The following is a 144,179-nucleotide window of genomic DNA, read 5'->3' as shown; positions in this document are numbered from 1 at the left end:
AAGCCTTGATGAAAGCTTGTTAATATGACTAGTAAAAAGCAAAGGGTTGGTTAACCAGTGGTTTATCCAATAACGGCCCTGTCTTGGGAAGAGAATGAGGAGTGTTCAGTGTGTCCACAGTGTCCAGATTCACACACATATAAGCACATGCATTCAAATTCACACTGGTACGGGCACCCTCCCTCTTTCTGACACACACACACCCAACACCCTGAGAGTGGCCATTGTACTGGCACTGCCATCCTTGGACATCTCTCCCCCTCCCCTCACACAGACAACATACACGCACACACACAGAACGACAGGTCCAGTCAGACAGTGTTACAACCACAACACACACAGCTGTGTGGGACAGTGTCAGTCAACCCTCATTGCCTTGACACATATCAGGAGTTATGGAAACAACCTCTCATCTGAAACTATAGTGAGTGGTAACTAGTGAATGGGAGTGTGTATGTGTGTGGATACTTTCTTTACAGAAGAGGTAGAAGTGTAGGGGTCAAAGTTGGTTACTTTTGCATCGCTACTTCTTTTCTACTAATATTGTTGCAGGGGATGTATTTTTTTGGGAAATGTTTGTATGTATTTATGCAGGATTTTGATATATATATTTGTAAACTGACAATGCCTTTCTTAATTGCTCCTGAAGGGATAAATAAAGTTAAATTGAACTGAATCTCCCCTTAGTGTGAGTCTGGAGAACCTGGACCCGGAGGAGATGGAGAAGGTTCTGGGAGCGGCGCTGGGCATCCGGCGAGTGGGGAGGGACCCTCGGAGAAACCCCACCACCCGGGAGGGCTCCCTGTCTTCCCTCACGGAGGAGGAGGCAGGGTCCGACCTGCAGCACTACTCCGTATTGGAGGTGAGCCTGTGAATCAGCCAGCCCGGGTCGTGGGATTGGACTAGCAGGTTGTCATTCAGTCTGAATGAAGATGCATGTATTGCGAAAACCATAGAGACTTTTAATGCTATGAAAGTTGTGGGATGAGCAAAATGTAATGTTAATGTATATTCAAAATAAAGATGTATACATTTACATGCACATACAGTATATTACCTGGGATGTAGTGTAGCTAAGGTTAGTCAGTGCTGAACACTGGTCGAGATGATGATGAGTAGTAAGTAACGTAAATGCAGTCAACGCTAATTTAGCGTGATAGATGCGTAAACACTATTTACTTAATAAAAAGGTGCGTAAATGCTGTTTACATGCATTCACCCTCCACTAAAACCCAAAGAATAACTTATTGTTGGGTCACAGGAGCAGTTCAATGCTAATCGCAAATTTTGTGTAATATGTGCTGTAAACAGGAACAGTCCAACCAGCTGCAGAGCTGCAGTGCGTCGGCCCCAACCCTCAGTGTGGTGCGTCGCAGCAACCCTCCCAGCATGGCCCCCCGACCACGCTCCAACTGCTATGGTAAGCCTACGCTATACGCCTGGGTCGTGTTCATTATGCACCAAACAAAGAAAATGACTGAAACAGGGAGGGACTACCTGGAACAGTCCAATAAGAAACACTGATTTTTGTTTCCTGTTGCAAAACTTTTGAAACATTTTCTGTAGTGTGCCTTAATGAACACAACCCGTGGTCAGACAAGTTCACCAGGTTGAAGGGTTGAAGGGGTCACATGAGCTGCCTGCGGTCCTATTCTGTATCCCTTCACCTTAAAGCAGGGGTGTCAAACGTCCGGCCCGTGGGCCTGATCAGGCCCGCAAACGGGTTTAATCCGGCCCGCGAGATGATTTTGTAAAGTATAAAAATGAGCTGCAATTTTTCAATAAAAGAAACTGCTGTTCCAATTGTGTCCACTGGATGGCGCAATAGCAATTGTGTTAAGCAAGCAAACTGTTTATACCGGGGCAGAGCAAATAGGTCAAGCAAGTGCAGCCAGTCCGGATGAGCTACTTTGTTTTGCCCGCGATATTTATTACGGCTTCTACTTTTAACATTATGTGCTTTGGCACCCTCATTGCCCCAATATGTCTCTGTCAAAAAAGAGAAAAGTGGACGCAAAGTGTTCCAAGAAAAATTGTCATCCTTCTATTTATTCACGGAATTGAATGGGAAAGCTGTATGTTTGGTGTGTTCACAGCATGTTGCAGTGCTGAAAGAATATAACCTTCGTCGCTACTATGTGAGTCTTCATGCCGACAAATATGACAACTTTCAAGGACAGCGGAGAAGAGAGAAGGTGAATGAACTGTTGGCGGGTCTGAAGAAACAGAAAGAAACAGGGAAAGCTAGCTACCTCATTGCTAATGAAATCGCAGTGGCTTCAAAACCATTTAGTGAGGGTGAATTTGTAAAAACATGCATGATGAAGGCAGCGGAGATTGTGTGCCCTGAAAAGCACAAGGCTTTTGCAAATATCAGCCTGACAAGAAACACAGTTGCAGACAGGATTTCCGATCTTTCAGTGGATTTGGACAGCCAGTTGAAGCAAAAAGTAAAGTAATTTATTGCCTTTTCGGTTGCAATTGATGAAAGCACGGACATTACAGATGTTGCACAACTGGCCATTTTCATCCGCAGAGTTGATGACACATTGACCGTCACCGAGGAGTTCGTGGAGTTGGTGCCGATGACAGATACAACGACAGCAGCTGATATTTTCACTGCACTCGTCAGCGCGCTGGACAGGGTCGGAGTGGACTGGTCCCGCGCTGTCAGCCTGGCTACAGATGGTGCGCCCTCAATGATCGGGAAAAAAGCAGGCGTTGTGACAAAGTTCAGAGAGAAAGTGCAATCTGCAAATGGAGGACGTGATTTTTGGACTTTTCACTGTATTTTGCACCAGGAGGCTTTGTGTTGCAAGTCATTAAAGATGGATAACGTCATGAAGGTGGTCATCCAAACTGTTAATTTCATCCGATCCAGAAGCCTGAATCAACGTCAGTTTGACAGCCTTCTCAGAGAGAAAGACCACATCTATGGCCTGCCATACCACACTGAGGTAAGATGGTTAAGCCGAGGTGCTGTGCTGAGGCGTTTCTTTGATTTATGAGAAGAAATTGAACAGTTCATGGAAGAAAAGGGCAAACCAGTGTTAGAATTTCATTCCGCAGAATGGATGCAGGACCTTGCATTTATGGTGGATGTTACAGAGCACCTGAATAACTTGAACAAACAGCTGCAAGGGTGCAACAAAGTTGCCACGCAGTATTATGACAGCATACGTTCTTTCAAGTTGAAACTGTCATTGTGGGAGACGCAACTTGCCGGTGGTGATGCAGCTCACTTCCCCTGTCTGAAAAATGTGTGCGCGACCCAACATGTGGCAGACATGAAGCAGTTCAAAGGTAAAATAACGGGACTGTTAAGGGAGTTTGAGCAACACTTTCAGATTTTTGGTGAACTGGAGAAAGACTTCAACGTTTTTTGTTCGCCATTAACCGTGAATCCCTCTGATCTGCCCGTCAGCATCCAACTTGAAATAATATACTTGCAGTGTGACTCGGATTTGAAGGGCAAATTTGCCGCAGCTGGCTTGGACACATTTTATCAGAATCTCTTGCCAGGTTACCCCAACTTGACAGCCCTCGCTGCAAAACTGTTGTGCATGTTTGGAACCACATATCTTTGTGAGCAAGTTCTCTGTAATGAGCATAAATAAAACAAAGCTGCGCTCAAGGCTCACGCACAAGCACTTGAATCACATCCTGAAGTTGGCTGCCACTCAGGATGTGACGCCTGATATTGATGCGCTGGTGAAAGCTAAAAGATGCCAGGTATCAGGAGTCAAATAAACTATGCAACCCCACTTAAAGTGCTGCATGAGACACCCTGATATAGTTCTGTGATCTGTGATATACTTCTGTGAATCACTGAGGCATTGTGTGTTTGTGTGTTGTTTGTCCTCAGAATTTCAAATAACTTGAGGTGTTTTATGATTAATAGTGATGTTGTGCTTTTGGACACACTGTCCTCAGGCTCCAGCTTTATGTTTATATGTTTTTATGTTGTTTGTTTTATTTGTATATTTAACCTATTCTTGACTCTGTGGTTCATGCACTTGTTTGGGGAACAGGATTTCATTATTTGTATCTACATTTCTGCCTGAGAAATGACACCCTGATATAGTTCTGTGATCTGTGAAACAGTTCTGTGAATCACTGAGGCATTGTGTGTTTGTGTGTTCTTTTTCTTTAGAATTTTCAAATAAACTTGAGGTGTTTTATGATTAATAGTGATGTTGTGCTTGTACTATTTTGGACACACTGTCCTCAGGCTCCAGCTTTATGTTTTATGTTGATAGTATTAAAACAAAGAAAACAATCTGAAGTTGTTGTTTTTAAGTTATATATACCATGATTTTACCGGTCCGGCCCACTTGGGAATAGATTTTCCTCCATGTGGCCCCTGAGCTAAAATGAGTTTGACACCCCTGCCTTAAAGTGTACTCTCGTTTCTCCCATATTTCTTACACCCGTCCATTCCTTTTAAATTCAGCCCTTGAAGAGGAGTGCAGACTTAGTGGAGAAGGGTAGAGAATTGGACCGCAGCCAAGGAATGTTACCTGATATTCTAAAGTAGCTGGTTTCCTTGTAGCCATCTCTAGATGTTAGTAAGTCTATAAACTCTTGACTCTTCCCAAACACTGCTGTGACTGCAGAGCATCTTTCTTGCCTTTTTATGCGGTCTGTACAGTATTTAGAAACACACACTCGCTCTCTCACACACACAATTTCTGTCACACACACACTTTGTCAGTCTTTGTTTTACTCTGAATCGGGCTCAAGTTGGACAGTACGTCATTGTTTGTCAGTGTCAGTCAATAGCTGTGTGTGCATGCGATAGACTGACTGAAAGTATGTTTGTGTGTAAATGCCCTGTCTCATTGGGCCTTGTTTTTGTTTACAATGGTTGGATAATTTTGTACATTTTGATGTGGGTGTATTTAATTATCATAATTGGGTATTGTAATTTGTACTGCTTGTTTTTCTTTGTTTGTCAATGATTGTCAGTTTGTGCATGTATGTTTGTGTCAGGGTTGTTACTCAGTATCTGAGTGTCTGATTTTCACTGTTTATGTGTACTGTATGTTTCTCAGTTGGTGTGCGTCTTTGTTTTTCTGTGCATGCTTCAGTCTTTATTTCTCATTGTTTGTCTCTGTCTTTGTCTCTCAGTATGTGTGTGTCTCAATGAACCCTAAATAACTTCAGGATTCTTAAGGGTTTGTGTTTGTCCATGTATGCATGTGTGTCAGTATTTCTGAGGTTTTTGTGTGTGTGTGTGCCTCCATCTCTGTGTGTGTGCCTCCATCTGTGTGTGTGCAGCAATGCGGAAGAGCTTTTCCTGTGTTTGTTTTGTCTGGGCTCTGGTCCTGTCGTTAGCCCCAGTACCAGTTTCACAGCAGAGCCTCCATTTCTACTGCTAACTACCATCTCTCCTCTCTCGCTTATATTTTTATTTCTGCCTTGTTCTAGGCATAGCTGTTATTGAGGAGTTCAGCCAGAGTCGTAAGCTGTGGAGAGTGTTTGTTAAGGAAGGTGTCAGTTTGTTGAGTGTCTTCTGATCTGTGTGTTCCAGAGACTTTACCCTACGGTCAACTTGGAGGGTCCACGCAGAGGTGAGTTGCCTTTCTCCCCATTTTCCCTTTCATGCAAAGGAGGTCGCCATTTTGGATCTGTTTCCTTTAGCAAACAGCCGTGACCATGCTAGACCTGTTTGTCTCTCACACCACAGTCTCCATTCTGGCTCTGTTTCCTGTTCTCATGGAAGCCATGGTGCATAATATAGTTGCATGTCACATGTTCTTAAATGACCGTTCACAGTCAATGCTGAAAGCGGTCTGCAGTGATAATATGCAATCTGGCACTCCTCTCTTTCTCCACCTCTCCACTTTTCTTCCTACCTCTCTCTTCTCTTTATCAATCCCTTTCCTGTCCTGCTCATTCCTCTAATCATCTATCTAAATCTTTCATGTCTTCTGTCCCTCTTTTCTCTGTAACTCTTCCCTTTCTTGTCATCCTCTCATCCTCTCTCACAAACTTGAATGTCTTCTCTCTCTCTTTTCTTTGTCAAACTTTTCTGTCCTTTTCCCTCTTCTCTTTAATGTTCTCCTTCTCTCCTCTCCCTCAGTGTGGATAGTGACCTGGGTCTGCTGCTCTGGGGGAGAGAGGGAAGCTGGACAGAGGTCGCAAGAGATGATGCCCGGGAGGAGGTGACAGCTAGCCCTTTAGTGCGCACCTTCAGTTTCCTACGCAAGATGGCCGGCAACCGCAAGGTAGGAGAGGCCTACTTACTGCAGTAGAGTCAATCATATGTTATTGACAGCGATGGGCATGAATGAAGGGGAGACTAATAGAGGAGAAACGGTGTAGAAGATCGGGATTTCATCCCTCGAAGAGATGGGATCGCATATGTGCCATATGCGGTGGCCTAAACTGACCGACCAACCCACAGCACATGATATCTAAGAATTGTTATATAGTGCAGTATTACCCAATAGGGTAATATCATTGACAACGACACTGTGTGGTAGTGCTGATCATATTGAATGGCGGGCCCGTAAACCTGCCCGACCAAAGTAATAGAGGAGACAGTGAGTCAGAAATAATTTACCTTTTGAACAAGGAGAGTAATAAACATGTCAAAGGTCTGCATATATTTTAGTTTTTTGCCTTTAGTCATTTGTTAGTGATAACGGAATCATTTTGTCTCCTAAGTAGTCATAAGTTGGGATAACTGCATAATTGTGTGTATTATAGTCAACCTAAAGGCTTAGAGGCCTAGAAGGTTGTGTACAGTGAGTTCAGAAAGTATTCAGACCTCTTGACTTTTTTATGTCACAGCCTTATTCTAAAATGGATTAAATAGTTTTTTCCCCTCATCAATCTACACACAACACCCCATAATGACAAAGCGAAAACAGGTTTGTAGATTTTTTTTGTGCAAATGTATAAAAAATAAAAAAACAGAAATACCTTAGTTACATATTCAGACCCTTTGTTATGAGACTCGATATTGAGCTCAGGTGCATCCTGTTTCCAATGATCATCCTTGAAATGTTTCTACAACTTGATTGGAGTCCACCTGTGGTAAATTCAATTGATTGGACATTATTTGGAAAGGCACACACCTGTCTATATAAGATCCCACAGTTGACAGTGCATGTCAGAGCAAAAACCAAGCCATGAGGTCGAAGGAATTGTCTGTAGAGCTCCGAGACAGGATTGTGACGAGGCACAGATCTGGGGAAGGGTACCACAAAATATCCAACCTGTCCAACATGTCCAACCTGACAGAGCTTTAGAGGATCTGCAGAGAAGAATGGGAGAAACTCCCCAGATACAGGTGTGCCAAGCTTGTAGCGTCATACCCAAGAAGGTCCCGTGTAGCTCAGTTGGTAGAGCATGGTGTTTGCAACGCCAAGGTTGTGGGTTCGATTCCCACGGGGGGCCAGTATGAAAAATGTATGCACTCACTAACTGTAAGTCGCTCTGGATAAGAGCGTCTGCTAAATGACTAAAATGTAAAATGTAAGACTCGAGGCTGTCATCGCTGCCAAAGGTGCTTCAACAAAGTACTGAGTAAAGGATCTGAATACCAATGTAAATGTGATATTTCCGTTTTTTATTTTTAATACATATGTTACAATTTCTAAAATCCTGTTTTCACTTTGGTATTATGGGGTATTGTGTGTAGATTGATGAGGGAAAAAAACAATTTAATCAATTTTAGAATAAGGCTGTAACGTTACAAAGTCAAGGGGTCTGAATACTTTCTGAATGCACTGTACTTATCACACAACAAAGTGGATACTCCCTGGACAGAGTGGATGCTTCTTGATTATTGGCTTCTGTTGGTTACAGGGGACTTTGTCCATGGTCTTTATAACTATATAGTATACTGTGAAAGGGACTGGTCATTCACTTGCAATGACTGACCGCTTACATTGAATAATAACAAGAACAGCAAAATATTACAATGGAAAAAATGTTTATTTTTTTAGTGCATTGGCACTCAAATAATTTCAAAGGTCTTGTTTATTACTTATTCAATACGTATTTTAATTATTTTGTGTTTTATAGCCCTGAAATTTCCTGAAATATTACTTGTACTTGACTATGTACTATTGGGAGAGTGTTTGTAACAGTTATGTCCAGCAGAGTAAATAACTTTATTGCCTTTTGAGCTCAGTAGAGCTTTGCAGCTTTCGCTCCCTTCCTCACTGTCAAACCTCCTGCTACTACAACACAACGGGCATTGTCAGAATCTGGTAGAGGACAGCTAGGTTTTGGTAGCCTGGTCCCAGAACTGTTTCTGCTGTCTTGCCAACTCCTACAGTTATTGTCATGCCAGGCACAAACCGATCTGGGACCAGGCCATGGATTTGGTGCCCTCATCACACGATCAGTCATAGCCGTTCAGGTCATGATATCATAATTCTGAGTCACAGGTACATGATGCAGCCCAAATATGCTGAGTCAACCATCAGAGCATGTACAATCCATAAACCGAAAGGACAATGATTTTTGCAGTTCGTTCCAGTCATTGGCAGCAGAGAACTGGAAGGAATGGCGGCCAAAGGAGGACAATGATCCAGCATAAACTGACTGGAGGCCATGAGAACATACCATTGGCAACGCACCATAACACATGTCCCATGGGAGTCTGGGTAAAACATTTAACTATGCCTCAACCCGGAGAATGTTGGATACACACCATATACTTTTAAAACAAAGTAGCCTACAAATACTATCCATGTCAGGGGGTCTAGATAAATAGGAGTACTATATTGATATGGAGCCTAGCCAATGGTGAGCCAATGGACATTGGCTTGTGAGTTGTGATGTATCTTTTAAAGGCTGGTTTCTGTCTGACATGCCTGGTTATCATAACAGTCTGCTTACCCAGTCTGCATGTCTACAGGCTACAGCAGATGAGCCCTGTCTTCCAGGCTGATTCTGTGTAACGTTGTGATTATGTGTTAAAGACAGGGTGTATGTGTGTTTGTTTGTCGAACAAATTGCCTGTGTAAGTTTAAAAGACTGGTTCTTTCTTACAGATTCAGATGTCTAACATTTAGGTCAGGAATCAGGGGCCTGATCAGCTGAGCACTGAGACATGACATCACCACAAGCTTGTGATAGAAAACTGACAAGCCTGGAGGGACTTTCTTAAATGGGGTGGGACTGAGATCAGTGTGTATGTGTGTTTGTTTGTTGACTTAGTATTATGAAGGAATATGAACAGAAGTTCACAATGTGCAAGTGTGAATGTATTTACATTTAACGTGTTTGCATAGTAATTGAATGTGTGTACAGTCGTGGTCAAAAGTTTTGAGAATGACACAAGTATTGATCTTCACAAAGTTTGCTGCTTCAGTGTTTTTAGATATCTTTGTCAAATGTTACTATGGTATACTGAAGTATAATTACAAGCATTCCATAAAGTGTCAAAGGCTTTTATTGACAATTACATTAAGTTTATGCAAAGAGTCAATATTTGCAGTGTTGGCCCTTCTTTTTCAAGACCTCTGCAATCCACCCTGGCATGCTGTCAATTAACTTCTGGGCCACATCCTGACTGATGGCAGCCCATTCTTGCATAATCAATGCTTGGAGTTAGTCAGAATTTGTGGGTTTTTATTTGTCCACCCGCCTCTTGAGGATTGACCACAAGTTCTCAATGGGATTAAGGTCTGGGGAATTTCCTGGCCATGGACCCAAAATGTCGATGTTTTGTTCCCCGAGCCACTTAGTTATCACTTTTGCCTTATGGCAAGGTGCTCATGCTGGTGGAAAAGGCATTGTTTGTCACCTAACTGTTCTTGGATGGTTGGGAGAAGTTGCTCTCGGAGGATGTGTTGGTACCATTCTTTATTCATAGCTGTGTTCTTAGGCAAAATTGTGAGTGACCCCACTCCCTTGGCTGAGAAGCAACCCCACTCTTACTAGCAGCAATATCCATGCCTGTGAAGCCCTTTTTGTGCAAAGCAATGATGACTGCACATGTTTCCTTGCTGGTAACCATGGTTAACAGAGGAAGAACAATGATTTCAAGCACCACCCTCCTTTTAAAGCTTCCAGTCTGTTATTCTAACTCAATCAGCATGACAGAGTGATCTCCAGCCTTGTCCTCGTCAACACTCTCACCTGTGTTAACGAGATAATCACTGACATGATGTCAGCTGGTCCTTTTGTGGCAGGGCTGAAATGCAGTGGAAATGTTTTTTTGGGATTAACTTCATTTTCATGGCAAAGAGGGACTTTGCAATTAATTGCAATTCATCTGATCACTCTTCATAACATTCTGGAGTATATGCAAATTGCCATCATAAAAATTGAGGCAGCAGACTTTGTGAAAATTAATATTTGTGTCATTCTCAAAACTTTTGACCACGACTGTACAGTATGTTTCAACTGCTTCAACTCTTTTCATGACGTCCTGATTTCTATTAATATGGGCTTTGAAGAGAACCTTTCATGTTTTACTCCATCTGTCTGCTCCCTTAGTGGGGGAAGCTACAAACCAGACTCAAATTGAAATGAAACCTGCCTCACCCACTTTAGTACAGCAGTAGCCCCTAATGAAAAGCATTGGTAGCACGGCACCGGGGGTTACAGACCTGCTAGCTTTTATAGAGTGTGTGTGTGCGTGTGTGTTTTTTCTTAAGAGCGATGCAACATCTGGAACATGCTAATCAAAGCCGCTGATTACTTCAATTGAGTGTTGGCTAATTAAGCCTAATTTGGAGTCAAATTGTGACACCTGCGTGACTGGTTTGGGAGAACCTCTTTTGTGTGTGTGTGTGTGTGTGCACGCGTGCTGTACAGGTATATTGTTGTTAAGGCACAAAGCAGGGGCCATCATTTCATGGTTGTCTCATAAGCTAAATATACACGCGCACATTAACACTAACATACAGTATGTAATGCAACTAAGGTCATTACCAACTGCTCGTGTGATATCCTAATGCTGTTTAGTAGCTGCCAATGTTTGTTTGAGTTTGACATCTTTAGAAGATGTTCCTTTGTAATGTAATAGGTGCTCACTGTTTATTTGCTTTGTGTTGAACTGTTAAGAGGTCGACTGTATGGAGCAGAAATCCCATGAAGACTCATGCAGCACAGATCTGTACAACATTTGTTAGGGCTTGAGTGTTTTTTGCGTGTGTCTGTGCATGTGCAAGTGCGTGTGTGCATACCAGTGGCAGTCGGTGCCGTTTAGGGAGGACAATCTTCTTCTTTTTTTATGAGCATGGCCTAAATTATATTACAGCATATTGGATGACTGTCATTCATATTCCATTCACCCAGCTCAATGTAACATCGATAGGTTTAGGCTACTACATGATACTCAAATTTTCCCTATACCCATCATGAGGTTGCTACAACCTAGCCTATGAATGAAAGTTTACAACGTAGGTGCACAGGTCGAGAGAATTTGTAGTAATCAAGGTGACAGTGACCCATTCAATACCGCCTTGAACACTCTTGCCTGTATCTAGCTGATCTAGGGTGTAATCATTAGTCCAACAGTTGCAAACAAGTTTCTATTGGACAAATTCAGGTATGTTTATCCTTGTTTTCGTTCCGTTTGCTTCCGTTTAAGAAATGTTTTTCAACAGAATCGGCGGAATGAATACACCCCTGGTCACACGCAAACACAGTTCACTTTCATAGCAGCCACATACAAACATGATCACTTTGCTCGTTGTAATTCCTTCTCGCATCTACTCGCTCTCCTCCTCTCACCTTTTCCTTTCGCTTGTGGACTTCAGTGTATAACACACAAGCTGTCAGATCCACAGATGGCGCAATCTCAATCGCACTCCACACTGCCCTTTCCCACCTGGACAAAAGGAACACCTATGTGACTACAGCTCAGCGTTCAACACCATAGTGCCCACAAAGCTCATCACTAAGCTAAGGACCCTGAGGCTAAACACCTCCCTCTGCAACTGGATCCTGGACTTCCTGAAGGGCCGCCCCCAGGTGGTAGGGGTAGGCAACAACACATCTGCCACCCCCTAAAAAAAAAGATATACAGTACGAGTCAAAAGTTTGGACGCATACTCATTCAAGGGTTTTTCTTTATTTTTACTATTTTTTACAATGTAGAATAATAGTGAAGACATCAAAACTATGAAATAACACATATGGAACCATATAGTAACCAAAAAAGTGTTAAACAAATCAAAATATATTTTACATTTGAGATTCTTCAAATAGCCACCCTTTACCTTGATGACAGCTTTGCACACTCTTGGCATTCTCTTAACCAACTTCACCTGGAATGCTTTTCCAACAGTCTTGAAGGAGTTCCCACATATGCTGAGCACTTGTTGGCTGCTTTTCCTTCACTCTGCAGTCCGACTCATCCCAAACCATCTCAATTGGGTTGAGGTCGGGGGATTGTGGAGGACAGGTCATCTGATGCAGTACTCCATCACTCTCCTTGGTAAAATAGCCCTTACACAGCCTGGAGGTGTGTTGGGTCATTGTCCTGTTGAAAAACAAATGATAGCCCCACTTAGCCCAAACCAGATGGGATGGCGTATCACTGCAGAATGCTGTTGTAGCTATGCTGGTTGTGTGCCTTGAATTCTAAATAAATCACAGACATTGTAACACCCCCCACACCATAACACCTCCTCCTCCATGCTTTACGGTGGGAAATACACATGCAGAGATCATGCATTCACCCACACCGCATCTCACAAAGAACCAAAAACCAAGGGACAAATTTCCACCAGTCTAATGTCCATTGCTCATGTTTCTTGGCCCCAGCAGGTCTCTTCTTCTTATTGGTGTCCTTTAGTAGTGGTTTCTTTGCAGCAATTCAACCATGAAGGCCTGATTCACGCAGTCCCCTCTGAACAGTTGATGTTGAGATGTATACTTACGCATTTATTTGGGCTGCAATTGCTGAGGCTGGTAACTCTAATGAACTTATCCTCTGCAGCAGAGGTAACTCTGGGTCTTCCATTCCTGTGGCAGTCCTCATGAGTGCCAGTTTCATCATAGCGCTTGATGGTTTTTGCAACTGCACTTGAAGAAACTTTAAAAGTTCTTGAAATTTTCCGGATTGACTGAACTCCATGTCTTAAAGTAATGATGGACTGTCGTTTCTCTTTGCTTTTTTGAGCTGTTCTTGCCATAATATGGACTTGGTCTTTTACCAAATAGGGCTATCTTCTGTATACCCCCCCCTACCTTGTCACAATGCAACTGATTGGCTCAAACGCATTAAGAAGGAAAGAAATTCCACAAATTAACTTTTAAGAAGGCGCACCTGTTAATTGAAATGTATTCCAGGTGACTACCTCATGAAGCTGGTTGAGAGAATGCCAAGTGTGCAAAGCTGTCATCAACATGGTTACAACATGATTCCAATTGTGTTATTTCATAATTTTGATGTCTTCACTATTATTCTACAATGTAGAACATAGTAAAAATACAGAAAAACCCTTGAATGAGTAGGTGTGTCCAAACTTTTGACTGGTACTGTATGTATGTATATATATATATATATATGTGTGTGTGTATATACACTACCGTTCAAAAGTTTGGGCTCACTTGGAAATGTCCTTGTTTTTGAAAGAAAATCAATTTTTTGTCCATTTAAAATAACATCAAATTGATCAGAAATACAGTGTAGACATTGTTAATGTTGTAAATGGCTATTGTAGCTGGAAACGGCAGATTTTTTTCAAAGACGTACAGAGGCCCTTTATCAGCAACCATCAGTCCTGTGTTCCAATGGCACGTTGTGTTTGCTAATCCAAGTTTATCATTTTAAAAGGCTAATTGATCATTAGAAAACCCTTTTGCAGTTATGTTAGCACAGCTGAAAACTGTTGTGCTGATTAAAGAAGCAATAAAACTGGCCTTCTTGAGACTAGTTCAGTATCTGGAGCATCAGCAATTGTGGGTTCGATTACAGGCTCAAAATGGCAAGAAACAAAGAACTTTCTTCTGAAGCTTGTCAGTCTATTCTTGTTCGGAGAAATGAAGGCGATTCCATGCGAGAAATTGCCAAGAAACTGAAGATCTCGTACAACGCTGTGTACTACTCCCTTCACAGAACAGTGAAGAAAGAGAATAGAAAGAGGAGTGGGAGCAAGAGGACAAATACATTAGAGTGTCTAGTTTGAGAAACAGACGCCTCACAGGTCCTCAACTGGTAGCTTCATTAAATAGTACCCGCAAAACACCAGTCTCAACGTCAACAGTGAAGAATCGACTCTGAGATGCTGACTTTCTACGCAGAGTTGCAAAGAAAAAGTCATATCTCAGACTGGCCAATAAAAATAAAAGATTAAGATTGGCAAAAGAACACCGACACTGGACAGAGGAAGATTGGAAAAAAGTGTTATGGACAGACAAATCGAAGTTTGAGGTGTTCGGATCACAAAGAACATTTGGCGGTTGGCAACCAACTGCATTACCACCACCAACTGGACTGGAGTGTGGACCTCCGTTCGTCTTTTGATCACCCACGTGGGTATATGCTCCTAAAAACCAATGAGGAGATGGGAGAGGCGGGACTTGTTGAGCATCACAAATAGAACCAAATAGAACCAAGCAGACGCTCGTTGACGCGTGCGAGCATTGTTGGTGCAATGATTGAATAACATGTATGTGTAAATGGATTTTGCAACACTCGTGCACACAACGCGGGCGGTCTGGTCAGCATGTCAGGCGCTACAGAGGGTAGTGCGTACGGCCCAGTACATCACTAACCTGTACCCCCGCACATTGAATCAGTACCGGTACCCCCTGTATATAGCCTAGTTATTATATATATTTTTTTTTCTGTAGTTTATTTAGTAAATATTTTCTTAACTCTATTTCTTGAACTGCATTGTTGGTTAAGGGCTTGTAAGTAAGCATTTCACGGTAAAGTCTACACCTGTTGTATTCGGCGCATGTGACAAATAACATTTGATTTGACCAGGCAGAATAATTTTTTTCACGCCAAACCTTCATATTGTAACCCCTAACTGCTACACACAGCCTACATCATTGTCAACATATTATCTAAAGTCATAGTCAACATAGATAATAGAACACATTTAGTAAACCCGCTACAAAGTACAGTCAAACAGTTTAGCAGTTACTCTTGCGGGCCCCGGTTGCAATAAATTAATAAAACCAAAAGCTTACCTTGACTTGGATGATTTCCAGTGTTGGATAGCCATAGCCAGCTAGGTAACATAGCATCCCTCTCTGTTTGAGTAGGGTAAACTAGCTAGCTATCTAGCTAAGTAAGTTAAAGTGAAAGAACTACTATGAAATATAGCTAGCTCTCTCTCTCTCTCTCTTGCTTCTCCTTCATTTTTGAACAAATGTATTTATTAAAACTGTTCAACTATTGTCTTTCTCTTTGTCTCTCTTTGAGTCAACTACTCACCACATATGATGCACTGCAGTGCTAGCTAGCTGTAGCTTATGCTTTTAGTACTAGATTCAGTCTGTTATCCTTTGATTGGGTTTACAAAATGTCAATTCATGCTGCAAGAGTACTGATACATGTAGGTTGGAAGTTGTCATAATTACTGTGTAAGTCTATGGAAGGGGGTGGGAACCATGAGCTTCCTAGGTTTCATATTGAAGTCAATGTACCCAGAGGAGGACGGAAACTAGCTGTCCTCCGGCTACACCATGGTGCTACCCCACAGAGTGCTATTGAGGCTACTGTAGACCTTAATTGCAAAACAGTGTATTTTAATCAATTATTTGGTAACGTGAATATATTTATACTGAACAAAGATATAAACGCAACATGCAACAATTTCAAAGATTTTACTGAGTTACAGTTCATATAAGGAAATCAGTCAATTTAAATAAATAAATTAGGCCCTAATATATGGATTTCACATGACTAGGAAAACATATGCATCTGTTCGTCACAGATACCTTTAAAAAAAAAAGTAGGGGTGTGGATGGGAAAACCAGTCAGTATCTGGTGTGACCACCATTTGCTTCATGCAGCGCGACACATCTCCTTCGCATAAAGTTGATTGTGGAATGTTGTCCCACTCTTCTTCAATGGCTGTGTGAAGTTGCTGGATATTGGCGGGAACTGGAACACACTGTCGTACACGTTGATCCAGAGCTTCCCAGACATGCTCAATGGGTGACATTTTTGGTGAGTATGCAGGCCTGGGACATTTTCAGCTTCCAGGAATTGTGTACAGATCCTTGCGACATGGGGCCGTGTATTATCATGCTGAAACATGAGGTGATGGCGGCGAATGAATGGCATGACAATGGGCCTCAGGCTCTCTTTACGGTATCTCTGCCATTGATAAAATGCAATTGTGTTTGTTGTCCGTAGCTTATGCCTGCCCATACCATAACCCCACCGCCATTATGGGGCACTCTGTTCACAACGTTGACATCAGCAAACCGCTTGCCCACACAACGCCATACACATGGACTGAGGTTGTGAGGCCGGTTAGACGTACTGCCAAATTCTCTATAACAATGTTGGAGGCGGTTTATGGTAGAGAAATTAAAATTCAATTCTCTGGTGGATATTCCTGCAGTCAGCATGCCAATTGCACACTCCCTCATGTTGGATTCTGGCTTGAAATATACTTATTCATGTTACCAGACTAGAACTTATTGATTACTGTACATGTGTAGGGAATGTATATGTTGGGGTCAATGGACGGTGGATAAGAACTAGGTGTATGGAAAGTTACTGACTGAGATGAGGGAGTTCAGAAAGTTTACATTCTGTCAAACATGTTTTTGTTATATACCATGGCTGCTAAGGAGGGAGGCAAAAGGCAACAGTCTGGTTTCAGTCACTGATAAGGTAGGACAGCCGTGGATTAGGGAGGAGTGAGGAATTCGGCCTGAGGTCAGGTCAGATGAAGTGAGAAGGAACAGTCCTATTACACACACATATACTTCCATGCCCACGAAGGTTCTAGCATGAGGCAGGGCCATGACTACACCAGTGAGAGGAACCAATTCAGTTCCTGACTAGCAACAGAGATGTATTGGCTGTCTAGATGTGCAAGGAGTTGACTCCGCCTAGAAGGAGGGTATAAATATATGTGCTTGTGTAATCATGTCTTTGTCTTTGCAGCTGTTTGACCCAGTGGGTGAATAAACTTGGTTTGAACTTTTACTAGTTGTCCGTGAGTTTTTACTCTGTTTGTTCAGAACCTAACACTCAACTTGAGAAATTTGTGGTATTGTGTTGTGGACAAAACTGCACATTTTAGAGTGGCCTTTTATTGTCCCCAGCGCAAGGTGCACCTGTGTAATGATCATGCTGTTTAATCAGCTTCTTGATATGCCACAGCTGGCAGGTGGATGGATTATCTTGGCAAAGGAGAAATGCTCACTAACAGGGATGTAAACAAATTTGTGCACCACATTTGAGAGAAATAAGCTTTTTGTGCGTATGGAACACTTTTATTTCAGCTCATGAAACATGGGACCAACACTTTATATGTTGCGTTTATATTTTTGTTCAGTGTTGTTTTATAGCTTTTTTAATGTTTCACTATTTTTTTTTAATGCAATTCACTGAGGAGGATAGTCCTCCCCTTCCTCCTCTGAGGAGCCTCCACTGGTGCATGCGTGTGTTTACGCATCCATTTGTCCATAAGTCTGTGTTTGAGAGCGAGAATGAGATGGGGAAAGGATTGTGTATGAATTCACTATAGGTGTGTGTGTGTGTGTGCGTGTGCGTGTGTGTGTGTGTGTGGGTCACAATGTGGGTGTCTCATAGAATGAGTCAGTGCACCATCTACTCGTGTTTTGTAGGTACAGTCGTCCACCCCTCTGCCCCCTCCTCTCTCCTGTAGCCTCCCTCTCCTATCCTATGTTCTGTCATATTTCTGGATTGCAACAGAGAACAGTTGAAGTCTAATTAAAACAAGCTACTCACAATATGAGTGCTCTCTCTCCTGTTGCTACATAATCACTCAATGAAACACATTCTCACACTCACACACACACATAGTCTCCCTGTGCTGGGCTGAATGACAGGGTTTGTGGGTGAAGGCTCTCAGCACCTGGTCATTATCTCACCGGAGCAGGAGCATATCTGTGCATGGAGACACCTACGCGCTGCTGACTCAAAATGCGCGCACACACACACACACACATAAAATACACATGTACTTGCATTGGTTCTCACACACAGCCACTGACACTGACGCACACACACATTTCTCCACAAAGCAGTGAGGCTCTGAATTGGAGCGGTAACCCACGGCAACGCTCTGGTCTCCCAACCAAAATTCACCAGAGCTGTGGAGGGAGAGGACTGATAGAGGCAGCACAGTCAAACATGTCACTTTGTCTCTGTCAGTGTCTGTCACCGCCCATTAACAGGCCCTTCAAAATCAAGAGGACCCTTTCACTCCCACGCAGACTCCCTAAGATAAAGCCTTTTAAAAGGCAACAGTACATAGCCTGTGGGTGAGTGGTAAACCTCCCGTCTCTTGACACATGTACGGGTATGACCTCGGAGACTGGAGTTCAATCCCTGCGTCCACCAAAGGGCTGACGTATACAGTAGGACTTGTGAAACCAACAGGGGGCCCCTAGTAGAGACTGCTGCAGCCAATTGAAATGTCCTCTAAAGTCTAGAGGACTCTTCACTCCCTAAGATAAAAATGTATGCAACACACAGCCGCCTATAGTAGCAGGGATACCCTGTTTTTCATCTACTTTGACCTACAGGCAATGTGAGTTTCTTGGAGGGGGAGCAGGAGCTTGGGGGAACTCCTTTAAAAATATAATCTGACCATAACAACCAAAGTATGACGTCTTCCTCTCATCATGAAAAATAAGTTTGTACCAGTTGGTCTTCTCAATCACCAAACCAGTTGTGCCAAATTCTGCACACTGAGATGGGAATCTGATGCAGAGGGCAGGAGAAAGGTAGGAAGAGACAGAGAGAGGGAGTCAAATACACCTTTCAAACCAAGATGTTTCTGCTAACTTTTTGACGACTTTTCTTTATATCTGAAAGGTATTGTCGGCAACAAAGCCTGTACTTTTATTTCTGCCAACCGACTTAGTCATGATTGTGGTAAAGTTCTGCTTACGGCTTAGTATGAATGTAGCCGTAATGCTGAGGCGGCATTGGCACGCTCTTTGCTCTTGATGGTTGATACACTCTTAGAAAAAAGGGTTTCAAAGGGGTTATTTGACTGTACCCATAGGAGAACCCTTTTTGGTTTCAAGGAGAACCCTTTTTGGTTTCAGGGAGAACCCTTTTTGGTTTCAGGGAGAACCCTTTTTGGTTTCAAGGAGAACCCTTTTTGGTTTCAGGGAGAACCCTTTTTGGTTTCAAGGAGAACCCTTTTTGGTTTCAGGTAGAACCCTTTTTAGATTCCATGTAGAACCCTCTATGGAAAGTGTTCAAGATAGAACCCAAAAGTGTTCTACCTGGAACCAAAAGGGCTCTCTTATGGGGATAGCCGAAGAACCCTTTTAGGTTCTAGATAGCGCCTTTTTACTAAGAGTGTAGGCAGCGCCCTTTACTAGGCTGTTACCATCCTCCTCCTGACAGTTGTAAACTTTGAGAGGCATGTCACTTTGCACATCTCTCTGCATAGCCCTCCACTAAGCATGCACTTATTAACAACAACTGGATGGATCCATAAAGAATTACTATGGGAATGAATGTCACCTGAATGACGAAAATATTGGAATAAAGTAGGCTAATGCAATTGAGGCATGTATCATATTGTTGCTTACTGAAACTCCCAAAGTAATCTAATAGTTTATAATATATTTTAAGCAATAGCCTACCCACGTTTGGTCAACTAGATGATATTTTCAGCACTGTTTTGATTGGATGCAATGCATTTACAACTCATATAACATGTCCATATGAATTGACAAGGCATTGATTATAGCATAGCCTGTCTTCAGTTGTCTTTGCCTCATTGGAAGTAGTCCCTCTGTATGAATTGGTCATACATTTTTCCACTTTTCCAAAGCTTTTCAGCTACTGTATTACATGTGAAGTTGCTGTCATCTTATTTCAACACATTTGTGAGTATTTGATTGTAAATTACTGGCTATTTATGGAATATTATTAGCATATGTTTGTCCATTTATCTGGCATGTGGTGCCTTAATAAAGTATTCATACCCTTTAACTTGTTCCACATTTTGTTGTAACAAGGTGGTATTAAAATTGATTTAATTGTCATTTTTGGTCAGTGAACTACAAAAAAAAATAAGACTAATATCTTGATCCTAAAAAAACTCCTTAGTCCTTGCTGATGACAAGCATACCAATAACATGATGCAGCCACTACCATGCTTGAAAATATGAAGAGTGGTACTCAGTGACGTGTTGTGTTGGATTTGCCCCAAACATAACGCTTTTTATTCAGAACATAAAGTACATTTCCTTGCCACATTTTTAGCAGTTTTACTTTAGTGCCTTATTGCAAACAGGATGCATATTTTGGAATATTTTTCTTCTGTACTGGCTTCCTTCTTTTCACTCTTGTCAATTAGGTTAGTATTGTGGAGTAACTACAATGTTGTTGATCTATTCTCAGTTTTCTCCTATCACAGCCATTAAACTCTGAAACTGTTTTAAAATCACCATTGGCCTCCTGGTGAAATCCCTGAGTGTTTTCCTTCCTCTCCGGCAACTGAGTTGGGAAGGACGCTTGTATCTTTGTAGTGACTGGTTGTATTGATACACCATCCAAAGTGTGAATAATAACTTCTCCATGCTCAAAGGGATATTGAATGTCTGATTTTTAATTTTTACCCATCTACCAATAGGCATTGGAAAACCTCCCTTAGTCTTTGTGGTTGAATCTGTGTTTGAAATTCACTGCTAGACTGATGGACCTTACAATTATCTGTATGTATAGGGTACAGAGTTGAGGCAGTCGTTCAAAAAGCATGTTAAACAATATGATTGTACATAGTGAGTCCATGCAATTTTAATGTGACTTGTTAAGCACATTTTTACTGCTGAACTTATTTAGGCTTGCCATAACAAAGGGGTTGAATACTTATTGACTCAAGACATTTCAACTTTTCATTTTAAATTAATTTGTAAACATTTAGAAAAACATAATTCCACTTTGACATTATGGGGTATTGTGTGTAGGCCAGTGACATTGTTTTATTTCTTTTTTTTTTTACGTTAATCCATTTTAAATTCAGGCTCTAACACAACAAAGTTTGGAAAATGTCGACGAGTGTAAATACTTTTTGAAGTGTGTGTGTGTGTGTGTGTGTGTGTGTGTGTGTGTGTGTGTGTGTGTGTGTGCATTCGGAAAGTATTCAGACCCCTTGACTTTTTCCACATTTTGTTACCTTACAGCCTTATTCTAAAATTGATTAAATTAAATGTTTTCCTCATCAATCTTTTTATTTTATTTTATTTCACCTTTATTTAACCAGGTAAGCCAGTTGAGAACAAGTTCTCATTTACAACTGCGACCTGGCCAAGATAAAGCATAGCAGTGCGATAAAAACAACAACACAGAGTTACATATGGGGTAAAAAAACATAAAGTCAGAAAATACAACAGAAAATATATATACAGTGTGTGCAAATGTAGCAAGTTATGGAGGTAAGGCAATAAATAGGCTATAGTGCAAAATAATTACAATTAGTATTAACACTGGAATGCTAGATGTGCAAGAGATTATGTGCAAATAGAGATACTGGGGTGCAAAAGAGCAAAATAAATAACAATATAGGGATGAGGTAGTTGGGTGGGCTAATTTCAGATGGGCTGTGTACAGGTGCAGTGATCGGTAAGGAGCTCTGACAACTGATGCTTAAAGTTAGTGAGGGAGATAAGTGTCTCCAGCTTCAGAGATTTTTGCAGTACTACACACAATACCCCATAATGACTACACACAATACCCCATAATGACAAAGCAAAAAAAGGTTTTTAGAAATACCTTATTTACGTAAGTATTCAGACGCTGTGCTATGAGCCTCAAAATTGAGCTCAGGTGCATCCTGTTTCCATTGATCATCTTTGAGATGTTTCTACAAATTGATTGGAGTCCACCTGTGGTAAATTCAATTGATTGGACATGATTTGGAAAGGCATTCCAGTTTATATAAGGTCCCACTGTTGACAGTGCATGTCAGAGCAAAAACCAAGCCATGATGTCGAAGGAATTGTCCGTAGTGCTCCGAGACAGGATTGTGTCGAGGCACAGATCTGGGGACGGGTACCAAAAAATGTCTGCAGCATTGAAGGTCCCCAAGAACACAGTGGCCTCCATCATTCTTAAATGGAAGAAGTTTGGAACCATCAAGACTCTTCCTAGAGCTGGCCGACCGGCCAAACCGAGAAATCGAGGGAGAAGGGCCTTGGTCAGGGAGGTGACCAAGAAACCGATGGTCACTTTGACAAAGCTCCAGAGTTCCTCTGTGGAGATGGGAGATCCTTCCAGAAGGACAACCATCTCTGCAGCACCCCACCAATCAGGCCTTTATGCTAGAGTGGCCAGACGGAAGCCACTCCTCAGTAAAAGGCACATGACAGCCCGCTTGGAGTTTGCCAAAAGGCACCTAAAGGACTCTGAGACCATGAGAAACAAGATTCTCTGGTCTGATGAAACCAAGATTTAACTCTTTGGCCTGAATGCCAAGCGTCAGGTCTGGAGGAAACCTGGCACCATCCCTACGGTGAAGCATGGTGGTGACAGCATCATGCTGTGGGGATGTTTTTCAGTGGCAGGGACTGGGAGACTAGTCAGGGTCGAGGGAAAGATGAACGGAGCAAAGTACAGAGAGATCCTTGATGAAAACCTGCTCCAGAGCGCTGAGGACCTCAGACTGGGGCGAAGGTTCACCTTCCAACAGGACAATGACCCTAAGCACACAGCCAAGACAACGCAGGAGTGGCTTTGGGACAAGTCTCTGAATGTCCTTGAGTGGCCCAGCCAGAGCCCGGACTTGAACCCGATCAAACATCTCTGGAGAGACCTTAAAATAGCTGTGCAGCGACACTCCCCATCCAACTTGACAGAGCTTGAGAGAAACTCCCCAAATACAGGTATGCCAAGCTTGTAGCATCATATCCAAGAAGACTCGAGGCTATAATCGCTGCCAAATGTGCTTCAACAAAGTGCTAAGTAAAGGGTCTGCATACTTAGGTAAATGTGATAGTTCATTTGTTTAATTTTTTATACATTTGCTAACATTTATAAAAACCTGTTTTTGCTTTGTCACTACGGGATGGGTATTATGTGTAGATTAATGAGGGGGAAAAACGATTTAATCAATTTTAGAATAATGCTGTAACTTAACAAAATGTGTAAAAAGTCAAGGGGTCTGAATACGTTCTGAATGCAGCCACCAATTGTGCAAGTTCTCCCACTTAAAAAAGATGAGAGAGGCCTGTAATTTTCATCATAGGTACACATCAACTATGACAGACAAAATGAGAAAAAGAAATCCAGAAAATCACATTGTAGGATTTTTTATGAATTTATTTGCAAATTATGGTGGAAAATAAGTATTTGGTCAATAACAAAAGTTTCTCAATAATGACACAGGTCAAACGTTTTCTGTAAGTCTTCACAAGGTTTTCACACACTGTTGCTGGTATTTTGGCCCATTCCTCCATGCAGATCTCCTCTAGAGCAGTGATGTTTTGGGGCTGTCGCTGGGCAACACAGACTTTCAACTCCCTCCAAAGATTTTCTATGGGGTTGAGATCTGGAGACTGGCTAGGCCACTCCAGGACCTTGAAATGCTTCTTACGAAGCCACTCCTTCGTTGCCCGTGCGGTGTGTTTGGGATCATTGTCATGCTGAAAGACCCAGCCACGTTTGATCTTCAATGCCCTTGCTGATGGAAGGAGGTTTTCACTCAAAATCTCACGATACATGGCCCCATTCATTCTTTCCTTTACACGGATCAGTCGTCCTGGTCCCTTTGCAGAAAAACAGCCCCAAAGCATGATGTTTCCAACCCCATGCTTCACAGTAGGTATGGTGTTCGTTGGATGCAATTCAGCATTCTTTGTCCTCCAAACACGGCGAGTTGAGTTTTTACCAAAAAGTTATATTTTGGTTTCATCTAACCATATGACATTCTCCCAATCCTCTTCTGGATCATCCAAATGCACTCTAGCAACTTCAGACAGGCCTGGACATGTACTGGCTTAAGCAGGGGGACACGTCTGGCACTGCAGGATTTGAGTCCCTGGCGGCGTAGTGTGTTACTGATGGTAGGCTTTGTTACTTTGGTCCCAGCTCTCTGCAGGTCATTCACTAGGTCCCCCCGTGTGGTTCTGGGATTTTTGCTCACCGTTCTTGTGATCATTTTGACCCCACGGGGTGAGATCTTGCGTGGAGCCCCAGATCGAGGGAGATTATCAGTGGTCTTGTATGTCTTCCATTTCCTAATAATTGCTCCCACAGTTGATTTCTTCAAACCAAGCTGCTTACTTATTGCAGATTCAGTCTTCCCAGCCTGGTGCAGGTCTACAATTTTGTTTCTGGTGTCCTTTGACAGCTCTTTGGTCTTGGCCATAGTGGAGTTTGGAGTGTGACTGTTTGAGGTTGTGGACAGGTGTCTTTTATACTGATAACAAGTTCAAACAGGTGCCATTAATACAGGTAACGAGTGGAGGACAGAGGAGCCTCTTAAAGAAGAAGTTACAGGTCTGTGAGAGCCAGAAATCTTGCTTGTTTGTAGGTGACCAAATACTTATTTTCCACCATAATTTGCAAGTAAATTCATTAAAAATCCTACAATGTGATTTTCAGGATTTTTTTCCCTTACCTATGATGAAAATTACAGGCCTCTCTCATCTTTTTAAGTGGAAGAACTTGCACAATTGGTGGCTGACTAAATACTTTTTTCCCCCACTGTATGTGCAGGTCCTGGGCGTGGTTACACGTGGTCTGCGGTTGTGAGGCCAGTTGGATGCACTGCCAAATTCTCTATAAAGACACTGGAGGCAGCTTATGGTAGAGCAATGAACATTCAATTATCTGGCAAAAGCTCTGGTGGCTATTCCTGCAGTCAGCATGCCAATTGCACTCTCCCTCAACTTGAGACATCTGTGGCATTGTGTTGTGTGACAAAACTGCACATTTTAGAGTGGCCTTTTATTGTCCCCAGCACAGCTCATGAAACATGGGACCAACACTTTAAATGTTGCGTTTATATTTTTGTTCAGTGTATATATAGTGACCTTTCCCTCTCTCTCCATAATACCAGAATAGTACCAGAAAGAGCTAAACACTTTTCTTGATTTACTTCCATCTATCCCATCTCTGTGCTAGCAGTGAATGGTACCACATAATTGAAAGAGGGGCTGATTCTGAAACCATGAAACCTCCTCCAGTAGGCGTAATTTTTGATCATCTGAAGTGCAAAAAAACGACTGAATTTCCTGTATGAGAAAGCAGCCTCTTACGCAGCATCAGTGACAGAAGCGTTGGACTAGGGATACAGAGAAGTTGAATTATAATTATAGAACTACTTTAGCGTTAACCTCTCAGGGAAGAACAAAACAGGCAGATATTTGAAGTTCCTGCTTGACAGCCACAAGCGCTTTGCCTTTAAAAGGATTCATAATCTTACTGGAGAGGAAGGGTCTCGATTCTCACCATGTCCAGAGTCGCGGATCTGTCGAAAATTCGACAAGAGAGAATGAGAGATATACATTTACGGGTGAGTGGATGTATTTGGAGGCTTACTAATACTGATAACGTGTGTTACTGGCAAACTTCTGACAAGAAAAGTGAAATGCGCAAAAAGCAAATGTTTCGAGCGCATCTGTACATACGACTAATAAAACTTGAAACTTGTGGATGTAATTTCAGGATTGGAGACATTATCTTACATTGGTTATAACGATAACGTTTAGATTGCGATCGTCATTGCAGAAGCACGTAGGCAATTTTCAGGAAGTTTGCGCAATATGGAGATACTTTACAAAAGCAAGTGGCGCGCTTGGCAATGATGCTGCGCATATGGTGACAACTGGTCTGGGTACGCTGGAAGCCTATACATGTTCATCACCTTTTTCTGTTTGGTCATGATTCCCCAAAAATAGTCGAGACTAGGTGTCTGAGTTAGAGAAAGTTTGTTGGGGGTGGGGTGGGGGGTTAGGGATATTTGTGCATCGGTACCCAGAAGTGTTGCCACATACTGGAGAGCAAACATAGTCATTGGAACTACAGTTGTTTCCACATTTGCAGTTTTCCATGTAGGCTATATATAGGCCTATGAGACACCCCTAAAATAAGTTATACCATTAGTGTAACATTTCTGATTAGAAGAAGCATGTACCAGTACAGTATTTTAGTTTTATTTCAGAATTATATATATGAACGTTATACACCATACATAGGCTACAACTACAAAACAACAGTGCATCATGCTACTACCATGCAAGCCTGCGATATTCAAATGACATGTTGCGTGTACCATTTTGCCTCCCAATTAGACTGATTGTGTGTAGGTGTGCACATACTTGGTGTGTGCTGGTTTCAGGGAGTGAGGACTGCATGTGCCCTTAGTTTTGTTAATGTAGTGATCTTGTATGTAAGGGAGGCGTACATGTAGTGTTTGTGTGTATTTGACTATAGCATCGGTTGCCATAGAAATGGCACTCTGTTGGTGTGATATTATCTGCTTTCTCTGGCACAGTGGATGGCGGATGGCTAAGAAAAGCATTGGCTTGCCAGCGCCATATGAACATCACTTTCCTACGGTGGGGTGTGTGTGTGTGCGAATGTATGCCTATTGCATATTTATTGAACATGAACATAGTATTGGGGTCAGTGCCAACTAATCTATTTGTCACTCACACACTACTACAAACTGGACAGTTAGAGGTTTTGTATGTTCAACACAAATTCAGGAGACCCCTATGCTTCGAGTCATTTTGCTGGTGTTCTTGGTTCAAGTTACACGTTCACTCCACTACACTAATCAGACCTGAGTTTAAATAGTATTTGTTTTCTCTTAAATACTGGGAGTGTTTCACAGAGCCTGCCTGGAGTGCATATGGGCTGTGTTTGCACTAAATGGGAGTATTCTTTTGATTCCTTTGCACCAGGCAAGGTCAAGCGATCAAGTATTTGAAAGAAACCAAATACCACCTAGGTCTGTCCCTAATAAAGGCTGAGAAACACTGCCCTAGTATATCAAAGTAAGAAACGCTTATTACAACGCCCGCTGTTGATGTTTTAAAGCTTGGGTGCCCTTATTTGCTATGGTTGTCCCCAGCACTCCTACACACCCTTGTAATTCGAACCCTGATTAAAGCTGCAATATGTAACTTTTGGGACGACCCAACCAAATTCACATAGAAATGTGATTTATAGATCTGTCATTCTCATTGAAAGCAAGTCTAAGAACCTATAGATCTGTTCTATGTTTCGTTTTTGCATCTTTTACTTTCGGTTTTGTACACCAGCTGAAAATTCAATATTTTTGGTTATGGAAAATATATTTGACAGCGGTTTAGATAGTACAATGATTCTCTACACAATGACTGCTTGTTTTGTCACATAAATTGAAATTAGACAAACTATTAGGAAATGGCGGAGTGATGTCTGCATACTACACCTTTTTTAAATAGTAACATTCCAAGTACAATTAGTGACCAGAGTAAAAACCATCATCGTCACTGTGATTCCTTATGTTATTCTTTTGATCGGTATGTATGGTTGTGTTCAACTTAACCAAATGAAATAGGAATACTTCCTACAGTACAGGAGTGAGGTGGGAGGGATATATTGCAATCTATAGCACACAGGGGAAACTGTGTAGGAGAATGTGTGTAGGCGTGAATGTGTTTGAACGAGAGGACCGAGGGCGAAGGACAAAGCTTGAGAGTTAGAACGAGAGGACCGAGGGCGAAGGACAAAGCTTGAGAGTTAGAAATAAAGAGTGAGAGAGAGGGATGGAGAAAGATATAGTGTGAGATACAGAGAGATGGAGGATACGACTTCCGTAGAGAGCAATGACTCTGGTGCATTAGAGAGTTGAGTGTGTGAGGTTGGAGGCACACACACACACACACACGCACTCACACACGCCAATATTAGACTGACTCCTCGTTATCTTCTTGTCCCTCTGTATGGTATGTCGATCAGGGAGACTAAACTTGAATCCACCTCAGGCTCTGCTTTGCCCAGCATCCCTCCAGAGGACAGAAACCAGGCTACAGGGCCACCTCAATCCACACAGCGGTTACAGATCCTTAATCTGGAGCGTACGCACACACACAAATTTGATGTTGATACACATAACAACACACAGGAAGCATGGAAATTTTAGGAAACACACACACTGTATAATAGAGGTGTGAAACATACTTTTGTTGTGTGTGTTTGCCGTTGCTTTATCAGTGACTCAGTGAAGTAGACAGGTGGAAGACTATAAAATGAATCCCCCTATAGACTCTGTCCATATTCTCATGTCTTTCTCAGTGTTATCGTCCTGACACCTTTTAATGACAGCACAAACTAACTTCTATATCTGTCTCTCTATCTCACCCCATCTATTATTTCACTCCCTGATGTATTGCTCACTTTATTGTCTAAGCCAATTCTACAGGACTAGGCTGTATATTGAGAGAGAGGTGTGCTTTGCCTCTGACTCATCAGAAATGACTAATTTTAAACTTCATTGGTATAGTTATTCTCTATTTCCTATAAAACTGTTAGTGCTTTGCATAGCTGCATTAAAATAACATTTAACTTCAAACAGGTGCACAAACATTGACCAACAATTATGGACAGTACAGATGTAGAGGTTTGGAAAACCTGGTCCAGCATATCAAAGTCAACCCTGAATTTCATGGGTCACCACTGAGGTGATGATGCCAAAATGTAATGGTAGTATTGGCAAATGTTAACTTTTGGACATCACTATGCCGACTGCTGCTATTTTGAACTAATTTCTCTTGCAATATACATTTATCTCAGTGAGACAAACCTATATAAATAAAGTTTAAATAAAAAGAATGAACTGTATACAGTACCAGTCAAAAGTTTGGACACACCTACTCATGCCAGGGTTTTTCTTTATTTTTACTATTTTCTACATTGTAGAATAATAGTGAAGACATCAAAACTATGAAATAACACATATGGAATCATATAGTAACCAAAAAGTGTTAAATAAATCAAAATATATGTTATATTTGAGATTTTTCAAATAGCCACCCTTTGCCTTGATGACAGCTTTGCGCACTCTTGGCATTCTCTCAACCAGCTTCACCTGAAATGCTTTTCCAACAGTCTTGAAGGAGTTCCCACAAATGCTGAGCACTTGTTGGCTGCTTTATCTTCACTCTGCGGCCCAACTCATCCCAAACCAACTCAATTGGGGTTGAGGTCGGGGCATTGTGGAGGCCAGGTCATCTAATGCAGCACTCCATCACTATCCTTCTTGGTAAAATAGCCCTTACACAGCCTGGAGGTGTGTTGGGTCATGGTCCTGTTGAAAAACAAATGATAGTCCCACTAAGCCCAAACCAGATGGGATGGCGTATCACTGCAGAATGCTGTGGTAGCCATGCTGGTTAAGTGTGCCTTGAATTCTAAATAAATCACAGACATTGTCACCAGCAAAGCACCCCCACACCATAACACCACCTCCTCCATGCTTTACGGTGGGAAATACACATGCAGAGATCATCCGTTCACCCACACCGCGTCTCACAAAGCCACGGCGGTTGGAACCAAAAATCTCTAATTTGGACTCCAGACCAAAGGACACATTTCTACCAGTCTAATGTCCATTGCTCATGTTTCTTGGCCCAAGCAAGTCTCTTCTTCTTATTGGTCTCCTTTAGTAGTGGTTTCTTTGAAGCAATTCAACCATGAAGGCCTGATTCACACAGTCTCCTCTGAACAGTTGATGTTGAGATGTGTCTGTTACTAGAACTCTGTGAAGCATTTATTTGGGCTGCAATTTCTGAGGCTGGTAACTACTGAACTTATCCTCTGCAGCAGAGGTAACTCTGGGTCTTCCATTCCTGTGGCGGTCCTCATGAGATGAAGTTTCATCATAACGCTTGATGGTTTTTGCGACTGCACTTGAAGAAACTTTTAAAGTTCTTAAAATGTTCCGTATTGACTGACCTTCATGTCTTAAAGTAATGATGGACTGTTGTTTCTCTTTGCTTATTTGAGCTGTTCTTGCCATAATATGGACTTGGTCTTTTACCAAATAGGGCTATCTTCTGTATACCTTGTCACAACACAACTGATTGGGTCAAACGCATTAAGAAGGAAAGAAATTCCACAAATGAACTTTTAAGGCACACCTGTTAATTGAAATGCATTCCAGGTGAGTGTGCAAAGCTGTCATCAAAGCAAAGGGTGGCTATTTGAAGAATCTCAAATATAAAATATATTTTGATTTGTTTAACACTTTTTTTGGTTACCACATAATTCCATATGTGTTATTTCATAGTTTTGATGTCTTCACTATTATTCTACAATGTAGAAAATTGTAAAAAAAAAATTAGAAAAACCCTTGAATGAGTAGGTGTGTCCAAACTTTTGACTGGTACTGCAAGTAGTCTCTGGATAGATTCAGAGCAGTGTTTCTCAACTCCTGTCCCCATAACCCACATGTTTGTTCCAGCCAAGCACTAACACACAGTTCAACCTGATGTGACGAATAATCTACTCATTAAGTCTTGCTTTGTCAACCAGACAATTTATCAGGTGTGTTAGTGCTGTGTGGACTATGAGATGGTAGAAAACACCATGAAGGTCATTGTCTAGACATTTACCACTCTGAAATATTTATTATGACATGGCAAACTACAGTCAATCTGGCTAGCTTGGGTTCCTCTTTTATTGCAAAGTTCATGTGATCATCACAAGGCGTTCTCCAATTTGCTTCTCAATATCAGCCTTCTGTAGAAAAACAGCGGAAACAGAGAAAAGCAACAGAAGGCAATGATCGAGAGAGTGGGGGGTAGTGAGTGAGAAGGTGGAGAAAGACAGTGAAAACACAGACATCTATTGTGTTGCATTCTAGGCCTATGTTGTGTGAAGTGCTGGAAGTCTTGTCTCCTCTCTCTCTCTCTCATATATTAACATCCTCTCTCTCATATATTAACATCCTCTCTCTCATATATTAACATCCTCTGCTGGTCATCGCTGTCAGCAAATTCTGACCGGTTTTGTAAATGCTTTTACTTTTACAGTGACATTTGTTTTTGAGACCTACCCACACATACTGATCTCACACACAGAGAATCAAGAGTCTAACTCTCACCTTTATCCTCAATTATTTCATACTGAATACAGAAAAACTTTTGACCTCAAATGAGAACTGCACAAGTGCGGTTTTGTGGTGACCTCCCTCTTTTGCCGCTGTTGCCTTAGCAACAGCTCGCCTTGCCCACTTTAGCCCCAAAAGAGGAAGCCTTCCCTGTCTACTTCCTGTACAGGATGTCAACATGGCAACAGACATAAGGCTCTCCCTCCCCTGACATACAGACAAAAATACATTATTTGGCACAACTCTAAAAGGATGGGAAGACATTGTTAACCCTTTACAGCTGCTTGAACAAGCAATCCCAACACTGAGGAAATTGTACAGGTTCAATGCGGCGGTGACTACTTTTAGTTTCTAAGAAGTCAGCAATTTATGTTGCAGAAAGTTCTGCTTTATCAGACTGGTCCCAGAAGACACTGAACATTGCTCATGCTTCTCTCACAGGAACACACTGGGGTTTTTAGTTAGAGGTAGTATCAGCTATTAAGTTAGTTGTCAGGGCAACTATGGCCTGCCTGGTCAAGGTAGCTATGGTTACAAGATGATTGTGGACATTGCATTAGGAAATCCTCATTAACGATGGAACATTAAGATGATAACAATGGGGTGTGTGACGGATCCGGGGGGGAACTCCCTCTTTAGCGTTTGTGATTCTCCCTTTTGGTAATCTACTTTTGACACCTCAGAGGGCTACTGGTAACGCATAGATTTTGCTTCTGTTTGCTGTTGTCACGAACTGTATGCTTTCTACCAACATGTTGCTTTAAGGTATTGATGCAATCTAAAAGGCCTCTTTTTAAAAGTGGAAGATTAGGAGGATTAAGGGAAGTTCTGACACACAATTTAAACTTTGACCTGTCCACCTTATGTCAACGGTGCCATTGTATGTCATCAGTGCATTCTGCTTCTCCTTTTTTTCATTTCCTCCCAGAATAAGGAGAAGGAGCGCATGAGGGAGAGGGAGAAGGAGGCGCGGGACAGGGAGGCGCGCTACAGCAACGGGCATCTCTTCACCTCCCTCACCGTGTCAGGGACCACCCTCTGTTCAGCATGCAACAAGAGCATCACTGCCAAGGAGGCCCTCAGCTGCCCCAGTGAGTACTACTAATACTACTACAAATTAATACAACTACTAACACACACACACACACACACACACACACACACACACACACACACACACACACACACACACACAGCACCCCTATAGTGGCCCTTAACTGTCCCAGTAAGCCTTGCCTACCCACCACATCCTTCAGATACAGACCTGAGCTACACAGCATGTGTACCTCAGCAAACCAAAAGAGCACCTCTAAAACATACCACACCCTGTACCTCTCTAAAACCCTAAAACGCTTTACAAAAATGCAGCATAATCTATCAGAACATACATTGTCACATCACTCTATAGTGGCAGAATATTGAGGGACTACCAAAGGGAACAACCTACACTATACCATTCCTTTACAACCAAATCAACCTGTTAACGGGCCAAACAAGCTACAACACAGTAATAAACGGCAATGTGACTATCAATTCCATTTAAAATAGTTATATTATGAACATTGATCTACATGCAGTCAGATAATGGGTGAGAGTTGGAGATGGAGAGCTTCACACCCACTCATAAACACCTCTCCACTGCCATCATCACAGCCAAACTGGCCTAGAAGGAGCTGCAGCCCAATGTGTTTTCATTACATTTGATTTAACTGACAAAGATTGTGCTGGAATATATTTTCGTTTGTGTCTTATTCTAAGTATTTATTTTGAAATATTTACATTATAGGAATACATTTTGACAAACATTTCACACACAAATATAGACACAGTCCTGCACGTGTCCCCCCCCACCCACACACACACACACACACACACTCCCTTTCCTGTTATGCCTTTATACTTCACTTTTTCTGCTGGGTAGCATTTCTTCATTTCTCAACCAAACCTTATAACAAACAGTCCCTGTGTTGTCAGGACTCCATGCCCCTGTACACAGATAATAGCCCTGGTGTTGTGTCAGAACTGTGCACCCTGTGCTGGCCTGCACCAGGCTCTGCTCTGATCTGTGTCGGTGGCAGGTGGTAACCACTAATGTAGCCAGACGCTAACTCGGTACCTTGCAGGTTCTTCCTATTTTGAGGGGGAGTTATAGGTCAAAGGTTACTGTTTTTGTTTTAGTCTCATGGCGTTGTTCAAATTCCTAATACTAAATTATGAAATATGGAAATGCATTCACGGTAACACTTAGGGGTTGGTAAGGAGGTGGTGAATACCATGGATGCTAGTACACTTACACTTACCAGATTTAGTTTGGCTTGATTTCACTGCACCAAATCAAACCGGTTAATAAGTCAAAGCAGTCTGGATTGCCTTCTTCAGTGTGTAACCCTACTAATTTAAGTAGGCTTTAAGTCCAGATTTGGGTCAGAGAAGTGTTAAGGGCGGGCGGTGGAGGACCAATGAAACTGGGTTAGAGGGTTCCTAAACCCCCCTAGGTCTCTCCTCCCCTCCGCCAGTTGTGTCTATACCCTAACGTCCTGTTCACAAACCCTGCACAGGAAATGAAACAATGGCCACAAACAAGGCAGGGGGGATAAGTGCAAGATGGGGGAGAGGGAAAGAGAAGTGGGAAGAGAGAAGGAGATCCTCACCATATATTAAAAGTGCTCCATATTCGATAAAGGTTGACAATATAAAACAGAGGAACAAATTGAGAGAGACAGAAATATACATATAGAGTAGGGGGGACATTTAGAGTGAGGGCAGAGTGAGTGAGAGGAGAGAAAGAAAATGTTAGAAAGAGTGAGTCACGTGTGTTTTCTTTTTCTCACAGCCTGCAGTGTAACCATCCACAACCGCTGTCGAGACACGTTGCCCAACTGTACCAAAATGAAACAGAGGGTAAGAAATAAGAGGATATATAGTATTTGATACACTGCCGATTTTGCAGGTTTTCCTACTTACAACGCATGTAGAGGTCTGTAATTTTTATCATAGGTACACTTCAACTGTGAGAGACGGAATCTAAAAAAAAAATCCAGAAAATCACATTGTATGATTTTTAAGTAATTAATTTGCATTGTATTGCATGACATAAGTATTTGATCACCTACCAACCAGTAAGAATTCCGGCTCTCACAGACCTGTTAGTTTTTCTTTAAGAAGCCCTCCTGTTCTCCACTCATTACCTGTATTAACTGCACCTGTTTGAACTCGTTACCTGTATAAAAGACACCTGTCCACACACTCAATCAAACAGACTCCAACATCTCCACAATGGCCAAGACCAGAGAGCTGTGTAAGGACATCAGGGATAAAATTGTAGACCTGCACAAGGCTGGGATGGGCTACAGGACAATAGGCAAGCAGCTTGGTGAGAAGGCAACAACTGTTGGCACAATTATTAGAAAATGGAAGAAGTTCAAGATGACTGTCAATCACCCTCGGTTTGGGGCTCCATGCAAGATCTCACCTCGTGGGGCATCAATGATCATGAGGAAGGTGAGGGATCAGCCCAGAACTACACGGTAGGACCTGGTCAATGACCTGAAGAGAGCTGGGACCACAGTCTCAAAGAAAACCATTAGTAACACACTACGCCGTCATGGATTAAAATCCTGCAGCGCACGCAAGGTCCCCCTGCTCAAGCCAGTGCATGTCCAGGCCCGTCTGAAGTTTGCCAATGACCATCTGGATGATCCAGAGGAGGAATGGGAGAAGGTCATGTGGTCTGATGAGACAAAAATAGAGCTTTTTGGTCTAAACTCCACTTGCCGTGTTTGGAGGAAGAAGAAGGATGAGTACAACCCCAAGAACACCATCCCAACCGTGAAGCATAGAGGTGGAAACATCATTCTTTGGGGATGCTTTTCTGCAAAGGGGACAGGACGACTGCACCGTATTGAGGGGAGGATGGATGGGGCCATGTATCGCGAGATCTTGGCCAACAACCTCTTTCCCTCAGTAAGAGCATTGAAGATGGGTCGTGGCTGGTCTTCCAGCATGACAACGACCCGAAACACACAGCCAGGGCAACTAAGGAGTGGCTCCGTAAGAAGCATCTCAAGGTCCTGGAGTGGCCTAGCCAGTCTCCAGACCTGAACCCAATAGAAAGTATTTGGAGGGAGCTGAAAGTCTGTATTGCCCAGCGACAGCCCCAAAACCTGAAGGATCTGGAGAAGGTCTGTATGGAGGAGTGGGCCAAAATCCCTGCTGCAGTGTGTGCAAACCTGGTCAAGACCTACAGGAAACGTGTGATCTCCGTAATTGCAAACAAAGGTTTCTGTACCAAATATTAAGTTCTGCTTTTCTGATATATCAAATACTTATGTCATGCAATAAAATGCAAATGAATTACTTAAAAATCATACAATGTGATTTTCTTGATTTTTTTTTAGATTCCGTCTCTCACAGTTGAAGTGTACCTATGATAAAAATTACAGACCTCTACATGCTTTGTAAGTAGGAAACACTGCCGATTTGGCAGGTTATCAAATACTTGTTCTCCCCACTGTATGTATGTATGTGTGTGTGTATATATATATATATATATACTATATATATATACACACTATATACAGTGCATTCGGTAAGTATTCAGACCCTTTCACTTTTTCCACATTTTGTTACGTTACAGCCTTATTCTAAAATGGATAAAATAGTTTTTTTCCCTCATCAATCTACACACAATACCCCATAAGACAAAGCAAAACAAGGTTTTTTGAAATTTTAGCAAATGTATTCAAAATACAAAACTGAAATATCACATTGACGAAAGTATTCAGACCCTTTACTCAGTACTTTGGTGAAGCACCTTTGGCAGCGATTACAGCCTTGAGTGTTCTTGGGTATAACGCTACAAGCTTGACACACCTGTATTTGGGGAGTTTCTTCCATTCTTCTCTGCAGATCCTCTCAAGCTCTGTCAGACTGGATGGGGAGCATTGCTGCACAACTATTTTAAGGTCTCTCCAGAGATGTTCGATCGGGTTCAAGTCCGGGCTCTGGCTGGGCAACTCAAGGACATTCAGAGACTTGTCCCGAAGCCACTCCTGCGTTGTCTTGGCTGTGTGCTTAGGGTCATTGTCCTGTTGGAAGGTGAACCTTCGCCCCAGTCTGAGGTCCTGAGCGCTCTGGAGCAGGTTTTCATCAAGGATCTCTCTGTACTTTTCTCCGTTCATCCATCCCTCAACCCTGACTAGTCTCCCAGTCCCTGCCACTGAAAAACATCCCCACAGCATGATGCTGCCACCACCATGCTTCACCATAGGGATGGTGTTGGCCAGGTGATGAGCGGTGCATGGTTTCCTCCAGACGTGACGCTTGGCATTCAGGCCAAAGAGTTCAATCTTGGTTTCATCAGAACAGAGAATCTTGTTTCTCATGGTCTGAGAGTCCTTTTTAGGTGCCTTTTGGCAAACTCCAAGCAGACTGTCATGTGCCTTTTACTGAGGAGTGGCTTCCATCTGGCCACTCTACCGTAAAGGTCTGATTTGGTGGAGTGTAGCAGAGATGGTTGTCCTTCTGGAAGGTTCTCCGATCTCCACAGAGGAGCTCTGTCAGAGTGACCATCGGGTTCTTGGTCACCTCCCTGACCAAGGCCCTTCTGCCCCGATTGCTCAGTTTGGCCAGGCGGCCAGCTCTAGGAAGAGTCGTGGTGGTTTCAAACTTCTTCCATTTAAGAGTGATTGAGGCCACTGTGTTCTTGGGGACCTTCAATGCTGCATAAATGTTTTGGTACCCTTCCCCAGGTCTGTGCCTCGACACAATTCTGTCTCTGAGCTCTACGGACAATTCCTTCGACCTCATGGCTTGGTCTCATAGCAAAGGGTCTGAATACTTATGTAAATAATGTATTTCTGTTTTTGTTTTTTTATACATTTGCAAAAATGTCTACAAACCTGTTTTCGCTTTGTCAGTATGGGGTATTGTGTGTAGATTGAGGGATAAAATAATAATAATAATCCATAATAGATAAGGCTACAACTTAACAAAATGTGGAAAAAGGGAAGATGTCTGAACACTTTCCGAATGCACTGTACATATGTGTGTTCACTGTACACAGGTCTTCCTACTTACAAAGCATGTAGAGGTCTGTAAGACCTGCACAAGGCTAGGATGGGCTACAGGACAATAGGCAAGCAGCTTGGTGAGAAGGCAACAACTGTTGGCGCAATTATTAGAAAATGGAAGAAGTTCAAGATGACGGTCAATCGCCTTCGGTCTGGGGCTCCATGCAAGATCTCACCTCGTCACCTCATCAATGATCATGAGGAAGGTGAGGGATCAGCCCAGAACTACACAGCAGGACCTGGTCAATGACCTGAAGAGAGCTGGGACCACAGTCTCAAAGAAAACCATTAGTAACACACAGTAGCGCACGCAAGGTCCCCCTGCTCAAGCCAGCGCATGTCCAGGCCCGTCTGAAGTTTGCCAATGACCATCTGGATGATCCAGAGGAGGAATGGGAGAAGGTCATGTGGTCTGATGAGACAAAAATAGAGCTTTTTGGTCCAAACTCCACTCGCCGTGTTTGGAGGAAGAAGAAGGATGAGTACAACCCCAAGAACACCATCCAAACCGTGAAGCATGGAGGTGGAAACATCATTCTTTGGGGATGCTTTTCTGCAAAGGGGACAGGACGACTGCATCATATTGAGGGGAGGATGGATGGGGCCATGTATTGCGAGATCTTGGCCAACAACCTCCTTCCCTCAGTAAGAGCTTGAAGATGGGTCATGGCTGGGTCTTCCAGCATGACAACGACCCAAAACACACAGCCAGGGCAACTAAGGAGTGGCTCCGTAAGAAGCATCTCAAGGTCCTGGAGTGGCCTAGCCAGTCTCCAGACCTGAACCCAATAGAAAATCTTTGGAGGGAGCTGAAAGTCTGTATTGCCCAGCGACAGCCCCGAAACCTGAAGGATCTGGAGAAGGTCTGTATGGAGGAGTGGGCCAAAATCCCTGCTGCAGTGTGTGCAAACCTGGTCAAGACCTACAGGAAACGTGTGATCTCCGTAATTGCAAACAAAGGTTTCTGTACCAAATATTAAGTTCTGCTTTTCTGATATATCAAATACTTATGTCATGCAATAAAATGCAAATGAATTACTTAAAAATCATACAATGTGATTTTCTAGATTTTTTTTTAGATTCCGTCTCTCACAGTTGAAGTGTACCTATGATAAAAATTACAGACCTCTACATGCTTTGTAAGTAGGAAACACTGCCGATTTGGCAGGTTATCAAATACTTGTTCTCCCCACTGTATGTATGTATGTGTGTGTGTATATATATATATATATACTATATATATATACACACTATATACAGTGCATTCGGTAAGTATTCAGACCCTTTCACTTTTTCCACATTTTGTTACGTTATAGCCTTATTCTAAAATGGATAAAATTGTTTTTTTCCCTCATCAATCTACACACAATACCCCATAAGACAAAGCAAAACAAGGTTTTTTGAAATTTTAGCAAATGTATTCAAAATACAAAACTGAAATATCACATTGACGAAAGTATTCAGACCCTTTACTCAGTACTTTGGTGAAGCACCTTTGGCAGCGATTACAGCCTTGAGTGTTCTTGGGTATAACGCTACAAGCTTGACACACCTGTATTTGGGGAGTTTCTTCCATTCTTCTCTGCAGATCCTCTTAAGCTCTGTCAGACTGGATGGGGAGCATTGCTGCACAACTATTTTAAGGTCTCTCCAGAGATGTTCGATCGGGTTCAAGTCCGGGCTCTGGCTGGGCAACTCAAGGACATTCAGAGACTTGTCCCGAAGCCACTCCTGCGTTGTCTTGGCTGTGTGCTTAGGGTCATTGTCCTGTTGGAAGGTGAACCTTCGCCCCAGTCTGAGGTCCTGAGCGCTCTGGAGCAGGTTTTCATCAAGGATCTCTCTGTACTTTTCTCAGTTCATCCATCCCTCAACCCTGACTAGTCTCCCAGTCCCTGCCACTGAAAAACATCCCCACAGCATGATGCTGCCACCACCATGCTTCACCATAGGGATGGTGTTGGCCAGGTGATGAGCGGTGCATGGTTTCCTCCAGACGTGACGCTTGGCATTCAGGCCAAAGAGTTCAATCTTGGTTTCATCAGAACAGAGAATCTTGTTTCTCATGGTCTGAGAGTCCTTTTTAGGTGCCTTTTGGCAAACTCCAAGCAGACTGTCATGTGCCTTTTACTGAGGAGTGGCTTCCATCTGGCCACTCTACCGTAAAGGTCTGATTTGGTGGAGTGTAGCAGAGATGGTTGTCCTTCTGGAAGGTTCTCCGATCTCCACAGAGGAGCTCTGTCAGAGTGACCATCGGGTTCTTGGTCACCTCCCTGACCAAGGCCCTTCTGCCCCGATTGCTCAGTTTGGCCAGGCGGCCAGCTCTAGGAAGAGTCGTGGTGGTTTCAAACTTCTTCCATTTAAGAGTGATTGAGGCCACTGTGTTCTTGGGGACCTTCAATGCTGCATAAATGTTTTGGTACCCTTCCCCAGGTCTGTGCCTCAACACAATTCTGTCTCTGAGCTCTACGGACAATTCCTTCGACCTCATGGCTTGGTCTCATAGCAAAGGGTCTGAATACTTATGTAAATAATGTATTTCTGTTTTTGTTTTTTTATACATTTGCAAAAATGTCTACAAACCTGTTTTCGCTTTGTCAGTATGGGGTATTGTGTGTAGATTGAGGGATAAAATAATAATAATAATCCATAATAGATAAGGCTACAACTTAACAAAATGTGGAAAAAGGGAAGATGTCTGAACACTTTCCGAATGCACTGTACATATGTGTGTTCACTGTACACAGGTCTTCCTACTTACAAAGCATGTAGAGGTCTGTAAGACCTGCACAAGGCTAGGATGGGCTACAGGACAATAGGCAAGCAGCTTGGTGAGAAGGCAACAACTGTTGGCGCAATTATTAGAAAATGGAAGAAGTTCAAGATGACGGTCAATCACCTTCGGTCTGGGGCTCCATGCAAGATCTCACCTCGTCACCTCATCAATGATCATGAGGAAGGTGAGGGATCAGCCCAGAACTACACAGCAGGACCTGGTCAATGACCTGAAGAGAGCTGGGACCACAGTCTCAAAGAAAACCATTAGTAACACACAGTAGCGCACGCAAGGTCCCCCTGCTCAAGCCAGCGCATGTCCAGGCCCGTCTGAAGTTTGCCAATGACCATCTGGATGATCCAGAGGAGGAATGGGAGAAGGTCATGTGGTCTGATGAGACAAAAATAGAGCTTTTTGGTCCAAACTCCACTCGCCGTGTTTGGAGGAAGAAGAAGGATGAGTACAACCCCAAGAACACCATCCAAACCGTGAAGCATGGAGGTGGAAACATCATTCTTTGGGGATGCTTTTCTGCAAAGGGGACAGGACGACTGCATCATATTGAGGGGAGGATGGATGGGGCCATGTATTGCGAGATCTTGGCCAACAACCTCCTTCCCTCAGTAAGAGCTTGAAGATGGGTCGTGGCTGGGTCTTCCAGCATGACAACGACCCAAAACACACAGCCAGGGCAACTAAGGAGTGGCTCCGTAAGAAGCATCTCAAGGTCCTGGAGTGGCCTAGCCAGTCTCCAGACCTGAACCCAATAGAAAATCTTTGGAGGGAGCTGAAAGTCCGTATTGCCCAGCGACAGCCCCGAAACCTGAAGGATCTGGAGAAGGTCTGTATGGAGGAGTGGGCCAAAATCCCTGCTGCAGTGTGTGCAAACCTGGTCAAGACCTACAGGAAACGTATGATCTCTGTAATTGCAAACAAAGGTTTCTGTACCAAATATTAAGTTCTGCTTCTCTGATGTATGAAATACTTATGTCATGCAATAAAATGCAAATGAATTACTTAAAAATCATACAATGTGATTTTCTGGATTTTTGTTTTAGATTCCGTCTCTCACAGTTGAAGTGTACCTATGATAAAAATTACAGACCTCTACATGCTTTGTAAGTAGGAAAACCTGTAAAATCGGCAGTGTATCAAATACTTGTTCTCCCCATCTATCTATGGAAGGGTGTGAGAACCAAGAGCCTCCGAGGTTTTGTATTGAAGTCAATGTACCAAGAGGAGGACGGAAGCTAGCTGTCCTCCGGCTATACCATGGTGCTACCCTACAACAGAGTGCTGTTGAGGCTACTGCAAAACAGTGTGTTTTAATCAATTATCTGGTGACGTGAATATATTTAGTATATTTTTTCAATGTTTTACTATTTTTAATTTAATGAAATTCACTGAGGAGGATGGTCCTCCCCTTCCTCCTCTGAGGAGCCTCCACTGGTTATGTTGGATTTGCCCCAAACATAACACTTTGTATTCAGGACAGTTAATTTCTTTGCCACATTTTTTGCAGTTTTACTCTAGTGCCTTATTGCAAACAGGATACATGTTTTGGAATATTTTTATTCTGTACAGGCTTCCACTCTGTCATTTAGGTTAGTATTGTGGATTAACTACAATGTTGTTAATCCAGCCTCAGTTTTCTCCTATTACAGCTATTAAACTCTGTAACTGTTTTAGTCACCACTGGCCTCATGGTGAAATCCCTGAGCGGTTTCCTTCCTTTTTGGCAACTGAATTAGGAAGGACGCCTGTATCTTTGTAGTGACTGGGTGTATTGATACACCATCCAAAGTGTAATTAATAACTTCACCATGCTCAAAGGGATATTCAAGGTCTGTGTTTATTATTTTTACCCATCTACCAGTAGGTGCCTTCAAAAGCGAGGCATTGGAAAACCTCCCTGGTCTTTGGTTGAATCATGTTAAACACTATTATTGGACCAGAGAGTGTCCATGCAACTTATTATGTGACTTGTTAAGCAAATGTTTACTCCTGAACTTATTTAGGCTTGCCATAACAAAGGGGTTGAATACTTATTGACTCAAGAAATTTCAGCTTTTCATTTTTCATTAATTTGTAAAAATGTCTAAAAACATGATCACACTTTGACATTATGGGGTATTGTGTTTAGGCCATTGAAACACAATATCAATTTATTCCATTTTAAATTAAGGCTGTAACACAACAAAATGTGGAAAAGTCAAGGGGTGTGAATACGTTCTGAAGACACTGTATACAAGTATGTAATAATATGTGGTATATGATATTGAACTGTACTCTGTAACCACAGCAACAGAAGATGGCTCTCATGAGGAACAACTCATCTCTGCAGAACGTGACCCTTCGTACCAAAAGTCAGTACATGCAAACACGTGCGCACTCTACACACTTCAAATTATTTTTTACATACGCAAAGAAAAACGTTTTTTCCACTATTGAACTAGAATGTAATAACAATGTCAGTTTTGCAATTGAGCAAGAGTTACTGTAGTTTCACTTTTGAACTCTGAAATTGCATCTGATTGCATCTGTGGAGACTCCTTTTTCACTATGAGTGTTTCCCTTTTACAATATTCCACTATATTCCTCTTCTCCTTCCTCCTCTATTCCCTCCTCTTCTTCCTCCCCCTCTTCCTCCTACTCCTCTTCCCCCTACTCCTCTTCCCTGTCCTCCTCCTTTATCTACTCCTCGTTAGCCCCCATGATGAGGGAACGCCCCAGCTCAGCCATCTACCACTCTGACAATCTCTGCCAATCCCTGCTGGGCTCACGCCGCGGACGCTCCGGCCTTTCCCTCTCCAAGAGCGTCTCCACCAATAACATTGCAGGGTGAGCGCCGCCACCGCCTGCTCATTGGCCAAAGCACAAAAAAGGGGAGGTTACGAGGGAAACCACAGGCAATGTTGTCATTGACATTAATAGTGACATCATGCCTATATATGTCTGCCACATATACACTTTTCAGTAGAAATGAAAGTCCCACTCACTAATTAATATATATATATGTATGTATGTGTATATATATATATATATATGTGTGTGTGTACATGTACAGTCGTGGTCAAAAGTTATGAGAATGACACAAGTATTGGTCTTCACAAAGTTTGCTGCTTCAGTGTTATGGTCCCCTGTAGCTCAGTTGGTAGAGCATGGCGCTTGCAATACCAGGGCTGTGGGTTCGTTTCCCACAGGGGGCCAGTATGAAAAATGTATGCACTCACTAAATGTAAGTCGCTCTGGATAAGAGCGTCTGCTAAATGACTAAAATGTAAACGTAAAATGTTATGAGATATTTTTGTCAGATGTTACTATGGTATACTGAAGTATAATTACAAGCATTCCATAACTGTCAAAGGCTTTTATTGACAATTACATTAAGTTTATGCAAAGAGTCAATATTTGCAGTGTTGACCCTTCTTTTTCAAGACCTCTGTAATCCGCCCTGGCATGCTTTCAATTAACTTCTGGTCCACATCCTGCCTGATGGCAGCCCATTCTTGCATAATCAATGCTTGGAGTTTGTCAGAATTTGTTGGTTTTTGTTTGTCCACCCGCCTCTTGAGGATCGACCACAAGTTCTCAATGGGATTAAGGTCTGGGGAGTTTCCTGGCCATGGACCCAAAATGTCGATGTTTTGTTCCCCGAGCCACTTAGTTATCACTTTTGCCTTATGGCAAGGTGCTCCATCATGCTGGAAAAGGCATTGGTCATCACCAAACTGTTCTTGGATGGTTGGGAGAAGTTGCTTTCGGAGGATGTGTTGGTACCATTCTTTATTCATGGCTGTGTTCTTAGGCAAAATTATGAGTGAGCCCACTCCCTTGGCTGAGAAGCAACCCCACACATGAATGGTCTCAGGATGCTTTACTGTTGGCATGACACAGGACTGATGGTAGCGCTCACCTTGTCTTCTCCAGACAAGGTGTTTTCCAGATGCCCCAAACAATCGGAAAGGGGATTAATTAGAGAAAATGACTTTACCCCAGTCCTCAGCAGTCCAATCACTGTACCTTTTGCAGAATATCAGTCTGTCCCTGATGTTTTTCCTGGAGAGAAGGGGCTTCTTTGTTGCCCTTCTTGACACCAGGCCATCCTCCAAAAGTCTTCGCCTTACTGTGCGTGCAGATGCACTCACACCTGCCTGCTGCCATTCCTGAGCAAGCTCTGCACTGGTGGTGCCCCGATCCCGCAGCTGAATCAACTTTAGGAGACGGTCCTGGCGCTTGCTGGACTTCCTTGGGCGCCCTGATGCCTTCTTCACAACAATTGAACCTCTCTCCTTGAAGTTCTTGATGATCCGATAAATGGTTGATTTAGGTACAATCTTACTAGCAGCGATATCCTTGCCTGTGAAGCCCTTTTTGTGCAAAGCAATGATGACGGCACGTGTTTCCTTGCAGGTAACCATGGTTAACAGAGGAAGAACATTGATTTCAAGCACCACCCTCCTTTTAAAGCTTCCAGTCTGTTATTCTAACTCAATCAGCATGACAGAGGGATCTCCAGCCGTGTCCTCGTCAACACTCTCACCTGTGTTAACAAGAGAATCACTGATATGATGGCAGCTGGTCCTTTTGTGGCATGGCTGAAATGCAGTGGGAATGTTTTTTGGTGATTAAGTTCATTTTCATGGCAAAGAGGGACTTTGCAATTAATTGCAATTCATCTGATCACTCTTCATGACATTCTGGAGTATATGCAAATTGCCATCATCAAAACCTGAGGCAGCAGACTTTGTGAAAATTAGTATTTGTGTCATTCTCAACTTTTGACCACGACTGTATATATATGTGTTTGTGTGTGTGTGTGTGTGTGTGTGTGTGTGTATATATATACATGTGTATGTATACATATATATACATATATGTATATATGTATATGTATATATACACATATGTGTGTGTGTGTGTGTGTGTGTGTGTATAGATATATATATATATCTATATACACGGTGCATTCGGAAAGTATTGTTGTGGAAATTCTAAAAAATAATGAGGAGAGACAAGGTCAATCACCAATCAGGATATTACTTTATTAATAAGGGAGCAGGTCACAACACAAACACATGAATATAGTGAGTGCGCTGCAATAATGAGGCTGGCCGAGAGTTCTGACATACAAAGAATACAAAGGTATTTTATAGCAAAGATACAACTTCTCAGTCTACATGACAAACAGCAGATGTGTGGAATGGGTCAAAAGGTTAGGATTTGTATGAAATAAATGAATAATTCACAGAAGACAGTATCTGCTGTGAAGACTGTTCTTATTGTATGCAAACCAGAGTTTGGCCCCTAAAACAAGGTTCCTCTCATCATTATCCATACCCAAGCCATCTCCTCCCTTTTACTCCCAGTATACAAACACCAACCCATCCTATGGAATGCAGGCTCCCTCTCACACACCACTAATCATAGAATGGAATGTGGCTGTTGGTTTTATCACCTAGCCATTACTTAATCAGTTGCCAGCCCAAGCTTCAGAGGCTCCTCTCAGTTCACACAGACACAGGAGAGAGTTCTAAGAACCATATTCTATTGCATAAAACAACCATTTTGATGCATAAAGAGTATTAAACATAATATTATAATTGTTCTACCATAGTACTCAGACCCCTTGACTTTATCCACATTTTGTTACGTTACAGCCTTATTCTAAAATTTATTAAATTAATGTTTTTCTTCATCAATCTACACACAATACCCCATAATGACAAAGTGAAAACAGATTTGTAGAAATTTTTGCAAATGTATTAAACTTAAAAACAGAAATACCTTATTTGCATAAGTATTCAGACCTTTTGCTATGAGACTCGAAATTGAGCTCAGGTGCATCCTGTTTCCATTGATCATCCTTGAGATGTTTCTACAACTTCATTGGTAAATTCAATTGAGTGGACTTGATTTGGAAAGGCACACACCTGTCTATATAAGGTCCTGCAGTTGACAGTGCATGTCAGAGCAAAATCGAAGCCATGAGGTGGAAGGAATTGTCCGTAGAGCTCCGAGACAGGATTGTGTCGAGGCACAGATCTGGGGACGGGTACCAAAAAATGTCTGCAGCATTGAAGGTCCCCAAGAACACAGTGGCCTCCATCATTCTTAAATGGAAGAAGTTTGGAACCACCAAGACTCTTCCTAGAGCTGGCCGCCCGGCCAAACTGAGCAATCTGGGGAGAAGGGCCTTGGTCAGGGAGGTGACCAAGAACCTTATTGTCACTCTGACAGAGCTCTAAAGTTCCTCTGTGGAGATGGGAGAATCTTCCTGAAGGACAAGCATCTCTGCAGCACTCCACCAATCAAGCATTTATGGTAGAGTGGCCAGACGGAAGCCCATCCTCAGTAAAGGCCACATGACAACCCGCTTGGAGTTTGCCAAAAAGCACATAAAGGACTCTCAGACCATGAGAAACAAGATTCTCTGGTCTGATGAAACCAAGCTTGAACTCTTTGGCCTGAATGCAAAGCGTCACGTCTGGAGGAAACCTGGCACCATCCCTACAGTGAAGCATCATGTTGTGGGGATGTTTTTCAGTGGCAGGGACTGGGAGACTAGTCAGGATCGAGGGAAAGATGAACAGAGCAAAGTACAGAGAGATCCTTGATGGAAACCTGCTCCAGAGTGCTCAGGACCTCAGACTGGGGCGAAGGTTAACCTTCCAACAGGACAACGACCGTTAGCACACAGCCAAGACAACGCAGGAGTGGCTTCGGGACAAGTCTCTGAATGTCCTTGAGTGGCCCAGTCAGAGCCCGGACTTGAATCCGATCTAACATCTCTGGAGAGACCTGAAAATAGCTGTGCAGCGACACTCTCCATCCAACCTGACAGAGCTTGAGAGGATCTGCAGAGAAGAATGGGAAAAAACAAAACAAATAAAGTTGTGCCAAGCTGTATCGTCAGACCCAAGACTTGAGGCTGTAATCGCTGCAAAAGGGGTCTGAATATTTTTTACTTTTTTTTGTCATTTAGCAGACGCTCTTATCCAGAGCGACTTACAGTTAGTGAGTGCATACATTATTTTTTTATTTTATTTTTCATAATGGCCCCCAAACCTGCTTTTTTGTAATAGTCACTGATTTGGCTTTCAAGTATGTCTATGAAAATTCAAATTTCGTTCAACATTTAACCAGAACCATGCATAATGCACATTCACTAATAATTACCAACTTCTTGTAATAGGCATTATAGAAAATTTACACAGGTCTCCATATAAACAATCTCTCAAGCACAAGCCCACGTGCTACTGAGTAGCCAGCTAATCTTTATATTTAAAGTCTGGCCAACTTGGATGTATTTGCTAGCTAACAAGGTAGAACAGTTGAATTGTTATGAACACACCCTTCTGTCTGTCTCCAACTGTTTGAACAGCATGCTAGCCTGTCCACTTTGTTCATATGTTGAACTCAAGTGGACTACCTTATTTCTCAGAATGAGAACAAGTAGCCAATTCCTTATATAACTGCTCATTGCACATTTATAAAACACAGACTAGACAGCTAGTATAACAGTCTGTGGCTAAAATGCTGCTAGCGGTACATGGTAACGCAATACCACGTGCGACAGAAACTGAGCATTAGTTTTCCAGAATCAATGTTCATTGATACTCTCGTTTTAGTAGGGTCTGCTCTCTGCGCAATTTGAGGAGCTGAGACATAAAAAGGGTATCGTTAGAAAGGTTAACTTCTCCTCTATTACAGTAAAATAATGTCTCAATGTGTTTCGGTGTCCATATGACCGGTTCTGTTGGACCAAACTTCAAATGCAAGTAGTGAGTTGAAACCGTTTGTTGTCAGAGAGGAAGAAGTGATCTTTCGTCTTTGTTGTTGTGAGTGGCAGGTGGAGGGGCTTGGTGTCTGTGTGCAAGTGCGAATGTGTACACAGCACAGAAGGAGCAAAGGAGACGAGACCAAAAAGACAAAAGCTCATAAAAACGAATAAAATAACATTAGGACCTCGATTCTTGCGATACAGGCATTTGGAACATCACGCTAAAACATAAATTAGAATGAATCAAATTAATTACATATATCGCCCAACCCTAATTCAGCCTTCTATTCCATCTGTCTGCAACAAACGTTAAACATTGTATCAACTATCAACTGGGTCCTGCCCGAAGCTCACGCTATAGCAAACTTACACCATTGTATAAACTATTCTGGGCCCTCAGAGTTTGCTGCACCAGTGAGCTCCGGACCAGGGCCACTGGAAAACATGTGGCAAGGCGACATTTGCCATAGCACTTTTCAATCAGAGTCATGGAAATCACAGGCTGCAGGCTCTTTGTATGTGTTGTCCATGGGATGGACCACGGTAATTATTTGCTAGGATAATAATTACTTGTCAATAAATTAAATGTAATGCAATTGCAATCCGGGTTATATGTTAAAATCCTACGCACTGCCGACATTATTACGCATATTAATTGATAATGATGGAAAATAAGATATGCAAGATATTTGAATAGATATATATTTTTAAATAGTTATATAGAGAGGTGACAGCATTGGAAATGCTTTTGGCGGTTAATCTGCTTCTGTTTTGTGCATGGCACTGTGTGCTGTTTTCAATGGATGGGTCCTGGCCTCTCGGGCCCTAGGGATCCAGAGGGATGTGGGTGGGATGCCGATCACTGGGATGACGGCTCAACATGGGATGGGGAGGGGCTTTAGCGGGGGAATTATTGGTGAACAATTGAAGGGATACTTAGTAGCAATGCAAATATCATGGTACAGCTATATGGACACTCAATCATTACGGTATTTTTTATTGGTAAATTTACAAACATATATAATGATAAATAGACTTGAAACTTGTATCTCATTATGGTGTATGGTGAAATAAGTATAGCCAGTTATAATTGTAATGGCTTAGCTGATAATAACAAAAGAAGAACAATATTTACATGGCTCAAAGAGAAGGAATATAATATCTATTGTGTACAGGAAACTCATTCAACAATTCTAGATGAAGTTGCGTGGAAAAAGGAATGGGGGGGGGGCGAAATATACTTCTCCCATGGGCAAAGAAATTCAAAAGGGGTGATGATATTAATTTATAGTAATTTCGATCCGAATGCACCAAATTATTTTTTTATCTTCAACATAGGAATGCTACCAAAAATAATTTAAAGAAACTGGTTACAATTGACGGAGTAACCCATGATTCACCAAATTATATTTTGAAGGAGGAAACAAGGTACTTTAAGCAAATGTTTTCGTTTCAGTCGCCTACATCTCCTCTAACGGAAGCTAATTGTAGAGATTTTTTTTCTATTGATAATGTAAAATTAACAGCCAAACAGAAAGACTCATGTGAGGGTGAAATTACAGAGGAGGAACTTCTGGATGCAATTAAAGACTTTAAGTCCGGGAAAACTCCAGGGTTGGATGGCATACCAGTCGAAGTATACCAAACCTTTTTTGATATACTAAGAGGACCGTTATTAGCATGTTTTAACCACACCTATGTAAATGGTAGATTATCTGACACTCAAGAAGAAGGTCTGATCTCATTACTACTGAAACAGGATACAAGTGGAAAATATAAAGATCCAGTCCATTAAAAAAATTGGAGGCCCCTTAAACTTCAGTGTTGTGATGCAAAAATTCTAGCAAAATGTATAGCGCATAGAATTAAAAAGGTATTGTCGGATATTATTCATTCTAATCAGACAGGTTTTTTACATGGAAGATACATTGGAGATAATATAAGGCAAGTTTTGGAAACAATAGAACATCTTGGAAAATCTGAGAAACCAGGCCTGCTATTCATAGCAGACTTGTAAAAGGCATTTGATAAAGTACGACTGGGGTTTATATATAAATGCCTGGAGCATTTGAATTTTGGTGAATCTCTTATAAAATGGGTCAAAATCATGTATAGTAACCGTAGGTGTAAAATAGTAAATAATGGCTATTTCTCAGAAAGTTTTAAACTGTCAAGAGGAGTGAAACAAGGTTGTCCACTATCGGCATATCTATTTATTCTGGCCATCGAGATGTTGACTATTAAAATCAGATCCAACAATAATATCAGGGGATTAGAAATCCAGTGCTTAAAAACAAAGGTGTCATTGTACGCTGATGATTCATGTTTTCTTTTAAATCCACAACTAGAATCACTCCACAGCCTCATAGAGGATCTAGATACATTTTCTAACCGCTCTGGATTACAACCAAATTATGACAAATGTACTATATTACGTATTGGATCAATAAAAAATAAAAAATGTACATTGCTATGTAGTTTACCAATAAAATGGTCTGATGGTGATGTGGATATACTCGGAATACATATCCCAAAGGAAATAAATGATCTCACTTCAATAAATTATAATAGAAAGTTAGCAAAAAAAGATAAGATCTTGCTACCATGAAAAGGTGGGTGCCTGTCAATTTGTGGAAAAATCACCCTGATTAACTCTTTAGTATTATCCCAGCTTACCCATTTGTTTATGGTCTTGCCTACGCCTAGCGAACAGTTTTTTTAATTACAGTGAGGGAAAAAAGTATTTGATTCCCTGCTGATTTTGTACGTTTGCCCACTGACAAAGACATGATCAGTCTGTAATTTTAATGGTAGGTTTATTTGAACAGTGAGAGACAGAATAACAACAAAAAAATCCAGAAAAACGCATGTCAAAAATGTTATGAATTGATTTGCATTTTAATGAGGGAAATAAGTATTTGACCCCTCTGCAAAACATGTCTTAGTACTTGGTGGCAAAACCCTTGTTGGCAATCACAGAGGTCAGACGTTTCTTGTAGTTGGCCAGCAGGTTTGCACACATCTCAGGAGGGATTTTGACCCACTCCTCTTTGCAGATCTTCTCTGTCATTAAGGTTTCGAGGCTGACGTTTGGCAACTCGAACCTTCAGCTCCCTCCACAGATTGTCTATGGGATTAAGGTCTGGAGACTGGGCAGGCCACTCCAGGACCTTAATGTGCTTCTTCTTGAGCCACTCCTTTGTTGCCTTGGCCGTGTGTTTTGGGTCATTGTCATGCTGGAATACCCATCCACGACCCATTTTCAATGCCCTGGCTGATGGAAGGAGGTTCTCACCACGTCCATCATCCCTTTGATGTGGTGAAGTTGTCCTGTCCACTTAGCAGAAAAACACCCCCAAAGCATAATGTTTCCACATCCATGTTTGACGGTGGGGATGGTGTTCTTGGGGTCATAGGCAGCATTCCTCCTCCTCCAAACACAGCGAGTTGAGTTGATGCCAAAGAGCTCGATTTTGGTCTCATCTGACCACAACACTTTCACCCAGTTCTCCTCTGAATCATTCAGATGTTCATTGGCAAACTTCAGACGGGCATGTACAGTGGGGAAAAAAAAGTATTTAGTCAGCCACCAATTGTGCAAGTTCTCCCACTTTAAAAGATGAGAGAGGCCTGTAACATTCATCATAGGTACACGTCAACTATGACAGACAAATGAGAAAAAAAATCCTGAAAATCACATTGTAGGATTTTTAATGAATTTCTTTGCAAATTATGGTGGAAAATAAGTATTTGGTCAATAACAAAAGTTTCTCAATACTTTGTTATAGACCCTTTGTTGGCAATGACACAGGTCAAACATTTTCTGTAAGTCTTCACAAGGTTTTCACACACTGTTGCTGGTATTTTGGCCCATTCCTCCATGCAGATCTCCTCTAGAGCAGTGATGTTTTGGGGCTGTCGCTGGGCAACACGGACTTCAACTCCCTCCAAATATTTTCTATGGTGTTGAGATCTGGAGACTGGCTAGGCCACTCCAGGACCTTGAAATGCTTCTTACGAAGCCACTCCTTCGTTGCCCGGGCGGTGTGTTTGGGATCATTGTCATGCTGAAAGACCCAGCCACGTTTCATCTTCAATGCCCTTGCTGATGGAAGGAGGTTTTAACTCAAAATCTCACAATACATGGCCCCATTCATTCTTTCCTTTACACGGATCAGTCGTCCTGGTCCCTTTGCAGAAAAACAGCCCCAAAGCATGATGTTTCCACCCCCATGCTTCACAGTAGGTATGGTGTTCTTTGGATGCAACTCAGCATTCTTTGTCCTCCAAACACGACGAGTTGAGTTTTTACCAAAAAGTTCTATTTTGGTTTCATCTGACCTTATGACATTCTCCCAATCCTCTTCTGGATCATCCAAATGCACTCTAGCAAACTTCAGACGGGCCTGGACATGTACTGGCTTAAGCAGGGGGACATGTCTGGCACTGCAGGATTTGAGTCCCTGGCGGCGTAGTGTGTTACTGATGGTAGGCTTTGTTACTTTGGTCCCAGCTCTCTGCAGGTCATTCACTAGGTCCCCCCGTGTGGTTCTGGGATTTTTGCTCACCGTTCTTGTGATCATTTTGACCGCACGGGGTGAGATCTTGCGTGGAGCCCCAGATCGAGGGAGATTATCAGTGGTCTTGTATGTCTTCCATTTCCTAATAATTGCTCCCACAGTTGATTTCTTCAAACCAAGCTGATTACCTATTGCAGATTCAGTCTTCCCAGCCTGGTGCAGGTCTACAATTTTGTTTCTGGTGTCCTTTGACAGCTCTTTGGTCTTGGCCATAGTGGAGTTTGGAGTGTGACTGTTTGAGGTTGTGGACAGGTGTCTTTTATACTGATAACAAGTTCAAACAGGTGCCATTAATACAGGTAACAAGTGGAGGACAGAGGAGCCTCTTAAAGAAGAAGTTACAGGTCTGTGAGAGCCAGAAATCTTGCTTGTTTGTAGGTGACCAAATACTTATTTTCCACCATAATTTGCAAATAAATTCATAAAAAATCCTACAATGTGATTTTCTGGAATTTTTTTCCTCATTTTGTCTGTCATAGTTGACTTGTACCTATGATGAAAATTACAGGCCTCTCTCATCTTTTTAAGTGGGAGAACTTGCACAATTGGTGGCTGACTAAATACTTTTTTCCCCCACTGTATGTGCTTTCTTGAGCAGGGGGACCTTGCGGGCGCTGCAGGATTTCAGTCCTTCACGGCGTAGTGTGTTACCAATTGTTTTCTTGGTGACTATGGTCCCAGCTGCCTTGAGATCATTGACAATATCCTCCTGTGTAGTTCTGGGCTGATTCCTCACCGTTGTCATGATCATTGCAACTCCACGAGGTGAGATCTTGCATGGAGCCCAAGGCCGAGGGAGATTGACAGTTATTTTGTGTTTCTTCCATTTGCGAATAATCGCACCAACTGTTGTCACCTTCTCACCAAGCTGTTTGGCGATGGTCTTGTAGCCCATTCCAGCCTTGTGTAGGTCTACAATCTTGTCCCTGACATCCTTGGAGAGCTCTTTGGTCTTGGCCATGGTGGAGAGTTTAGAATCTGATTGATTGATTGCTTCTGTGGACAGGTGTCTTTTTTACAGGTAACAAACTGAGATTAGGAGCACTCCCTTTAAGAGTGTATTCCTAATCTCAGCTCGTTACCTGTATAAAAGAGACCTGGGAGCCAGAAATCTTTCTGATTGAGACGGGGTCAAATACTCCTTTCCCTCATTTAAATGCAAATCAATTTATAACATTTCTGACATGCATTTTTCTGGATTTTTTTGTTGATATTCTGTCTCTCACTGTTCAGACAAACGTACCAATAAAATTATAGACTGATCATTTCTTTGTCAGTGGGCAAACGTACAAAATCAGCAGGGGATCAAATACTTTTTTCCCTCACTGTACATACATACATACATACATATATACATACATACATACATACATACATACATACATACATACATACATACATACATACATACATACATACATACATACATACATACATACATACATACATACATACATACATACATACATACATACATACATACATACATACAGTGGGGAGAACAAGTATTTGATACACTGCCGATTTTGCAGGTTTTCCTACTTACAAAGCATGTAGAGGTCTGTCATTTTTATCATAGGTACACTTCAACTGTGAGAGACGGAATCTAAAACAAAAATCCAGAAAATCACATTGTATGATTTTTAAGTAATTAATTTGCATTTTATTGCATGACATAAGTATTTGATCACCTACCAACCAGTAAGAATTCCGGCTCTCACAGACCTGTTAGTTTTTCTTTAAGAAGCCCTCCTGTTCTCCACTCATTACCTGTATTAACTGCACCTGTTTGAACTCGTTACCTGTATAAAAGACACCTGTCCACACACTCAATCAAACAGACTCCAACCTCTCCACAATGGCCAAGACCAGAGAGCTGTGTAAGGACATCAGGGATAAAATTGTAGACCTGCACAAGGCTGAGATGGGCTAAAGGACAATAGGCAAGCAGCTTGGTGAGAAGGCAACAACTGTTGGCGCAATTATTAGAAAATGGAAGAAGTTCAAGATGACGGTCAATCACCCTCGGTCTGGGGCTCCATGCAAGATCTCACCTCGTGGGGCATCAATGATCATGAGGAAGGTGAGGGATCAGCCCAGAACTACACGGCAGAACCTGGTCAATGACCTGAAGAGAGCTGGGACCAGTCTCAAAGACAACCATTAGTAACACACTACGCCGTCATGGATTAAAATCCTGCAGCACACGCAAGGTCCCCCTGCTCAACCCAGCGCATGTCCAGGCCCGTCTGAAGTTTGCCAATGACCATCTGGATGATCCAGAGGAGGAATGGGAGAAGGTCATGTGGTCTGATGAGACAAAAATAGAGCTTTTTGGTCTAAACTCCACTCGCCATGTTTGGAGGAAGAAGAAGGATGAGTACAACCCCAAGAACACCATCCCAACCATGAAGCATGGAGGTGAAAACATCATTCTTTGGGGATGCTTTTCTGCAAAGGGGACACGACGACTGCACCGCATTGAGGGGAGGATGGATGGGGCCATGTATCGCGAGATCTTGGCCAACAACCTCCTTCCCTCAGTAAGAGCATTGAAGATGGGTCGTGGCTGGGCCTTCCAGCATGACAACGACCCGAAACACACAGCCAGGGCAACTAAGGAGTGGCTCCGTAAGAAGCATCTCAAGGTCCTGGAGTGGCCTAGCCAGTCTCCAGACCTGAACCCTTTGAAGGGAGCTGAAAGTCCGTATTGCCCAGCGACAGCCCCGAAACCTGAAGGATCTGGAGAAGGTCTGAATGGAGGAGTGGGCCAAAATACCTGCTGCAGTGTGTGCAAACCTGGTCAAGACCTACAGGAAACGTATGATCTCTGTAATTGCAATCAAAGGTTTCTGTACCAAATATTAAGTTCTGCTTTTCTGATGTATCAAATACTTATGTCATGCAATAAAATGCAAATTAATTACTTAAAAATCATACAACGTGATTTTCTGGATTTTTGTTTTAGATTCCGTCTCTCACAGTTGAAGTGTACCTATGATAAAAATTACAGACCTCTACATGCTTTGTAAGTAGGAAAACCTGCAAAATCGGCAGTGTATCAAATACTTGTTCTCCCCACTGTACATACAGTTGAAGTCGGAGGTTTACATACACCTTTGTCAAATACATTTAAACTCAGTTTTTCACAATTCCTGACATTTAAATTTAGTAAAAATTCCCTCTCTTAGGTCAGTTAGGATCACCACTTTATTTTAAGAATGTGAAATGTCAGAATAATAGTAGAGAGTGATTTATTTCAGCTTTTATTTCTTTCATCACATTCACAGTGGGTCAGAAGTATACATACACTCAATTAGTATTTGGTAGCATTGCCTTTAAATTGTTTAACTTGGGTCAAACGTTTCGGGTAGCCTTCCACAAGCTTCCCACAATAAGTTGGGTGAGTTTTGGCCCATTCCTCCTGACAGAGCTGGTCAGGTTTGTAGGCCTCCTTGCTCGCACACACTTTTTCAGTTCTGCCCACACATTTTCTATAGGATTGAGATCAGGGCTTTGTGATGGCCACTCCAATACCTTGACTTTTATGTCCTTAAGCCATTTTGCCACAACTTTGGAAGTATGCTTGGGGTCATTGTCCATTTGGAAGACCCATTTGCGACCAAGCTCTAACTTCCTGACTGATGTCTTGAGATGTTGCTTCAATATATCCACATAATTTTCCTTCCTCATGATGCCATCTATTTTGTGAAGTGCACCAGTCCCTCCTGCAGCAAAGCACCCCCACAGCATGATGCTGCCACCCCTGTGCTTCACGGTTGGGATGGTGTTCTTCGGCTTGCAAGCTACCCCCTGTTTCCTCCAAATATAACGATGGTCATTACGGCCAAACAGGTCTATTTTTGTTTCATCAGACCAGAGAACATTTCTCCAAAAAGTTTGATCTTTGTCCCCATGTTCAGTTGCAAACCGTAGTCTGGCTTTTTTATGGCGGTTTTGGAGCAGTGGCTTCTTCCTTGCCGAGCGGCCTTTCAGGTTATGTCGATATAGGACTCGTTTTACTGTGAATATTGATACTTTTGTACCTGTTTCCTCCAGTATCTTCACAAGTTCCTTTGCTGTTGTTCTGTGATTGATTTGCACTTTTCGCACCAAAGTACGTTCATCTCTAGCAGACAGAACGCGTCTCCTTCCTGAGCGGTATGATGGCTGCGTGGTCCCATGGTGTTTATACTTGCGTACTATTGTTTGTACAGATGAACGTGGTACCTTCAGGCATTTGGAAATTAATCCCAAGGATGAACCAGACTTGTGGATGTCTACAATAATTTTTCTGAGGTCTTGGCTGATTTCTTTTGATTTCCCCATGATGTCAAGCAAAGAGGCACTGAGTTTGAAGGTAGGCCTTGAAATACAGCAACATGTACACCTCCAGTTGACTGAAATGATGTCAATTAGCATATCAGAAGCTTCGAAAGCCATTACATCATTTTCTGGAATTTTCCAAGCTGTTTAAAGGCACAGTCAACTTAGTGTATGTAAACCTCTGACCCACTGGAATTGTGATACAGTGAATTATAAGTGAAATAATCTGTCTGTAAACAATTGTTGGAAAAATTACTTGTGTCATGCACAAAGTAGATGTCCTAACCGACTTGCCACTTGAGTAGGTGTGTTTTAGCACACCTACTCATTCAAGAGTTTTTCTTAATTGTAGAATAATAGTGAAGACATCAAAACTATGAAATAACACATATGGAATCATGTAGGAACCAACAAAGTGTTAAACAAATCAAAATATATTTTATACTTGAGATTCTTCAAATAGCCACCCTTTGCCTTGATGACAGCTTTGCACACTCTGTGCAACCTGTCCAGTCATGTGAAATCTATAGATTAAGGCCTAACAAATGTATTTCAATTGACTGATTTCCTTATATGAACTGTAACTCAGTAAAATCTTTGAAATTGTTGCATGTTGCGTTTATATTTTTGTTCAGTGTATATATACAGTACCAGTCAAAAGTTTGGACACACCTACTCATTCAAGGGTTTTTCTTTATTTTTACTATTTTCTACATTGTAGAATAATAGTGAAGACATCAACACTATGAAATAACGCATATGGAATCATGTAGTAACCAGAAAAGTGTTAAACCAATCAAAATATATTTTATATTTGAGATTCTTCAAATAGCCACCCTTTGCCTTGATGACAGCTTTGCACACTCTTGGCATTCTCTCAACCAGCCAAGAAACACGAGCAATGGACTTTAGACCGGTGGAAATGTGTCCTTTGGTCTGAAATTTGAGATTTTTGGTTCCAACCGCTGTGGCTTTGTAAGAAGCGGTGTGGGTGAACGGATGATCTCAGCATGTGTAGTTCCCACCGTAAAGCATGGAGGAGGAGGTGTTATGGTGTGGGGGTGCTTTGCTGGTGACACTGTCTGTGATTTATTTAGAATTCAAGGCACACTTAACCAGCATGGCTACCACAGCATTCTGCAGCGATACGCCATCCCATCTGGTTTGGGCTTAGTGGGACTATCATTTGTTTTTCAACAGGACAATGACCCAACACACCTGCAGGCTGTGTAAGGGCTATTTGACCAAGAAGGAGAGTGATGGAGTGCTGCATCAGATGACCTGGCCTCCACAATCCCCCGACTTCAATCCAATTGAGATGGTTTGGGATGAGTCAGACCGCAGAGTGAAGTAAAAGCAGCCAACAAGTGCTCAGCATATGTGGGAACTCCTTCAAGACTGTTGGAAAAGCATTCCAGGTCAAGCTGGTTGAGAGAATGCCAGGAGTGTGCAAAGCTGTCATCAAGGCAAAGGGTGGCTATTTGAAGTATCTCAAATATAAAATATATTTTGATTTGTTTAACACTTTTTTGGTTCCTACATGACTCCATATGTGTTATTTTATAGTTTTGATGTCTTCACTATTATTCTACAATGTAAAAAATTGTAGAAATAAAGAAAAACCCTTGAATTAGTAGATGTGTCCAAACTTTTGACTGGTAGTGTGTGTGTGTGTGTGTGTGTGTGTGTGTGTGTGTGTATATATGTATATATATATATTACTGTATCGATATCTCTTTGTACTTTTGTTGTTTTCTGTGTTCTCATACATACTTATGTGGATGGTTTCTGTGTGTGTATACTGCACGTGCATGTGAATATTATACATGTTTCTTGGTGCATGTGTATATATGTATATTTGTGTTTTTGTCCTGGTGTGTGTATGTGTCCTCGTCCATGCCTCGGTATAGGAACCTGAATGATGACTCTCCCTTGGGGCTGCGCAGGATCCTGTCCCAGTCCACAGACTCGCTCAACTTCAGGAACAGAGCTATGTCCATGGAGTCGCTCAACGACGAGGGTAAGACACAGTGATGTGGTTGTGACTTCCTGGGATTGAATGTGGGACATTTGTGCTCTATATTTGCTACAAATCTTAAGCCTAGGCATACAGATTGTGTAGTTTATGCAAGTCTTTGGGTCTGGGACAAGGTTGCATCCGTTACATAGTGAAAGTCTCAGGGATTTCGGGTAGAGGGTAAAAGGGATATTGGCAACTGTCATGTCATCATATCTATGTCTACAGTGGGGAGAACAAGTATTTGATACACTGCCGATTTTGCAGGTTTTCCTACTTATAAAGCATGTAGAGGTTTGTAATTTTTATCATAGGTAAACTTCAACTGTGAGAGACGGAATCTAAAACAAAAATCCAGAAAATCACATTGTATGATTTTTAAGTAATTAATTTGCATTTTATTGCATGACATACGGTGAGGGGGAAAAAAGTATTTGATCCCCTGCTGATTATGTACGTTTGCCCACTGACAAAGAAATGATCAGTCTATAATTTTAATGGTAGGTTTATTTGAACAGTGAGAGACAGAATAACAACAATAAAATCCAGAAAAACGCATGTCAAAAATGTAATAAATTGATTTGCATTTTAATGAGGGAAATAAGTATTTGACCCCCTCTCAATCAGAAAGATTTCTGGCTCCCAGGTGTCTTTTATACAGGTAACGAGCTGAGATTAGGAGCACACTCTTAAAGGGAGTGCTCCTAATCTCAGCTTGTTACCTGTATAAAAGACACCTGTCCACAGAAGCAATCAATCAATCAGATTGCAAACTCTCCACCATGGCCAATACCAAAGAGCTCTCCAAGGATGTCAGGGACAAGATTGTAGACCTACACAAGGCTGGAATGGGCTACAAGACCATCGCCAAGCAGCTTGGTGAGAAGGTGACAACAGTTGGTGCGATTATTCGCGAATGGAAGAAACACAAAATAACTGTCAATCTCCCTGGGCCTGGGGCTCCATGCAAGATCTCACCTCGTGGAGTTGCAATGATCATGAGAATGGTGAGGAATCAGCCCAGAACTACACGGGAGGATCTTGTCAATGATCTCAAGGCAGCTGGGACCATAGTCACCAAGAAAACAATTGGTAACACACTACGCCGTGAAGGACTGAAATCCTGCAGCGCCCGCAAGGTCCCCCTGCTCAAGAAAGCACATATACAGGCCCGTAAGAAGTTTGCCAATGAACATCTGAATGATTCAGAGGAGAACTGGTTGAAAGTGTTGTGGTCAGATGAGACCAAAGTGGAGCTCTTTGCCATCAACTCAACTCGCAGTGTTTGGAGGAGGAGGAATGCTGCCTATGACCCCAAGAACACCATCCCCACCGTCAAACATGGAGGTGTAAACATTATGCTTTGGGGGTGGACAGGACAACTTCACCGCATCAAAGGGACGATGGATGGGGCCATGTACCGTCAAATCCCTCAGCCAGGGCATTGAAAATGGGTCGTGGATGGGTATTCCAGCATGACAATGACCCAAAACACACGGCCAAGGCAACAAAGGAGTGGCTCAAGAAGAAGCACATTAAGGTCCTGGAGTGGCCTAGCCAGTCTCCAGACCTTAATCCCATAGAAAATCTGTGGAGGGAGCTGAAGGTTCGGAATTGCCAAACGTCAGGCTCGAATCCTTAATGACTTGGAGAAAATCTGCAAAGAGGAGTGGGACAAAATCCCTCCTGAGATGTGTGCAAACCTGGTGGCCAACTACAAGAAATGTCTGACCTCTCTGATTACCAACAAGGGTTTTGCCACCAAGTACTAAGTCATGTTTTGCAGAGGGGTCAAAAACGTATTTCCCTCTTTCAAATGCAAATCAATTTATAACATCTTTTATTAGCATTTTTCTGGATTTTTTTGTTGTTATTCTGTCTCTCACTGTTCAAATAAACCTACCATTAAAATTATAGACTGATCATGTCTTTGTCAGTGGGCAAACGTACAAAATCAGCAGGGCATCAAATACTTTTTTCCCTCACTGTAAGTATTTCATCACCTACCAACCAGTAAGAATTCTGGCTCTCACAGACCTGTTAGTTTTTCTTTAACAATCCCTCCTGTTCTCCACTCATTACCTGTATTAACTGCACCTGTTTGAACTCGTTACCTGTATAAAAGACACCTGTCCACACACTCAATCAAACAGACTCCAACCTCTCCACAATGGCCAAGACCAGAGAGCTGTGTAAGGACATCAGGGATACAATTCTAGACCTGCACATGGCTGGGATGGGCTACAGGACAATAGGCAAGCAGCTTGGTGAGAAGGCAACAACTATTATTAGAAAATGGAAGAAGTTCAAGATGACGGTCAATCACCCTCGGTCTGGGGCTCCATGCAAGATCTCACCACGTGGGGCATCAATTATCATGAGGAAGGTGAGGGATCAGCCCAGAACTACACAGCAGGACCTGGTCAATGACCTGAAGAGAGCTGGGACCACAGTCTCAAAGAAAACCATTAGTAACACACTACGCCGTCATGGATTAAAATCCTGCAGCGCACGCAAGGTCCCCCTGCTGAAGCCAGCGCATGTCCAGGCCCGTCTGAAGTTTGCCAATGACCATCTGGATGATCCAGAGGAGGAATGGGAGAATGTCATGTGGTCTGATCATACAAAAATAGAGCTTTTGATCTAAACTCCACTCGCCGTGTTTGGAGGAAGAAGAAGGATGAGTACAACCCCAAGAACACCATCCCAACCGTGAATAATGGAGGTGGAAACATCATTCTTTGGGGATGCTTTTCTGCAAAGGGGACAGGACGACTGCACCGTATTGAGGGGAGGATGGATGGGGCCATGTATCGCGAGATCTTGGCCAACAACCTCCTTCCCTCAGTAAGAGCATTGAAGATGGGTCGTGGCTGGGTCTTCCAGCATGACAACGACCTGAAACACACAGCCAGGGCAACTAAGGAGTGGCTCTGTAAGAAGCATCTCAAGGTCCTGGAGTGGCCTAGCCAGTTTCCAGACCTGAACCCAATAGAAAATCTTTGGAGGGAGCTGAAAGTCCTTATTGCCCAGCGACAGCCCCGAAACCTGAAGGATCTGGAGAAGGTCTGAATGGAGGAGTGGGCCAAAATACCTGCTGCAGTGTGTGCAAACCTGGTCAAGACCTACAGGAAACGTATGATCTCTGTAATTGCAAACAAAGGTTTCTGTACCAAATATTAAGTTCTGCTTTTCTGATGTATCAAATACTTATGTCATGCAATAAAATGCAAATTAATTACTTAAAAATCATACAATGTGATTTTCTGGATTTTTGTTTTAGATTCCGTCTCTCACAGTTGAAGTGTACCTATGATAAAAATTACAGACCTATACATGCTTTGTAAGTAGGAAAACCTGCAAAATCGGTAGTGTATCAAATACTTGTTCTCCACTGTACATTGAAAATGTTATATAAAAAAAGTATTGATTGTCAAAGAGTTTTTAAGACCGTGAAAATTAGAGGCATTGATGGTCTGCTTTTGTCCATTTGTTGTTTACACTGGATGAATGTTTTCCTCTCTCAGGGGAGGTGTACTACGCCTCCATGCTGGAGGAAATGGAGATCGAGGGGCGGGATTTTGAGGCGGACTCATGGAGCATGGCGGTGGACTCGGGCTACCTGCAGACGCATCGCAAAGACATCATCAAGAGACAGGACGTCATCTATGGTGAGAGCGATGACATGCACTGTACGTCTTGACCCTCTTTCTGTTTGTGGTGAAAAGGTCACGGGCTGGGCGATGAAAAAGTGGCAACTGCAGGGGCTGCTTGTTTCAGATCATGGCCAACATCCACTGCTATTGTGCTGTTGAGAAAGGCACTTAACCTTGCAGCTGACCCTGTGCCTCCTCCCAAATGTGCATGTGTGGTCTATGTGTTTCTGGCAGGTGATGAACAGAGCAAAATATTAATTTCCTTCGCCAGATGGACAATCAAAGTTTTATTATATTTTATCCGTATGTTACATGATTTACTCTTTCTTTGCATTTTTTGTCTTCCTCAGAACTGATCCAGACAGAGCTGCACCACGTGCGGACGCTTCGCATCATGGAGCGGGTGTTCCGCCAGGGCATGTTGGAGGAGGTGCAGCTGGAGCCAGGCGTGGTGCATGCCATCTTCCCCTGCCTGGACCGCCTCACCGGCATCCATGCCCGCTTCCTGGTACAGCTGCTCAACCGGCGCAACCACAGCCTGCAGCCTGGCAGCACCTACAACTTCACTATCCACCAGCTGGGAGATGTGCTGCTGGAACAAGTAGGTAGACAGACATGGACATTATACCAACTGCCTTATGTGATGTATACATTTACCATCCTAATTCATTCTTTGCAAGACCTGAGAAACTATCTGGCCTTGATGGTCATACAGTTGAAGTCGGAAGTTTACATACACCTTAGCCAAATACATTTAAACTCAGTTTTTCACAATTCCTGACATTTAATCCTAGTAAAAAATCCCTGTCTTAGGTCAGTTAGGATCACCACTTTATTTTAAGAATATGAAATGTCAGAATAATAGTAGAGAGAATGATTTATTTCAGCTTTTATTTCTTTCATCACATTCCCAGTGGGTCAGAAGTTTACATACACTCAATTAGTATTTGGTAGCATTGCCTTTAAATTGTTTAACTTGGGTCAAACGTTTCGGGTAGCCTTCCACAAGCTTCCCACAATAAGTTTGGTGCATTTTGGCCCATTCCTCCTGACAGAGCTGGTGTAATTGAGTCAGGTTTGTAGGCCTCCTTGCTCGCACACGCTTTTTCAGTTCTGCCCACAAATGTTCTATCGGATTGAGGTCAGGGCTTTGTGATGGCCACTTTGTTGTCCTTAAGCCATTTTGCCACAACTTTAGAAGTATGCTTGGGGTCATTGTCCATTTGGAAGACCCATTTGCGACCAAGCTTTAACTTCCTGACTGATGTCTTGAGATGTTGCTTCAATATATCCACATAATTTTCCTTCCTCATGATGCCATCTATTTTGTGAAGTGCACCAGTCCCTCCTGCAGCAAAGCACCCCCACAGCATGATGCTGCCACCCCTGTGCTTCACGGTTGGGATGGTGTTCTTCGGCTTGCAAGAACCCCCTTTTTCCTCTAAACATAATGATGGTCATTATGGCCAAACAGTTCTATTTTTGTTTAATCAGACCAGAGGACATTTCTCCAAAAAGTACAATCTTAGTCCCCATGTGCAGTTGCAAACCGTAGTCTGGCTTTTTTATGGCGGTTTTGGAGCAGTGGCTTCTTCCTTGCTGAGCGGCCTTTCAGGTTATGTCGATATAGGACTAGTTTTACTCTGGACATAGATAATTTTGTACCTGTTTCCTCCAGCATCTTCACAAGGTCCTTTGCTGTTGTTCTGGGATTGATTTGCACTTTTCGCACCATAGTACGTTCATCTCTAGCAGACAGAACGCGTCTCCTTCCTGAGCGGTATGATGGCTGCGTGGTCCCATGGTGTTTATACTTGCGTACTATTGTTTGTACAGATGAACGTGGTACCTTCAGGCGTTTGGAAATTGCTCCCAAGGATGAACCAGACTTGTGGAGGTCTACCATTTCTTTCTGAAGTCTTGGCTGATTTCTTTTGATTTTCCCATGATGTCAAGCAAAGAGGCACTGTGTTTGAAGGTAGGCCTTGAAATACATCCACAGGTACACCTCCAATTGACTCAAATGATGTCAATTAGCCTATCAGAAGCTTCTAAAGCCATGACATCATTTTCTGGAATTTTCCAAGCTGTTTAAAGGCACAGTCAACTTAGTGTATGTAAACTTCTGACCCATTGGAATTGTGATACAGTGAATTATAAGTGAAATAATCAGTCTGTAAACAATTGTTGGAAAAATTGCTTGTGTCATTGTCACGATCGTTGAGAGACGGGTCAGACCAAGGTGCAGCGTGGTATGCATACATATTTATTAATAAGAATAAACACTTGACAAAATAACAAAAACAACGAAAATGTGAAGTCATATGGGCTATACACACAACAAGCCGAACACAAACAAGATCCCACAACTAAGGTAGGCAACCAGGCTACCTAAGTATGATCCCCAATCAGAGACAACGAGCGACAGCTGCCTCTGATTGGGAATCACACCCGGCCAAACATAGAAATACAAATACTAGAATCCAACATAGAAATACAATAACATAGATCTCAAACTGAACTCACACCCTGACCCAACCAACAAGAGTTATCTAGGTCAGGGTGTGACAGTCATGCACAAAGTAGATGTCCTAACCGACTTGCCAAAACTATAGTTTGTTAACAAGAAATTTGTGGAGTGGTTGAAAAAAACGAGTTTTAATGACTCCAAACTAAGTGTATGTAAACTTCCGACTTCAACTGTATGTAATCTTAACTACACTGTACAGCCAGAGGAGTATGGGCCTCCCCTGGTTCCTCTTGAGGTTTCTTCCTTCTAGGGAGTTGATCCTAGCCACTCTGCTTCTGATTGGTCTTTGGGGTCTAGGCCGGGGTATTTTAAATAGATTTGATTTGATTGACGGATTGATTGTTTCTCTCAGTTCTCGGGCCAGTGTGCTGACGAGATGAGGAAGACCTACGCTGAGTTCTGCAGCCGCCACCTGAAGGCTGTCAAGCTGTACAAGGAGCTGCTGGCCAGAGACAAGAGGTTCCAGTACTTCATACGGGTAAGACAGAGGGGTAGAGAGGGAAAACAAGAGAGATAGAATGAGTGATGAGACTTAATGCTATTTTTTACTTCTAAAACTATGCTTTTTGGAATGCTTTGGCAGTATTCACAGAATGTATTTCATGTCAATAAAAAACCTTGAATTGATATTGAGAGATGGGGGGGGGGGGGGACAGAGGGACAGAGGGAGAGCTTTTGTGTTTTCCTTATTTTTGAATAAACCCACATTTTTGTCATCGCTACTAAGGTCTTACTTGCGATGATCATGCTATTTGGTAGTTTCACATTCCTTAGTAGAGAGAGAGAGAGTGAGAAAGCGGGCACAGAGAAAGGAAAATAGGCCAATGGGAAGTGTGCGTACGCGTGTGTTTACTGGTAATGAGCGTTCTGAGCGATAACTGTGAGGAGTTGGTGTTGCATTACCATTTACTCTGCTAACCTTGCCTTTTGTTACTGGCACCTTGCCAATGAATCATTTATACTCTACAATATCATGTGTTATTTTTACTTTTTCTATTGTAAATGGTATGTTTTATCTTTTGTTTAGATTTAAAGCTCTTCAAGCTAGTTGTGAAGTTGAAGTCTCCAGAATTTCAGTTTAAAAAATGTTTTGTTCTTGATTGAATTACAAAACACTAATATTTGTTTTTTTCCAACCATCCCTCTGTGTTTGCCGCTTTTCCTGTCTCTCCTCACCTCTTTTTTTTCTTGTTCATATTAATTTCTTCCCTTCTCTTTTTCCTGTTCTTGCACTCTTATAAACTCTCTTTCACTCTCTTATCTCCCCTCTCCTTTCCCTCTCGCACGCTTTCCTGCTCTCTTTCACACTAAGTCGTTATTTATCTTTCTTACTTTCTCTCTCTCTCCCTTCTGTCTCGTTCACCTTTCATCTCACTTTCACCCTATCTTCCTCGCTCTCTGTTCAGCGGGTGTGTCGGGGTCACCTGTTGCGTCGCCATGGCATCCAGGAGTGCATCCTGTTGGTCACTCAGCGCATCACCAAGTACCCCGTCCTCATCCAGCGTATCCTTGACAACACCAAGGGTGAGGAAAAACAGCCCATTGATACAAAACCAGGGGCGAGGGTGATATATAAAAGTCATGCTCACTTTAGACTGAAACATATTGTTGGGGGCAGCAAACAGTTACATGGGGTGTAAAAACATGTAGCCGAACTATGCCAGCTTTTTATATAATGAGACGAGGTCCTCAGAACTAACTAAAAACACAGGGTCTTTAAAGTCAATGATGGAGCATGGGAAAAAACAGCACTACCAATAATATGCCAAACCACCTTACAGTGGGGAAAAAAAGTATTTAGTCAGCCACCAATTGTGCAAGTTCTCCCACTTAAAAAGATGAGAGAGGCCTGTAATTTTCATCATAGGTACACGTCAACTATGACAGACAAATTGAGGAAAAAAAATCCAGAAAATCACATTGTAGGATTTTTAATGAATTTATTTGCAAATTATGGTGGAAAATAAGTATTTGGTCACCTACAAACAAGCAAGATTTCTGGCTCTCACAGACTTGTAACTTCTTCTTTAAGAGGCTCCTCTGTCCTCCACTCGTTACCTGTATTAACGGCACCTGTTTGAACTTGTTATCAGTATAAAAGACACCTGTCCACAACCTCAAACGGTCACACTCCAAACTCCACTATGGCCAAGACCAAAGAGCTGTCAAAAGACACCAGAAACAAAATTGTAGACCTGCACCAGGCTGGGAAGACTGAATCTGCAATAGGTAAGCAGCTTGGTTTGAAGAAATCAACTGTGGGAGCAATTATTAGGAAATGGAAGACATACAAGACCACTGATAATCTCCCTCGATCTGGGGCTCCACGCAAGATCTCACCCTGTGGGGTCAAAATGATCACAAGAACGGTGAGCAAAAATTCCAGAACCACACGCGGGGACCTAGTGAATGACCTGCAGAGAGCTGGGACCAAAGTAACAAAGCCTACCATCAGTAACACACTACACCGCCAGGGACTCAAATCCTGCAGTGCCAGACGTGTCCCCCTGCTTAAGCCAGTATATGTCCAGGCCCTTCTGAAGTTTGCTAGAGTGCATTTGGATGACGCAGAAGAGGATTGGGAGAATGTCAAATGGTCAGATGAAACCAAAATAGAACTTTTTGGTAAAAACTCAACTCGTCGTGTTTGGAGGACAAAGAATGCTGAGTTGCATCCAAAGAACACCATACCTACTGTGAAGCATGGGGGTGGAAACATCATGCTTTGGGGCTGTTTTTCTGCAAAGGGACCAGGACGACTGATCCGTGTAAAGGAAAGAATGAATGGGGCCATGTATCGTGAGATTTTGAGTGAAAACCTCCTTCCATCAGCAAGGGCATTGAAGATGAAACGTGGCTGGGTCTTTCAGCATGACAATGATCCCAAACACACCGCCCGGGCAACGAAGGAGTGGCTTCGTAAGAAGCATTTCAAGGTCCTGGAGTGGCCTAGCCAGTCTCCAGATCTCAACCCCATAGAAAATCTTTGGAGGGAGTTGAAAGTCTGTGTTGCCCAGCGACAGCCCCAAAACATCACTGCTCTAGAGGAGATCTGCATGGAGGAATGGGCCAAAATACCAGCAACAGTATGTGAAAACCTTGTGAAGACTTACAGAAAACGTTTGACCTGTGTCATTGCCAACAAAGGGTATATAACAAAGTATTGAGAAACTTTTGTTATTGACCAAATACTTATTTTCCACCATAATTTGCAAATAAATTCATAAAAAATCCTACAATGTGATTTTCTGTTGTTTTTTTTCTCATTTTGTCTGTCATAGTTGACGTGTACCTATGATGAAAATTACAGACCTCTCTCATCTTTTTAAGTGGGAGAACTTGCACAATTGGTGGCTGACTAAATACTTATTTTCCCCACTGTATATCCTCTCTCTCTCTCTCTCTCTTTCTCTCTCTACCAGACAATGAAGAGGAGGCCTCCTGTCTGACCCAGTCTCTTACTCAGATCAGGGAGCTACTCAGCTCAGTGGACCAGCAGGTGCTTTATTCATCCATTTATACTTTTATTTACTCAGGTTATCACTGAGATCAATTCTGACGTGCACTAACACCTGTTATTCAGATTGACTCCATTTTGACTTCCCACACTTTATCTATAAACCCATCCTTTTACTCTGAGAAAGTGGCAATTACAATGTATTGCACACTAACACTATTGTGAACCAGGGTTCTGTTCATTAGGGCATGGAAATGGATGATTCTCAGTCCGTTTGCTTCCATTCAGTGCATAATGAACATGACCCTGCTGTCCAGGTGATGGAGCTGGAGCGGACCCAGCGGCTTCAGGAGATCCGGGCCAGGCTGGACCCACGGGCCGAGGCCAAGGTGAGGGACGGGGGCCTGTTCAGGGGAGGAGAGCTGCTCCGCAGGAGACTCTTCCATGAGGGAACGCTGCTCTGGAAGACCCCTGGGTCCAGGTTCAAAGGTGAGTGTGTGTCAGATGAAGCTGAGGACAGGCACTTTGTAATGGCTTGAATGGAACAGTATCAAACACATGGAAACCAGCCTCCACTAGCTCAATTTGTCAAAGAAGTTTGTACAGTGCCTTCAGAAAGTATTCATAGCCCTTGACTACACAGAATACCCCATAATGACAAAGTGAAAACATGTTTTTAGAAAAATGTTCTAATGTATTGAAAATGAAATACAGAAATATCTCACTTACATAAGTATTCACACCCCTGAGTCAATACATGTTAGAAGCACCTTTGGCAGCGATTACAGCTGTGAGTCTTTCTGGGTAAGTCTCTAAGATCTTTGCACACCTGGATTGTGCAACATTTGCCCATTTATTCTTTTCAAAATTCTTCAAGCTCTGTCAAATTGGTTGTTGATCATTGTTAGACAACCATTTTCAGGTCTTGCCATAGATTTTCAATTAGATTTAAGTCAAAACTGTAACTCAGCCATTCAGGAATATTCACTGTCTTTTTGGTAAGTAACTCCAGTGAATATTTGGCCTTCTGTTTTAGGTTATTGCCCTGCTTAACCCTCCCGTTGTCCTAGGGTCAAAATGACCCGCCACTGTGTTGAACCAACTTTATTTAATTTTTACATTTTTTGGATCATTTGTGAGAAGGAGGCAGTGATACTTTCTTTAAAGTCTCACTGCCTCCTTCTCACAAATGATCCCAAAAATATAAAAATTAAATAAAGTTGGTTCAACACAGTGGCGGGTCATTTTGACCCTAGGACAACGGGAGGGTTAAAGGTAAATTCATCTCTCAGTGTCTGGTGGAAAGCAGACTGAACCAAGTTTTCCTCTATGATTTTGCCTGTGCTTAGCTCCATTGTTTCATTTTTATACTGAAAAACTCCCCAGTCCTTAATGATTACAAGCATACCCATAACATGATGCAGCCACCACTATGCTTGAAAATACGGAGAGTGGTACTCAGTAATGTGTTGTATTGGATTTGCCCCAAACATAACACTTTGTATTCAGGACAAAAGTTAATTGCTTTGCCACATTTTTTGCAGTTTTACTTTAGTGCCTTGTTGCAAACAGGATGCATGTTTTGGAATACTTTTATTCTGTACAGGCTTCCTTCTTTTCACTCTGTCAATTAGATTAGTATTGTGGAGTAACTACAATGTTGTTGATCCATCTTCAGTTTTTTCCTATTACAGCCAATAAACTCTAACTGTTTTAAAGTCACCATTGGCCTCATAGTGAAAACACCATCCAAAGTCTAATTTAAAATGTCAAAGGGATATTCAATGTCTGCTTTTTTTATTTTTACCCATCTACCAATAGTTGACCTTCTTTGCGAGGCATTGGAAAACATTATTATTGCACACAGAGTGAGTCCATGCAACTTATCATGTGATTTGTTAAGCAAATGTTTACTCCTGAACTTATTTAGACTTGCCAAAACAAGGGGGTTGAATACTTATTGACTCAAGACATTTAGATTTTCATTTTTTATTATTTGGTAACATTTTTGAAAAACATAATTCCACTTTGACATAATGGGGTATTTATTGTGTGTAGGCCAGTGACAACAAAACCCTCAATTTAATCCATTTTAAATTCAAGCTGTAACATAACAAAATGTGGAAAAAGTCAAGGGGTGTGAATACTTTCTGAAGGCACTGTAGGTGATGGAACTATCCCCAAAACATGTTGCTTACCCATGTTTTAAAGGAGGTTTTTATTGTGCGTGTGTACGTTTGTGTGTGTGTGTGTGTGTGTGTGTGTGTGTGTGTGTTTAGATGTGCAGGTCCTGCTGATGACAGACATCCTAGTGTTCTTACAGGAAAAAGACCAGAGGTTCATCTTCCCTTGTCTAGTAAGCACACACACACTCTCTAACATTCACACTCACACACACACACACACACACACTGACAAATACATCAAACAAAAAAACACTTGAATATAGAGAAACTTGTTTCGTCACAATTGAATATACTGTATGGATAGGTCAGAGAATATAGCAACTCCCCTTCTTTCTCCCCTCTCTCCCTCTCTCCCTCTTTCTCATCGCAGGACAAGTCTCCGGTCCTCTCCCTGCAGAACCTCATGATTAGGGAGATAGCTAATCAGGAGCGAGGGCTCTTCCTCATCAGTGACTCCTCCCCTCCGGAGATGTACGAAGTCCATGCTGCCTCGAAAGATGACAAGAACACCTGGATACGCCTCATACAACACACTGTCAGCAGGTATATACACACACACACACACACACACACACAGACACACACACACAGACACAAACCGCTCATATACTCACAATCTTCTCTGTCTCGGCAGTTGTCCTTCCAGGGAAGAGTTCCCACTCATAGAGACTGAAGACAAGGCCCTTCTGAGACGACTGAAAGGTCAGCAATGAACACACACACACTCATACAGATCTCTATGTAACGTAGGGATGGCAAGATTGCACCGACAGACACGGCGACCCTATTTCTTACTTTATTTGCTCAGGACGTTTATGATCATTTCCTATAACTGACAAGAACTTCTGGACATTAGATCGCCTATCACTCACCACAAATTCAACTACCCAGACCTGAACCCTTTGTTTTATATTCTGGATAATTTCTTGATTTCTTGTTTTGATTTTTGATTATTTGTATTGTATTCTACTGCACTGTTGGAACTTGTAAAATAAGCATTTTGCTGTACCTGCCATAACACCTGCAAATCTGTGTACGCGGCCAATAAACTTTGATTAGATTTTATGTAGATATAAACACACTTGTTTGCACATAGGAACTCTGTTTCACTTCTTCTCTACACTATCCTCTGTCTATCTCTGTCTTCCTTTCTACCTCTCTCCATCGTTCTTTCTCTATCAATCCCTATCAATACCTTCTCACTCTGTGTGTAGGAGGACAAGTGTGAAGCCTGCCTCCTACTCAGGCCCATTGGAGGAGCTCATCAAACTCTATATATCCATCTCAGCTTTTCTCTCTCTCATTTTCACTCTCTCTTGGACTCTCCCATCTTTCTTGCTCACTTTTACCTTCTAGTCCTGCACCTCTTCTTTTGTTTTTCTCTCCCTTTGTCTCCCCCTCTCTCTCTCGCTCTTCTTCCCTTTCTCGATATCTCACCATCTCTTATAGCCTACATCCAACTGAACAATGTGTGAATATGATTGCCCCCCACTGTTAAGTCAAGAGGTCTTTAGGAAGATCATCAAGTCAGTCTTTCCCTCTCTCCCCCTCCTCTTTCCCTACCCCCCTCCATCCCCCCATCCCTTCCTATCTTTCTCTTTCCACTTTCATCTCTCCTTCCAGCCGACATCCAGCAGAAGGACCGGGAGGTGCTGGAGCTGCTCCAGGAGCGGGTCACCTTGTTCTTGGACCTGGCTGAGGTGACGGGGGGCCAGGAGGTCATGCTGCCGGGGGGCCCCAACTCCCGGAACCTGTTCCGGGCCGACACGCCCCAAGCGCCGCTCGGCGAGAGATTGCTCACTGACGCCATCACAGAGGGTGAGGGGTTGGTGGAGGGAGTGGGGAGAGTGGGGGGGTGGGAGCAGAGTGAGGGAGAGTAGGGCGATAGAGAGGTAGGGCAAGGGAGAGCAAGAGAGGTGGAGAGCAAGAGAGTTGTTAAAGGACCAATGCAGCCGTTTTTGATCTCAATATCAAATCATTTCTGGGGAACAATTTATTACCTAACAGTTTTCCATAGAAATGGTCAGAAAGCAGCAAAAATAGCTTTTTAGCAAAAAACTAATTCTCAAGCAAGAGTTTTGCTAGAACTGTCTGGGAGTGGTCTGCAGAGGGACCTAATTGGAGGGTCCTAATGGGAAGCATACGTACCCTGAAGACTAGCTGTTGGCAGAGAGGTTTGGAACTCTCTTTGTTATTGATCACCAGGCAAGCCATAACTCCACCCATGCAAAACCTGATGTAAATTGTATTTTCAACTAGCAACTATCAGGAAATAACACTGATCAAATTTGTTCACACTTTTACAGTCTTAGATTCATCAGCTGTTGTACAATATGATACAAAACACAGGAAAAACAGAATTTTGAGTGCACTGGGCCTTTAAGCAGATTTAGAGAGGGTTAGACTGGAAGAGAGAGGAGAAAGAGGAAGACGGAGAGGGTGATAAGAGGGAGAGGGATATAGGGAGATGTTGAAACAGAGGAGAGCAAGACTAGAGAGGAAAAGAAGCAGATGAAGAAGCACAAATAGCCTGTTTAAATGCAGAAACGCAACTGCTACTGTGCTTCCACTTAACTGACTGCAACGATACTTCAAAGTTGAATTACGGCAGCTATGAAAGGCCTTGGCATGTTCTCAGTTGTACTTGGCAATGCACTTAGTCTAAGCATCAACTGTCGCTATTCCTTTACTCACTATTCAACGGATGCATGTGCAATGTGTTGGCACAAAATGGCTGCCAGGTGGCTGCTCAGTTGCCAAACATGCCATACATTCCAGATGACTGACTTCAAAGTTTCCTCCATAGAAGTCCATTGGTTGGCTTACATTATGGTTTTACTTGACTTGGAACAGTCAAACAGACATTTGAATTGTGTACTGTCTGTACAATTATAGATTAGATGAATTGTCCTCTGATAAGGAACTTATTTTTCAAAGCCTTCCAGCTACATTTACATTTACACAAACAGCAAACTATCAACTCATCATCACCCAGACATTGATTGACATGTACAGTTGTGCAGTTCCCTCCCTACATACAGTGAAGATGGCAATGTCTTCAGTGTGGATATCAGGTTTATGAATATTCAATGGTCAATTTGAAGTGGCTGTCAACCCCTAGGCTAATGTTGCTCTCATGGAATGTCATTCCTTGAGCACTATATCATAGAAAGTGCTATATGCATGTGAAATGTCATGGGGTGCTTTCCTACATTGAGTCTGGCTTTGATAGAGTACATTTGTTTTTCTTGCCTGTCCATATGGAAAATAATCATACAAATCAAATAAGAATGTTTGTATGGCAGAAGAAGATTATTTCTACAAAAATGTTATAAGTAATCTAATAAGTATCTGGTAAGATTTAATGTTTTACCTTATATGTCAGTGGTGTATGTGCTAACTTACAGTACTTTCAGAAAGTATTCACACCCCTTGACTTTTTCAAAATGTGTTGTGTTACAGTTTGAATAAAAAATGGATTAAATATAGATTTTTTTTGTCACTGGCCTACACACAATACCCCATAATGTCAAAGTGGAATTATGTTTTTCGAAATGTTTACTAATGAAAAACGTATTGAGTCAATTCAACCCCTTTGTTATGGCAAGCCTAAATCAGTTCAGGAGTACCAATGTGCTTAGCAAGTCACATAATAAGTTCCATGGCTCACTGTGTGCAATAATAGTGTTTAACATGATTTTTTTATGACTACCTCATCTCTGTACCCCACACAGTTATCTGTAAGGTCCCTCAGTCGAGCAGTGAATTTCAAACACAGAATCAACCATAAAGACCAGGGAGTTTTTCCAATGCCTCGCAAAGAAGGGCACCTATTGGTAGATGGGTAAAAATAAAAAAAGCAGACATTGAATATCCCATTGAGCATGGTGAAGTTATTAATTACACTTTGGATGGTGTATCAATACACCCAGTCACTACAAAGATAACAGGCGTCCTTCCTAACTCAGTTGCTGTAGAGGAAGGAAACCGCTCATGGATTTCAACATGAGGCCAATGGTGACTTTAAAACAGTTACAGAGTTTAATGGCTGTGATAGGAGAAAACTGAGGATGGATCAACAATGTTGTAGATACTCCACAACACTAACCTAATTGACAGAGTGAGAAGAAGGAAGCCTATACAGAATAAAAATATTCCAAAACATGCATCATGTTTGCAACAAGGCACTAGAGTAATACTGCAGAAAATGTGGCAAAGCAATTAACTTTTTGTCCTGAATACAAAGTGTTATGTTTGGGGCAAATCCAATACAACACATTACTGAGTACCACTCTCCATATTTTCACGAATAGTAGTGGCTGCATCATGTTATGGGTATGCATGTAATCGTAAAGGACTGGGGGTTTTTCAGGATAAAAAAGAAACGGAATGGCGCTAAGCACAGGCAAAATCCTAGAGGGAAAACCTGGTTCAGTCTGCTTTCCACCAGACACTGGGAAATGAATTCACCTGTCAGCAGGACAATAACCTAAAACACAAGGCCAAATATACACTGTTGCTTACCAAGAAGACAGTGAATGTTTCCGAGTGGCCGAGTTACAGTTTTGGTAAGACCTAAAAACGGTTGTCTAGCAATGATCAACAACTGATTTGACAGAGCTTGAATAGTTTTTTTAAGAATAAGGGGCAATTGTTGCACAATCCAGGTGTGGAAAGCTTTTAGAAACTTACCCAGAAAGACTCACAGCTGTAATCACTGCCAAAGCTGCTTCTACAAAGTATTGACTCAGGGGTGTGAATACCTACGTAAATTTGATATTTCTGTATTTCATTTTCAATACATTTGCAAAATTTCTAAAAACATGTCTTAACTTTGCAATTATGGGGTATTGTGTATAGATGGGTGAGAAAAAAACCTTATGTCAGTGGTTCTCAAACCCCCAGCATGATGGTGGTCATTTTCCCACATAAATATGGTATAACATATATTTGAGACAAAATATATTAACTATACAGTATGAGTCATCAATTCATGTTATAAGAAAAGTGTATGTCTGACAATGTAACCTCTACAAAATAAATGCTTTCCTTATGGGTTTCACATTGTTTCTATAAGTCAACATATAAAAAAACATGACAATTACTATCAGAAAAATACAATATTTGTAGATACATTGTCATTTTCAGGTATGCGTTTCCATGGTTAAAAAAACAATAGGTTGGGCAGAACCTCCTACTGGACAGTTGATTTATCTACAGCTATCCTTTTGGTCTCCAATTCAGGAGTTTATCCAAGCCCAGCCCTGCTTAGCTTAGATATTTGTCACTGACTACTACCAATGTGCTATTGAGAGGATGATTGTTGAGATATAAATATATTACCAGATACTTATTAGATTACTTATTAGATTTTTGTACAAATAATCCTCTTCTGCCATACAAGATTCTTATTTAAATGTTCATTAAATAAAATTGTATTAATCTTGTTTGTGTATTTGCTGCCATATGTATTACTTACAAGTCCAAGTAGAACATATACGAATTTAGTTCGATTCTTCTATATCTTTTCCTTTTGGGCGATGCCCCGGGTGGGCGGAGAGTTCACTTTAGGACCAATGGAATGGTCTACAATGTAAAAACCTGACCTACCCTGTGTCACCGGTGAGTTGAAATGTATGCACCATACATTTTGTTAAGGCACTGATTTTGTGTTGTCTGTCTTTGTGTCTCCCAGTGGATAGGCTGAGTGAGCTACTGCTGGGCTCCACCTTTGAAATGCCTCTGCCCTGCAGTTTCAACGGTCACCCGAACCACACGGGGGCGCTAGTGATCAGTGAGTGACTCCTTTGTGCCATTGATTGACAAGTTGTATAGTAGTCTAGTCTCCATAGCACTGTGAGCAATGACCATTGAGTGACTGTTGTTTGTTTGTAGACGGTCAGGAGGTGGTTGTCAATGGAACAGACGGGTCACCAGCAGCAAAGGTGAGGTCTTAATAATAATAGTAATAGCATGGTCATTTACTGTGGTCGACCTGGCTTAGAACCAAGGTCTCCCATGCGCCACAAAGCCAAGCTAAAGCCATGCGCTGAACTAAAGCCAAGTCCTTAGCTCGGGAAGCTAACAGAAGTCTTCAGGACCCAGGGAAGATTACTCATTGTGAGCATGGTTCACGTGTGGGAATCAAATCAAGGTGTGGACTAGCAGTGAAATGCTTACTTACAGTGAGGGAAAAAAGTATTTGATCCCCTGCTGATTTTGTACATTTGCCCACTGACAAAGACATGATCAGTCTATAATTTTAATGGTAGGTTTATTTGAACAGTGAGAGATAGAATAACAACAAAAAAATCCAGAAAAACACATGTCAAAAATGTTATATATTGATTTGCATTTTAATGAGGGAAATAAATATTTGACCCCTCTGCAAAACATGACTTAGTACTTGGTGGCAAAACCCTTGTTGGCAATCACAGAGGTCAGACGTTTCTTGTAGTTGGCCACCAGGTTCGCACACATCTCAGGAGGGATTTTGTCCCACTCCTCTTTGCAGATCTTCTCCAAGTCATTAAGGTTTCGAGCCTGACGTTTGGCAACTCAAACCTTCAGCTCCCTCCACAGATTTTCTATGTGATTAAGGTCTGGAGACTGGCTAGGCCACTCCAGGACCTTAATGTGCTTCTTCTTGAGCCACTCCTTTGTTGCCTTGGCCGTGTGTTTTGGGTCATTGTCATGCTGGAATACCCATCCACGACCCATTTTCAATGCCCTGGCTGAGGGAAGGAGGTTCTCACCCAAGATTTGACGGTACCTGGCGCCGTCCATCGTCCCTTTGATGCGGTGAAGTTGTCCTGTCCCCTTAGCAGAAAAACACCCCCAAAGCATAATGTTTCCACCTCCATGTTTGACGGTGGGGATGGTGTTCTTGGGTTCATAGGCAGCATTCCTCCTCCTCCAAACACGGCGAGTTGAGTTGATGCCAAAGAGCTCGATTTTGGTCTCATCTGACCACAACACTTTCACCCAGTTCTCTTCTGAATCATTCAGATGTGTGTGGACCATGAGGATTCCTTAGTGACGTGGACACCGAGAAAGTTGAAGCGCTCAACCTGCTCCACTACAGCTCCGTCGATGTGGATGGGGGAGTGCTTGCCCCTCTGTTTCCTGTAGTCCACGATCAGCTCATTTGTCTTGCTGACATTGAGGGAGAGGTTGTTGTCCTGGAAACACACTGCCAGGTGATCAGGCGTACAACCATCGTGTCGTCGGCAAACTTAATGATGGTGTTGAGGTCGTGTGCGGCCACGCAATCATGGGTGAAGGTGAACAGGGAGTACAGGAGGGGACTAAGCACGCACCCCTGCGAGGCCCCCGTGTTCAGGGTCACCGTGGCGGATGTGTTGTTGCCTACCCTCACCACCTGGGGATACAGTTGTCCAGGATACAGTTGCAGAGGGAGGTGTTTAATCCCAGGGTCCTGGGATGGTGGTCTCATGCATGGTTCGGGTTGCTAGCTTCAAAGCGAGCATAGAAGGTATTTAGCTCATCTGGTAGGCTCGCGTCACTGGACAGCGCACGGCTGGGTTTCCAATTGTAATCCGTGATAGTTTGCAGGCCCTGATTTGTCATATGAGTGGCACCACAGAGATAAATCATTCCTGCTATGAAGGTTAATTGTGCCAATAACATTGCAGACTGAAGTTCATGGTTAGCTGGCCATTTTACAATGTCATGTCATCATCCAGCTTCTTTTCATCTAAGATTGATTTATGTCTGGTGGCAACAGCCCCAGGTCTGTCATAAGACAATATGGGTGTAGACAACATCCCTGCCAACATACTGGTCAACCCAAATAAACAAATATTGAAGACAGATTAGCAGTTCTAGTCATTTGTAATATAGGCTTATGATAGCTTAAAGCTGGGTCATGTTCATTAGAGCAGTGGTCGACAGGGCGGGCAGGGAGTCAGTCATTGCAGACCTTAGAGAGCTTTTATTTATAACTTGTCAGAAATGTCCAGATCAACTAGTCCATGTCAGCTAATTTTTTTGGGCTAGGTTTTTTAGCATATTGATTTTGTTGTTATGTTTGAGTCACTCATATCACATAAACACAAATAAGACATGGCAAAATGTATAGAATTGCAGGAAATAAACTTTAAACCTGAAAACTGTTATCTCCACTAACAAGAGGGGTGTGAACAGTTTGTGTCATAAACAGTGGTTGTGCCCATAGAAATAGAGGTGGCGTGCGGGGGACCCTTTGACTTAGCAGTGAGAAACCAATTTTGTATTGGTCGCTAGGGTGCCAGTGAAATAAATGTAGCTAGTAATGTTCGTTTTTGGTTCACAATTAGCTTTTATTTTTATTAATATTTATTCAACTAGTAATGGGTATGCAACAATGGGTATGCAGACCAGGTATTCAAAAGGTTTGGTCCGAAGTCTTGGTTGAATGTTTGCAACGCGCAATTCAGTCATCATGCACTGTTTGAATGAACATTTCTAAAGGTTTTCCCAAAAAACCTTTCCAATTAAAGGTTGACTGCAAAGTAGGCCTACCTGGCAGAATGATATCATATGATGATTTGTATCAATTGTGGGCATTTGCAAACTCTGCCATCACATGTAGCCTACACTGTACATTGTACAGTACAAAAACAAAGCTAGCCAAAGCTATGTGTGCAATTGAATGAAAGAGCAACTACACCCAAATTATTATTGTTTTATTGTTCCCAGACCTCAGAAGTGGTCTCCTGATGTGGTTTAAGCATTGTTGTAGACTAGTATTCATATTTTAAAAAAAGTGAGATTTTGAGAATGAAAATCTTTAAAAAACTAGGAAAACTCTGAAATCTGGAAAAATCTAACCGGGAAAACGGAATTTACCAAAATATAAAAAATGTTTATAGGGCCCAATAACTGTAGAGTGACTGTTCAAAATCCCTGACAATAACACCCTTTTTGAGATTGCGCAAAGGTTAGATTTCTCCACTCCAAACAATCAATGTAAATCTGATATTGTCAAGTTAAAATGTAATTTTGTGTATGCATGGTAGGTCATTATAGGCTATAGGCTACTTGTTCAGCCTGCAAATTAAATATAACATTTAAATTATGTGCGCATCATCCGCTTTCCCGGGCCAGTATTTTCTTTTGGGCCAGTAGCTTTCAGTTGGCACTGGCCCGGTGTGTCACGGGCAAATTTACCTGAATGTCAAGCCCTGCAACGGCATGCTACTTTAAAAGATGGCTAGTCATTATTAGCCTGGTTCTGTATGGAATGCCGGTACATTATGGAACACAGGTTAGGTCATCATTGGTGCGACCAAATCATGTGCTGGTGCCATCAAATGAAAAAGTTAGTAGCACAAGAGGAAAAAGTTAGTCTAGAGCCCTGGCCCGAGTGAAAAAGTTTGGGAACCACTGCATTAGGGCATTTACAATGGAAAAAAAACATTGTCCATGTAGTCCCCGTTTCAGTCCGATTTCTGTTTGGTGCCTAATGAACATGACCTTATGTTAGAAGTTTCAAGTGAAGGCTTCCGTAATTCATGAGTCTTCCACTCTGAGTTTTTATAGCTTGACAGCTCTGTTTCAAACAGTGCCTTGGAGTATCCATGGCAACATCACATTTTCGAATCACCATTCTTTTCTGAAGCCTGTTTGACAACTCTATTCTGAAATGTCCTGATAATTATAGGAATGCTTCACAATGAAACCCTACTGGTTTCCTTAGAGAAATATTGCACAACCGAGCAATTGGGGGAGAAGGGCCTTGGTCAGGGAGGTGACCAAGAACCCGATGGTCACTCTGACAGAGCTCTAGAGTTCCTCTGTGGAGATGGGAGAACCTTCCAGAAGGACAACCATCACTGCAGTACTCCACCAATTAGGCCTTTATGGTAAAGTGGCCAGACGGAAACCAAGTGACATTTACTCCTGATGTACTGACCTGCTGCAACCTCTACAACCACTGTGATTATTATTTGACCCTGCTGGTCATCTATGAACGTTTGAACATCTTGGAGAAAAATCTGCCCTTAATGGCCATGTACTGTTATAATCTCCACCCGGCACAGCCAGAAGGGGACTGGCCACCCCTCAGAGCCTGGTTCCTCTCTAGGTTTCTTCCTAGGTTTCTGCCTTTCTAGGGAGTTTTTCCTAGCCACCGTGCTTCTACATCTGCATTGTTTGCTGTTTGGGGTTTTAGGCTGGGTTTTTTTATAGCACTTTGCGACATCTGCTGATGTAAAAAGAACTTTATAAATACATTTGATTTGAATGCTTATGTAAATAAGGTATTTCTGGGGGGTTTTAAACAGACATTTGCATAAATTTCTAAAAACCTGTTTTTGCTTTGTCATTATGAGGTATTGTGTGTAGATTGCTGAGGAATTGTATTTATTTAATCCATTTTAGAATAAGGCTGTAACGTAATAAAATGTGGAAAAGGCCAAGGGGTCTGTAGTCCCCTGTAGCTCAGTTGGTAGAGCATGGCGCTTGCAACGCCAGTATGAAAAATTTATGCACTCACTAACTGTAAGTCGCTCTGGATAAGAGCATCTGCTAAATGACTAAAATGTAAATACCTCCCCAAGGCACTGTATTTGCTCTTGATTGCATTGGCATAATATTTCTTGTATGTACTGATGGTGTATGTTTTTCAGGAAGTGTATCAGAGGCTGGTCAACCTTAGTGCCCACCTTCATGCCCTCCAGGTCAGTGGATGTGTCTCTGTACCCGACCTGAGTCGAATACAAATGTCAAATATTTTCTAATACTTGACTGTATTTGAAGTGCTCTTTATTTAGCCGAGTTTGCATTTTCGGGACTATTTCATTGGTTTTAATATGCTGAGAAGCTCAATTATTTGAGAATTTGACCCAGATCTCCTATATATTTACTGTGGACGTTACAGTCCGTGCCATCTATGATGTAGTGTTAAGTTACAGTTATACAGTAAACCTGCTTAGGCTTCTGCTTGTTTTAATCTGCTTGAATAGTAATGTATTCTTTTCCTTCAATGATCTCACAGTTGATAAAATATGTTCTATTGTGGCCTCTATAAATGTATTTATATCTATAGCTTGCCCTCTATGTGCCTTCATTCCTGCAGACCCGTGGATCAAACAAAAATACAAGTTTATTGGTCGCGTACACAGATTTGCGGATGTTATTGCAGATGCAGCGAAATGCTTGTGTTTCTAGTTCCAACAGTGCAGTAATACCCAGCAATAAAAAAAAAGCTATATACATATATTCCAGAAATATAAAAATAATAAGTTATAGGATGAGCCATGACTAGAATACAGTATATTCATATAAAGTGAAACAGTATGTAAACATTATTAAAGTGACCAGTGTTCAATGACTATGTACATTGGGCAGCAGGCTCTAAGGTCTGCACCTCAGAGACTGCTGCCCTATGTATATAGTCATTGAACACTGGTCACTTTAATAATGTTTACATACTGTTTCACCCAGGATGCAGGGTAGAGTACTGGGTGGTAGCCTGCCAGAACAGTGACTAAGGTTCAGGGCAGGGTACTGGGCAGAGGCCAGCTAGTGGTGACTCTTTAACAGTGATGGCCTGGAGATAGAAGCTGTTTCTCAAACTCCTGTCACATGGAGTCAGCAACGCTACCACTATACCAGTCTCCTCATATCGCACTCCATTCCCTTCTAACTTATTCTCCTTCTCCTCTCCCAGGGCACCGTGATCAAGCAGGACTCCATCCTGGAGCTCTGCCTGCGCTCTAAGGGCCCACCAGTCGACGCCCCGACCACGGCCACCGAACGGGTCTGGCGCTCCCTGTCACGTGACGCGGGCATGGCCGAGGCCAGCACGGGGGCGGCCATCGGGGAGCTGGCCCTGCTCCAGAGGCAGCACAGCCTCCTGCAGGAGGAGCTGGGTAGGCTGCGGGGGACCGAGGGCCGCCTGAGGGATAGCGAAAAGGCCCGCGCCCAGCTGGAGAGGCTGGTCCGCGACATGAAGGCCCACAGTGCCACCATGGTGGACAGTATGGGAACTGAAGGCTCAGAGCAGGTATAGGCAACTTTGATGGGGCTGGGGGGGCCACAAAAGATCTGATCTCATCATGAGGGGCTGCAGTTGCTCGCGGGTCTGTGTACCCACATACATCCCCCACCCCCACATTGCGAGAAAAACATTTTAGTGACCCCCCTCTTGACAGTGGAGATAGGGTGGAGAGAAATGTTTGCAGTTTTTAATATGATATCTGAATGAGACTGACTTACAAAATCATTCGACCATGATCGCCCATTCGACCATAACAAGTTTAGCCCATTCGACCATGATAACAAGTTTACATAGCTGGGTGCTAAACTAATTTAGCAATCTAAAAACAAATTGCTGACATGGGCTAATTGACTGAATATCAGTGACTGACAACAGAGAAACTGCTGATGCACAACCAAATTTTGAAATTGCACATAGTGTATTCTACTATGCTAACTCGCAACAGTAAGTTGAGACACCAACTCTGACGCTGTGGGTAGTTGCACTTAGCTTAACTATAGGGGGGTGCACTGATTTTTTACCAAGGTCATTGTTGTAGATGAGAATCTGATAATGGGAATATGCTCTCAATCATCTGAGTTGAGTTAATGGCTTCAGAAAGTATTCATACCCCTTGACTTATTCCACATTTTGTTGTGTTACAGCCTGAATTCAAAATGGATCAAATAGATTTTTTCTCACCCATTTTTTTCTCACCACACAATAGCCCATAATGACAAAGTTTAGCTAATTTATTGAACATGAAATACAGTAATAACTCATTAACATAAGTATTCACACCCCTGAGTCAATAGAATCACGTTTGGCAGCGATTACAGCTAAGACTCTTTTTTTGAGTAAGTCTCTAAGAGCTTTGCACACCTGGATTGTACAATATTTGCACATTATTCTTAAAACAATTATTCAAGCTCTGTCAAGTTGGTTGTTGATCATTGTTAGACAGCCATTTTCAAGTCTTGCCATAGATTTTCAAGAAATATTTAAGTCTAAACTGTAACTAGGCCACACAGCAACATTCAATGTTGTCTTGGTAAGCAATATTTGGCCTTGTGTTTTAGGTTATTGTCCTGCTGAAAGGTGAATTTGTCTCCCAGTGTCTGTTGGAAAGCAGACTGAACCAGGTTTTCCTCTAGGATTTTGCCTGAGATAAGCTCTATTCCGTTTATTTTTATCCTAAAAAAAACTCCCTTGCCGATGACAAGCATACCCATAACATGATACAGCCACCACTATGCTTGAAAATATGAAAGGTGGTAATCAAACATAACGCAAAACATAACGCTTTGTATTCAGGACATAAAGTTAATTTCTTTGCCACATTTTTTTCAGTTTTACTTTAGTGCCTTATTGCTTTATTCTGTAGAGACTTCCTTCTTTTTACGCTGTCATTTAGTTTAGTATTGTGGAGAAACTACAATGTTGTTGATCCATCTTCAGTTTTCTCCTATCACAGCCATTAAACTCTGTAACAGTTTTAAAGTCATCATGGCCTCATGGTGAAATCCCTGAGCTGTTTCCTTCCTCTCCGGCAACTGAGTTAGGAAGGATGCCTGTATCTTTGTAGTGACTGGGTGTATTGATACACTATCCAAAGTTTAATTAATAACTTCACCATGCTCAACGGGATATTCAATGTCTGCCAGTGGCGGCTCCTGAACAAATTCTCAGGGAGGGCAATTTTTCTGATGATTTAGGTGACCTACACACATTTTTAAAAAGATATGTCCAGCAACAACATGAAGACAGGGGCAGCATATAAGTCAATACCAGAAGCATTTATTGACTGATCTCAAAAGTGTTGGCTTACAAAAGCAAAATAAGTTATCACAGTAAAAATAATCAAGGGTGTTCTTTCACATTCCTCAACACTGCATAAACAATATGCATTTCCATAAACAAATGAAATATCAGCTGAAAATACAGCATCTTGGTATTTGTTCAGATTGCAGGATCAACAAGAGCTTTTACCACATTTTTTGATATCTGTTTAATCTTACCTTATGGCCTGCACTTGCTTGTGAAGCTGTCGAGGGCACGTTTGATAGAGACAGCATCGATGTCCTTCTTCTGTAGCTTCTGGTACAGAATGTCGACGTGGGGCATGATTTTGTGAAAAAGCCGCAGGAAAAAAATTAAATCTTCATCATGTAGTATCCTCACGTAGCCAGCTGCCTCTCTCAAGGTGTGCTGGTCAAATGAACCCAATGAACCCGTCCGGATGGCTTCAAAACATTATATGAGGTCGTCTCGATTCTCGTAGACAGTGTTCACGACTCTGCTGTTGCTAACCTCATCGTTGTGGCGGCGGACAGCTAGCCTGTATCCCTCATCCAGTTGAGTGGCAATATTCACTCTCCCAAAAGCAGACAATCTCAAACAGCTATATGTGGGTCTTTGACAGCTAATTTTTCTTAATCTTTTCTGAAAGATGGTGCATGTCGGTTACACCAGTCGCTGTCCAAGCGGTGCTGTCTGCTGTGCCGCCTTCAGGGTGGAAGAGTAAGCAGGGGTAGCAAAAAACTGCATTAGCTACATCGCAGCCTGCTAGCCAGGTTTTCCGTTCATACCAATTTTTGGAAAATCCTCGGGTGTAGGACTTCCCCCCTTTAGTAGACACCTGTTGAATTATTAAATTTGGTCTGGGAGGTCCTAATTGTTTCGTTGCCAATTTATCTTCATTTGTTCGCCGACAAAAAGGAACTTCTTTCAAAGACACAATCGAGTTGGACTGAAGCCTAGCCATTTTGATAGTAGTAGTGAATTGATTGAGGCTGCTACCTGGTCTTTTCTTAGTTACGTTCATTCGTGGTTACGTTATGTATGACGAAAGCGCGTAAGTGCAAGCCCACAGACACCCATAGAGAATGTATTGAAAGCTTTGAAATGTGACAAAAATAGATTTTACATGGGAGTCTATGACAGACTTCTGGGCGATTTTCAACCTGACTGAAATCGCCCAAAAAACGGGCGGGGCCATTTGAAGCACGACTTTAGCCTGATTTGACATTTAGTGGCTGGCAGATCAGACGTGAACACTGATAACTGCTGTTGCCGTGATATAATTTTTTATAAATTTATTTAAAAAAAAAAAAAAAAAATTTTTTTTTTTTTTTTTTTATAATTGATTAGAAAAAAAATCCCTTCCTTTTCCCGTTTGGCAGTGCGTCGCCCATATCGCCCTATTGAACAAGCCGTCCCTGATGTCTGCTTTTTTACCCATCTACCAATAGGTGCCCTTCTTTGCAAGGCATTGGAAGTCCTCCCTGGTCTTTGTGGTTGAATCTGTGTTTGAAATGCACTGCTCGACTGAGAGACCTTACAGATAATTGTATGTGTGGGGTAGTCATTCAAAAATCATGTTAAACACTATTATACACAACATTTTTACTCCTGAACTTATTTAGGCATGCCATAGCAAAGGGGTTTAAAACTTATTGACTCACAACACTTCAGGTTTTCATTTTTTATTAATTTGTAAAAAATGTATGAGGTATTGTGTGTAGGCCAGTGACACAAAATCTACATTTAATCAATTTTGAATTCAGGCTGTAACACAGCAAAATGTGGAAAAAGTCAAGGGGTCTGAATACTTTCTGAAGGCACTGTAGGTTATACATTAGGCAAATATAGAAATAAAGTGTCTGTAGGTTTCATAATTGATTTGGTGTGCCGTTCCACTTGTCATCTTGCGTAGGCTCCACCCCTTCGCAGAGCAAGTGAAACCAACGCAGACACCCAATTGGCCAGCCAGGAGTCAATCGAGCATTTGGAGGGGCATCATGATGGCAGTGACCTGGAGGTGGAGGTGACATCAGATGAGGAGGAGGAGGCCAAAGCATCACCGCGCTCGGAGAGTCCCCGAGGTGTGTAAAGAGTCTTAGTAAACAACACTTCCAAGTGTAAACAATGCACCAGAATATTAAAGGTCCTGAACAGTCATTCTGATTCCCAAGTAAAATAGCCTTTTAAATGACTAAAACATCACCCATAATATTATTTCTGATAAAAATGCTGAAAATGTGAGAAAAACTAATTTTTCTCTCGTCAAACTACAAGGAAGTCTGAAAAGACCGACTGAGTGGGCGGGGAGATGGTAGGCTGAGTGGGCGGGGTGCTCACCTTGACTGGCATTTTTTTGAAAACGCCTATGTCAAGCAACATGGATGCAATGAGCAGTGTTGCCATAAGATTATCTCAAACAAATGTGCTTATACACAAAGCCACTCAAACAACATTGAAATTGCATGCAATATCCAATCTTGTCATACATCACATCATGGTTTCACAAATTATTTGTTTATCCATCTATTTGGTTATTGTAAACACCATCAATATAGACAAGATATTGGCTGTATAATTTAGCTAGCTAGACCAAATGGAATTATCAGCACTGTTTATCAAGCTAGCTAGCTAGTTCAACTTGGACAATTTCAGTTGAAACGTTACAGGGTGAGGTCTGGGTACATTTCATTAAATATATATATACACAATACCAGTCAAACGTTTGGACACCTACTCATTCAAGGGTTATTCTTTATTTTTACTTTTTTGTTTTACATTGTAGAATAATAGTGAAGACATCAAAACTATGAAATAACACATATGTAATCATGTAGTAACCAAATCAAAATATATTTTATTTATACGATTCTTCAAATAGCCACCCTTTGCCTTGATGACAGCTTTGCACACTCTTGGCATTCTCTCATCCAGCTTCACCTGGAATGCTTTTCCAACAGTCTTGAAGGAGTTCCCACATATGCTGAGAACTTGTTGGCTGCTTTTCCTTCACTCTGCCGTCCGACTCATCCAAAACCATCTCAATTTGGTTGAGTTCGGGGGATTGTGGAGGCCAGGTCATCTGATGCAGCACTCCATCACTCTCCTTCTTGGTAACATAGCCCTTACACAGCCTGGAGGTGTGTTGGGTCATTGTCCTGTTGAAAAACAAATTACAGTTCCACTAAACCCAAACGAGATGGGATGGCGTATCACTGCAGAATGCTGTGGTAGCCATGATGGTTAAGTGTGCCTTGAATTCTAAATAAATCACAGACAGTATCACCAGCAAAGCACCCCCACACCATAACACCTCCTCCTCCATGCTTTACAGTGGGAACTACACATGCGGAGATCATCCGTTCACCCACACCGCGTCTCACAAAGACACAGCAGTTTGAACTAAAGAAATCTCAAATTTGGACTAAAATATAAACGCAACATGCAACAATTTCAACGATTTTACTGAGTTACAGTTCATATAAGGAAATCAGTCAATTGAAATACATTTGTTAGGCCTTAATCTATAGATTTCACATGACTGGACAGGTTGCGCAGAGTGTGCAAAGCTGTCATCAAGGCAAAGGGTGGCTATTTGAAGAAACTCAAATATAAAATATATTTTGATTTGTTTAACACTTTTTTAGTTACTACATGATTCCATATGTGTTATTTCATAGTTTTGATATCTTCAGTATTATTCTACAATGTAGAATATAGTAAAAAATAAAGAAAAACCCTTGAATGAGTAGGTGTGTCCAAACTTTTGACTGGTACTGTGTATGTACAGTGGCTTGCGAAAGTATATGTCTCTATAAACTTGGCACATCTAGCCACTGGGATTTTTGCCCATTCTTCAAGGCAAAACTGCTCTAGCTCCTTCAAGTTGGATGGGTTCCACTGGTGTACAGCAATCTTTAAGTCATACCACAGATTCTCAATTGGATTGAGGTCTGGGCTTTGACTAGGCCATTCCAAGACATTTAAATGTTTCCCCTTAAACCACTCGAGTGTTGCCTTAGCAGTATGCTTAGGGTCATTGTCCTGCTGGAATGTGAACCAACGTCCCAGTCTCAAATCTCTGGAAGACTGAAACAGGTTTCCCTCAAGAATTTACCTGTATTTAGCGCCATCCATCATTCCTTCAATTCTGACCTGTTTCCCAGTCCCTGCTGATGAAAAACATCCCCACACCACCATGCTTCACTGTGGGGATGGTGTTCTCGGGGTGATGAGAGGTGTTGGGTTTGCGCCAGACATAGCGTTTTCCTTGATGGCCAAAAAGCTCAATTTTAGTCTCATCTGACCAGAGTACCTTCTTCCATATGTTTGGGGAGTCTCCCACATGCCTTTTGGTGAACACCAAACGTGTTTGCTTATTTTTTTCTTTAAGCAATGGCTTTTTTCTGGCCACTCTTCCGTAAAGCCCAGCTCTGTGGAGTGTACGGCTTAAAGTAGTCCTATGGACAGATACTCCAATCTCCGCTGTAGAGCTTTGCAGCTCCTTCAGGGTTATCTGTGGTGTCTTTGTTGCCTCTGATTAATGCCCTGCTTGACAGGTCCGTAAGTTTTGGTAGGCGGCAAACTCTTGGCAGGTTTGTGCCATATTCTTTCAATTTTTTTAATAATGGATTTAATGGTGCTCTGTGGGATGTTCAAAGTTTCAGATAATTTTTTATAACCCAACCATGATCTGTACTTCTCCACAACTTTGTCCCTGACCTGTTTGGAGAGCTCATTGGTCTTCATGGTGCCACTTGCTTGGTGGTGCCCCTTGCTTAGTGGTGTTGCAGACTCTGGGGCCTTTCAGAACAGGTGTATATATACTGAGATCATGTGACACTTAGATTGCACACAGGTGGACTTTATTTAACTAATTTTGTGACTTATGAAGGTAATTGGTTGCACCAGATCTTATTTAGGGGCTTCATAGCAAAGGGGGTGAATACTTATGTACGCACCACTTTTCAGTTATTTATTTTTTAGAATGTTTTGAAACAAGTTATTTCACTTCACCAATTTGGACTATTTTGTGTATGTCCATTACATGAAATCCAAATAAAAATCAATTTAAATTACAGGTTGTAATGCAACAAAATAGGAAAAAACGGCAAAAGGGATGAATACTTTTGCAAGGAACTGTAGGTATGTACAGTTGAAGTCGGAAGTTTACATACACTTAGGTTGGAGTCATTAAAACTCGTTTTTTCAACCACTCCACAAATTTCTTGTTAACAAACTATAGTTTTGGCAAGTCGGTTAGGACATCTACTTTGTGCATGACACAAGTCATTTTTCCAACAATTTTTACAGACAGATTATTTCACTTATAATTCAATGTATCACAATTCCAGTGGGTCAGAAGTTTACATACACTAAGTTGACTGTGCCTTTAAACAGCTTGGAAAATTCCAGAAAATAATGTCATGGCTTTAGAATCTTCTGATAGGCTAATTGACATAATTTGAGCCAATTGGAGGTGTACCTGTAGATTTAATTCAAGGCCTACCTTCAAACTCAGTGCCTCTTTGCTTGACATCATAGGAAAATCAAAGTAAATCAGCCAGGACCTCAGAAATAAAATTGTAGACCTCCACAAGTCTGGTTCATCCTGTATAAACAATAGTACGCAAGTATAAACACCATGGGTCCACGCAGCCGTCATACCGCTCTGGAAGGAGACGCGTTCTGTCTCCTAGAGATGAACGTACTTTGGTGCGAAAAGTGCAAATCAATCCCAGAACAACAGCAAAGGACCTTCTGAAGATGCTGGAGGAAACAGGTACAAAAGTATCTATATCCACAGTAAAACAAGTCCTATATCGACATAACCTGAAAGGCCGCTCAGCAAGGAAGAAGCCACTTCTCCAAAACCGCTATAAAAAACCCAGACTACGGTTTGCAACAGCACATGGGGACAAAAATCTTACTTTTTGGAGAAATGTCCTCTGGTCTGATTAAACAAAAATAGAACTGTTTGGCCGTAATGACCATCGTTATGTTTGAAGGAAAAGGGGGAACGGCTTGCAAGCCAAAGAACACCATCCCAACCGTGAAGCACGGGGGTGGCAGCATCATGCTGTGGGGGTGCTTTGCTGCAGGAGGGACTGGTGCACTTCACAAAATAGATGGCATCATGAGGAAGGAAAATTATGTGGATATATTGAAGCAACATCTCAAGACATCAGTCAGGAAGTTAAAGCTTAAAGATGCAAATGGATCTTCCAAATGGACAATGACCCCAAGCATACTTCCAAAGTTGTGGCTAAATGGCTTAAGGACAAGAAAGTCAAGGTATTGGAGTGGCCATCACAAAGCCCTGACCTCAATCCTATAGAAATGTGTGGGCAGAACTGAAAAGGCGTGTGCGAGCAAGGAGGCCTACAAATCTGACTAAATTACACCAGCTCTGTCAGGAGGAATGGGCCAAAATTCACCCAACTTATTGTGGGAAGCTTGTGGAAGGCTACCCAAAACGTTTGACCCAAGTTAAACAATTTAAAGGCAATGCTACCAAATACTAATTGAGTGTATGTAAACTTCTGACCCACTGGGAACGTGATGAAAGAAATAAAAGATGAAATAAATCATTCTCTCTACTATTATTCTTACATTTCACATTCTTAAAATAAAGTGGTGATCCTAACTGACCTAAGACAGGGAATTTTTACTAGGAGTAAATGTCATGAATTGTGAAAAACTGAGTTTAAATGTATTTGGCTAAGGTGTATGTAAACTTCCGACTTCAACTGTATGTTTGTATGTGTGTGTGTGTGTGTGTGTGTATGTATGTACAGTGAGGGAAAAAAGTATTTGATCCCCTGCTGATTTTGTACGTTTGCCCACTGACAAAGAAATGATCAGTCTATAATTTTAATGGTAGGTTTACTTGAACAGTGAGAGACAGAATAACAACAAAAAAATCCAGAGAAACGCATGTCAGAAATGTTATAAATTGATTTGCATTTTAATGAGGGAAATAAGTATTTGACCCCCTCTCAATCAGAAAGATTTCTGGCTCCCAGGTGTCTTTTATACAGATAACGAGCTGAGATTAGGAACACACTCTTAAAGGGAGTGCTCCTAATATCAGCTTGTTACCTGTATAAAAGACACCTGTCCACAGAAGCAATCAATCAATCAGATTCCAAACTCTCCACCATGGCCAAGACGAAAGAGCTCTCCAAGGATGTCAGGGACAAGATTGTAGACCTACACAAGGCTGGAATGGGCTACAAGACCATCGCCAAGCAGCTTGGTGAGAAGGTGACAACAGTTGGTGCGATTATTCGCAAATGGAAGAAACACAAAAGAACTGTCAATCTCCCTCGGCCTGGGTCTCCATGCAAGATCTCACCTCGTAGAGTTGCAATGATCATGACAACGGTGAGGAATTAGCCCAGAACTACACGGGAGGATCTTGTCAATGATCTCAAGGCAGCTGGGACCATAGTCACCAAGAAAACAATTGGTAACACACTACGCCTTGAAGAACTGAAATCCTGCAGCGCCCGCAAGGTCCCCTTGCTCAAGAAAGCACACATAAATGCCCGTCTGAAGTTTGCCAATGAACATCTGAATGATTCAGAGGAGAACTGGGTGAAGGTGTTGTGGTCAGATGAGACCAAAATGGAGCTCTTTGGCATCAACTCAACTCGCCGTGTTTGGAGGAGGAGGAATGCTGCCTATGACCCCAAGAACACCATCCCCACCGTCAAACATGGAGGTGGAAACATTATGCTTTGGGGGTGTTTTTCTGCTAAGTGGACAGGACAACTTCACCGCATCAAAGGGACGATGGACGGGGCCATGTACCATCAAATCTTGGGTGAGAACCTCCTTCCCTCAGCCAGGGCATTGAAAATGAGTCGTGGATGGGTATTCCAGCATGAAAATGACCCAAAACACACGGCCAAAGCAACAAAGGAGTGGCTCAAGAAGAAGCACATTAAGGTCCAGGAGTGGCCTAGCCAGTCTCTAGACCTTAATCCCATAGAAAATCTGTGGCGGGAGCTGAAGGTTCGAGTTGCCAAACATCAGCCTCAAAACCTTAATGACTTGGAGAAGATCTGCAAAGAGGAGTGGGACAAAATCCCTCCTGAGATGTGTGCAAACCTGGTGGCCAACTACAAGAAATGTCTGACTGTCACGTTCGTTCAAGGACGGGTCAGACCAAGGCGCAGCGTGAAATGCGTACATGTTTATTAAACTTATAAACACACGACAAAACAATAAACAAACTAAACGTGAAGTCCTAAGGTTGAACACACAACAAACCTATACACGGAACAAGATCCCACAACTAACTAGTGCCAATAGGCTGCCAAAGTATGATTCCCAATCAGAGACAACGAGCGACACCTGTCTCTGATTGGGAATCACACCCGGCCAAACATAGATATACAACACCTAGACTGCAACATAGAAAACACAACATAGAATATACCCACCCTGACTCAACATATAAGAGTCCCCTGAGTCAGGACGTGACACTGACTTCTGTGATTGCCAACAAGGGTTTTGCCACCAAGTTCTAAGTCATGTTTTGCAGAGGGGTCAAATACTTATTTCCCTCATTAAAATGCAAATCAATTTATAATATTTTTGACATGCATTTTTCTGGATTTTTGTTGTTGTTATTCTGTCTCTCACTGTTCAAATAAACTTACCATAAAAATTATAGACTGATCATTTCTTTGTCAGTGGGCAAACGTACAAAATCAGCAGGGGATCAAATACTTTTTTCCCTCACTGTATATATTGACTGCCAGGCATGTCTCTTGATGTAATGACATGACAACTGTTTCTGGGCTTTGGGCAACCCTTCCCCCTCTTTTGTTCCATGCTGGCTGAAGACCTAGCTAGCCAGTATACTAGCTAACACCAGACACGGATGAAAGCGGAAACCAATAAGTATCTTTGCCTGAGATTAATAGGGGAAACCTGTAATTTGCTAAAACACTTTAGTCACATTTTGGCACCAGCTGCGCGTTTCACCAGCCTGCGTAAAAACGTTAGTCTTAAATGGTTGGACGGTCGTAGCTACGTCCAATGTTGTGATCAGAATTTACACCTGTTGCATCAACCCAAAATAAGACTAGTCGTAGCTAAATCCGGCGTAAGCAATGCGTGCTCATGAGATTAGAAGATTCATAATGATGGTTGCTAGGCAGCGCTCGTTGCTTAGCTACAATCAGTAACGGGATAGCTACCGTATTTGGCGCAATGGAAGCTAATAAAAGAAAACTGTACTTTTCAGACTCTGAAATAAGAAGGACCGTAGAGCTGTAGCAAACGTCGAGCAATGATGAATGCTAAGTTCAATAGCACCGCTACAAACAGAAAACATAAATATATAACCTGGAAGCTTATAACTAGTAAAGTAAATGAGGAGAGCGGGGAGCTTGGCTGCAGGTCAGTGGAAGATGTGTGCAAGAAATGGAAAGATCTCATGACGAGCGCAAGAAAAGATGCTGGTACCCTGAAAAACCCACCTACGGGAGGAGGTCCTGCTCCCAAAATATCGCCATACAGCGATATTATAGTTGATATATTTGGAGCAGAATCCCCTGCCTTCACGCGCATTAACCCACTCACCCACCCAGCATGATGATGATTAAGATAATAGAGATGATGAGAGCTCTCAGTATCCACATCCACTAACAGCAGCCTAGTAGTGGAGATCAATAATGAAGGTAAAAACTGCAACCATTAATTTATCATCAACTGCCAGGTGTAGGCTATATGTGAGGGATATTTCCAGGCACCACTTGCATCTTTCTTTGCCCTCGTTGGGTCTTTCAATTTCTTGTGACCACTGTTCTGCATGCAACAAGCTGCCGCTGTCCTATTTACTTGTTATAACTTCCATGTTTGTTGGCTCTTTTAGACACCGACTCGAGCTCCCCAAACACATCGTTTACAGCCAGAACGCAGAGCCAGCCCACATGAAAAAATACTATAGTGCATATGGTAGGAATACTATAGTATTCACTGTAGTGTTTTTGCAGACTTTACTGTAGTATTCACAGTAACACTACAGTGAATACTGTAGTATTTATTGTAGTATACTGTACTATTTACAATTTACTATAGTATAAATACTGTAGTAAAAAATAGTAATTTATACTATAGTAATTAATGTAGTGTTTTTGCAAACTGTAGTATTTACTGTAGTGTTTTGCGGACTGTAGTACGGTATACTGTAGGATTTACTGTAGTGTTTTTGTTGACATTACTGTAGTATTTACTAAAGTGTTTTTGTTTTATTATCTTTGACATAGAAATTGGGGGCTTTCTCCCTGAGGAAGGACTGGGTTCTGAATGGAGTTCAGAGCTTCTGCTCTTTTCTATAACCTGTAGGGAACACAATATATGGTCTATACTTGGCATGTAGGTTTCTCACTTACAGAGGGCACAAATTGTGATATGTGGGAGGGGAATGGGCAGGGTATATGTACATTAAACATTGTAGTATTTACTATAGTAAAAAAGAAAAATGTTTTTGCGGACCATAGTATTTATTAGTTTTTTTTGTTGTTGTGGTTAATACTGTAGCATTTACTATAGTATTCTACAGTATAGTACACAATTCTATACTAAGTACTACACATGATCAATGTGTAGTATAGTATTTTACAGTATACTATAGTTTATTGCAGAATTATATAGTATGAAAAATGTATGCACTAACTGTAAGTCGCTCTGGGTAAGAGCATCTGCTAAATGACTAAACATTTTTTTTAAACAAAACAAAATTGTATAGTAAGTACTGTAGTATTCTATAGTAAACTGTATTTTTATGAAGGAGAGCAGGGTGCGTTGGGTACCAACACAAGAGCAGCTAAATGAGATGCAGCTGATGCTCATGGAGAAGGAGATAGAGAGAGTAGAGATGGAGACTGAGAAACTGAGTGGGAAAAAATAGAAATTAGAGCTTGAGAAAAATTAATTACATTTGGAAATTAGGTTCCTTGAGCAACAACAGCAGCAGTTCATTGTAGAACGAGCGGGAGTAACACACTACACTGTAGCCAATAATAAGAAATTGTACATTGAATAGGCCTATTTGTTTTACAATCATTTTAAGTGTAGTCTTTGTATTTGTAAATACTGCCTATAAGACTTAAGACTTTAGGAAATAAAGGAAGATATGCTTTTTAATCATTCCAACATATATATTTATTGATTGGTTATGCTGGTTATAGACATTTCTATAGATTATTTGATTCTGGACCAGTCGATCTTCGATGTCGTCTGGACCTGCAGGTTCCCTATTGTTTTCCTGTGCCCTGGATCAATCATGGGATGTGGTGTTGCTACCATGCTGTGTTGTCATGTGTTGCTGCCATGCTATGTTGTTGTCTTAGGTCTCTCTTTATGTAGTGTCTCTCTTGTTGCGATGTGTGTTTTGTCCTATATTTAAATTTTTTATCCCAGCCACCTTCCCCACAAGAAGCCTTTTGGTAGGCCGTCATTGTAAATAAGAATTTGTTCTTAACTGACTTGCCTAGTTAAATAAAGGCAGCCTCTTCTCCACGCAGCTATTATGCAATACCACTATGGCAGCGACAACGGTGCAGGACCTCTCTGGTGCCATTCTTATCTCTCCATGTAGGCAGTGGAACCTAGTGAGAGCACAATGCAATAAAACTGTGTGGTAACACAATCATCTTATGTTATTTGGTGCATGTCATAGCCTAATTAAAAAGTAGGCTACTAAACTGTGCTTCAGCACCCATATGCAGCACTCAATAAGGCACCTAGCCTCAGCATGAGCATTGTTGTACTCCCGCTCCTGGTGTCCTGGGTGCCAACACTGGTGTCATCAGCCACCTTTTTAGTGGGTAGCCACTGTCCTCCAGCAGGATGCCACAACGTCTAACCTCTTCAAACTCCCTCTGGAGTGCACTCTCTAGTAGGAGCCGCGCATTGTGGGTAGACCCAGGCCACCATGTCTATAATCTTCATCCCCTCATTGCAGGCAAGCTGTACGTTGATGGAATGAAACCCCTATCTGTTGACATATAGGTACTCATGGTCAGAAGGGGTCTGTATCCTGACATGAGTACGGCCAATGCATCCGATGATGCCCGGTATCCCAGAGACTGTGGATCTGCTGACTTATATCATGTCCCCCACAGTGTTTTGAAATGCACCTTTGGCATAGAACCGAAGCGCAATCAGAGTTTGCAATGCCGGGGACAGCGTCGGTGAGAGCTCATAGATTATTTCAAACCGATCACAACTTCTGTAGCGGAACCTCACGATACACTCCCCGTCTGTATACATATCCAGAGGGTTGCGCCGATCTATTATTATTAATTCCCGTCTAAAGGCCCGCTGGTTGTGAAACCGATAGACAAAGACGCGCCATGCTCCGTTATTGTACTTTTCAAATAGTGTTTCTATGAAGAATAGTGTTACCATGGAGAATGTTCATGAGTCGACACCCTTGGGTGCGCTGCTCCTGCTAGCTACTAGGCGAAGAATCTACGCCCAGGAGTAGCTCATAAAGGGCTTACGCCCAGGTGGTGCAACAGGTATAATTTTTAGGTCCGGCGTAGAGCACATTTTATGTCGGACGTAGAGTTACGACCCACTTACGACCAACTGGTGCAACCGGCCCCAGTAGAATAGCTACCTAGCTTTGTAAACCACGCCACTCTGCGAACACGCCTTCTGCGATTGTTGGTTACAAGGCGGTACTTATTTAAATTAGGTAAGAGAATAAGACGTTTCCATTAGTGTATTAAAAAGGCCCTTAGTTATCCCGTCTCCATCCCGACCGTCAACACACTCTGATGCATTGTTCACCAGTTGGACGGCTGTTACAAGATCCATCTATTCTGACTGGACTGTTTGGTGGGTCAAAAAGTAACAGAATCTTGTTTACCATGAGAGCGATAAACCTCAAGCTGGGCTTTGATATGGCGTGCAGCAACCCCACTTCATTGACTCTCACATCTGCGGGAAAAGCTTGTGTGTCTTCAACCTGTGTCAGCTACTGGGATATATCCTTGGAGGACTCAAGGATGACTTGTACAGTGGCTGGTCGAGCAGGCGTTTGTGTCTCCCCCTTGTAATGAACTCCAATGGTGGGCTTTCTTACGTATTTGTAAAGGTTACAATTTTTTTTTTTACAAATCTCCGATGGCCGCCTCAGAGGACATGGCATGGACCACCACCAGATGAAGCTGTGAACATAAGGTATGTCTCTACCCAATTTCTCCTGTAGAAGTTTCTGCACTCCCCCTTGCTTCCCCGACATCACATAGGCTCCGTCGTAGACTTGACTGAGGATTTTGTCAGTTCTCAGTCCAGCCTTGGTCAGTTCTGAGGTAACAGTTTCTGTGAGAGTGTTGGCATCACCTGCATCTGCAGTGGCTATGGTCAGAAGGCTCTCTTTTATTTAATAGTTCCCATCTATAAACCGAAGTACGATTGAAGTGTTTTCATAGCCCGTTGGGTCTCTTGTTCCGTCCACTTCCCCAACAATATGCTCTGTTACTAAGTTACTCGTTTGTTTTATTAAGTCATCCTGGATGTCGTGGCTCATGTAGGCTGCGTTGTGGGGAATGGTTGGTGCTTTCTTGGCCAACTCTGGATCTTTTTGGTGGGTATACTCAAACAATGACAAGAACCGCCCACTGCCTTCCTCTGTCATGCTTTTGAATGCATCGTGATCTCTTCTTAGAGGGATTTCATTAACGGCTAGAAATGCAATAATGTCAACAATAGAGCCCAGGTAATATCGAGGACGTGCAAGCAGATCCGTGTTAACCAGTGTTGATATTTCCTGCTCTGTCTCTTTACACATTTTTCTCTCCCTCCATAGCCTCACATGTTAAGTGTTATTTCGAGGTGGCATGTTTGTTCAGTTCTTTATCTCTCTCTAATGCATGCTTCCAATCACAGAACCCTTTAATGGTAAAAGTTGAATCTGATGACGCACTGGACCGAAATTTCATCAGGGGAAACAAAAGGCTGCATCAGTTTGTACTGAATACTTACCAAAAGACTGCTTCTTCCCTGAATACAATCTTACTGGAAATGTACCTAATGTCACCTGGTTGGGCTTCTCAACCCCAAGGTCATCTGGGGCTGCTTATCTGGATGTGGGTTGCACTGGCCCGTGTACTTTAGCATGGCTAGCAGCTGCTGCTGAGCTGGGTGGTGGCAAGGAGGCTGGTGGCGGGACTGGAAGGGGGCTCTGCTAGCTTCACCGTTGGCAGAGACTAGGCAAACTCTGTGGGCTAGCCACTGCATTGCCATGATCGCCAGCAACTGTAGCAGTGGTTTTGATGAGTGGATTTTCAGCGGCACTTGTTGCAGCAGATGATGCATTATTTTTAAACCAATTTCTAATTTTGACGGTAGCCAGGCCTACTGATCACTGAGGCACCCACTATTAATTTGAAATGGCAGTAAAAGATGCATTTATGATAGGTCTAAAATCCTGTCATATATAATTACTTGAGCCACATAAATTTTTTCTTTTTTTAAATACATTTCATTCAACCATGTATTTTATTTGGACGGGCCAGGAGATATGGTAGGGCGGGCCAGGCCCCCAAAGGCCCGCCTATAACGCCGGCTCTTTAGTTTTTCAAAAAATGTGCTTTAGTGTTGTTCATGTCAAGACATCTGGTACAGTCATTGTGTTCAAACAGCAAAAAGCAGCAATATACGAAATATAAAGAAATACACAATTCCCAAGAGGGGATATTCCCACTGTAGTATCATTATATAGAGATGTGCTTTAGCAGAGATAGGCTTACCTCTGTCCTCTCCATAATGCTAATGCAAGCCCACACACAGTTTTATTTAACAGATCGATTTTGTGATGAGGCACAAACTGTCTCTTTCTGGCACACACACACAAACACACCATGGCTGCCCTTCTCACCTCATGTTCTCTCTCTGTGTGTGCGAACACCTCACAGCCCTCTGCTTCTCTCAGTGTTTGGTGTGTGGGTGGAGATGTCTTTCCAGGGCTAGTGCTCAGCGGCGTCATTCTACTCCCTGTTGAGAAATGACAGTGCTGGTGTCTCCACTCTCCAGTATATATATATATATATATATGAATGAGAGAGAGAGAGAGAGAGAGAGAGAGAGAGAGAGAGAGAGAGAGAGAGAGAGAGAGAGAGAGAGAGAGAGAGAGAGAGAGAGAGAGAGAGAGAGAGAGAGAGAGAGAGAGAGAGAGAGAGAGAGAGAGAGAGAGAGAGAGAGAGAGAGAGAGAGAGAGAGAGAGAGAGAGAGAGAGAGAGAGAGAGAGAGAGAGAGAGAGAGAGAGAGAGAGAGAGAGAGAGAGAGCCCTCCAACTTTCATGAAAATGACCTGTTTGTCACTATTCTAAAGAATCTGTCTATGGTGTTTTTGATATAAATTATTTATTGGCAAATTGTCTCTTCACTCAGATCTTCAGGACATTCCAGAGGAGAGCGAAGCCACAGCAGAACCACCACGAGAGCCTGACGTGTCACACTGCTCCCCTACTCTCAAAAATAGTCAGAAGAGAACAAGAGAACTGAACTTGATATAGTCTTCCTCTTTTTACACTAAAAAGGAAGTACCATATTAATTTTCAAATATATATATATATATATTTGTTCCGTGGCTTTTGCTTTACAGTACACGACCAGCGGCAATATGTGACTTTACGTTATTCTTTCGTGTTTCTCGCTTGGGATTATTTTGATTTATACTGCTCCCTTTTGGAATCGACACTGGACTAATGAGGACCTATTAAAGTGGCGTGAATAATAGGAAGGGAGTTATGCAATGATGATTTTCCAAAGAAGAATATGCAGGAAATGGACAGCAAATATAAAAGCAGTGAATGGCCAAACCTGATGGGTTTTGTCTAAGTGAATGGGATACTGCGTTAATGATGGTTGGGTAGCTGCTTCTTTGCATTAGGATGTTGGATGTGTATATATAGCAGCTTGTGCTGAGACACACAGATAAAACAAAATATGACACGCAGATACAAACACACACCACACACACACACGGTCATACAGTCCTTTACATTTCCATAATTAGGATGATTAATTCACAATGCTGTTTATGATGCTAATGATTTGTTTATTTATTCTTCCTTCCTTATTTAAGCTAAGACATCTCATGACAAAAGCCAAACATTAGAGTGACTGTATAAGAAAGAGAGAGCACTGTATTTTTCTCTCCCCTAATTACCTTGTTTTTACTTAGAAACCACATGGCAACAGCATAATGACAATTATTATTCCAAAAAGACTTACTTACCCACTGGTTTGTGGTTCATTTCCTGCAGGGATCACATACATATACTTTAAATACTCAAAGTAATGTAACTCGCTTTGTGGCACATATACACTGAGTGTAAAAAACATTAGGAACTGCTCTTTCCATGACAGACTGAACAGGTGAATCCAGGTGAAAGCTATGATCCCTTATTGATGTCTTCTGTTAATTCCACTTAAAAAATCAGTGTAGATGAAGGGGAGGAGACGGGTTAAATAAGTATTTTTAAGGCCTGAGACATAGATTGTGTAAGTGTGCCATTCAGAGAGTGAATGGGCAAGACAGAATATTTAAGTGCCTTTGAACGGGGTATGGTAGTAGGTGCCAGGCGCACTGATTTGAGTGTGTCAAGAACTGCAGAACTGCTGCTGGGTTTTTCACACTCAACAGTTTCCTGTGTGTATCAATAATGGTCCACCACCCAAAGGACATCCAGCCAACTTGACACAACTGCTGGAAGCAGTGTAGTCAACATGGGCCAGCATCCCTGTGGAACGCTTTCGACACCTTGTAGAGTCCATCCCCTGACGAATTGAGGCTGTTCTGAGGGCAAAAGGGTGATCAACTCAATATTAGGAAGGTATTCCTAATGGTTTGTGCACTCTGTGTATATTACTTGGGGATTCTTTGTCACAAATACCAGAAAGTGGCAATTGTTAATAATTAATTTCAAGTAATTACCAGAAAGAATTATGCTGTTACCATGTAGTTACTAAGCATAAAATAAAGTTTTACCTAAATGGATAAAATAACCTAATCACTATATGGATCACTAGAGGTGCATCTACATACAGTATAAGCAATGTAGTTTACAAGTTTAACTCTAGTGGACTTGGTAGACTATATAAAAGAAGCAGTCAAAAGACCAGACATTGGAAGATGGAACTAAGACAATACGCCATGTAATCCATTTTGAGATGCCTTGAGGGATAGGGGAAATCAACAACTTTTTGCCAACATCGAGTCTTCTCTATTAAGGACTAAACAAATGACTTTGGGGACTGTTTCTGAACAACGGCCAGCCAAGCAACCATTATATTTGCCTTGAAATTATTTTGGAACTACAATGCTTTAATTGAGACTTTCTTTATTCTTGTAATTTCTTGTTGTTATCTTTAATTTGACTCGTGTACCATATTTTGCTGGCTTGCATAGTGTGTATAAATCTGGCAAAAATGACAAGGGCAATGATTTTGTGTCTGTCTTTATTTGACGAGGAAACTGTACTGTATTCAATTGCTGTTTATAGAAACCCATACTAAAGATATGAATGTCAAATCCAAAATATGCCTTTCCAGTTGTTATCAAAGTTATATTGTCATATTTATGTATCAATGGCATATATCCACTCATTTTGACAAGTTCTTACTATACCCTGTGCTGGTGTAAAAAGGGTATTTTTGATTTGTGCTCTTACTACAGATAGTTGTGGTCCACCTCACTTGGGCCCTCTGACAAAACAACAGGTTGTTTAGTAATGAAGACTTATTTCCACAATTTATCATGGTCCTGACACAAACCGTTATTATGGTAAGTTTGTTGGCATTATGCCTATCCTAATTGGAATTATGCCTAAGTAAACTAAACAAAGGTTTGTGACAGCTGTCATAAGCGGTCATGACTGTTTATGACATCTGTATGTCATTATTATGACGGTGTTAGGTAGACCTTGTGATAAAAAGTGTTATCGACAGTTGCTCTTACCTGAAGCATTACCACTGCATTCTGGTAATCAAATCTATCTCTGCTATAAACTGGCACATTGTACAGACAATCAATCAATTAGCTGTGGATACCAAAGCTCATTTCAGACTATGACGATTCCCGTAGTACGTCAATCCAATTCGGTGGTAAAACGCAGCTGTCTTTTGAGAGGGACTTAGCTTAAGTATCCCACTGTCTCACACTCTATATCTATCTAATGTAGGCTGACACCGCTTCCCCAAATACCTCCCCCTAAACCCCTCACGATGACTTGATGCCTCTACTGAAACATCAGGTCTAATCTATCAAACCCCAACACACTGAACTCTCTCACTCTCTTCACCGTCTCTCCTTTTCCTATACCCTTTTTAACTACTTCTCTCTATGCCATTTTTAAAATTAATTCCCCCTCCCATCTGTGTCCATCTCTGACCCTCTTACTCTCTTTTCCACTACCTCTCTTTTTCTCTCTCACTCTATGGCTCCGTCCAGAAACAGCCCCTATCCACTTGTCCAATTGTCTCATCTCCATGAGGAGTTGTTTCCGGACAGGTTCTATCTCACTCATCTCTTCGTTTCTCTTTCTTCTTCCTCCTTCCTTCCTTCCTTCCTTCCTTCCACAGTCTAAACCTGGATAACTATGTCGACCACGTGACTTGTATTCTCTCCCTTCTCTTACCCTCTTACGCTTGTCCACTACCTCTCTCTTTCTCTCTAGCTATATACAGTATCTCTCACTCCCTTCTCCATCTCTTTTTATTTCTCTCTATCCATCCCTCCCTAATCCTGGGGACAATGTCAGCCAAGTAACATGTATAAATATCCCCATTGGGGGACATAGTTGGCATAGTGGGCGCCCCTCTATGCCCTGCCTGCACCCCATTCATCATTGGAATTTCCCAACATTGGGGATGCCATGGCACTGTAAGCCCCGACAAGCTCTCGTGGTCTGGGAGAGGAGCAGGGGGAGTGGGGTTACTGGGAAGCTGTACTGTGGCCCATTCTTCAAGCCATCTCCCTATTTCCCTTTCTCCCCACCATGTCTTTCTCGCTGTCTTTATTTTTCTCTCCCGCTTAAATAATTGCCTGGTTATAGTATTCTGACCTACCTAAAATGTTAAGAGTACAACCAAACTGGCTTAAATTGTTCTTACATTTAACATTTTGCAACTGTTGTAACTATTAGAAGAGTACATGAAACCTTGGATCTGACCTCCAAAATTAAGGCCTAGATTAAATCAGATCAAGCGCTAACTGGCGATAGCTGACACCCGCATAGCTTATGTTTTGGCGGTGTCGGAGGTGTAACTGCGTTGGAGCTGTCAAATCGGTGAGCAGCTGCTCTTGATCACTGTCACGAAGCCACACCCATCCCACTCACGTTGGAAGTTCAGAACGAGAAAGTGTAGTCTATATAGAAATAATGAGGCTCAAATTGAAAATCATTAAACTAAATAATGAGGATTTCTATCATTCTAATTGAGGTGTAGGTTACATCTCACATTCCAGTTTTCGAACTTGTAAACAAGGCTGCATGGGATTTATATTAATGCGACTCTGTGCAGCCAATGGCAATGTCCGCTTTAGGTATAATGCTGGGAGCTGCTTGTGGATTTGACAGCTCGCAGTTCCACCTCCGACACCGTCAAAACATCAGCTATGCGGATGTCGGCTAAAGCGGATCTGATTGAATCGGACCTTAAGTGTTGTTGACTTTTGCACCTTGCTCTAACCCCTAAACCTGACCTTTAACCTAACATTAGATAACATTTACTAACCTAACGTAAAATTGCTAGGCGTCTCTCTTTCAGTCACTCTGTATCTTTGTCTGTCAAGTTGATGTTTAAGAGAATTGGAGTTTGCAGTAGTGGTGTCAGGCACATGAGCAGGTGTTGCTGAACTGTTATAAAAGAGTTATGAAGTAGTATAAGTTTATGACCTCTTAATATTTACTATGACATGATTCTTTAGCGTAAGCTGTTGAGATGAAGTGCTTTTCTCCTTGTTAGCATGTTTAGTATTTCATGTCCAAATGATCCCAAAGTGTCTCAAATTAATTGTCTTCCTCAAAGTTACTTTTTAAGATGATTTGGACATGAAATGCAAAACATGCTTATATAGGGGTGATTTACTTTTTGGACAAAAATGCTAAAAAGTTTGTGTTTGGAGACAGTGGCTAGGTAAAAACTAAAGGATGGAATGCTGCCTTACCTTGTCGATAGGGTTCCTTACCCTATAAGGAGTCTATGTAATTGTGTAGTTTGGATGAATAATAAGGAAAATTACTACTGTTGTTTTGTTGCCATGGTTGTCATTTCAAACCCTGAAGCTAATATTTTCAACATTTAAGGGGTGCCCAGAGCTATGGTATGGGGGTTTCCTGATTTGTTATGGGAGTGCCCACTCCCCACACTACCCTCTACCCTGCACTCCTAGATACCGCTGTAATTCGAACCCTGTGTGTGTGTGTGTGTGTGTGTGTGTGCATGTGTGGAGGACAGAAATAGAACTGTCTCTTTTGTTTTATGACAGCATCTGCCTAATTGTCTATGCCCCACTCATTGTCCTTCTCGCTCTCTCTCTCTCTCTCTCTCCCACTACCTTAGTTTGTATTACTAAAAGCCCACACAGCAGGAAACATACAATATATGTCAATTATGTCAAAGAATATGACAGCTGACACAGGAAGACAGAGGGAAATGGATGAGAACAGGCTTTCTATCTGCCGGTAGAAGTTGCTCGTATGCACAGCTCTAGAATCAGCTTGCGTTTCCCAAACCTGACCTTAACCATTAGAGGAACAACGCAACATCAGGATAAGTTCATCCTACTTTGCTTTATTATGGAGAGGAAGGATCAGTAGATCAATTTAAAGAACTGACCTTTAAAGGATTGAGTTGGGTGGAGCCAGAAGGCTAGAGTGGGAGGGGCATGTTTGTGGGTGTGGTCATCTACTCTTGGGGATATATATTTTATCTTTCTATCTCAGAGTTTGGTCTCGCTTCTGCTCTTTCTCCCTCCCTCCTTCTCTCCCTCTCTCTGTCTCTCCTATTCCACTGAGTTGACAGGACTGTCCTGCACCCTTTATCCCCCTTTTCCCTTCTTTTCTCCGTCAAAAAGCCCAAAAGACCTTCATAAAAATGGAGGCAGTCAAGAAGAAGATGCTTATGTTGAAGCTGGATAAGGAGAACGCTCTGGACGCAGCAGAACAGGCCGATACCGACAAGAAGGCAGCCGAGGAGAGGAGCAAGCAGGTGGGCCAGCCACATCACAGAGAGTAGGGGGATCCTCTATCATGGATGGGGATATGGGCACCTTGGGCAGTCAAGGAGCCAACTGTAGGCTACTACTACCCCAAGGAGCAAAACTGGTTGCAATGATGTCATTCTGTCATTTTTCTACGTCATGGTCAGGTTGTATACCTATTGTTGAAGGACTTTTCTGATGTCTTTTTTAGTGACCAGAAAAAGACGTGTGGGTGTGTCACAAATGGCATCCTAGTCCCTATATATTTCACTTATTTTGACCAGAGCACTCTTTGTATTGTCTGTACAACTGGAAATCCAGTTAACCACCAGAAAATCTCATCATGACAGAATGACATTGGGACAGGGATGGGGGGTGGAAGTCTCAAAAGGTGAAATGGCTTATAGGTTTCCATAATGTTGCTGTGTGATTTGGAAATGGTTTGCTTAGATACAACTCTGTTACATCCCCTAGGCCGGTCATTGTTAAAAGGTAGAGTTAAAAAGTAATTGGTAAAATAGATGTGACATTTTTTTACCGATATTGGAATATACTGGTTAGTGAAGGAGTCATCTCACCTGCTTTTCTAGATGTGTTTGTAACAGAATATTTTATTTTGAATTGTTTTGTTTTAAATTCCATTGATTTCATTTTATTATTCTTGAAAATAAGGTAACAATTTCATGACATCACTATAAATACAAGAGGTTAGGATATATTTAAGAATAGGACAGAGCTGACAAGACTTAAAGACTTAACAACTGAGTCCTAAGTGACCTCTGTCCCCCAAAAACATGACAACTGGAAAATTCAAAACCATGCCAAGAAAACTTGTGAGAAACGTTAGACCATATTTCTCTCATTAGCAAGGCCAGACAGGCTGTCTGTCAAGGCTGGGGTGGTTTAGCTAGTGATCTCTCCACAGAGAAATTGCGAAGGGCTAGACACTAGGATGGAATATGACAGTGGATCCTTTCACTGAGTGATTGTTAGGGGAAGTTACCATCCAGAGGGAGTATTTATATCTAGATGGCGTTGAAGTGGAACCATGGCAGGCCTGTCCACCAGGCTTTAGGTTACTTGTGACAAGAGGACAGGTGAGGCGGCTGCAGACATGGGTTCAAATAGTATTTGTTTTCTTTCATATACTTTTCTAGCTTGCCTGGCACAATGGAATAGTCCCAAAAGTGTCAAACCAGTCCATTTGCCACTCTAGGAAGGCTCAAACGCTCAAAGTATTTGAAAGAAGACACATACTATTTGAACCCAGGCCTGGGTGACAGTCAAGATGCCTTGATGAATGGAGATGGACAAGGATATGAGGCTATCAGTTAACGAATACTATTTTCACACCAATAAGCCAAGCTTTACTGTGCTGGCCTGGTTATGTATCCACCGTAGTTGCGGGAACAGTGCTGGAAAGGTCAAGGTGAAAAGAAAATAGTCAGCCCAGTATGATTCAGGTCTGCACCATAGTGTGAAAAGACTGAAAAATCTCACCCGCCCTTTCTCCATCTCAATTTCCTCTTCTCGCCCTCCCTCCTTCCTTCTCTCATTTGCTCTCTCTCTCAGCATGAGGATGAGTTGCTGCAGATGCAGAAGAAACTGAAGGGGACTGAGGATGAGCTGGACAAATACTCTGAAGCCTTGAAGGATGCCCAGGAGAAGTTGGAGGTTGCGGACAAGAAGGCCGCAGATGTAAGTGTGTTGTGTTCTTCCAAGGTCTTACAGGTCTAGTATCAGATTACCCAACCCCATTTCCTAAACTTAAGTATTAACAGTAGCTGACCCTGGACCAGTGGTTAGGTGCAACTTCTACCAACTTGTGCTAGCTCCAAGAACTGATGCCTCGGCTATTTGTTACGTGGCTTAACATGGTCTTGAGTAGCAGGGATGATCCTTGTTTGACACCAGGCCGGTCACATTGGTGCCATGACCTGGATGCTGGGGTTGCTTTGGAAACAATGAGAAGATTGAAGAGGTGGTGGAATTGGTCCAATGATCATCATCAACAGTAGAGGGTGTAGAATAGGTCTAGCCAGATGCCTTAGTAAGATTGTAATATGAGCCGTAAGAGCTTTGATCCCGGAGCGATGCAGGTTCTGTGCAGGGACCCAAAAGGATTTAGCAAGCTTGAAGGCACCAGAAGCCTCATTCCTGCTCATATTACATACTGTATGACAAAGCAAACACACTTGTGCTATGAAAACACAATCTGCTCTTACAGGGTTAGACAAGCTTAGACCACAGGAGGTTAAACCTGGTGCCTGGTGTCTCCCCTACCTCCCATTCTTCTCATTCGCTCCGATCACCCATCCACAGCTACTGCTGTTTCATCCCCATATTCTGACCATGATGTCATCCAGTCGAGCTATGACTATCACACTAACCATGCTACCATTTTAGGTACAATAACCATCGATATTATCACTAGAGTAGCGTTCGTCAAGTCTGGTCCTGGGGACCCACAGGGTGTGCAGGCTTTTGTTCCAGCCCAGCACTAACACACCTGATTTAACTCATCAATAAGCCCTTGAGTTGAATCAGGAGCGTTGGTGCTGGGCTAAACAAAAGCTTGCACACCCTGTGGGTCCAAAGGAACAGCATTGAAGAACACTGGATCTAGTTGCTGTTATGGTTCTAGCGATAGAAAGACAAGACACTAACCAACTCCAAAGTCATCAGACTTTTTGAGCAACAGATAATATAACCATTCAGACTTTCTGAACAACACATGACATTTGGATTCACGAGTCATAGTGCCTTTACCCATACATTGCCAAAAAAGGCCTACTTTAGTTTTGTCAAGGAGTATGTGAAAAGCGGCACCCCTGGAGTAGTTTGGGGGTTAAGGGCTTTGCTCAAGGGCGCAGTTGCTGTAGATGGCATGTGAGTTATTGATGCCTGCAATCCTCCAGTTGCCAGCTCACTTTTTCCAGTCAGCACTGGGATTTGAACCGGCAAACCTCCCGTTACCGACCCGCCTCTCTAACCTTTAGGCTACCGCGGCCAAGACTATACTTGGGTTGCCACTCTCTATTCTTGGGTTGGCAATCTCATCCTAGTTCCCTCCCCCCTTTCAATTTCTTTACTCTTCTCGTGCTCTAGTGGTTTAGGTGTATTTTTCTCCAACAATTTCCCTCCCCTTCCCTTTAGGTCTCAGTAATTCTCTCTCTCTGTATTTCCCCTAGTTGACTGTAATGAAGTACTTTTCTCCGGACTCTAGATATAGAACAAACAGCAGCTGTCATCACAATCGTTTGTCTCAATAGAGAGAATGCATGGAGTGACCATATTGAAATACCAGAGGGGCTTAGGTTTGTGTGCGTGTGTGTGTTTTGCAGTAAATAGGTATTGTGTGGTGCCTTGGAGTGATGATTACCCAATGATTCATATGGTTTACAACCAGCCAAGGTCATTACGGGTGTTATGCGCTCTTGTGTGGTCTGTCTGCCCTACACTGTCTGTACAGCTATGTGGCAAAATCATGGGTGTGTTTGAGCTTCATCTTTACGAGCTTCAAGTCCGTATTGTGTGTGCACGTGCGTGCATTTTCTTGCACGTGTACCTGTGAAGACACCTTTCTTTGAATACACCTCTCTGTCTTGTCCTTGTGCATATGTGTGAATATACAGTATATTAATATGAAAGGGGACCAAAGACCTATATAAAATAATCTATTCTCATGAGCCATCCTATATGAGGAGTGTATAGGGGATACAAAGGCCATGACCACAAGGTTATTTCCATTGAGAGGGTGGGGTGGGGTTTAGTGGTCTGAAAGGGGGACAGAATGGGGGCATTAACAGAAATACCAGAGGAGGGGGGATGTACAGCTGCCTCAGAACTCAATGGGACAGACTTACTAAACAAAAAAAAAACATTCAACTTTATATACTGTGTACACTCCCCTCCGTATGTATTTGGACAGTGAAGCTAAATTTTTTCGTTTTGGCTCTATACTCCAGCATTTTGATTTGAGTTCAAATGTTTCATATGAGGCGACAGTACAGAATGCCACCTTTTATTTTAGGGTATTTTCATAAATTTACCGTTTAGAAATGAAAGCACTTTATATATCTAGTCCCCCCATTTGAAGAAGTCATAAGTGTTTGGACAAATTTCACTCATAGTGTATTAAAGTAGTCAAAAGTGTAGTATTTGGTCCCATATTCCTAGCACGCAGTGACTACATCAAGCTTGTGACTCTACAAACTTGTTGGATGTATTTGCAGTTTGTTTTGGTTGTGTTTCGGATTACAGTATGTTTGCCCAAAAGGAACTGAATGGTGAATATTGTATTGTGTAATTTTGGAGTGCATTTTATTGTAAATAAAGAATAAAATATGTTTCTGAACACTTCTACATTAATGTGGATGTTACCTTGATTACAGCTAATCATGAATAATGATGATCATGCCCCCAAAATCATGAATAAAGATCATACCGAACAAAAAATGCTAACCTCCCCTTCTTGGTAATGGTGAGAGGTTAGCATGTTTTGTTGAAGCCTCTGAACGGCATCTCACTTATCATTATCATCATGGAATTATCAGGATTAATTTAAGTGTTCAGAAACATCTTATCTACTCACTTAGAAAGAAAATGACCAAAACAAACTGCAAATGCATACAACAAGTTTGTAGTCACAAACCTTGATGTAGTCATTGCATGCAAGAAACATGGGACCAAATTCTATACTTTTGACCACTTTGATACATAAGTGAATTTGTCCAAATACCTATGACTTCTTCACATGGGTGGGATCAGATACATAAAGTGCTTCATTTCTAAATGGTAAAACAGATATGTATGAAAATAACCTCAAATAAAAGGTAACATTCTGTACTGTCGCTTCATAAAACATTTTATCTCAAATCTGAAATGCTGGAGCATAGAGTCAAATTTAACATTTTAGCTTCACTGTCCAAATACATACGGAGGGAGTGTACTTTTGTCTGGTTACCCAGACTCCTTGCTCCGGCCAAACGCTACGCCCACTAACATTAGTTTCTTCTCTGCAATGAGTCTGGATCTGAGTACCTCCCCAACCCTACACCGAGTGCGAACACATTCGGGGCCATCTGATTGGTCCAGAAACCGATGGGTTGGGCCAGAGCCAGAACATCAGTGGGTAAAGCGGCAGTTTGAAAATTCGTCATTGGCTTTGATACTCTGATTGGTTAGATAAGATCCAATTGCTGAAGACTTTGTTTTGTACAACATCCCTCGTGCCCCGTCACCAGAAATGGCTTCAATGATTGCATCCTCAGACAAAAGTACTGTATGCAGCAAACGACAGAGCAGCGGAAGAATTGAGTGAGTTGTCAGGCTAAGTATACTTTACCCTTTCATCCTATTACTTCTCTTCTTTTTTATTTTATTTTATTAATTTTTTTAGGTTTTTTGGGGGGATAGATCAGCTTTAATATTGCAGATAGATTGTAACTTCCATCAATGTAATTGTCTGCATCACTTCCAATCCCCCATGTTTTTTCTCTCTCGCATATATATATATATATATATATATATACTTCTCTTCTTAATTAATATTGATTTACCTTTTAGTTCTACCTTATACCTTTCTTAATAACATGCATTTCTATATTAGGTGGGCCCCCACCTACTTTCCCCTCTAGCTGGGTATGTCCTAAATATCTCCCCCAGAATAGAATAATTGTTCCATAGAGACAACTAGATTAGTGTGAAGCGATAGTGCCAAAGAGATTAGTGCATTTGTCCCTACAGTGTAACCAGACCTCTCCAAATGTTGCTCTGCTCTGTGTGTGTGTGTGTGTGTGTGTTTGTGACCGTGTGTGTGCTTTTTTTTGTGTGGTCCTTTTGAGTGTGCAATGTGTGTATTTGTGTGTGTGTCAGTGGAGGCTGCTGAGGGGAGGACGGCTCATAATAATGTCTGGAATGGAGTCAATGGAATGGTATCAAACACATCAAAGATGTGGTTTCCATGTGGTTGATGCCACTCCATTGACTCCATTCCAGCCATTATTATAAGCCATCCTCCCCTCAGCAGCCTCCACTGGTGTGTGTGTGTCCTTTCCAGTGTCATTAAGTCTCAGAGGAGTCAGAGTTCTAAGTTGTTGGGACAGACCTCTCCTTGACCTACGTGGCCCGTCTGCCTCTCCACATGCTCGTGATTAGCGTCATAATAAGCCACGCTAAAGGACAGTTTTATGACTGCCTGAGTATGCCTAGCTCCTTACACACCTAAATCACAGGCACACAGCTTTCAGCAAGAGGGTAAAGAGCAACTCAATCTTCACACATTAAGGAGCTCTCAAAGCTCCGCACCTTCAGCAGCGCTACTTAACCAGTGGCTAATGAATAAAACAAATGTACATTCAACTCCTGCTGAAGGCATAGGGTGTTTCTCAAAATGCATACTACCGTGCTCCGAGCACACAAATTGGAGCACGGGGGGGTCGGAGTATGAGTCCAAATCAAAGTATGCTAAACGGAGCACGGAGGGTACTTCTCGAATGCGTACTTCGTTTGTACATATTCTGAAGCATGCATCGATGCAAGCTTCAACGGAAGTATGCAAAGAAATTTGACGCAACCATGTACAAAAATGAGGCAAAAGTTATTGAAATCAATGGCGGACATTATTTGAGCTGAAGCGAGAGAAAATACAGAACGACTTCGGAATGAAATGTTGCCTATTCACATCTCATATGCTGCCTGACTACAATATTTGATCTTGATACGTTAATAAATTCATGGTGTGGTAATTTTGGCATATTTACCTGCCTACGTACCATAGATCGCAAGCCCATAATAAGTCAATAGGGCTAACTGGCTAGCTACTACTGTTAGCTAGCCAGATAGCCACGAAGAATTGTTAGCTAGCTACCCACGAAGAATTGACATTATCTTGCATAATATTTGTTTTAGGTCATTTTCGCCTGTTAAACTATCTGGTTAGCTACATTATTACGATTCACATATAGCTAGCTGATAATTATGCAGTAAAATGTTTGCTTTGTGTATATCTTATTTCGTCTATTGTTGCCATTGTCCTGGCTGGAAGAAGGTTCAGTGAATGGGGAGGTGAAGCGTGAGGTAATACAGTAGGGGGAGTGCGAGTGCTTCTCAAATGTAATGTTTTATACAACGGGTGGGTCTAATCCTGAATGCTGATTGGTTAAAACCGCATTCCAGCCGGTGTCTATTCCACAAGTTACCACTGGCTAAATCTATGATGTCATCTGACTGCGCAATCCACTGTCTCATCAGCCCAGCCAGGCAATTTATAAACTTGATCGCCACTATAAAAAGCATCTATTATCTCACATTTCTTTTAGACTAACATTTAGTTTTCAACAGCAGAGATTTGTATAAACCTTGCTGTCTGTCTCTCCAACATTTGCAACATTGTTTCAATATTCAAATTCTCCAGCTGTCCCATAGTAATGAACGGTGTCGGGATGAGACAGACAGGTAGGCAGCTTTTCTCAGCCAGTTGAAATTATGAATCAGCATAATTTTTATGGATACAAAGAACTATCAATAGAAAACAGGTCAAACGAAACGAAGTGCAGCTAGTTTGAAGTCTTTCCAGCTTCAGTTTGAAGTGATCGTGTTAGCTGTGTGTTGGCTAGCTCCTCTGAACAACAGTGTCCTGACGAGAGAGCACATTTTCTATGCCAGGTGAAATCGCACATCATTAGCTCATTGTTATGGATGTATCCAAATAAATGTCACTAAAAAACAGCTTAAACAAATGCAGCTACTTCGTTATTATTCCGGCAGCACTGTTTGACGTTACTGTAAATTAGCCGTAGTTGGCTAGCTAGCAAGCAAGGGATAAGAACGTTGCCAGCCAATATGGCAATGGAACATTTAGAACGAACAACCTGGGTTGCGTCCATAGATACTGAACAAAAAGACTGAACGACTGGGTCGCGTCTCCGGCAACCAAACCGATAGAACGAATGACCAGCCGGCTTGGGTAGCAACCCTAGATTTGAGTCGGGACTATATCTTGTGGAAGGATTAAATAGTATTAATAAATTCATCAAAATAACGTTTTTAATGAAAATGTCAATCATTATTTGAATATGTTGGTAACCCGTTGTATAAAAGTGATAATGCCCTCGAAGCTGGTGTTTGGAGGATGTTGCAAAGGTTTGCAACACCCGTGCCAATATATCCCCCAAACACGGGCTTCTCTGGCATGATCACTTAATTATGCATTCTCCACACTCTTGTCCGCACAAGAACGTACTCAAGAGAACGTTGTTGGAGAATGCACTCGGAGCATGACAGTGTGGAGCACGGTAGTATGCATATTGAGAAACACCCATTGTTTAGCATCCAGCTCCTACTAAGCACTAACACAATTTGGCATGTAGGCTACCGCTACGCCCTATCTTAATTTTATAACTCCTGCTAACAGCTTACAAATGTTTGCATAACTCTAGCTAACAACTAATAATCCCCTGCTATGTGCTAACTGATCATTTTAGCATAGAAGTAGCAAAAATTTGGCATCGGAAGAGCCCAGCGATTTGCCACAGTATTGCAGTCAAACTGTGTTTTGGCCCACAGAAAGCATATCATTCTTCATATAATTTACATTTCATGTCTTGATTTCAGTCATTAGAAAAACAAATCCTGAAATAGCCTAGATGTAGCCTAATTTTTATAATTTGTCAATAGACCTATAGTTACAAACGTACAGTTATACGTCTAATTAGACCTACTTATTCAATTAACATTTCACAGTTATGTAAATTGAAATCTGGGCATCGCAATGCAGAATCAATGTGCAAAGAGAGAAACTAAATGTCTAAAATTGGCTCACAGTGCAAAACGTGGTCTGGAGTGACACTTGGTGGTAACAACTGGAAGTGTAAGTGGACAATCAAGCCACTTACTGAAACCATTCACGAGGGAACAACAAGGTCATGTTCGTTAGGCACCAAACGTAAGAAATCAAGGAGGGACTACCTGGAGTTGACCAATAAGAAAAGCTTATTTTATTTTTCTGTTGCTAAATGTTTTCAGTTGCGTGCCCTAATAAACACAATCCTGGTACTGACGATGGATTGAGAGACGGGAAGGGAGGGCGAGGAAATGATGACTACAGCAGGATTTCAGCAAATTATGACTACATCAGGATTTCTCAATACTCTGCATCTCAAGGCCTGTTTGAAACACAGTCACCTTCACAGCTGTGTTTTTTATTCACTGAAATGAAAGAGTTAAATTCCAATCGAAATACTTTCTTTACCTCACAAGGAAAGATTATTTCGGGCATAATTAAAATATTATCTAGGCCTGCTGCCTGGCTTGGCTAGATGTGGCAAAATGTAACCAATATGTTCATAGAAAAAAAAGTATTTAACGTATTTTAACGCATCGTTAAACCAACATTTTACAAGACAAGGCGCATTTTCTTTTTTTATATCACAGGGAATTTACTGAAATGGTTAACAAGTAGTGACTTGATTTGTGTGTGTTCATGTCTCGGCATCCTCAAATTGTTGTATCCTCAAATTGTTGTGAAACATGAAGGAATTAAGAAACCGTCATATTCTGTGTCTGGAGGGGTTTGAAACAGGCTTCAGGTACGAGGTGATGACAAGCAAACAAATGTACACATACCGAGCACATAGTCACACACGATGAACAAGTAGGCATACAATACAAAATAGCCTGTAGATAGAAGACATACGTACACCGTTCATACAAACGTTTACTACATTGTGATGTAGAGATGACATTCTCATGCAAGTGAAAGTTGCATTCCACTTAAATTAGACTCTTGACAGGGTATAGATCAAGTGTGACATAGCAGCTCACAGACAGAATGATGGCTGAGGCAAATGGGCTATGTCAAACGTTCACACCATATACGAACAGACACAAACAAATAACCAAATCAATTTAGATAAGATCAGGGAAATAATCATACACGCACACTATCTGCAGCCTTAAATGATTGGTTTCTGTTAATAAAAGCGGAATTTTCCTAAATATACGCCCGTATATGGACTTTCTCATATGCTACCCCGGGAGTGGCTTGGAATGCGAGCGATTTGGTCATTTTACGTCACTTTACCTGGTCAGGACACGTATAACCAAGGAGTGCCTTCCTGTCGAAGAGACGTCGTGCTCAATGCGCTGACAGGGGATCATTTTGCTTTCCCTCTGGGGGCCAACTAGTGTTCTAGGGGCAGACTCTGGATCAGCATTCCAGTCTATTGTCTACACCAGACTGGGTGTGGCGCAAGCCGGAAGTGGGTTGAAAAGGAAAGAGAAGGGGAACCGAGCCGGCATAATGATTTGGAGACAGGGGAGGGAGAAACTGGACCGCAAATCCCTTGTCGAGGCAATTTTTTATTTGTTTGTTTGAATTAGATTTAATTAGAACCGCGCGCAATTGAAAGAAATCCCCCCCATTTTCCAAAGCGGAAGTCAATGAATTAGGGTTGCTTACTTGCCACGTCTGTAGAAAAAAAAATCATCTTTGCTGCTTCCTGGCTAATTTAACAGCAAGATAACTATCTAAACCATCTAACACAGGTTTAGGCTACTTAAAAAAAAAAAAAACTTATTTAGGTTAGACCTGTGTCAATTTTAAGTGCGTTATTGAGTGTCACTGCTCTTTGGAGGAAGAACGCATATTTCCACGCCACTAGCCAACTACAATCAACGTTTGCCCATCTTGGCGGGGCGTTGCTGCTTTTTACCTTTCAGGACAACTCGAGCAGAAGTCGAAGTTCTAAGAAACGTTTTAGAGAAGACAAACAACTAACTAGGCCTAGCATACGCTCACAAACACAAGACAATGTCTGGAAACAACAGCATCGACGCGGTTAAGCGAAAGATCAAAGTTTTACAGCAACAGGCAGATGAAGCCGAAGAAAGAGCAGAAATTCTTCAGAGGCAGGTCGAGGTGGACAAAACATCAAGAGAACAGGTAAAAATGATATTCAGGAATCAACATTCGTTAAGCATTTCGACAAGATGTGCACGTCGATAGGCCTACATTGTTTCGATCTACGACGTGCGTTGATAGTGCACTTTAAAAAGAAACAATGTAGCCTACCACTGGGACTGGCTCGTGATTCATGCATTTACACCTCCGCCCTACATAGGAGCCTATTGACATGGGACTCGCCACTTCAATATAGGTACGACCGGAAGTTACTTTTCGTAGCAGGTTAGGACGGACAGTGGTTCCCAACATTTTTCGGTTACTGTACCCACCCAGCCAGGGATGGGGGAAAACAATTACTAAATGCTGAACAAAGATGAATGTATAAAAATAAACTATAAACTACTTGTATTTTGTAATGTATTTAAACAAAATGCACGCATTTTGCATTTTAAAATACAAAAATACATTTGCAAATAGTCTCCGTGACGGGTACAAAAACGTGACTGTGATATGCTGTTTAGCTACGTTGAGAAAGTCCCCTGGATAAGCATGTCTGCTAAATGACCAAAATGTATAATTAGAATAATGCTTTGCAGTTGTTCACTTTTACATATACATTTTATATTTAGTTCCTTTTTTTACATTTTAGTAATTCAGCAGACTCTCTTATCCAGAGCGACACAGTTAGTGCATTCATCTTAAGATAGCTAGGTGGGACAACCACATATTACAGGCATAAAAATAAATTTTTCCTCAATAACGTTGCTATCAGTAGAGTCAACTAGAAGGGTGGGGGGGTGAAGTAATTTTATCACACCATAGTGCTATCAGACTTCTGATACCAATGCAGGTTGAAAAGGGGGACACAATGTGAACCGCTATAAAAAAAAATGGTATAGAAAAGTATTTTGAAATTACTAATTACTGTATTTTGAAAATACAAAATATATTGCAGTGTAGTTCAGCCCAGTGTAATTGAAATTACAAAATACTCAGATGTAATTAAAATACATATTTTAAATACATGCAACAGAAATACTGCACATATCTGACTCTACCACCAACATAATTTTGCTCTGCCCTGCGTACCCCTGAAGTATCTCCCCATGTGCATTTTACCAGTAGGCCTATGGGCTTATCACTAGGTTAGGAGAGCATTTTCGCTAACCTTAACCTAATTCTCCTAACCTGCTACGAAAAAGTCATTTCCAGTCGTATCTGTATCGAAGTGGCGTGTTTTTAGGGAATCTCCTATTGACATTGACACCTATCAAATGGGTTGTGTATGATTGAATAGTGTTACGAAGGAATTGTCTCCGTGAGAAAATACGCACAACCAAAAGACTGAAATTGAAGTCATTGTGGGAGTTCGGTGAAGCTAGACTGGGGTGCACACCGGGCTTATATTGATGCGAAAGCGATGAAGTGAAAAGAGGAGTGCCCTGCTCAAATTTAACTGTAAATGCTTAAAGTAACTGTCCAGTGTTTGCAGATTTCTATGAAATATGACCTATAATTAATTACAATATGAGTGAAATAAAGCAGCTTTTCTGTGTTGGAATGGTGTGGGCATATACCGGTTGTTCAAAAATATTGTGAGTAGACTGCTGATTGGCCAGCTCATGATGACATCAACCTCTGTGTCTGAGGAAATAGAAAGCATTTTTTTAAAACAGTATTTTTGTGATACAAGTTTGAGGTAGGGTTTTTGAAGGTTTTTTTTTCTCCAATTTATGCTTTGGCCACATGAGTATAGGATGAGTCAACAACATTATTTGGGTGTGAGTTAACGGAATATTAACTTTTAAAAGTGAGATTTTCACTGGACAGGTACTTTAAGCCAAAGATACTGGGGGGAATTGATTAATGCCCAGGGTGAACCGGGCTAGTGTTGATTGTTTTGGAATCCGGCTGCCTCCTGGACATGAGCCAAGTCCCGTTTTGGCTGATGGCAAAGTCTGCTCAAAACAAAAGTGAAGTCATTAAGCACTTGTAGTAATGAGTAGGATTCTGTGTTTTCACATGCAAAAGTGATTGCTTTTGATAAAAACGCTTTACCTGCCTCCCCAATGAAAACTAGTTTGAAAATTCTAACATTTATTTTATGGAAAAGAGATGTATGTTTCTGGAGGATGCACCATGCTGCCTTGTTGACATCACCATTACTGTTTTATTTTCGAAGAGCGCTCATCCTTCCACGCTTTCGCCCGATGACGTGATGGGCCATTGCCCGATTCATCCTGGGCTAGCGTAATAGAACTCCCTCACTGACAGCTGTAGAAGCAATGGATTGTGGTCATTGTAGTTCATTATCATGTTTTTTTTGCTTTACTAATATAAAGAATGGTCAGTTGAAAACTACACCTTCCTACAATGTCCCACAGTTCATGCTTGATAAAGAAACGGTGTATGAGCTCACAAAGTAAACAAACTAAATTGAATAAAAATAATTGAACTGATGTCGGTCAATTAGTTATTTAAAAAAACAAAAATTAAACGGAATTTCAGCTAATCTCTCAGCACTATTTCAACTGATTGCAATGAACGTTCTTCTGTACCATTGAGAAGGAAATTGTGACGCCATGCATTCCACCACCTCGCATTACACAGAAAGCATGGTAGGCGTGCAGCTATAGAGTAGAGGGATGCCTTTAGCTTGACATGGCTAGTCGGTGCAAGATTCGGTAATTTAGCCACTGTAGGCTACTTCTTCGTTTCACGTGTGTCAATGTTTCCGTCTCTCCCCTCTTTCTCTCGTTTGTCCATCTATGGCCATCTCTCTTTTCTCCTGTCATCTGCCTTTTCTCCTGTGTCTGTATACCTGGGTACACTGGCACATTTTTATAGCCAGTCTAGAGACCTCTATTCAATGAAGGTTAACCATGAAAACTAACAAGCAATTGGTAGGATAACATTTATGCAGATTGTCTTTTCCCCCACAATATATTTTCATTGGAGAATACAAAGTGACAGATATTGTATGGTTGCAATGTTGTGCTACACTGAACATGACCCATGTACTGGATGGATGCGTGTGTTGAGAAAATCAAGGTGAATTAATGAATGGCCATCTGACTGGAACATTGTCTAGCCTCACATTGGTGGACGAGGTGTGATGTGATTCATTGTTAAGTGCTTTGAGCACTAGAAAAATCACTATATAACTCCTATATATCATGGCATATACAGTACATAATTGTTTGTACGTTCTAAGCAGGGTTGGGGTCAATTCCATTTCAATTTGGGAAGTGTACTGACATTTACCCTAACTCCTTCTCTCTCCACCCCCCCCAATACAGGCTGAGGCTGAGGTTGCTTCCTTGAACCGGCGTATCCAGCTGGTTGAGGAGGAGTTGGACAGGGCCCAGGAGCGACTGGCCACTGCTCTGCAGAAACTGGAGGAGGCCGAGAAGGCTGCGGACGAAAGTGAGAGGTCAGTGGGACACACCCACAGTGCACATTTATCAAAAATGGAAAAGCGGCCCACACACTGTAATGCTCCAAACACCACTGTTTAAAGAGATACTTCCCCAGAATCAGATTAACTTGTGGAGACCATTTTATGTCTGTCCAGTATGAAGGAAGTTAGAGGTAGTTTCACAAGCCAATGCTAACTAGCGTTAGCACAATGACTGGAAGTCTATGGGTATCTGCTAGCATTCTACAACATGCATTTAATCTTGCCCACATTAAGCACAACCAGGGCTTTCTGTAAGGCAACAAAGTCCAATTGTAGCTCTAACATAGCCTGGTCAACTGTTGGCAATGGCTTACATAAGTGTTGTCTGCATACACTTACATACACTTGTACATGTGTGAAATAGGACAAATATAAGCACCCACCAAATTTCATTGATGAAACATTCAATATCTAGTTTTCTGTTCCCAAAACTATAACCTGTTACGAACAGAGTGCACTAAGTAAAAAAAACACACACACACATTATAACCAGCGCAAGGGCGAATTGAGTTATCACACACGTGCACTTCAGACTAGGCGTTCCCTAACGGAAATATGAGAATATATGCTAAAACGCGCCAATAGGATCTCACTAGCTCTTGCTCTTCCCACCTTCTTGCTTGTTCTGCCCACTGTGCTTCATTTGCTCTCATTGTAAATGACGCCGACGATAAATCTTAGGTTAGTTACCAGTATCTTTGACAATTGTGTGTGTTTGGTCTCACTATCTCTGCACATGAGTCATTATTGGCCCAGCCAATAATGTTAATAGATTGGATGTGTGTGTTTTCTTTGACGAACTGTTGAGTTTCTCCCTCCATTGTCCCTCCCAAACTGTGTGAAATGTAGTGTCACATGCTGCTGACAGTGTGCAATATTAAGAGTGTGTGTTTAGTTTGACAAATATCCAAAGTCTAATATCGAGTATTGGCGTATTACCACAAAATGGTAGGCTGTCACGATAGGATACGTATGTGAGTTGGAATACCACATGAATCCCTACATGATACAGGGTCGTCCAGGGTAGGGGAGGGAATGGCCGGCAGGGATGTAGCTCAGTTGATAGAGCATGGCGTTTGCAACGGCAGGGTTGTGGGTTCGATTCCCACGGGGGGCCAGTATAAAAAAAAAAAAAATGTATTCACTAACTGTAAGTCGCTCTGGATAAGAGCGTCTGCTAAATGACTAAAATGTAAAAATGTAATACAATACGTCTAACGTGTGTGTGTGTGTGTGTTTGTTCCAGGGGCATGAAGGTGATTGAGAACCGGGCCCTGAAGGATGAGGAGAAGATGGAGCTACAGGAGATCCAGCTGAAAGAGGCCAAGCACATTGCTGAGGAGGCTGACCGCAAGTACGAGGAGGTGAGGATATCACACACCCACACAGCAGAGTTCTCCTCAGAATGAACAGAATTGCGTGCTGTGCCTGAACTAGCCTTGAATAGTGGAGCAACATTTCTGAGGAAAGGTAATGTTAGGTAATACAATACGCGTGTGAAAATTGGTACGATCATGTACACACACACACAAAATGCGGCTTCAGTACTACTTCATATGCACACACATGGACACAATGAGGAAAAGTCCTCAACATCGAGACACAGAAGTGGATGAGGTCATCATCACATACTTTTCCTCTCACGCAAGGCTGTAAGCTCACTAGTACAGTTTTGGCCTATATATCCACAATTTATATCCACAATGTGCGTCTCTCCCCACACATACACACTTCACCTGTACACCATCTGCGCCAATCTTGCGAGCAATTGTTTCCATATGCAACTGGCAGTAAATAATCCTATGTGTGTCTACAGGTGGCTCGTAAACTGCTGATCATCGAGGGGGATCACGAGCGCACAGAGGAGAGGGCAGAGCTTGCTGAGGCGTGAGTGGCCACATGATTGAACGCACAATAGTAACACACACGTTAACGTACCACCAGTGTAGTTCTGCGTATACAACACCTGTTCCACACGGCCAAAGATTATTCTGTCAAATGATTTAGTTATACTGACGTTTTCCCTCTAAGCAATGTACACACACCTACTACACAGAATACTGTGTAACATTTAACATGTACAGCATTGTAGCGCTGTTGTCCTAAACATACTGTTGTCACACAACTACTATTTGGTGCCGATCAGTCCAGCGGTTCTGGAGAAGACATTTAAAGTAGTCAACATTATTACAAATTGTCCAAAATACATAAAGGTTAGTGCATGACCTATTTGATGTTGAGTTCTGATGTCCTTAGCATGGTAAGGAGTACAGACGTAGCAAATCATATACTGATCTGGCCAATTTGTCCTATTGGTGGCGCTGTGGGGCCATAGCTTGAACCACGCCATGGCTGCTTGAAGCTATTTAAATAAAAATACTGCTTAGTTTGCACTTTTGGGACTACTCCATTGGTTCCATTGTATCAGACCAACAAAATCAAGCGCAGCTCAAGTTTTTAAAAGCATTTGATCCGGTTCTGCATTATCTCGGTCCCACTACCGGTATCATCCCAAACCAGCCCCATCCTCATGTTCCCACGGCGATGAGAATAAACTAGTGTTTGCATAACAATGGTTCTGTATCCTAATGAAAAAATACCCTCCTCCCTCTGTACGTCTCTGTGCATGTTTCTGGGGGTCCGACCTAAATACCACGCATGACCCCCCCCACCCTCCATACACCCCCGCTCCGCATGTTTATGCGTGAATCCGCCCCTTCCCTGCACTAACAGCAAAGCCAGGGCCCTGGAGGAGGAGTTGAGAGGTTTCGACCAATCGCTGAAGTCCCTGCAGGCCTCTGAAGACCAGGTAGAGTGTGCGTTTGTATGTGTCTGTGGCGTGAATATGTATGTGTGTGGTGCAAATGCCTATACTTCAGTGTGTGTATGCTAAAAAGGAGGGTGTAGGGTGTCCACCCACTCAGCCCAGAGTGGGTGAGAACACACTTTGGTGATCAAACTTCAATTCCTAATGTTATAAATTACATTTTTCCAAGACATTTGAATATTCATGTTCTGAATCGTTTAGTGGGGTCTTTCTCTAACATAACATTAACGTTATATCCAAAAGTCAGATTTCTTAACCTAATACATCTGATAATAAGCACCGAGCTCTGTTTACATAGCGTGCAGGTTTCTCATAACTTTTGAGGATTCTACATTTTGTGGTTGATGTCTTCAAAGTTGTTTCCGTAGGTCACAAAAAGCTAAACTAGCATGAATGAGCTGAATTAAATGTAAACAATCTTTGAAAATAAAAATCTTGGTATATACTCAGTGCTCCGTTGACATTTCACAGAGATATGCTTGTTTTTGTGAGAAATCTTCAAAAAAGAACAGGAATTTTGAATTAATATGAAAAGCGTGTACTAAAATATGTCATGTCTCACTCTATATCCATCTTACCTCTATTGTTTTATATCCTGCGGATTCAAGAAGGGTGACGAGCTCAACGGGAAAGTGAGCCTGTCAGGTAGTTAGTAGCCTTAATTATTGCACAGAATCCAGCATAGCTGATGCAATGCTATTTTCCTTAATTTCTTTTTTCCTCTGGCCTCCATTTATTTAGTCACCCTAATTCTGGCCATCCTACAAGGGTAAAAACTCAAATAACTTATGATAGACATGAGATTTGGACCATTGGTTTTCTTAGAGGATTATCTACACAATTAACATGAATTTACCCATTGGTCGAAAGATGTTTTGATTGGACACCCTACTGTGTATGTGTGTTTGGTGAATATGCCTATACTTCAGGGTGTGTAAGAGATGAATAAGTGTATGGGAGTGTGTTCATGCTCAACTGACTAGATGTGCTTTAGTGTAATCTACCATTGGTAGAACATCAGGCTTGAGATTTATGGATAGTGTAGGAACCATTTATAGTTAAAGATCTCATTATGTGGACAGGGAAAGTATTTTCTGTGTGTGAGTGAGGAGGAGAAAGACGTAATCAGACTTGTGGCCTCAAGACAAACGGGTGGTCCTCTTTGGATGACTCCAGGACCTGCCGACTCCATCCTCTCCTTCTCTTTCCGTATCTTGTCAGTATCTGCCTCGAGTCTCTGCTTGCCTCCCTTTCCCTTCCCTACTCCTTTCTCAACCTGTGTTTGCATGAATTCCAGTGTGCATTGTTAAGGAAGTGACATCCTACTGCTCTAAAGTCGATGGGAGAGTTCATGGTCATGTTTAGTAGGATTGAAACTGGGTGAAATGGGAGAGGCTATCTTGACTCATCCAGTAAGAAACACTTTAGTTTTTTGTTGCAAAACGTTTTGCTATGGTGTGCCCTACTGAACACAACTCAGAATTGACTAATGAGAACTCGAGCATGCACTACCCTTATAAGGACATCTCCAGCCTAAAGCATGCCATTCTAATGACCATGAACATTACTCGTATAGCTTGTCTTTCATTAGGGATGTTGCTTAAACTGATTTCCTGTTGTGACATGTGGGCTCACTTTAACACAGAGATATGGTAGTGTCAAGGATCTGTAACCGCCGCGGTCTGTGGTTAGCCTCATGCCTTTTCTCTGCCGTTTCTCAGTCATAAGGCACTCATTCTTCGTGTTCCCTAACTATCTCTTCCACGCTCCCAACTCTATTTCAGTCATCTCTCACCATCAATTATCTTAAACCGTATTGCCAATGTTTTCACACTGCTGCTCTTTCCTTCCTCTTTTCACTGCTCCACCCTCCTCGCCATCTCTCCTTCTCCTTCTCTTGAAACGAAAACTCAATGGCGACCTCCCCTCAAATCCAGTAAATGTGCTGAACTGGAGGAGGAGCTGAAAAACGTCACCAATAACCTTAAGTCCCTGGAGGCCCAGGCAGAGAAGGTAGTGTGTCTGTGTATGTGTGTGTTGGTATTTTACCTGGTTGTGTGAACCTCAGATTAAACCAGCATGTTGCCTGTGTGTGGGCATGTTCTTTTGTGACTGTATACATCTGAGGAAGCGATTTAGTAAGTACTGTGTTGACAAATGTCTTTGCACGTGGTGCAGTTGATATATACTGTACCTGTTTATCTGTGTGAGCAGCATGTGTATTTGAGTGCAGCTGCTGTATTCACCCTACACCAAAAGTTCTGTATTGACTCTGCCTTGAACATTGGCAGTGTGTACTCCCTGTAAAGATACCTCAGGCAGTTACCCTTGGGTTAATTGGTCTGTGTAGTTAATTGCCCTTTGGCATTTAGCCCCATTCCAGTCTTGAATACCTACCTCTCCAAGACACCCATTCTTGTCATCAGTGCCCTTTACAGCCTATGTTTATAATTTCTAGAAAGGTCACACTTGCATGAGGCATTGAGTTAATTTAATCTCCATATTTCTGATTGGACCAAAGGCCTGCATGGACAAACACCCCCATACTAAGTTCAGGGTTTGGTCTAGTCTAATTTAACATATAGATAAAACAATGTTACTCTTACGTTGAAGAGGCAATGGGGCCATAATGAATTGTTCCTTTGCACCCCTTTTGTAATCGTTATCCTCCAATGACCCAGCAGTGGAATACAAATTAACACTTCTTCCAGGTCTGTGTTCATTAGGCACCAAACAGAAGAAAATACTAAAACAGGAGAGACTACCGGGACTCATTTTCTGTTGCAAAACATTTTGAAGTTTTCCATTGTGTGACCTAATGAACACAATCCAGGTTTATGATCGTTCCCTCTACATTCCTGCATATGCAAGTCCAGATGTGCTCAGAGCAGATGCTCAGTAAACATCCCTACAAGTAAAGTTGTTTCAGTGGAATAATGGTTAGATAAGTGGTCCATCTTTTATGGACTGTAGTGTTCTGGTATTTCTCTTATGTTTTACCAGTGACTGATTTAGACCTGGGAAACCAGTGGCCTGTCCTATGGGGGAAAATATTTGGAACTTTGGCAATAGAAATGTTTGGCATAGGAATGCTTCAAATTACTGTATCGTGGATTTTTTTGCCTTATCCAGTTTTTTTTACACAATGTCCCGAACGTATCACTACACGATATTCATCAGGTGTTTTTTTTCTTCTAGCCAATCAGTGATGATTGGGCAATCGAGACATTGCAGTCCAACCGTGAATTGCAACCCAGAATTGCTATCTCAGCAAGCAAGTCACACATGCACTGTTCATTTCATAGGGGTTGTCCTTGATATTAATCTAACTATTGAACTAATTTGGCATGCATTATAATGGCATGTTGAGAGTCCTTCTATTTCAGCATCGATGAACTGGTCTTTGACATGAGATTGATGAGGTGATGTCAGTTACTTTGTTTTTGTGTGTGTGTGCTCTGCTTTAAACTGACAATCCTCTTTTCTATTACAGTACTCCCAGAAGGAGGACAAGTATGAGGAAGAGATCAAGATCCTGACCGACAAGCTCAAAGAGGTAAGTGGATAACCTGTAGAGCAGGGATTATCACTAGATTCACATGCGGGCCAGTATTATTATTATTATTATTATTATTATTCTAATTATTCTAATTATTATGACTTATTATTGAATGGTCAGCGGGCCGGAACATAATTACAAATAATTAGTATACTGAAAATTGACCGCAAGAAGCCCAAACAGATATAATACTTGACTAAAATAATATCAAACCTTGCTTACATTTGTATACGATCACATACTGTATCTCTCTCTATACGTGGGAATACTTTGGAACAGATTACAAAAATAAAAATCACTTGGCACTGATTTGCTGGTGTTTTTACAGTCTTATGTCCAACATTAAAATACAATCTTGGCACGCGGGTCGCCAGTTGGGGAACACTGACGTAGAGAATGGGAAAAAGCCTCTTTAATTCGGTATAATTATATAAGATATAATTGCAGATTGTTGACACTTTCACAAGCGAAATTCAGGGAAGGCCATCTAAGTTCATGCTTTGTCGGTCTATGACGTCTGTATTGACATGTCCCTGAAATGTCCCCTTGTAGTATCTAGTGTGGCGTCTCGGGGCGATATAAAATAAAAATCATAATGTTCGACGTTTCCTCAAAGAGATTTGTTGGATAGTAATTAATGGCTCGGAGGTGTTTTTTTTGTTTTCGATCTGTTATTTGTCTGGATGTCTCTTGTTGTTTTTCTTTGTTGATTTGTTTGTAGTTTGTCTTGCTCATTGCATTTGTGTGGTCTAGTCACCTTTTTGTTTATTCATAAAGTGATGTTAGTTTGGTTCAATTCCATTTGTAGCCTCTCCAAGTTAACATATTTATTAGTCTGTCGTCTAGTATCTTCATTGATTGATTGAATGCTTTGTTTTGACTCTTCTTAGGCTGAGACTCGTGCTGAGTTTGCTGAGAGGTCTGTGGCCAAGCTGGAAAAGACCATCGATGATCTGGAAGGTAGGATCCAGCTGCTTTGCCTTAAAAATCCCAATGCACTGTCTACAGGAAAGGTCCTGTTCTAGCTTAATCGCACTATTATTTTAGCATACATCATCACTTTCCCTTTGGCTGCTATTTAATTCCCTCACTCTCTCCTTTTCTTTCTTTATACACATCTTCCTATTTATTTATTTATTTATCCCTTCACTCTTTGACCTCTCTGAACAGATGAGCTATATGCACAGAAACTGAAGTACAAGGCCATTAGCGAGGAGTTGGACCACGCCCTCAATGACATGACCTCCATGTAAATACAGACTCGCTGTGTGTGTGGTTGGCGTGCAGGGACTGGGGGGGTTTGACTGAGCAAATCTAACATTCCCCTAACAATGCACGGAAGTCAGGTGGCCAGGAAAAACACCTGGCTCTATAACACGTCACCTAACATCCATGTCATTTGTTCACATTTTTAAAGAGCTGGCAGACCGTGACAAACTACATCATGCAAAAAGCAAAGCTTGAGTCATGCAACAACATATGTCAACCAACACTGTATTTATACTCAAATAGATGTTTGTGATCTAATAACACCTAATAACAGTGTGATATGAGTTGTGTGACATTAAAAGGTGGTTCATGAAGTCTAATGGCCGAATAACTGAATGCTTGCAATTTTGCCTATCAACAATCCACTAAATGTCCACAAGAAAAGAGTCTGTGATACCCAATGGCTACTAATCGTCACAATGTAATGATTCTCAGAATCTGTAGTCACAGTTTCTCAACCCCTCTGTGTTTTCAGATAAATGTCGGGAAGCTCACTTGCTCAGTCCCCTGTTGTGGTTTCAAGAATTCTGTCTCAGTCCTCCTGAACATCCATCTCGGTTGTGCGGTTCTCGCTCTCCCTCCCCCCTCCCTTCTGTCAATCTTCACTCATTCCTTACGTGGTTGTTAAATCTGTTCCCTTTTGTACTTTTTTCACTATTGTCCTGTTTCTTTTGCCCCACTTTCTCTCTCCATTACTCTGTTTGTGCCCATCATCTATCCCTCCCTCCATCCCCTCACCTCTTTCCCTCTCCTTTTGGGCAACAGTCATTGTTGTTTCTTTGGGTCACTGTATGCACTGTGCTCAAGCCTGTACTCTTTGTATCACCTTTCTTTTCTCTATCTTGCCTTGTCCCTTGTTTCACCCTGTTCTCTACTTTGTCTACACTCTGTACATGTGATTCTCTATAAACGTTGAACAAAGGGAGGAGGAAAAACCTGTGTCTCCTTTTTATTCTCTTTTGGCCTGTGCTAGCTAGGGTAGCGTCAAAGTGACAACGAACACAATGGTTTCTGGTGCTCTTACCATGTGCACATTGTTTTTCCACAAATAGTCTTGGTAGACATTGTACATTTTATTTCATTTTAATGAGCAGAGGTGTTGGCACCTCCACGTTGGGGTTTAGCATCATGCTAGGCTAGCACTAAAATTAAGAACATGTTTTTTAAGGGCGACGCAGAAGATTTCATTAAACATGTGCCATTGGTATTTGTCATTTACTCTCATCTAGAGTCACTCGCAACAAGTTCATTCAAACAAGAGATCAAGTAATGGATAGGTTTTGTTTATACGCAACTAGGATGTCACAATGGTGCACTTCAGAAATTGACAATACAGAAAACTAAATAGCAGTGCAGCTAATATGAGATATGAACGTGATTAAAAAAGAAACTCATGAATCAAGTCATTTCAATGTGAATATCTACCCCTTTTAGTGTCTGTTTTATGGCCTAACTAATGTTGGGTTTGGGCTTTTATCTGTGGTGTTCTGTGTTGCATCTTATCTCCTGTAGTTGCTCGTCCTGCCTTGTCCTTGCTCCGGGTCACTGATCCCTCGTAGGTAGCAGCCAGCTGGAGAAATTGTTTGAACGTTGATGCAACGGTTGCATCTCTAGGGTTTGGCAGGCCACTGAGTACATTGTGTAGTCAGAACTTTGGATGTTCTTTAGGGCCCTCTGGACTCTCTAAGTCCTGGTTCAGTTTTTCGGTGAGATTGAAATGCCACAAGGCAACAGCATACTCCACCACAGGACATATGAATGTCACAATTCAATAAATGCTTTATTGCAGGGTTCCTCAACTGAATTTGGCCCGCGGCTGGTTTTTATTTGGCCCCCCAAGTTTTCTGTGCAGCATTTTTAAATGTTTTATTGTTGGACATAAGACTGTAAAAACACCAGGAAATCAGCTCCAAGTGATTTTTAATTTTGGAAATCTGTTCCAAAGTATTCCCACGCATAATAGAGATGTGATTGTATACAAAAAAATTTATAATAATTAAATGGATTTATATAGCACATTTCTACCAACTGAGGTACTCAAAGCGCTTTACATAGTAAGGGGAAATGTGTAGCACCCACCTCAGTGTTGCATGGCGACCATTTTTTTGCCAGAACGCTCAGCACACATCAGCTATCAGGTGGAGAGGTGAGGAGTGATGCCAATTAGGAATGAGTGGGATGATTAGGTGGTCATGATGGAATGTGGCCAGGTTAGAAATTTAGCCATGACACCGGGTTGAACACCCCTACTCTTACAATGTGTATGGGTGGTCCTCTGTAGCTCAGCTGGTAGAGCACGGCGCTTGTAACGCCAAGGTAGTGGGTTCGATCCCCGGGACCACCCATACACAAAAAAAAATTTATGCACGCATGACTGTAAGTCGCTTTGGATAAAAGCATCTGCTAAATGGCATATTATTATATATTATTATTACAATGAGCACCATGGGATTTTGAATGACCAGTCGTTTTAACGTCCCATCCGAAAGACTGGCCTGCGTAGGGTGCAATGTTCCCAAATGTAATCAAGATTTGAAATGATTGTTTTAGTCCCATATTATATCTGTTTAGGCTTTTTGCAGTCTAAATATATTTTTGTTATTAGGTTCTGGCCCCCCGAACATCCACTCAAGAAAAAATTGGCCCGTGGCTGAATCTAGTTGATGATCCCTGCTTTATTGGCATGAATGGGTGATTGCCAGTGTTGTCAAAGCAAAATCAGTCGCTTGTCGTGCTAGCTAATTACCATAAAATAATCGCATTTCGTCAAATATTGTCCGTTTTTGGATTAAAACAAAATTCACTAGAACATGTTTGCTAACCAACCCAATTCGTTTAAATGTAAGTACACTTTTAAAGCCTCTGATGATAAAAATATCAAACTTTCAAAACAAGTCCTTGGCTAGCTAACAGTCAACTGACAAGCTAGCTAACTAGTTTTTAGACATGCCTTGCAAAAGTATTCATCCTTCTTGGCGTTTTTCCTATTTTGTTGCATTACAACCTGTCATTTTAAATGGATTTTAATTTGGATTTCATGTGATGGACATACACAAAATAGTCAATTGGTGAAGTGAAATGAAAAAAGTAACTTGTTTCAAAAACTTCTAAAAAATTAATAACGGAAAAGTGGTGTGCATATGTATTCACCCCCTTTGCTATGAAGCCCCTAAATATGATCTGGTGCAACCAATTACCTTCAGAAGTCACATAATTAGTTAAATAAAGTCCACCTGTGTGCAATCTGTGTCACATGATCAGTCTATATATATATGTCTATATATATATATATATATATATATATATATATATATATATATATATATATATATATATATATATATATATATATATATATATATATATATATATATATATATACCTGTTCTGAAAGGCCCCAGAGTCTGCAACGCCACTAAGCAAGCGGCACCATGAAGACCAAGGAACTCTCCAAACAGCAAGCCGCACCGGCACCATGAAGACCAAGGAACTCTCCAAACAGGTCAGGGACAGATCAGGGTTGGGTTATAAAAAAATATCAGAAACTTTGAACATCCCATGGAGCACCATTTTTAAATCCATTATTAAAAAATTGAAAGAATATGTCACCACAACAAACCTGCTCACCAAAACTCACGGACCAAGCAAGGAGGGCATTAATCAGAGAGGCAACAAAGAGACCAAAGATTACCCTGAAGGAGTTGCAAAGCTCCACAGCGGAGATTGGAGTATCTGTCCATAGGACCACTTTAAGCCGTACACTCCACAGAGCTGGGCTTTACAGAAGAGTGGCCAGAAAAAAGCCATTGCTTAAAGAAAAAAATAAGCAAACACGTTTGTTGTTCGCCAAAAGGCATGTGGTAGACTCCCCAAACATATGGAAGAAGGTACTCTGGTCAGATGAGACAAAAATTGAGCTTTTTGGCCATCAAGGAAAACGCTATGTCTGGCGCAAACCCAACACCTCTCATCACCTCGAACGCCATGTTTTTCATCGGCAGGGACTGGGAAACAGGTCAGAATTGAAGGAATGATGGATGGCGCTAAATACAGGGAAATTCCTGAAGGAAACCTGTTTCATTCTTCCAGAGATTTGAGACTGGGATGGAGGTTCACCTTCCAGCAGGACAATGACCCTAAGCATACTGCTAAAGCTACACTTGAGTGGTTTAAGGGGAAACATTTCAATGTCTTGGAATGGCCTAGTCAAAGCCCAAAGATTGCTGTACACCAGCGGAACCCATCCAACTTGAAGGAGCTGGAGCAGTTTTGCCTTGAAGAATGGGCAAAAATCCCAGTGGCTAGATGTACCAAGCTCATAGACATACCAAGAGACTTGCAGCTGTAATTGCTGCAAAAGGTGGCTCTACGAAGTATTGACTTTGAGGGGGGTGAATATTTATGCACGCTCAAGTTCTGTTTTGTCTTATTTCTTGTTTGTTTCACAATTTAAAAAAATACTTTGCATCTTCAAAGTGGTAGGCATGTTGTGTAGATGAAATGATACAAAAATACATTTTAATTCCAGGTTGTAAGGCAACAAAATAGGACAAATGCCAAGGGGGATGATTACTTTCGCAAGCCCCTGTATTAACCAACTAGCTAGCACATTATCCACATTACCCCCACCCCCCAGAGGCTCTATTTCTATGTAATTTTCTATCCTAGAGAGGAAATGCACATTTAGGTTCCACCTCCAAAGAATGACTACTTACGTTGCGTTTATTTTTGTTCAGTGTAGATAAGGTTAGCATGCTAGCTAGCTGCACTGGCAGCTGTTAGTGTCCTATTTGTTGATGTTTATCAACTCCACGTGGAAATTCCCACACCCAATTTGTGAATATGTACATGCATCAATTGACTATTTTAGAGAGTTACAGTTCATATAAAGAAATCAGTCAATTGAAAAATAAATTAGGCCCTAATCTATGGATTTCACATGACTGGGAATACATATATTGTGTACAGATCCTTGCGACATGGGGCTGTGCATTATCATGCTAAAACATAAGGTGATGGAGGAAGATGAATGGCACGAAAATGGGCCATGGTATCGTCACGGTATCTCCTGTGCATTCAAATTGCCATTGATAAAATGCAATTGTGTTCGTTGTCCGTAGCTTATGCATGCCCATACCATACCGCTACCATGGGATACTCTGTTCACAATGTTGACATCCGCAAACCGCTCACCCACACGACGCCATACATGCAGTCTACCATCTGTGAAGAGCACACTTCTCCAGCGTGCCAGTGGCCATCGAAGGTGAGCATTTGCCCAGTGAAATCGGTTACGACGCCGAACTGCAGTCAGGACAAGACCCTGGTGTGGACGGCGAGCATGCAGATGAGCTTCCTTGAGAATGTTTCTGACAGTTTGTGCAGAAGTTCTTCGGTTGTGCAAACCCACAGTTTCATCAGCTGTCCGGTTGGCTGGTCTCAGACCATCCCGCAGGTGAAGAAGCTGGATGTGGAGGTCCTGGGCTGGCGTGGTTACACGTGGTCTGCGGTTGTAAGGCTGGTTGGACGTACTGCCAAATTCTCTAAAACGATGTTGGCTTATGGTAGAGAAATTAACATTCCATTCTCTGGCAACAGCTCTGATGGACATTTCTGCAGTCACTGCGATGCAGTGGTCTAAGGCACTGCATCGCAGTGCTAGCTGTGCCACTAGAGATCCTGGTTCGAGTCCAGGCTCTGCCGGCCGCGACCGGGAGACCCATGGGCGGTGCACAATTGGTCCAGCGTCGTCCCAGGTAGGGGAGGGTTTGGCCGGCAGGGATGTGGGTTCGTTTCCCACGGGGGGCCAGTATGAGAAAAATAAAATAAAAAAAATGTATGCATTCACTAATTGTAAGTCGCTCTGGATAAGAGCGTCTGCTAAATGACTAAAATGTAAATGCTCCCTCAACATGATCTGTGGCATTGTTGTTTGACAAAACTGCACATTTTAGTGGCCTTTTATTGCCTCCAGCACAAGGTGCACCTGTGTAATGGTCATGCTGTTTAATCAGCAGCTTGATGTGACATACCTGTAAGGTGAATGGATTATTTTGGCAAAGGAGAAATGCTCACTAACAGGGACCTAACAAATTTGTGCACAACATTTGAGAGACGCTTTATGTGTGTATGGAAAATGTATTCAATCTTTTATTTTGGGACCAACACTTTACATGTAGCTAATATCAGCTTCTTTTTTTTTTTTTTACTACATCATATTGAAAAGATTAGCCAGCTGGTTGTGGAGCTGGATTTATTTAAGTAGATTTAGGGAAAACTAAATCACAGATAGGCCAGTGGTTTCCATCTTTGACTTTGCCATCTATTATCTAAAGTTTCGGCATCTTCCATAAATTGCGGCAATGAATCCGCCATAGAAATAGTTACAAATAATAAGATGAGGCTCCGGTAATATGGCTAACTATTGAAAGATCGCTTATGTGTATTTCTACATTTTAATGAACACAGTGTAACCTTTGGTAGGTAGGCTGCAGCCAGGCTTCAGCTGCGGTGCAGCAAAGTCAAGTAAGCTGGTTCTCACTGGGGAAGTGAAATGATAGGCTACAATGACCTTGCTGATGGTCATGCACGCTGCAAATGACATGTAACAAAGTTCCTTGAATTATTTATTTTGCGGATGCTTTTTCGTTATCTGGATAGACACTTGTGGTTTCTAGCTAACGTTACACCAATTAGCGTGAAGTGAATTCAAACTTTAGTGGTCAAAACCATTCATCTTGGGGCGACGGGGGGAGCGGTTTAGCAAAATGCTATCTTGTCACGCAATTAAACCATTTATAAAATTGTCACTTTTTATTTTATTCTTTATATAGACTGGCTCAAATAAGTGAACATTGACAAATTATCAAATGGATTATGATAATCTTCTGGTGAAAGAAGTGGTGCAAAAACATACGTTTGCACCCCCTATTTTTAATTTGCTCCATTGCTCAGGCGGCCAAGTGGACACAAGGCTGTTTAGCTCATCTCAGTCGCGAAGAGGAGTAACTTTCCAGCTGTTTCTGATTTAATAAACAATGCCGTGCTGGTGTGTGGTAACATTCTAGGCTGAAAATAATGTTTACAGTGCCGTGAAAAAGTATTTGCCCCCTTTCTGATTTTCTCTATTTTTGATACTGAATGTTATCAGATCTTCAACCAAAACCTAATATTAGGTAAAGAACCTGAGTTTACAAATAACACAATTATACTTATTGTATTTATTAACAAAGTTATGCAACACCTAATTTCCTTGTGTGAAAAAGTAATTGCCCCCTTACTCAATAACTGGGTTTGGAGTCCCATTTTTCTCGGGTCCATGCATGTAAACACCATACAAATTGCCTGAAATAATTGTACACATTCAAACCAGGTGATGAACGGAAAGGCAGTTGCAGATGGTCTACCTTGTATTATCTTTTGAGGTAGAGGATGCTTCTCAAAGTTGAGAAGCACACTATGCTGTATGACCCCAGCAACCTCCAATACAGATACTGTTTTGTAAGAGATACTGTATATAATGACGAGATTCTTGTCTCCGCTCTAACAATGGGAGTGGTTGTCACAAAGGCAGGAAGGCAGGCGGTCTGTTTACCGCTGCATTCGCACATGGACAGATTGACGGGAGTGGACCCTCTCGCTTCGCCTCTTCCTCAACAAAATCAATTGATGTGCATTTGTTCTGCCCTGCAAAGTGCAGTTAGCTAGCCAACTACTTTTCAATTGTTGATTTAATGAACAAGGTTAATGAATTGATTGCAGATGGTTGCATGAATGTTATTTTTGATATGAGAAATATGGTTGTCATATAGGCTACCCATATTGGACCCAAAGTCAATAGATTCCTGGCATGAGACTGCATGCTACTGATTCTGCTTCCACATCTGTTTACGTCTCTGGTATAGCAGGTAAAATTACTGCGCTCACGTCCTGTTCACGGTTTGCGCGTGTGTAATCCCGGTGTAGCTCCTCTATTACCCCCCTCCTGAAAAAAGGACATGAAATCGCATTTATGCTTAATTAAGTTTGTAGGCTACACCAGACGAGGGCGATTGTCGCTGATCAAGGAGGGGGAAGATTCAGTGGCGCACTGCTACATAAAAATAAATGTATATATATATTTCAATTGGATTTGAGTATGACCACATTTCTAGTGATTTTAAAATATATATTATATTTGAAGTGAATTTACTTAAACTTAAGGATGTAGTGGTTGAGGGAAACTGTACTCCAATAGAATGCTCTCTTCACTTTTCTCAGGGATTCTATTGTAGCACGCGTTCAACTGGGCACAACATTGTGGAATGTTTAGATTGAAACATGTAGTATGTATGTAGAACAAACATTTCTCTGAATAGGGGTCAGCTCTGTTAATGACATTTTCTTTCTGCAACGTTTGCTTTAAGGGCCCTACACACCCTACACAGAGCGACGAATCGTTGTATATGGTCCGTTCCAAAATTATAGCCATAGGGACTCGACTCCTGACTCAACCATTGGTGACTTAGATTTGGACTTGAGCACAGGGGACTTGGGACTCGATTCGGACATAAGGTTTAGTGACTCGATTACATCACTGGGCCGCTTGTCAGAGAGGAAGAAGTGATCTCTTGTCTTTGTTGTTGTGAGTGGCAGGGGGAGGGGCTTGGTGTGTAAATGGGAAGGGGCACACAGCACTGAAGCAGCGACGGAAACGAGGCCATGAAGACAACATTAGAACAAGTGGACAAACGCTAATAAAAACAAAGTTGTATTGTTAATTCTTGCGATACAGGTATTTGGAATATCTCACTAAAACAGTCATCCGATATTGCCCAGCCCTAGTATTCCTCCAGACAGTGACCACTTAATGTATTAGGCCTCGTCTCAGTCCCTAGTGCAGAGTTTCCCAAACTCTGTCCTGGGGACCCCAAGGGGTGCACATTTTGGTTGTTGCCTTAGCACTACACAGCTGATTCAAATAATCAAAGCTTGATGCAGTGTTAATTTCGTCAATGGAAATAGTGACAAATATTTGTCTAACACCTATTTTTCAGTGGCAATTGACGAGACTATAAAGTGCATTCGGAAAGTATTCAGAACCCTTATCACATTTTGTTACGTTACAGCCTTATTCTAAAATTGACTAAATAAATACAAATGATCATTAATCTACACAATACCCCATAATGACAAAGTGAAAACAGGTTTACACATTTTTGCACATTTTATTCAAAATACAAAACTTACATTTTACATAAGTATTCAGACCCATTGCTATGAGACTTGAAATTGAGCTCAGCTCATCCTGTTTCCATTGATCATCCTTGATGTTTCTACAACTTGATTGGAGTCCACCTGTGGTATATTCAATTGATTGGACATGATTTGGAAAGGCACACACCTGTCTATATAAGGTCCCACAGTTGACAGTGCATGTCAGAGAAAAAACCAAGCCATGAGGTCGAAGGAATTGTCCGTAGAGTTCCGAGATAGGATTGTGTCAAGGTACAGATCTGGGCAAGTGTACAAAAACAATTCTGCAGCGTTGAAGGTCCCCAAGAGCACATTGGCCTCCATCATTCTTAAATGGAAGAAGTTTGGAACCACCAAGACACTTCCTAGAGCTGGCTGCCCGGCCAAACCTGACAATCGGGGGAGAAGGGCCTTGGTCAGGGAGGTGACCAAGAACCCAATGGTCACTCTGACAGAGCTCCAGAGTTCCTCTGTGGAAATGGGAGAACCTTCCAGAAGGACAACCATCTCTGCAGCACTCCATCAATCAGGCCTTTATGGTAGTGGCCAGACAGAAGCCACTCCCCAGTAAAAGGCACATGACAGCCCACTTGGAGATTGCCAAAAGGAACCTATAGACTCTCAGACCATGAGAAACAAGATTATCTGGTCTGATGAGACCAAAATTGAACTTTATGGCCTGAATGCCAAGTGTCACGTCTGGAGAAGACCTGGCACCATCCTTACGGTGAAGCATGGTGGTGGCAGCATCATGCTGTGGGGATGTCTTTCAGTGGCAGGGACTGGGAGACTAGTCAGGATCGAGGGAAAGATGAACGGTGCAAAGTACTGTGAGATCCTTGATGAAAATCTGCTCCAGAGCGCTCAGGATCTCGGACTGGGGCAAAGGTTAACTTTCCAACAGGACAACGACCCTAAGCACACAAACAAGACAACGCAGGAGTGGCTTCGGGACAAGTCTCTGAATGTCCTCGAGTGGCCCAGCCAGAGCCCGGACATGAACCCGATCGAACATCTCTGGAGAGACCTGAAAATAGCTGTGCAGCGACGCTCCCCATCCAACCTGACAGAGCTTGTGAGGATCTGCAGTGAAGAATGGGAGAAACTCCCCAAATACAGGTGTAAATACTAGTGTGATACCCAAGAAGACTCTAGGCTGTAATCGCTGCCAAAGGTGCTTCAACAAAGTATTGAGTAAAGGGTCTGAATACTTATGTAAATGCATTTCAGTATTTTTTTAAAATACATTTGCAAAAATTACTAAACCTGTTTTTGCTTTGTCATTATGGGGTATTGTGTGTAGATTGAGGGAATAATCAATCAATTTTAGAATAAGTCTAAGGTAACAAAATGTGGAAAAGGTCAGTCTGAATAGTTTCTGGATGCACTGTAAACTGACTAAATAGACCCATAATCTTTTCATTTCAGTTGACTAAAACGAGACGACAAAATGCTCTGTGAATTAAATCTGACTAAGTGGACTGGATAAGACTTTTTGGAGAAATTGAGAGCTTTTCAAAAGTATTAGCAGCACAGATGCGCAGTGCAGTTCTGTTCAGCAGTGGGAAGGACACGTCACACCTGGCAAACAGCCTACATGAACTGGCGATCTGCGGTGGCGAAAGCGATGAGTGTGGACAGACCAGCAGACAGCCTCCGCTCTAGCTCCACCTCCGATTATACACATTGTGCAGGCGACACTCTTGCTTCACCTTAGCTAACCAGTCCCACCAGCCTTCTAGTTAGCTGTCATTTGCCTGGTTATGAAACACTGCTTTACAAAATTAAAAACAATAGCAGCATTGAATGTAATAGTAAAACAGTCTCGCTATGTTTTTCTCTCCCTTGAGTAGGCTGTCTTTTTTAAAATTTGTAGTCTCGCTCAACCCCACACATTTCCTACTGCATTTCATATACAGGTTTTGTAGCCAAGTCTAATTCAAAAGACATGACCCATAATACAGGCGCTACGTTTTTGTCTTTCGATTGTCCATTGGCGGGCCACATTTTGCATTCATAAAGCATATCGCGGGCTGCTCTAAAACTAGGCTACTTGCCGACCGAACCGTTAAACATTTGTTTAGGCTACACCTTGTTCACTGATATTACATCATTAGCTAGCTATAGCTACATTACGTTGGCACAGAACGAAAGGAAAAGGGATAGCAAACAATTTATTGATTAAATTCCTCTTGCCAGTACGCTGTAGGCTACCCTCCTGTAGGTTTTCGCTCCAACCCCAGTTGTAACCAACCTTATTCAGTTTATCAACGAGCTAATTCTTAGAATCGGGTGCGCTAGATTATTGTTGGTAGCTCTCCAGGAACAGGGTTGGCGAGCCCTGCTATAGGCTCACTGGGTAAATAACTTTATTTTGAGTTTATTTTGGACTCAGTGACTCAGTCTTGAGCGCATGGACCAGGACTCGAGCACTTGGACTCAGACTTCAGCCATAGGGACTCGAGACTCGACTCGTGACTCCACCATTGGTGACTCGGATTTGGAATTGCGCACGGGGACTTGAAATTCGATTCAGACTTGAGGTTTAGTGACTGGATTACATCACTGGGCAAAACGGTCAATAGTCATTAGCCCTCGTTCTACTTTTGGAAATCAATGTGGCTGCGGCGTCTTTAGAACGTTGATAACAATGGCAATGACGCAACTGAAACGACTTTGAGGCACCATCTGGTGATTGCCTCTCTCTCTCCCCCCTCTGTTTGTTTTTGTATTTAATGTGCAGTATCTATGTAGGCTGAATTAGGAATTTACATGGGCAGATAATTCTAATATAATATATAATTTTGTTTAATTTATGCTGTTGGTAAGAGAATATGATATTATGCAGAAAAATGTTGGTAGGACAAGGCTATGTATGGAAGTCGTTAATTTGTTTACTATAGGTTAATGAGCCAATACAAATTATGTGACTAAAATGGCCCATTGTTTGTCATGTTGATAATAACTAGACTAAATCATTATTCAAATTACAAATGTGACAAATTTTGTCATTTTGACTAAAATATCATTAAGGCTAGACTAAATCTAAAAAAATAAATAATAATGCCAAAATGAACACTAGCTTAATGATTAGTTGATTATTTAAATCATCTGTGTAGTGCTAGGGCAAAAAACTAAACGCCCTAGTGGCTAACTCAGTAAGTCTGCCCTCCTGTGGCCATTTTTTCATCTTCCCACTACTCCATCCTCAGGTAATGTGACCTTTTCTGCACTCTTTGTTTATTTAGTAGTAGTATTAATTCTGTTTACTATGCTCCACTACTTTGCCTTCTCACATCCACTTGACTGTCTGTCTACACTTTATAGCAGTGTTGCTCAATGTGTATCCTTGGGACCCACTGTGAATGCTGGGTTTTGGATACTTCTTAGGCTGTGTTTACACAGGCAGCCCAATTCTGATATTTTTATAAAAATTTGGTATTTTTCAGATCAGCTTTGAAAAATATTTGATGTGTGAAGATCTGATGTGATTTGGTCAAAAGACGCAGCCTTCGTATATCTGCTTGATTCATGAAAGCAATTTAAGCCACTGAATAGGGTTGCAAAGCTACTGGTAATTTACCAAAGTTACTGGAATCTTCAGTAAATTTGCCAATGATTACAATCTATGGTAATCTGTCATTTATGCTTGAATAACTTTTAAAAATGTACTATTTTTATCTGTCTCTATTGTCCATTTTAGTTTCTAGTGAATAGACCATATGGTTGAAGAGAAAATAGCCTAATTAATAAAAAATGCCATTATTTCAATTAACTCTGAAACTCTTCCAACTATAAATAAGTCAACTGCCACCAGTTTGGCGCCAAAACATTTACAACAAAGACCTATACAGTGAATTAAGTTATATTTCATGCAGAAACCCTCATATTAAACACCAATGGTATTCACTTAGTTGATTGTTTAAATTTAGGATACTGTTGTATAGCTTTGTCATTCTATTTTGTATTTAAAAATGATCATTATTCTTTTATATTTTACATGTGAAGAGGCCCAGAGATAATTAGACAACTGTGATAATCTGAAGTACTCAAAAAGGCCACTAGGTATCATCTGATAATATTCCCCCAAAAACATGCTGGTAATTTACTGGTAAACTTTGAAAGTTTCCAGGAATATACCCTCCCTTTGCAACCCTACCACTGAAGATTTCCCATTTTTAGAAATATCCAGTTATATTTTGAGGGTAACACTACTCCAACCCTCAGTCATATTAGGCTACGTAATACTATCATAATCATAATAAGAAACCGTCATGACTGCTAGCAAACTGGCTTAATTAATTATTGGGGGTAAAGTCAGTTGTCATAAGCTCACAACGGCTGATTATGACAGTGTTCTTTAGCCCTTATGACAGAGACCTCCATTAAAGTGGAACCTAGGGATGCTTGGTGTGTTCCTCTGTGAATCCAGATGAAGTGTAAATATGAACCTCTCCCTCTCCAGAGAGACTGGCCAATGCCAAGGAGGAGAACCTCAAGATCCATGCCACCCTGGACCAGACTCTGCAGGACCTCAACAGCTTCTGAGAACCCCCAGATGGACCAAAAACCACCTTCCTCCACTTATCCCTCAGCCGACCTTTTCTTTCTGCCCCTCTCTTTCAGTCTCATTTCTCCCCACTCTGCTGTCACGGAGGGTAGGAAAAATCCCCACTGGAGGGTGCCAAAACCACTATTTACAATGACACCTTTATTCTCAACAGCATTGATTGTTCTTGTTAAACTTTCAGTGTTCTTCAATGTGACATCTTCCGGAAGCTCTTGCCTTTATCCATTGGAATTGTGTTTAATAGGAGAACTCTGTCGTACTTGTGTGGTCTGTTATTCTATCTTCTCCTTGTTTAAATGAGTCTAGCATGACTGCCTTTAAGGATTTATTGCCAAGTTAACAAGAACATGGTCAGTCCACTCACCCATAGAATAGTCCATTCAAAAAATGGGGAAACTGGCCACGTGACTTTTTTTTTACCAGCCATTTACTACAAGGGATTATTCATTTCTGACTCCTGTCCTGCTGTTGTATACCCTGGCCTGGTTATATTTTGTTCCCTAGCTCCTTCCCCCTAACTCCTGAATGTTCACAGATCTGAAAGGACTGAAGAGGGGTAAGCAAGATCAAATCAAATCAAATCAAATCAAATTTTATTGGTCACATGCGCCGAATACAACAGGTGCAGACATTACAGTGAAATGCTTACTTACAGCCCTTAACCAACAGTGCATTTATTTTAAACAAAAAAGTAAGAATAAAACAACAACAAAAAAGTGTTGAGAAAAAAAGAGCAGAAGTAAAAATAAAGTGACAGTAGGGAGGCTATATATACAATAGAATAAAGTGACAGTAGGGAGGCTATATATACAGGGGGATAAGCTCCACTTGGTCTATCAGAGGGATGGGCCATCGCCACATTGCTTAGGCCTATGCAGTCCTTTCTGATTAGTTAACACCAAAAAGGGTTAGTGGATAGGGTCCAGAATGGAACTGGGCCTCGCTTTCTGTCCTCCTATATCCCTCCCTTTGCCTACTTTACACCAATATGGTTTGGGACCAAAACCACATTTGGTGGTCTGTATTGATGACATCCAAGATTTATCATGTGATCAAGTTTGTTGTTTTTGTTTAGTGTTTTTCCTATTCCTTAGGGATATGTATCATTTGTTTATGTGCATGATATTTTGCCTTATGTATGTGTTTTCTCCTACTGAAACCATAGCCACTATCACAAGACAATGCTGCACTTGTATAACACTAATTATTTGGCCTCTTTGGCTGCGTTTACACAGGCAGCCCAATCCTGATATTTATTCCACTAATTGGTCTTTTGACCAATCACAACAGATATTTTCATATTGGCTCTTTTTCCGAGCTGATCTGATTGGTCAAAATACCAATTAGTGGGGAAAATATCAGACTTGGGCTGCCTGTGTAAACATAGCCTTTTTAGTTTGACAGGTTTATGGTGAGATTGTTAGGTTAAATTAATGGCTATCACCTTGCCAGTATCATGCCAATTATAGAAAATGGGTGGGAGATCCAATCAGTGTGATGCAAAACCTATACATTTTAGTAGGGGATTTAAAAACTAAAACACAATTAAGAACTCAATGTTTTAACTGGAAACTCACTTTGTGTATAACCACTTTGTTTCTGTCTTGTTCCATTGTAATGGCTTTTTGTTGTTGAATAAAGACCAAGATTTTTACTGCCATACAAAACTGTCATTTTCATTTGAAGCTAGATTCTCCTCTAGAGTGCAATTCACTGCTATGTACAGTGAGGGAAAAAAGTATTAGATCCCCTGCTGATTTTGTACATTTGCCCACTGACAAAGACATGATCAGTCTGTAATTTTAATGGTAGGTTTATTTGAACAGTGAGAGACAGATTAACAACAAAAAAATCCAGAAAAATGTTATTAATTGATTTGCATTTTAATGAGGGAAATGAGTATTTGACCCCTCTGCAAAACATGACTTAGTACTTGGTGGCAAAACCCTTGTTGGCAATCAGAGGTCAGATGTTTCTTGTAGTTGGCCACCAGGTTTGCACACATCTCAGGAGGGATTTTGTCCCACTCCTCTTTGCAGATCTTGTCCAAGTCATTAAGGTTTCGAGGCTGACGTTTGGCAACTCGAACCTTCAGCTCCCTCCACATATTTTCTATGGAATTAAAGTCTGGAGACTGGCTAGGCCACTCCAGGACCTTAATGTGCTTCTTCCTGAGCCACTCCTTTGTTGCCTTGGCCGTGTGTTTTGGGTCATTTTCATGCTGGAATACCCATCCACGACCCATTTTCAATGCCCTGGGTGAGGGAAGGAGGTTCTCACCCAAGATTTGATGGTACATGGCCCCGTCCATCGTCCCTTTGATGCGGTGAAGTTGTCCTGTCCCCTTAGCAGAAAAACACCCCCAAAGCATAATGTTTCCACCTCCATTTTTGACGGTGGGGATGGTGTTCTTGGGGTCATAGGCAGCATTCCTCCTCCTCCAAACACGGCGAGTTGAGTTGATGCCAAAGAGCTCCATTTTGTTCTCATCTGACCAAAACACTTCACGCAGTTCTCCTCTGAATCATTCAGATGTTCATTGGCAAACTTCAGACGGGCCTGTATATGTGCTTTCTTGAGCAGGGAGACCTTGCGGGCGCTGCAGGATTTCAGTCATGGCGTAGTGTGTTACCAATTGTTTTCTTGGTGACTATGGTCCCAGCTGCCTTGAGATCATTGACAAGATCCTCCCGTGTAGTTCTGGGCTGATTCCTAACCGTTCTCATGATCATTGCAACTCCACGAGGTGA

General features: G+C 41.9%; 2 protein-coding genes across 7 annotated transcripts; both read left to right on the top strand.

Moving 5' to 3' along the window:
* Positions 1–25,439: 25,439 nt before the first annotated feature.
* On the top strand, positions 25,440–101,834 carry LOC311126884 (rho guanine nucleotide exchange factor 2-like). The gene is made up of 22 exons (XM_084158574.1): positions 25,440–25,619; positions 32,134–32,296; positions 34,039–34,106; positions 42,352–42,415; positions 42,758–42,890; positions 58,649–58,758; positions 62,283–62,426; positions 62,762–63,012; positions 65,294–65,419; positions 66,348–66,465; positions 68,364–68,440; positions 68,716–68,887; positions 70,678–70,754; positions 70,955–71,127; positions 71,219–71,286; positions 72,208–72,402; positions 76,280–76,378; positions 76,480–76,529; positions 81,216–81,266; positions 82,259–82,594; positions 86,283–86,451; positions 99,787–101,834. Exons 1-22 carry the CDS (start codon positions 25,557–25,559, stop codon positions 99,909–99,911), a joined length of 2,832 nt encoding a protein of 943 aa, XP_084014700.1. The 5' UTR covers positions 25,440–25,556; the 3' UTR covers positions 99,912–101,834.
* Positions 101,835–105,498: 3,664 nt separating this feature from the next.
* Positions 105,499–143,090, top strand: LOC311111838 (uncharacterized protein; the record flags this gene model as incomplete). 6 transcript variants are annotated; one of them, XM_084154736.1, is made up of 10 exons in its annotated part: positions 105,499–105,612; positions 107,177–107,302; positions 119,810–119,943; positions 121,217–121,334; positions 121,787–121,857; positions 122,704–122,779; positions 126,291–126,353; positions 127,247–127,316; positions 127,527–127,605; positions 141,325–143,090. In XM_084154736.1, 10 exons carry the CDS (start codon positions 105,499–105,501, stop codon positions 141,563–141,565), a joined length of 1,092 nt encoding a protein of 363 aa, XP_084010862.1. In that variant the 3' UTR covers positions 141,566–143,090. The 6 variants fall into 6 exon arrangements, 5 of the variants coding, with proteins under 5 accessions (XP_084010862.1, XP_084010864.1, XP_084010863.1 ...); XM_084154738.1 differs by lacking the exons at positions 122,704–122,779; positions 127,527–127,605 and adding an exon at positions 124,735–124,810; XM_084154737.1 differs by lacking the exon at positions 127,527–127,605.
* Positions 143,091–144,179: the final 1,089 nt, after the last annotated feature.

The sequence above is a fragment of the Coregonus lavaretus genome (assembly GCF_964263955.1).
Source record: "Coregonus lavaretus genome assembly, chromosome: 3".
Classification (NCBI taxonomy): Eukaryota; Metazoa; Chordata; class Actinopteri; order Salmoniformes; family Salmonidae; genus Coregonus; species Coregonus lavaretus.
The sequence above is the reverse complement of the archived record's forward strand: the minus strand, read 5'-3'. Positions and strand labels throughout refer to the sequence as shown.

What these genes read in the sequence shown, in the direction of transcription:
- LOC311126884 (XM_084158574.1), top strand. Translation starts at nt 25,557, where the DNA reads ATGTCCAGAGTCGCGGATCTGTCGAAAATTCGACAAGAGAGAATGAGA. An exon ending in GTACCAAAATGAAACAGAGG is followed by an intron (nt 34,107 to 42,351) that starts GTAAGAAATAAG and finishes CTGTAACCACAG; the next exon opens with CAACAGAAGATGGCTCTCAT. An exon ending in GGTTCATCTTCCCTTGTCTA is followed by an intron (nt 70,755 to 70,954) that starts GTAAGCACACAC and finishes TTCTCATCGCAG; the next exon opens with GACAAGTCTCCGGTCCTCTC.